This window comes from Tenrec ecaudatus, chromosome 12 (assembly GCF_050624435.1).
Source record: "Tenrec ecaudatus isolate mTenEca1 chromosome 12, mTenEca1.hap1, whole genome shotgun sequence".
In the NCBI taxonomy this organism is placed as follows: Eukaryota; Metazoa; Chordata; class Mammalia; order Afrosoricida; family Tenrecidae; genus Tenrec; species Tenrec ecaudatus.
The window spans coordinates 4,220,157-4,342,052 of NC_134541.1; the positions used below are offsets into that span (position 1 = coordinate 4,220,157).

Here is a 121,896-nt window from a genome sequence, read left to right on the forward strand (position 1 = left end):
TCTCTGCCTGGCCTAGCTGGAAGCGTTGTGACCAGGCGAATGCGGGTGCTGGCGAAGACTCTTGAAGGGCCATGGGCGGCCAACACAACAAGCCAATCTGTCCTGAAAGGAACTCAGTCGAATGCTCCTTAGTGGCAAACATGGTGAAATGGCCTCACCTACTCGGACGTGCTACCAGGAAACACCTGTCCCTGGACCAGGACATCGTGCTTGGGAAAGCAGAAGGTCCGTGCAAAGGAAGACGTCCCTAGGAGAGGGATGGACACAGTGGACGGCACTCTGTTGGGCGCAGGGTCACTGCGCTATGCATAGGGACTGACCTGCCGACGCCTAGCAACGACCTAGAGCGGCGGTTCTCGACCTTCCTCAAGCTGCGCCCCTTTCATACAGCGCCTCGTGTGGCAGTGGCCCCCCAACCATAACATTATTTTCGTTGCTACTTCATGACTGTCCTGTTGCTCCTGTGATGAATCATCATGTGACTATCTGGTAGGCAGGATGTATTTTCATTGTTATAAACTGAACATAATCAACATATAGTGATGAATCACAAAACAATATGTCATTATATATTGTGAAATGTTTATTTCTAATGACAAATCAATGAAATGTGATCTTGAAGGATGGTGTAGCATGGGTAACAGTCTTCACGGTGAGTACTCATAGGTGGGTGTATCTGCATGTGGGCAGACCTGCCTGGAGACAAAGGAGCAGTGTCTTGGTTCCTAAGATCACCGGAAAGATGTGTGTTCCGATGGTCTTAGGCGACCCCACTGAAAGGGTCATTCGGCCCCCAGCTTGAGAACCACTGATATGGAGAGCCCGCATCTGGTTGACCACCCATCTGTTGGTGGGCACTTAGGATGGCTTTGCCGTTCCACTTCTGTGAGCCACACCGCAGCCAACACCCCGCGCAAGTGCGTCTGTCTGGGTTCTGGCTCTCGATTCTGTGGGGTCAGCCCCAGGAGCAGAATGGTTAAGAGATACCTCTACAATCACAACAGAGCACCGTCCCCCCCACCCACCCCTGCAAGTACTGAAAGGTGCACCCCAAGGCAGGAAGGCTCTGAGAACACACAGTGGCTGCCCCATGGGCTGGAGAAGCGGGTTGAGGGCCAGGCAGGTGTGGTTTGGCCGTGCATGGGACTGCCAGAGTGGGGACAACAGACAACAGCAGGCCGTCTCCTGAGTTTGCTCAACGGGGGGACTCTGGAGGGCAGACTCACAGGCCTAGATCTGCCGGCTGGGTGGGGGGAGAGCTTGGGCCCTTCATTGGCTCTCCTCATATCTCCTCTCCTAAGCACCATCTCACCCCAGTCCCGGCCCTCGGCCAGCTGACAGTCCCCTTCCTGACCACCCTTCCACCTTCACCAGAGCCTCAGGGCGCTCTTCAGCCCCGACTCCGTCCCCCAGCACAGCATGCTGCCACTGGATGGTGCACTGGCTTCTCGATCTGGGGAGATCTTGGGCACCGCACCTCGTTGTGTGAGTGAGCACGGGGTTGATAAGTGGGGGTGGTCAGAGCACTTCCTGCATGGGGTGTGGGAGATGAGATGGGACTGTGGGGGTCCCAGTGGGTGGGCTGCTCCCTCTCCTCCCAGCAGACAGCGCGTGTCCAATGTGGTGGCGGCAACCACAGCGGGCGCCGTGGAGGGATTCTAGGATGGTGGCACAGGGCACTAAGCGGTGGGCTGCCACCCACAAGGGCAGGAGTTCAATCAGATGGGGAGAAAGATGGGCCTGTCCTGCAGGGACCAAGCCCACGGCCGTCGAGTCAACCCGACTCAGAGCGACCCCTTTGGGTTTCTGAGGCAGGAGCAGGCAGCCTCTTCTCTCTCCCTGGGGCCACTGGCGAGTTGCAACCACGGGCTTGTAGGTACCTATCCAACCCTCACCCCAAGGCGCCGCCACCCAAGCCCCTTTCCTATACAATTACTGCGAATGTGAACCGTCTGACAGCGGCCGTTTGCAGGTGTCATCTTTGGGCACGCAGATGGCTGGGTCTTTTCGCACACGGAGCTGCTGGAGGGGCAGGGGGGTTGAACCCCCAACCTCTCAGTGAGCAGGCAAGTGCTTAACGGCTTGGTCCCCAGAGCCATGCATATGTGCTGTGACCTCTTTTCTTGGCCGTGAAGATCCCCCGCATCCCCACGCAGGGGTCAGGAGCCCTTCCCGCCTTCTCTCCCTGGTGCTGCAGCCGCCGATGGGAGCTAGATCTTTTATCTCCTCATTGCCGTCTTCCAGGCTGGATATGGCATCAGGAGCATGAGAGGATGCTCAGTGTCATGTCACTAGTCGTCGTCGTCATGGTTGCTGTTGTCAGGTAGGACAGAAGGAAACCCTGCCCGCCCCTGCACCATCTTCGCGGTGGTTCTCATGGCTGGGTCCATCGTGGAAGCCACTGTGCCAGTCCATCTTGAGGAGGGCCTTCCGACTTTGCCGAGCATGATGTCTTTCTCCAGGGCCTGGTCTCCCCCAATGATAGCTAAGTCCAAAGTGCACGAGATGAAGTCCCGTCACCACTGCCTTGAAGGAGCGCTATGGTCGCACCTCTCCCAAGACAGATGTGTTTGCTCTTGGGCCCGTCGATGCACTTCCCCTGTCCTTCACCAGCGCCACAATCTGAACACATCGATTCTTCTTCGGTCGTCCTTAGTCGATGCCCAACCTTCACGTGCACGGGAGGCGATGGGAAAAAACATGGCTTGGGCCAGGCGCACCTTAGCCCTCAACGTAAAACCCTTGCTTTTCAGAACTTTGAAGAGGTCAGCGCAGCAGATTCCCCCAATGCAGCTCATGGTTTGATCTCGCCACTGCTACTTGCACGAGCACTGATTGGGAATCCAAGCCAGCCGAAATCCTTGACAACTTCCATCTTCTCTCTGCTGATCGCGCCGATGTCTCGCGGCCCCGGTGAGGATGTGTTGCTCTTTACGTCGAGGGGGAATCCATGCCGAAGGCTCAAGCCCTTGTACTTACTTCTTTGGCAGGGGCTCCAAGCCCTCCCTTTCAGCCAGCAAGGCCGTGCCATCGGTGTGCCTCGGGTTTTAATAAGCCTTCCTCCAATCCTGATGCCGCTTCTCCTCCTCCTCCTTCCAGCCATCAAATTGTGATACTTATTCCCTCGCGGCAGGTCTGGAACACGTAAGCATGCCTATCATGTTGGGGTGTGGATGTACCCCTGTGTCCATTCATAGCAGGGGGAGTGGTTGCTCTACTCAGAAGACACAGAGCGCACAGATTGGGGTACTGATGACCCCCAATCTATTTCCCACAGCATCACTTTTGCCTCTGGTCCTTGCACATTTTCATCTGCTGGGCAAGTGCTTGGCGGCGGGCAGGGCTTCTCGGGGCTTGTCCTGTTACATCACGATACCCCGCGGTTGGAGCCCTAGTGGGATGGAGATTAGCCCGGTCATGCCGTAGGGAAGACGCTGTGCCCGTAAGCACACTTACTCCTGCCCTGCAGAAGTACGAGACGCAAGGGTTTTCAGCCACGGGAACCACCTGCAGGCTTGGTTTGGCTCAGAACCCACTGGAGGACCATGGGTCGGGAGAAGTGGTGTCATGCATGGGTTTTGTGCTGGGCTCGGAATCGGAGGATCAGGGCTTGGAGACAAGCGTTGCTCCTTTTATCTGTGCTGGAGGCGCGTCTCAGGATGCAACTGTGTTCCTCTGGTTGCACTCCTCAGCAAGCTACGGAACTCTGGCGCGCGCACACACGCCTACCTCTGGGAGGCAGGGCGCATCCTGACGTGCGTTCAGTGTGGGTTTGGTGTGTTAAGGATAAGCGGGGTAGGCAGACCCGGGGTGCCGGGGAGCTCTCTGGAAGACCTTATCATCCTTGAGTCGTGTCTACTTGGAACGGCTCGTTGTTCGGCGGGTCTGTAACGACGTAAGTGTGGAGCCCCAGCTGCTGCAGTGCGCTGTGCGGCGGTCTCTTAGCTGCACGTTGGAGTCTTCAAAATCTCCAGCTTCACCAGCGGAGAAAGCGGAGGCAGTCAGCTCCCCTACAGACATGCCACTGCATGCCAGGGAGTCCAAGACCATCCACTGGGGCGTGGAGAGGATAGCGCGACTGGAATGAGCCGGAGAAGCCACATCCGCTGCTGCTGGCTCTTCCCATGATTCTTCACTGCAAGTTCTCACAAAGGCTGGGTCTTCCTGACTCCCCATCTGCGATAAGCCCCTGCACCCGCTCTTGTCTCTGTGCGCCCACTCCTTCTGCGCTTCATACACCGGGAAAGCTCCGGAGCTGCTGTTTGCAGGAGGATCCTGGATCCGTAGTTCTTGAGAAGCACAGTTCATCCTATGCATGAAGACAGACTGGCGACCCTGGGGTCTAGGAGCTGGGTACGAGTTGCAGGTCCACAGAAGCGCTTTCATCTCGGTGAACTCCTTGGTTGTCATCCTGTTCTTCTTCACATAAGCCAGATTCTCCGGTGATTTGCTCAGCATACAGGCCGGGCGACGGTGGGGAGAAGACACAGCCTGAAAACACGCTCCTGTCTCGACTGTAAACCATGCAGCGTTGTTCTGTTCACACGGCTGCCTCTTGATCCATGTACAAGTTCCACAGGAGCACCATGGAGTGTTCCCAACTGGAACAAACTCAATGGCATCTGACAACCAATGTCTTCCTGATGTTCTCTGCTTTGAGCCCAGCACCATCTGACATCGGCAAGGAGACCCGCTGGTGTCACGTTCTCCCCCTCTCCCTCCTGTTCCTAGTGGTGGACTGCGGCAGCCACGGCTGGATGAGCCTCGGCAGAATCGGACTTGCGTGTGATATTGATGAGATTGTTCTCTCACTTGGTCCTCCTGTTGGGCGCCCTGTCTTTGGGATGGGCACAGATATGGATCCCTTCCAGTCAGTGGGCCGAGTAGCTGTCTCCCAGATTTGCTGGCATAGACGAGTCGGTGCCTCTGGTGCTTCATCAGCTGGTCGCAGCATTTTGATCTGTGTCCCACCCATTCCTGGAGCCCTGTTTTTGACTAAGACCTTCCCTGTCACTTGGACTTCCACCTTCAGTACAATTGGTTCTTTTTTTCCCTTTTTTTGATGCTTGAAGGCAAATGTATTCCAGGTCCTTTCCATGCCGATGTAAGAATAAGATGTCTCCGTGCTATTTTTTTTCCAATCGACAATTTGGGGCAACATTTGAGGATCCACTCATCCTTCTGGTGGGCCAGCATGCAGCTTATGACGGGGAGACACATTCTTGCTGACCTACAGACAGCAATGTAGGGAGAGTGCTGGGAGGAGAAGCTAATGTCTTTTGTCTCCTCCATCATCATCGGCAAGTTCAAGTCAGGTCAGTACTAAGTTATCTTGTACCAACAGCGAGCTATTCTGATTGGCCAGTGTGGGAGGAAGGCACGGGAGGCGAGGAAGGTGAGGGGAGACTCCATGTCCTATGATGGAGTGTCGAGGCTTCTGGTTGGAGAAACACAACAGATATTTTCTGACGAATGATGCGGGGTGGGGGGGCAACACAGAAGTTGTCCATCTTAGGATGCCACACCCAGCAGAAAGCCTCCACCGCCACCCCACCCCCATCACATGGACATTCTTCTTCACAAACACACCACCTCCTCCGCTTTGCTCTTGACTTTGCTAGAAACTTGCTTGCTCTTACGCCTCGTCAGCTGTTCCTTGGCTCTCCATAGATCCTTCTCCACTCATTGCCAGTCGCCGGTTCTTAATCATATGCTGCCTCTTGAGACAGCTGGACGTCGAGGAAGCCTTTGGGTACAGCGACTCTGTGCACTCTGTCCATCTCCGTGGGCTGCTTCTCGTATAGGCTGCTGCTTTCCCGTAGACTCTGAGTGTTTCAACTCACGGCTTCAGCGTTTCCTTGAGTCCTTTCAGTTTAGGGTGTGCTGAGCACGCTCTTCCTTTTTGATTTTATAAGCCTGTCTTTACATGGCTTATTATGATATTCTACTTTGTCTCCTCATGCTGCCCTTGAAAACTTCCGTCCTGCTCTTTGACTTCGCCGGTTCTCCCGTTTGTCCCCGTGCTTATGATGGAGACAAATGCCGGCATCTCTTCGCATCCACTCTGGCCTTTTCGTTCTTGCCGGTCTTTACGATGACCCTTTGCTGTCTTCACATGTGATGTCCTCCCACAGCTCAGCACTCGTCGTGGGATAAATCACCCCACTTTCCACCCATTTGGGTGGAGGAGGAGGGCGAGAAGGAGAAGAAGAAAGAGCAGGTGTAGGTGAGGAGGTGAAGAAATTGGAACCTTCATCCATTGCTGATGGGACTTTAAATTGCTGCGACCTCAGCGGGGTAAACAGAGAGTTGTCACATGACTCAGCAGTTTGCCTTCTCGGTCTATACCGCGAAGGATGGAAAATAGGATCACCAACAGGTATCTGTGCATCGCTGTCCATTGCTGCCCCATTCACAACAATAACAACTTACATCTCCACCAAGACGTGAATGGCTAGACAAAGGAGGCGTCTATGCAACAGGAGACTGCTCAGTCTTGAAGACACTGCACTCAGTGAAATAAGTCGGTCACAAAAGGACAAATGTTGTAGGATCCCACTTCCATAAAGTGTCTGGGTAGGCAAGTGTACACAGACAGCAACAGGAGGGAAGGGGAAAGAGAAGTTTTGTAGGGAGCAGTGAGTTGCTGTCAAGGGTAATAGAAAATTCTGGCAAAAAAGAATGATAATGTTTGCATAATGTGATTAACACCACCAAATATTGCATGTAAAAATGTTGAAATGATAAATATTGCAACAAAATCACAGAAACAAGAATGTCCAAATGTGAAGGCATGAGGATAAGCAAGCGGCCATGGAGCTGAGAAGCAACAAAGCCCACATGGAAGAAGCACACCAGCCTGGGTGATCACGAGGTGTCCATGGGGTCAGGGATCAAGCATCTAAGACCCAAAACAAAAAATCCTATCAATGTGAATGAGGGGAGTGTGGAGTGGAGACCCAAAGCCCATCTGTAGACAATTGGACATTCTCTTACATAAGGGTCATGAGGAAGAGACGAGACAGTCAGGGTGCAGTGTAGCACTGATGAAACATACAACTTTTCTCTAGTTCTTTAATGCTTCCTTCCCCCGCCCACTATTATGACCCCAATTCTATCTTACAAATCCGACTAAACCAGAGCATGTACACAGGTACAGATAAGAGCTGGAAACACAAGGAATCCAGGACAGATAAACCCTCAGGTTCAATAATGAGAGTATCGGTACCAGAAGGGTAAGGTAAAGGTGGAGGGAGAAAGGGGGAACCGATCACAATGATCTACATATAACCCCCTCCAGGTGGATGGACAACAGAAAAGTGGATGGAGGGAGACATTGGTCAGTGTAAGACATGAAAAAAGTAGTAATAATTTATAAATTATCAAAGGTTCATGAGGGGGGGGGAATGAGGAGCTGATACCAAGGGCTCAAGTAGAAAGAAAATGGTTTGAAATTGATGGCAAGGTATGTATAAGTGTGCTTGACACAATGGATAGATGGATGGATGGTAATAAGAGTTGTATGAGCCCCCAATAAAGTGATTTTATTTTTTAAAGTGAAGCCATCTGTGGTAGTTACACAATTTCATGTCAACTTGATAAAACAATGAAGGGGGTGGAGCCTAGCCTGTCAATCAGGTCACAGCTTGATGATCCCTCTCCTTGTGGGAGTGGCCTTCTCATGAAGGATTCTGGGAGCTTCCTCCCTTGATTCTGCCATCAGAAGAAGTGGCGGGCCACACTCTCTCTCTGCTTCACCTCCCTGTGGACAAGCCACATGAAGCCATGCTGATGGCAGCTGGAGCCCTGGAGATGCTTCCACTGCCACTGGACCCACAAGACTTTGCACCCACTGGCCTGTGATCTCCCTGCACTCAACATCACTACAAGTGACGACGTGAGCCTGAAGAGGAATTCATGGACTAGTATTGGACTTCTGGGCTAATATATAACTTGTGGACTTGATCTGGACTAGGCTGGGCTGTTTTTCTTAATATACAATTACTCATTGATATAAAGCTCTCTTACATATGATTGTCTCTGGATTTGTTTCTCTAGTCCACCCGGACTTACACAACATTGTTTCTTGGCTTATCTTCCATCCTGGTCCTTCGGTAACTAATTCATTGACACAGTGATGGCGACGATGGCTCAAATATGAGATTGATTATGAGGATGGTGTGGGACGGGACAGTGTTTCCTCCTGGCGTACATCAGGTCCCTGTGACAAGGAACTGATTCAATCGGGGCTACCAACAACTCTTCCCCTAGAGAATTCTTTGTTCTTCCACGGCCGCTGCGGCCCCCTCTTGGGACTCACATCCTGGTTCTTTTCAATGTTCTTTGAGTTTGGGGTACAAGAGAAGTCTGAAGGGGTAAGATCGGAACCCAGGGAGACGCAGAACAAGACAGCCCTTGCTACCTTGGAAGACGGAGCAGACGTGCTCCTGTGATGAGATGCGTTCCTTAGGACAACCTCCCTGGCCTTTTTCCCACCAATGCAAGTTTACATTTTCTTAAATTTCTTTCAAATAAGCCCCCTTGTTTGTCCTGTGTCCTTGCTGGAAAGCTATCAAGACGGCTCCTTGGGGAAACCAAAACATTCACCTTCATCACAAGGTCACCTTCTGAGCTGAGTTTCTACCTCGCGTTTCACTAGCCCGGCAGATCCCCTCGGAAGCAACCGTTTGGATGAGACCCTGCTCTCCGGATTGTACTGGTAAACCAAGATTCGTCCCCCGTTATGAGTTCATCAGCTTCACTTCTGATTCAGGACTGGAGAGATCGGCTCTTTGAGCTGGTGAGCTTGGACGCAACGCCGTTGGCCCCCATGGATTTGAAAGCTCCCGAAGCCCAAGACGCTCCCTTAAAACTAAACCTGCTGAAGGACGTGAGGTTCCGAACGTTAGAGCCCGTCACATCGACGGTGCTGCTGTGGTCTTCCACCAGAGTCCTCATTCATTGAGGGCGACAATCTTCATTCTCTTTGTTCATCGTTAAGGTCTCCAGATGGGCCTTGAGTCACTCGGCCCATCTGAAAAAGTGTTTCTGTGGGACAGCCTCTCTCTGAGCTTGTTACAAAGCTTCACTGATTTGGGAAGCTGTTCAACCAAGTTTTGTTAAAAAATAGATATTAGCCCTTTACTCAAAATCATTTTTTCCATGGCACAAAATGTACCCTTTTTTAACATTTATTTTAATTTATTAATAATTGGGAGCTAATACATATATCATTCCATAGTTCAATCACGTCAGCAGTGATGTGCAATCGCTACCCCAGTTTCCAAATATCATTTTTCTTCCTGGACTCCTGGGCACCGTCTCCTTTTTACCCCCTACCACCTCCACTGTACCGCAGCACCCACCCCCACCCCGCCCAAACCCCTTATTCTACTTGCTGTCCCTCTAGGTTCACCAATCCTGGGTTTCATATACTGAAAACCAGAAAGATATACAACATACCTTCAAGAAGGTGACTGACCCCCAATGACATAACACCTCTGAGCCACACCCTAATGTGAACAAACAAAAACAACATGAAAATACAGAAAATGCTGGAAACCAGATCTGGTCCAGCGTGCCTCAGAGGGGGAATCCACCGACAAAGTTTTAACCGTTTGAGTCAGGTTTATGCCTTTGATCTTCTACACTCCTCTCTCCAATGCACTCTGCTTAGTGACCACTGTCCTCCCACCCCTCAATTGTGGGGTGAGGGCGTTCACTGGGGGCCTATTTCCCATGTAGATCCCACAAATAGCCTTCTGCAAACCGGGCTCTCCCCGTTTGGGCTCTGATACTAATCTCTCCTTTGACTATCAATGATATGATTTACAATCCTTTGGTGACTGATGATGGTGCGCTTCTTCCGTGGGCTTAGTTGACATCTCACTTAGTTGACAAGCCTTTAATGCTATTGTATCTGATAGCCGGGCACCATCTAATTTCTTCCCCACATTTTGCTGTAGGTCTGTGTCTTCTGTGTTCCCTTCCTGAGGACGAGGATGGAGCAGAGCCATGAGGTAAGGACTAATTGTTCTTAAATTGGCACTGGGGTTTAGTATGAGCCCAAAACTCATCCCTGGATCTACGCTTTTGTGTTTGTCTGCTTGTTTGTTTTTAACCTGCCTTTGGCTCCCTTGAAAAACTTTCCAGTTAATTTATGATAGAGAGTCTTTATTGATCATCCCCCTGGGGCATAACAATCTTCCATTAATAGTGTCTTTGATTAGGCCCTGGATCTAATTTTTAAAGCCCTGTTGAGAGAGAGATATTGGGCCAACCCCCTATCACAGTACCTGCATTATTCGCGTGTACAAAATTAATCCTTTCATGTGGACGCTATTTACAGAGACAATAGGGGTTAATTGTCAGGGAAATCTCTAATAATAACCACTGAGACGGTCTAACACAGGTTTTCCAGAACTCTCATGAAACTAAAAAGGAGCCCTGGTGGAATCGTGGGTTACTTGTGCTGCTAACTGGGAGGTTGGCAGTTCAAAACCACCAGCAGCTCCACAGGAGACAGATGAGGCTTTCTACTCTTGCCAAGAGTTACAGTCTGGAGACCCTCGGGTGCAGGTCTAGTCGGTCCTTCCAGGGTCATGGCGAATCAGAACCCATTGGATGGCAGTGGGTTGGTTTAGTTAATGAGGACGAAGACAAATGTATTCATAGCAAACTTCCCTGCAGCCATCTGTGACCACAGAGACATGCTCACCTTCACAGTTAATACACTGAAGTCCCTGACACATTCACTTCACCGAGTCAAATCCACTGCCGTCCGGTCCATTCTGACTCAGCGACCCCAAGGTGGGGTTTCTGATGGAACTAGCAACCCTGTCCTTGGCAGTCCAACAGCTGACCCACGGAGCCACCAGACCTCCTGGATACATTCACTTCACAAATAAATACATTCACAACATCTTCACGTTTTAAGGTCACATTCGCCTAAGCACGGGAATCAACTGGGCGGCAGTGGGTTTTGTTGGTTTGAGATCAGACTGTCAGTTAGCTGTTGCGGATAAGGGAAAACAGTGGTTTTATTTTGTTTTTCTGCCCCAAGTGAATGGTGACTTGGAGTCTGATGTGTGCCCCTCTGCTCTGGCTAAAATCCCCCAAACCTGCTCTGTTCCCTTTGCTCACGCTCTTTAAAGGGGGGGGGGGCAGGGGTTGTGGGCCTGGCTGTGAAACCTGCCTCCATCTGTCCTCTGTAAAATGGGATGCCCATCTAAAGAAGGAGGAATCATCACGGGAACAGACATGTTTACACACATGTCCAGTGACGTCCTTTGAGTTGGACAACCACGTCCACTCTCTCTGTCTGAGTTCTTCCTCTGCCATGAAAGTAAACCCACTGGCCCCCAAGGTTCCATCTGATCTTTCACATTGCTCCTGTCCATCTGCTTCCGTAGGCGAGGGCTTTCAGAGAGTTCATGAGACACCTCCCTGATCTTTTCGGTCCTATTTCCCCACAAACGTTCCAAAGCCCCTCGTACAGAGTTCTGAACGGAGCCCGATAATCAGGACAGAGAGCTTTACACTGGCCCACAGTTGTTTTAAGATCCCCAGAGGGGAGTCTTTTAGGTTTAAGGTTTAAAGATATCAGTAATAGTTCCAGAGTATGTTAGACAAAAGAAAAACAAAAAAAAACAACAACAAACATGCTGCCATCAAGTCAGTGTCGACTCACTGGGATCCTCTATAGAGTTTCGGGGCTCTAAACCTGTACGGGGGCAGACAGCCGCATCATTCTCCCCTTAGGGAGGCTGCTGGGTTTGAACCGCCAACCTTGAGCTTGGCAGTTCACAGTGCTTACCCCACAGGTGAGGCGTCTTTTTTTTATCACAATGAATGAGATCGCTAAGAAGTATCAGGCCCTGGCAGAGACTCATGGCACTTCTGAACTGTGGCATCCTTGTCTGCAAAGTGGGGTGGCAGAGGTCTCCCCCTCCATCTCGGGTGGTTGTGCAGACTCCACCTGTCAGTGGAGGAGATGGCCAGGTGCCATGGCTGGCAGTGGACGTCTGCTGATGCCTCTGGGGTTTCTAGGAGGACTGGCCTGCACAGTGCAACAGAGTCCTTAACATATTAGGACTGGAAACGGGCTGGCCACTGCTATCAACCTCCCCAGATGATGCTGGCCAAGAGCCCAGCACCTCATAGACGCTCAGCATGCGCTGGGCACCCATGAATTTCCCCAGCAGGCCCCACACGCTCTCTGGGCCCCCTGTCCTGGGCTCTGAGTCTCAGTCACACCTCAGGGTGAATCGGGTCCTATTTTAAGCCCCAGGGACACTGACTGAGAAATTGGGCGCTCTGGGTTTAATTCTGCAGGTGATTTGAACGACACGATGTAATTTCGAATGTCCCTCCTCGTATGAGTGCAAAAGCAGCAGCGTTTCTAATTAGCGGGTAAACAGTAAATAATGGATAGCAGCAAGTGGACACCAGTGTTAATTAAAAATCCTCAGGTGATAAAAATCAATTAGGCCCATACACTCAACTCCCTCTGCCAGGGCCCTGCAAAAAGCTGCTCAGCCCAGCCCATGGGGCACCCACTCTCCATCTGAGTTTGTCCCCAGAGAACTCCTCTGCAGGGGGCGGGGACATCGACGGAAGGGGAAAGGGGGCTCAGGAATCAAAGATGACCTCAAAAGCTCCAGCTGAGAAAATTCCATGGAATCATTGCTGCTTCGTTTCGTTTCTGTAACGTAGAGGGGGAGGCTGGGGGGTGACCCGGCACTGCGTGCACCTGTCTCTGTTTGGCCCTTTCCCGGGGTGCTGTGTCTGTGTACATGCGTTCAGCCTGTGGTTCAGGTTAGCCACCCCCAACCCAAACAAGACCAACTGAAGCACACTCAACAAATCACAATGCGGGGGGCGGGGGTGGTTCTTGACCCGGAGCGTGGCATGATGTGTCTTCTCTGGGCTGCAGGCGGCATATGAAGGCTTGTTCTCTCTAGAATGAAGACATTTCCTCCAGAAGCAGGCCTGTGTGATTTCCGGGGTCCCAGGGTGTGGAGGCTGGACACTCATACCAGGCAGATGATCCTCCTCTCCCGTGGCCTCCGTGCCAGCACTGGTGGGGCAGTGCAGCTCACTTGGGCAGCGTTCACAGCGGCCTGCAGAGCTGCCCCGGGGAGGGACCCAGGGTCTTGGACGAGGCCAACCGCAGGAGCACTGATGCGTGTGAAGGGTTGTTGCAAAGAGGCTGAAGGACGCTGTCCTGCTCAGGTCCCTATAAAATGAGGTGTGCCAAGTCGACGCAGGTTCACCCTTTCAAGCTTCTCCCTTCCAATGTCCTCCAGGCTTTCTCTTCACTCTGTTCGGGGCCCTGGGATCCCATGGAGAGGCTCAAGCATCCACATTACCAGCAAGAGGAAACCCTGCTCTGGTCCCAGTTTCGTGTTTGCCTTTCTCCTCCTTGGTGATTGAAGCCAATGAATCCGTTGTAGGTAAACTCAGTAGATAGCAGAGACCGGATGCTACCCCAGCCCTCATATCTGCTCATCTGCCACGCTGCTCACCCATCATCCACCTGTTCATTCTCCCACCCATCCATCTATCCTCTCACCCACCAACTCATCCATCCTCCCACCCACTCACCAGCCAGCCAGTCATCCACTTATCCATTCTCCCACCAGCCATTCATCTTCTCAACCATCCATCCACTCATCCATCCATCCACCCATCCTCCATCCATCCATCCACCCACTCATCCATCCATCCACCCATCCATCCATCCATCCACTCATCTATTCATCCTCCCATCCATCCATCCACCCATCCATCCATCCACTCATCCATCCATCCACTCATCCATCCATCCATCCATTCATCCATCCATCCATCCACTCATCCATCCATCCACTCATCCATCCATCCACTCATCCATCTACTCATCCATCCATCCACCCATCCATCCACTCATCCATCTACTCATCCATCCATCCATCTACTCATCCATTCATCCACCCATCCATCCATCCACTCATCCATCCATCCACTCATGTATCCATCCTCCCATCCATCCATGCACTCAGAGGATGCCTAGAGCGAGTACCTTGCTATCTACCACATCTCCCAGTCCACCCCTTTCCCCAACACGGGAAGGGCATGCCATCTGGCATAGGGTCAGCAATCAGGCTGCCCTGTTGATGGACAGCGTGTGCCCCTGAGTCATCTAAGCCAACCCCACCCCCCCATGCTTGCTTTGAGAAGACACACAAACACCTATTTCCTGGGGCGGGGGCAAAGGCCATGGGAGACAGGGTATTAAAAGGCACAGAGTTGACATTCTGCCTCTCCCTTTGTCAGCATCCCTTCTGCTTTCTCTGCTGGTTACGGGGAGCCCTAAGATTCTCCGAGGCAACCCCCAGTCACCAGGGAGGTTGGGACACCCGGACCTGCAGAGCCATGACTGGGAGCTATGTGTGTGCAGGAGCAGAACACTGTATGCTTTCCCTTCTGGGCTCAACCCAATGACACTTGGAGCACTCCAGGTGGAGGTAAGCAGTGTCCTGGTCCCCTGGCCTGTCTCAGAGGGGCTGCCCTCCTGACCCACTTCAGCACTGGCTCGGGGGAAGGCTCTACCAGAATGCCCTGGCCAGCTGGGCCTGGGTCCCACGAGCCAGCCGTAGTCGTAATGCTTGGACACTGAGGCTGCTTCCCCAGCATCTGCCGTCTGCACTGCCTCCGGGCCACACCTCAGTGGACAGGACCTTCCGGGGAGGGGGGACAGGAATTGCTGCTTCTCGGCAGCTGCAGGTCTTGGCACTTGGACCTGCGTGCACTCATGGGGGAGGCTCTGAGTGTCCCACGCCCCGAGTTGGCTGAGGCATCTGGGGTCACTCAGGAGGACCTGGAGCCTTGCCGCTCAGTCCACCCCACTCACCCCTCCCTTCCAGAGCCCGGGGCCATCCCTGGATCCTCACACATAGAGGCAAGCTCCCAGGGAGGGACATGGTCGCCCTCTTCCGGCCTCCCCCTTGCCCTGGGCACCCGCCAGCCATGCCCTGTCCACGTGCTGCCACTCCCTGAGTTCTTCTGAGTGCTGACGCCGGGTGGCCCTGACACAGGTGGGTTGCAGGGCCCTCCAGGGTGGACAGCAGGCCTGGTCTGCCTCAGCTGAGTGATTCAGACCAAAGTGGGGGCTCCCCTGGGCAGGAGGGGTCCTGCTCTAGGGAAGGGTCCATGTCCACATTCCTCTCCATGAGTCTGAGCTCAAGGGCACTTGCCCAGGGGTGTGGACCTCCCTCAGCCACCTCCCCTGCTGGGGTCTGTGAAAGGTCCAGGCATCAAGAAGTTTCACTCACAGGAGTCTGGTTCCCAGACTCTGAAATCTAATTCCCAGAGGTTTCCATCCTGGGAATCTAGGCCTGGAGTCTAAGAACTGGGTCAGGGATTGGATTCCAAGGAGCTTTACCGACCTGTGTTCTCAGCCCACCTGGAACAGGCAGAGCCCTGGGTCCTGGCAGCCCGAGATGTCCACTGGGCAGGCAGGTGTGTAACCAGGTCTGCCTGGCGTGCAGCTCACACGGTGGAGGCGGTAACAGGGAGCATCCACCTGCACAGGCAGCCCCGCTGTCAGCAGCCCCTGCTTGACGGAGCACACGTCGCCACCCTGCTGCCCCGCGCATCCACGGGCCCTGGATCTCCACTGGGTAAGACCCCAGGGTCACCTGAGCAGGCCCACTCATCCACTTGTTCAAGAGATCTTCCACATGACAGGCACACGGCTTTGCGTCCTGGGAGGCAGGGACAGGGCTAGGGGGATTATACCCATTCACCTCTAGACCACCTACTGTACAAACACTCTGGGAGCATCAAAAGTTAAAAAACAAACAGTAAGCCCCTACCGGACAAATAGTTATGGAGCACCGACGGTGGGAATGCTTCCTGAGCGCCTATTGCACACACTCCCTGAGCAGCTCCTGCAGACGCTTACCAAGCAGCAACTGTGCAGACATGCACTGAGCGCAAACCAAGGCCTCACTGTGCAACACGCACCAAGCACCTACACTTGCTGAGCACCTCCGACGCTCCCACGGATCAAGCCCCCAGCATGGAGTGCATAGAGGGACCCGCACGGAGACTCAGAGAGAAGCCACAGAAACTTGAGATGGAGCCAACCACGGCAGTGAGGCTGTGAGAGGAGGTGATCGGGGAAGTTCTTTAGAGAGAGGTCAGGGAAGGCTTCCTGGGGGCGGTGGCTTTGGGATGAGAGCTGAGCGAGAAGGAAGTGGCCAGGCAGAGGAGCAGCTGGAGCAAGGCCCTGAAGCAGGCAGCGGCAGACCAGGCGAGGGCTGGTGTCGCTTCATCTTGCTGTCCTCACAGGCCCTCGACGAGGCAGGCACCAGCCTCCGCCCTCATTTGGGGGGCACAAAGGCTACATCAGTGGGTAGAGCCTGCCTCCGGGGCCTGCTACGACAGCTCCCCCGACCCTCTGCGGGTTCTGCTCTTGCTCCAGGGCAGTGTCCTGCACACCCATGTCCTCCCCACACCTCTGAGCTCAGAGGGGATTCCTGCCAAACATCTGCTGTGCTTTGGGGAAGCGGGGACCTTGCAAAGCCACTTGGCTCGCCCCCAGGCCATCAGGGCTGCATGCAGCCCCACCCTGGGAAAGAGAACTGGGTGGTGGCACACTGCCCTGTCAGGCCACGCCTGCTCAGCACAGGAGTTGGAGGAAAGCCCTGGCTGGACTCCCAGCCGTTCCAAGAGTGCACCTGAGACAAGGAGCCTTCTCTGGTCACATCTAAGAGATGGGGCCAGGACAGGGCTCTGGCGTGGGGGCACCAGTGCTAGCTCTCCAGGGTGGGGCCGCCAGGGGCTACAGATGCTGAACATGCTCAGCTGCTAAGCCAACGGAGGTCAGAGTTCACCCGGAGGTCCCTCAGAAGAAAGCTGTGGCAGTCTCCCTCCGAGGCCAGCTCTGGTCTGACCCAGATGTGGGGCCGCTGGAGCCGCCTGGAGCCACGGCGGTCTAGGCAGCAGCTTGGGTGGGCTCCCAGGACTGGGTGAGTCCTTTCCTGGGAGCCAGCTTGCTTGTCTGGACGTGGGCAGATCTATTTACGCTTGTAGCTTTCTTGGGGTGCAATCGGCATCCAGGAAACGACTCGGACTTATGCTGTGATGGAATGATTTTTAAAGTGTTATGCCAGCCTGGAAGTGGATAGCAGGGTCACTAACCCTAAAGAGGAGGTGACTGTAGGGGGAGGGAACAACATAATTACATCCCCCACGCCCTCGGTTTCCCACTGAAGCCTCTGCGGGTGTTCGCTTAGGGAGAAGAGGGAGGTCCATTCGCTCCAAGCTGAGACCTCTCTACCAGAATCAGGACAATTGGAAGAGAAAGAGAAGGGGGTGGGAATGGTTTTCTTTCCGAGGTAACCAGGGTTTCGAGCCGCTTCATCCAAGTTCAACCCACCCCCCACCCTCACTGAGCGCTTCCATTGGCACTCTGGATATAAGGAAGGCGGATCCACTTTCTCATGTCCATATGTGATCCCCCGGGGACCTTGTTAAACTGTAGGTTCTGACGCAGACCATCTGGGTAGGAAAGGTAAATTCTCAGCCTCGACGAACCTGTTCGCAGTCGTGAGGGTCACATGTTCCCTCAGCCACAACAACCTGGTATGAAAAGTCCCAAGGCAACAAGAGTGGGGGGTCTGGTTACAATACCAGCACCGGCTCTGGTTCCCCACCCATCCACCTGAAGTCTGCACTGGGAAGCCCCAGAGGCTTGGGGAGCCCCTCCCCTCCACCTTGATGGGACTGTGGTTGCAGGAATCATTGAGGGGCTCACCCCCACTTCTCTCTCCCCCCTGTACTTGTCTGCAGGACCTGCCCAACAGTGTCTGTGGGTCAAGCCCAGCCCACTGCCTGTAAAGAGAGCTTTATTAGAAACACAGCGCACCCCCTCATTGACCTGCTGCCCACAACTCTGCTCGCACTCCACTGGCAGAGCCATTCTGCAGAGGACATTTGATCTGCAAAGCTGGACCTATCTATGACCTGATGTACATGAAAAACATTCAGAACAACCTGCTTAGGACAGCGAATCCTGTTAGACACCCATGAATGAACCTATCTCATAGAAGGTCCTACTACTTGCCAAAAGGGGAGAAAGAATATAAGCAGCTATCATCTACCACCATCCATTAATTGATCTGTCATCCATCAATTCATCCATTCACACCAATCATCCATCCACCATCATTCATTCATTCAGCCTCCAACATACACTTACCCACCATCATCTATCTATCCGTCCATCCATACCTTTCATCCATCATCACCCATCAATCCAACATCCATACTTCATCCATCCATCAAATGACATCCATCAATTCATCCATTCACCCACCATCCATTCATCTGAAAACATCTATCCATCCATCCATCCATCCATCCATCCATCCATCCATTCACCCACCATCCATCTATATCATTCATCTAACATCATCTATCGATCCATCATCCATAATTCATCCATCCATCTGTCATCCATCAACTCATCCATCCAATACTCATCATCCAGCCATCAATCATTCATTCTTCCATCCTCAAACATCCACCATCCACCCATATCCATCATCACCCATCGATCCATCCATGATTCATTCATCCATACAACATCCATTATCTATCCATCCATCCCCCCATATTCATCCATCCAACCATATCATCCACTCATCATCCATCAATCCTTTATCCACCCATCATTCATTTATCCATATGCTAGCATTTATCCATCATCCACTCAACCATCCTCAACCATCCAACATTCATCTATCCACCATCCATCCACCCAATATCCTTCTATCATCCACCATCCACCCGTCTATCACCCATTATCTGCCATCCATCCTTCACTCCCCGTCTGCCCACTTATCATCCATCCATCAGCATCTGTTCATCCACTGTCCCTCTGTCATCCCCATCCATCCTCCACCCTCATCTGCTCATTTTCACCCATCCATCTATTATCTGTCCACCCACCGTCCACTCACCCACTCACAAAGAGGTGCACCAGGCTGTGCCAGGCGATTGTAGTTTGTGGGAAAGAAGCAGAATGTCCCCCTGCCTCTTGGAGCACATAGAACAGCTGCTCCCCAAATGGTTCTAGCACCTCCCAGTAGCCTCCACTGTGCTCTGAACCTTCATGACATCATGGTGTGCACCGGTCACCTCCGTGTCACAGAGGAGGGAGCCAAGGGCTGGGGCTTACAATGTCCCCAGAAAGATACTGATGGGACTTGAACCCATGCCTCCAAGGGCAAAGCCCAGGAGGGATCTAGGAGGGCCCCAGGGGACCCACGCCACGTGGAGGGTGCTGGGTCTGCTGGAGAGGGGACATTGAGTCAGGTCCATCGAATTAAAGGAGGGTTACAAGCATTGAGTGGAAGGCCGGGGGTCCAAAGTTGCGGCAGCTGAGATGAGCCAGGAAAACTGAGGCTGGGCGCTGGCGCGCCACTGAGGAGCCCCAGGCACAGGGTCTCACTGTTCTGCCCACCACCCACCCCTCACAGCTGCGAGGTGCACCCTGGACCCGAGTTCCTCTCCCGCTATTACACCTTCTACCCTAACCGCTTCTTCTTGCGCATACCAGTTCTGCTACATGATGCGGCCTGCCGGCAGCCCGCACACTCACTGCTGATCAAGGGCAAGGTGCGGCTACGTCGGGCCTCCTGGGTCACACGGGGCGCCACAGAGGCCGACTACCAGCTGCACAGGTGGGCATCATCTTCCACAGCCACGGCGCGCTGCTTGCCATGGCGGGGCGCCTAGGCCAAAGCCCGACCCGGCGGCACTGCACCTGCAGGCTGCCCTGGCCGAGGCCTGGTGGCCAGGGCCGTGCACAAACTGCTGGGCGCCCAGGCAGGGCCGGAGTGCCGCCGCGCTGGGCTTCACCATGCACGAGCTCAGCGTGGTCCGCGCGCAGCGCCGCCTGCACCTGCACCGCGTGGACGAATTCTACCTCGGGACGCCCACACCGACCACGCAGAGCGGCCGCACCACCGGGCCACCGGCTTCCAGCGCCCGCTGCAGAGCGCCCTGGTGGATCCCCCCCAACCCAACAGGCCTCACCTGGGCACCCCTCTGCCCTTCGCCTGACTTGCGTCTCTTGCAGGCCACAGGCCCTGCGCGCATACTGGGTGGTCTGAAACAACATCTACAGGGGCTTCACAGGGCTGGCAGACCCCCCGCCAGGACCACCCCCCCGCCCCGGAGCAGACACTGCCAGCCTTTCCTAGCTCACATCCTTCGAATGGGACCCTGCAGGGCCCCTTCCCGCTGCTCTGGCCACGTGAGGCGGAGATGGCACCCTGCACACTGCCGGTCTGTGATCTCACTAGCGCCCACAGGCAGGGGTGACCAAAGCTCACTACCACTGGGTCCATTCTGGTTCATAGAGACCCTGCCAGACAGCGTGGGGCTGCCCCTGTGGATTCTGATACAGCTAGTCTTTTTAAAAAATCATTTTATTGGGGGCTCGTACAATTCTTATCACAACCCATACACCCATCCATTTTGTCAAGCACATTTGTACATTTGTTGCCCTCATCCTTCTCAAAACCTGTGCTCTCCACCTGAGCCCTTGGCATCAGCTCCTCATTTTTCCCCTCCCTCCCCGTCCCCATCCCCCACCCCAGATGAGTTCGAATTGCTGACCTTTGGAATAGCAACCTCATGTGTGACCCTCTACGTCACCAAAAACTCTCCAGAATCATTGGCATCGGTACCGACTCAGAGACTCTCCACAACAGGGAAGAACTGCCCCTGCGGGCTTTCCCAGACTGTCACTCTTCTCAGGAGTAGAAAGCCCTGTCTTTCTCCCACGGAGCAGCTGGCTGGTGCCTTTGAACTGCTGACCTTGAGGTTAGCAGCAAAATGCATAACCACTACGCCACCAGGGCTCCCTGCAATCCAGCTAGTTCCCCATGGTTCACGTTTTTTTATTGGCTGATTTCACGGCCCCCAGCAGAGTGTGGGAGGGCCGCCCATGGTCTCAGCACAGGGAGCGCAGCTCGTGCCTCAGACAGAAGATGCATGCTAGAGCAGGTTCTTGACATGAGAGATCGTGCTGTCAGCCACGCGGTCAGTGCCAGTGAATCAGCCCGCTGAAATCGAGTTTAAGACAGTATTAAATACCCACCCACTGCCCTCGAGTTTAATCTTCCTCTTGGAGACCCCGGAGGGCAGAATAGAACTGTCTTGGACGCTTCCGAGGCTGTAAATCTCTCCGGGAGCGCACAGCCTCATCTTTCTCCCTGGGAGCAGCTGGGGGATTCGGACCGCTGACCTTGCCGTTAGAAACTCAATGTGTGACCTGCTATGCCGCCAAGGCACCTTAAGATTAAATAAGGGTTCTTTAAACTGAAACACAGAAAACGAGGTTATGTATTGGTCAGTCAATGAAAATATTGTGTGCAGAGGCTCATAGTAACCGAGCCCTAGGTTTCTCATAAAACAGTGGTTCGAGCACACGGGAGCAGATGAAGGGGCAGGAGGAGAGAGTGGAGCACAGCCTGGCCCACCAGGCCGTGATGATGATGTTCCTGAGTAGAGCAGCCAGTCCACAGAGAGAACAACATGGCTGGCCCCACTATGAGACATGATGCCCCTCAGTGACTAAGGGCGATACAGGGGACAGCACCGGAGACACAGTGTGGGAATTGCACCTGACCTGATCCCACCACACCGAGGCAAATCACTGGGGGAGTGCAGCGGAACAGCAAGGGAATGGAGTGGCAAGGTCCCCAGGGAATGCTGAAAGTGGACTTTGGGGCCAGGGCGTGGTGCCCCAACAGACTGGACTGGAAAACGCTCCTAAGGGCCAGCAAACGATCCCTGAACTAACTACAAGCTTTTCTCTTGTGAACTGTTTTGTTCTGTTCTTTGTCAGTGGTTTGTTTTTGTTGTTTTGTTGTCTGGTTGTATACTGTTGCTTTGTTTTCCTCTGTCTAGTTTTCGTGCATGTTAGTGACTCCACAGGTCTGTCTGAATAGGACAGGCTGGATGAACTATCTGGAGGAAAAACAACAGGACCGACAGTTCCGGGGGGACTTGGGGTGGGGGTGTAGGGGGGGGTAAGGAAGTGGTGTTAACAAACCCAGGGACAAGGGAAAAACATGGGACCCCAAATGGTAGAGAAGGGGGAGTGGCAGGCCTGGTGGGAAATGATCAAGGGTAAGGTTGCTTAGAGAAGAGGTATACTCTAGCCCAGGTGGCGATGAAGCATGGTAGTAGGGCAGGAGGAAAGTCAAGGGAGATGGAGGAAAGAGCTAGGAGTCAAAGGGCATTCATGGAGGTCTAGACAAAGACATGTACATGCAAATATATATAGGAGGATGGGGAAATAGATCTATGTGTCTATATTTATAGGTCAAGTATTAAGGTGGCGGAAGGACCTTGGGCCTCTACTCAAACACTCCCTCAATGCATGAATACCTTCTTTTATTAAATTGGAACTCTATGATGCTCACTCTCCCGACACAACGGCTGGAGCCAAAGTGGGTGAACAAGTAAATGTGGTGAAGAAAGCTGATGGTGCCCGGCTATCAAAAGAGATAGTGACTGGGGTCTTAAAGGCTTGAAGATAAACAAGCGGCCAACTAGCTCAGAAGCAACAAAGTCCACATGGAAGAACACACCAGCCTGTGTGATCGAGTGGTCCCAAAGGGATCAGTTACCAGGCATCAAAGAACAAAAAATCATATCATTGACTGCACACCTCCATGATAGGATCGCTGAAGACAAATGGGTGCATAAGCAAATGTGGTGAAGAAAGCTGATGGTGCCCGGCTATCAAAAGAGATAGTGTCTGGGGTCTTAAAGGCTTGAAGGTGAACAAGCGGCCATCTAGCTCAGAAGCAAATAAGCCCACATGGAAGAAGCACACCGGCCAGTGCGATCACGAGGTGCCCAAGGGACCAGGTATAAGGCATCATGCAAAAAAAAGAGATATAAGTGTGTGTATGTATGTGTATATATGTGTATATATATATGTATATATATCATATTAAATGAAGGGGGAAGTGCAGAGTGGAGACCCAAGGCCCAAGTGTCGGCTAATGGAGATCCCCTCATAGAGGGGTTTAGGAGAGGAGATGGGTTAATTAGGGTGTGAGGTAGTATCGTTGAAGAACACAGCTTTCCCCCAGATCCTGGATGCTTCCTCCCCCCAACTACCATGATCCGAATTCTACCTTGCAGGGCTGGATAGGACAGAGGCTGTACACTGGTACATATGAGGGTTGGAGGTACAGGGAATCCAGGGTGGATGATACCTTCAGGACCAAGGGTGTGAGGGACGATGCTGGGAGAGTGGAGGGTGAGTGGGTTGGAAAGGGGGAACTGATTACAAGGATCCACATGTGACCTCTTCCCTGGGAGAGGGACAGCAGAGAAGGGGGGAAGGGAGACTCCGGATAGGGCAAGATATGACAAAATAACGAGGTATAAATTACCAAGGGCATATGAGGGAGGGGGGAATGGGGAGGGAGGGGGGAAAAAAAGAGGACCTGATGCAAGGGGCTTAAGTGGAGAGCAAATGCCTTGAGAATGATTGGGGCAGGGAATGTATGGATGTGCTTTATACAATTGATGTATGTATATGTATGGATTGTGGTAAGAGTTGTTTGAGTCCCTAATAAAATGTAAAAGAAGAAAAGAGAAAAAAATGATTAGGGCAAAGACTGTACAGATGTGCTTTATACAATTGATGTATGTATATGTATGAACTGTGAAAAGAATTGTATCAGCCCCAATAAATTGTTAAAATAAATTTAAAAAAAAACAAAAAACAGTGGTTCGGTGCTCACTCGTTCAGCATTTTGGGCAGCTCGATGATGTAGTTGTTGTCATTCGGTGCCATCGAGTCCGGAGCATACTGCCCCGGCCTGCACCATCTCCAAAGTTGTCCCACGGCCTGAGCCCATGGTGGCAGCCACTGTGTCACCCATGTCACGAGGTCCTCCCTCTCTTTCACTGCCCCTCCACTCCAGCAAGCATGCTGTCCTTCTCCAGGGACTGGTCTGTCCTGACAACATGGCCAAAGTCTGTAAGTCTTGCCATCCGTGCCTCTGAGGTGCATTCTGGCCCTCCTTCCAAAACAGATCCGTTTGTCCTTTTAGCAGTTTGTGGTACTTTCTATATTTCTTTACCAGCTCCACAGTTCAAAGGCATCGCAGCTTCACAGTCCAGAAATAGCCCCAACGAGAAGGGAGCCCATACTGAACTAGTTCCTCAAGTGGTGAAAGCTACACTTGAGATTTAGGAATAGACTCAGGTGTCCTTCCTCCTGCACTCTTATTTCTAGTGCTGATGAGTTCAGACGAGGCGTGGAGATGCTGTGACGGTGGCCTGAGGTGTCTGCTGCCATGTGGAGAGTCAGAGAGGCTGGGGTTGCCCCCATCCACACACAGAGACTGTTCATGTTTGCATTTAGAAGTCAACGATGAAACCCAGGGGACAAACCTTCTGCACTCTGCGTCCAATGAACATTTGTCAAAAAGAACATGGGGAAGGGTGATGGATAAGCGAAGAGATAAGAGATTAATGGTATGAGGAATGTATGGGTGAATGAATGGTTGGATGAGGGAGTGAGGGATGGATGGATAGATGAAATGGATGGATGGATAGGTGGATGAATGGATGGGTGGATGAGAAAGGGTGGAAGGAGGAGGGATAGATAGGTAGATGAATGGGTAGTTGGACGAATTGATGGATAACTGGATGATTTATGGATAGATGGATGGATGGATGAATAGATGGGTGAGGGGATGAGGGATGGGTGGGTGGATGAAAGGATGAGCTTGGGCCTTTCTGTCAAGTGTTTTTTGAGCCCGAAGTCAACCCTTGAGTCATTCAGCAATGTAATGAGTGCCTACTAGACATGAGCCCCACGGAACAACGCCTCCTGGATGGGGAGCAGCCACTTTCCAAAGCAACCCAAGGAGACCCCACTCCACTTAAACCCAGGACAATGGGAAGGGCCCCTCATCAGAAACTGCGCCCGAGAGTGCTCATGGCTTCGGGACGGCTCCCTGCAGCCATCTGCTAGGGTTCATCCCGGGCCTGCTTAACAAGAGGGGGTCCGGGTCTCCCCAGGCAGAACTCTCGGGTCATGGTGTCCCCGCTCTGCCTGCTAGGGCCAGCCCAAATGGCCATTCTGCCTGAACTGTGACGGAGAAGCAAAACCCAACAGTAAGGTGTGTAAACACAAACAGTACCCAGATGTGCAGCCAGCACATTAAGGACTCCCAACCCCAGAGAGCAAGGTGGGGGGGGATGAGCAGGGGAGGGGACAGTTCTAAAGGTGCCAAGGCTTAGGACAAATCCCAAGTAACGAAATAGTCGTTGGCTTCTGCTCTCGGGTGCCCACAGCCCAAACCAGATGGTAAAGAGGAGCATTTTTAGAAGTTAATTTAAAACCAATTTGCTCCCCGAATTCACTGGCTGGATAGAGAATTCTAATCAGTCAGTCGACACTTGACCAACATCATCTGTGCCTGGAGCCACCTCGGGGGTTAATTAGAGATGGTCATGTGTTGCTGGAAAAATGACTTTATGTAACAGGCTTAGCCCCCCAAGGCCACTCCGGCCCAAGTGTGAGTGCTGCCGGGGGCAGCTGTGGCCATTAGCACGGAGGCCCCCAGGCTCTGCAGAAGGACTTGGGGAAGCTTCGGATGAAGACAGCTGGCGACACACGTGCCCCCTTGGAAAGTGCCCGAGAGCAGGCAGTGTCTTATCTCCCTTCAGAAGCTCGTGGGTCTCGATTTGTTTCCGTTCTGCAGGAAAGGACTGGTGCTGGCACCTCGGAGCCACCCTGAGAAAGAGTCCAGCCGCCCCCCAGCCTTTGTGTCCTCTTCTTTTTGGGCTGGACCTCCTTGCAAAAGGGGCCCTGGTGGGCACGGGGGGTTAAGCGTTGGCCTGAACCCACCAGCTGCTCCCAGGGGAGCAGGAGGAGGCCATCTGCTTCCAGAAAGATCTACAGCCTGGGACACGCTATGGAGCCGTCCTGGCCCGCCCGGTGGGTCGGGGAGAGTGGGTTTCTCATCCTTCGAAGCCATTGGCTAGACCTTTCTGCGGTGGAGCTGGGAGCTGGTTTCAGACGCAGGCCTCCAGGCGAGGGGACGGGTGCTTCACTGTTGCACCACCCGGCCTCCCACTGGCCGCCTCGTCTCTCCAGTCGTGGCCCCATGCAGAGGCTGGCTCTAGTTTGCCACTCTGATTGGGTTTCAGGAGAGCCGGCCCGGGCGGTGATTTGCCTTGTCGCTACGCATCCAGGGGACAGCAGATAGAAGATGGCTTCAACGCCTTTGTTGAAGCAGACCCATTGCCCACTTTCCAATTAGCGGCCGTGTGAGGCCATAGGCTGCCCTGCCCTTCGGGCCCCAGTCCCCCAAGCCAGGCTCTCTCTGGTGGAAAATCAAGGAAAGGCTAGGTTCCCGCAGGAATCAATTATAAGGTCTTTATAAGGTAGCAATCCCTCCACCACCACCAATTCCTGTCCTCGAATGTCTTCTTTCTGAGCCAGAACTCCCAAACAACATGCGTTTGGCATGAAACTCACCCAGCAGTCATCTGGGGAAAGCTTGTGGAATTTTGTGGTGGTGGTTTGGTGGGGGAGGGGGGTGGGGGGGGGACGGGGGGAATGTGAAAGAAAAGCCTAGGGCTGATATCCCAGCTGGGTTCTCAATAGGGCCCCATCCCCTCTCCTGACTCCCTGGGGCTCCCACTGGCCAGTGCCAGAGATGGGTGCCAGGTCCCACGTCAGCCTGGCTCTGACAGGTGGCTGTCTCGGGGGACCTGGACCTTTCAGGATGAGGCTCTGGACTCGATCCTGGGCAGCCGTTCAGGAAAACAAACGAGAACATGTCTGTATCTGGTTCCTTTTTGGCCTCTATTGTGCTTTTTCTCTCCAAAATGCAACAACTACACCCCAGTGGGCTTGCATCTGTTTCCTGCTAACCGTCACGCTGTAAGCGCGGCTCGTGAGAATGTGGAAGGCAGGCGCGACTGTAAGCGAGCTCAGGGACAGGAAAGCCCGTCTGAAGCCCAGAAGACTGGAGGGTGGCCGGTTTCCCTATGGTGACTAACCCTACAGTAAACATCTGTGTGCTCTGGCTCTTTTGAATGTTTCGGCTGACCCTTTAACACAGGCTCTAAGCCGTGGGGTTTTCAGGGCACGGATATTTCAACGGCTTGGGGTTCGCGGTGCCGCATTCACTTCCCAAGCGTGTGGCGGGCATGACGCTCACCTTCCACTGGGAGATCGCTGGTGATCGGAAACCTCCATTCCCTCTCCTTTGCCAGGAGACCAGAAGGGCTGCCACAGTGCCCCGCGACCCTCACTGTTTTGATCAAAGTTTCTATAGATCAAAAGGGGGAAATGTAGAAATGACAACCAAATGCTCATGGAATCCGGACTTTCTAGTCACAGAGGCTAGATGGAACCCCCAAATCTAATGTTCTGAGATAGTTATTTACGTAACTATACAAGTAAACAGAAACTATCTCCTCAAAATCTTCTTAAAACCAAACCCCAGTTTAGCTTAAGTGGTGCCCACCATTGACCTAAAGCACCGCGTTCCTTTAAGAACCCTCTGAGGGATCAGCGGGCAGCAGCTGCCTGCAGGGCTGACCAGGAAACGCCACTCACTGGGGAGGGACCACTCAGACAGGGGAGTTGGGGACTGTAGCACAACCTGAAACATGTCATCGGTGTCCCTGGATGGTGGGAGGAGAAAGAGTTGAATTGGTGTCTGTTTTGCTTCTGGCTATATTCTTAACAACAGAGATGAAGACAAAACAATCAAATGTTTGTTTTTTGGGGGGTGGGGAGTGAGTATTTCTTCTTTTTCTTTTTTTAACAGTTTTATTAGGGGCTCATACAACTCTTATCACAATCCATACACACATCAATTGTGTAAAGCACATCTGTACAGTCACTGCCCTCATCATTCTCAAAACATTTGCTCTCCACCTAAGCCCCTGGCATCATCTCCTCATTTTTTCCTCTCCCTCCCAGCTCCCCAATCTCTCATGAACCCTTGATAATTTATAAATTATTATTTTGTCATTTCTTGCCCTGTCCGACGTCTCCCTTCACCCAGCCTTCTGTTGTCCGTCCCCCAGGGAGGAGGTCACATGTGGATCCCTGTAATTGGTTCCCCCTTTCCAACCCACTCTCCCTCTACCCTCACAGTATCGCCACTCCCACCACTTGTCCTGAAGGGATCATCTGTCCTGGATTCCCTGTGCTTCCAGTTCCTATCTGTACCAGTGTACATCCTCCCGCCTAGCCAGATTTGTAAGGTAGAAGTGGGATCATGACAGTGGGGGAGGAGGAAGCAAAGTTGTATGCACCATCAGCTTTCTTCACATTTGCTTATGCACCCAACATTTCTCATCCCAGGCAGACCATGGTCCAGTGCCGGCTAGGGAGCTCCATCATCCCTGCAGCCTCTCCCCACCCCCCCACCCCCCAGGATTCTCTACAATGGCGTAAGAGGATATCTGAAGACTGGACATATGCAGATGATGCCCTGCTGCGTCTGCGGGCTGCTTTGAGATTATTCATTGAATTCAGCAGTCCAGACACAAGCGAGGGCCATGAATTAAAGATGCTGCTTCCAGAGCTTCGTACTCCGAAGTGTTTTGACAGAAGGCTCCTCGGCTTTCTCCCTCTGCCCACTGGCCTGTGTGGGAGGGCTCCACGCCCCTGCAGCTGCAGGCCCTGGTGGTCACCACGGAGGCCTTTGGAGGCAGGGGCTCCCCAGGCACCAGGCCTCCCACCTGCGTGCCGGGGCTGGCTGCTGGGACGAGTCTGGAGGAAAGCTGAGCTGCCAGCCTTTGGAAAGTAATTAATACGAATGGCAGGGGCACTGTGAGCATGCTCTGCAATTAGCCTGCACAGACGGCCTCTGCTCGCCAGGCTCCCGTGCACAGCACTCAAGTGGGCACCTCCCAGTTGCTCACTTTGGGACCCATGCTGTGCTGGGGGTGAGGGTCCCCACTGTGAGGAGGGGAGGGAGCCCACAGGCCTTCACCATGGGGCTGATGAGGTGGGTCTCATGCTGCTGGAGGGGCTGTCAGAAGGGGTGGGCAGACCAGGCCACCTGGCTTCGGGGCCTGTGTCCTGAAGTCCCATTGGCATTCTGGTGGGCTTGAGGGCCCTTGGGACTGTGCCTGTCCCAGGAGCCCTGGTGGCACTGGGCTGACACGGTCAGCTCTTGGACCAAGGACTGGTGATGCAAGCCCACCAGCAGCTCCGTGGGAGACAGAAGAGGCCAACTACTCCCCTCAAGATGCGCAGCCTGGAACCCCTGTGGGGCTGTTCTCCCGGGCCCCTGCGGGCGCCGTGCATCAGCGGAACCCACTCAGTGCCACTGGGTTGGGGCTTTGGGGTTGGTAGCTCACCCCTCCCTTCTCCTCCCCTCCCCTCTTCTCTCCTCCCCTCTCTTCTCCCCTTCTTCCTTCTCCTCCCCTCCTCTCTCCTCTCCTCCCTTCTCCACTTGCCTCTCCTATCCTTTCCTCTTCTCCCCTCCCCTTTCCTCCCCTCTCCTCTCCTCTCCCCCCTCTTCCCCTCTCCTCCCCTCTCCTCTCTTCCCCTTTCCTCCCTTCTCTTTCTCTCTCCTTTTTTCCCCTTCCCTCCCTTCCCCTCTCCCCTCCCCTCTCCTCATCCACGTCCAGGGCTCTTGAAGACCAGCGGCGGCACTTCTGAGGGGTGTCTTTGTCCTTGGCTATCTTGTTGTGTGCGGGGTCAGTCTGTCCTCTGAAATAGATATCCTTCTACCTCATCTCCCTGCTCTTGTTAGGAAACAAACCAACAACCTTCTCTGTGGGGCTCGGGCTGCTACAGTGTGGCCGGTCCATCTGGCTCAGGACCTGAACCCACTGGGTGGGTTAGGCCATTCTGCTCCCGCCGAGGTCCAGCCTCGGCCTGCGGGGCCACTCTGGGTCAGCAGGGGGTGAGACCCTGGAGTGGGACTGGGAGCAGGGAGCAATCAAGAGCAAGGCCACCGCGGAGCAGGTCTTGTCTTGAGGCTGGAGGGGGACACACTGTGGTTTATCATCAAATTTGAATAGTTTAATAAAACTAAACAGCCTGCGAAATGTTCCTCCCAGAGCAGCAGAGGGGTGGAGCAAGACTGTAGAGATGAGGAGTGACCCAGCAGGTCAGCCCCCCCACACACACACACGCCTTCACACCACTGCAGGGGTGTCCACTCAGCCCACGAACATCTCCGACTCCTCGCCCACTGTGGGCAGCAGGACCCCTCAGCCAACTGCTGCCTGTTTCTCACCACCATCGTGTCCATGCTGACTCACAGCCACCCTCTAGGACAGGGCAGAACTGCCCTGTGGGCTTCCCAGGCTAGAAGTCTCCAAGTTCTCCCACAGAGCTGCCGGTGGGCTTGATCCGCCGGCCTTGCCCACTGTGCCGCCAGCATCCTTCCATGACAGAGCGCTCAGCAACACAAGTGCTTGGTTCCCGGTCGAGCCTGCTGGCCCACCTGCTCCCCACTGCAAGCCAACGCCCACAGCACCATCATGCACCGCGGATGTGGACCTGCCCTCAGCCACACAGCCTGGGGTGGGGAGCAGGCTGGCACAGAGCCGTACCCATGATGGCCTGCCTCATCACAGGTCAACAGGGTGCCTGGATCCCTTCATCATTCTGGGGGTGGTGGGGTGGTGAGCATTTCCTTGTGGCCATGAAATCGTCCCTCACTCAAAGGTGCCTGGGGGGAGAGGAGCCCTGCTCTGAGCTGCATGCTGAGCCAAGCCCCCACCCCACCCCTCCTCGACTGGACTGGGCAAATGAAAACAAAGGGGCTACGAGGGCAGGGTTCCCTGTACTTGGGGCTGGGATAAGGGGGGTAGCCCTAGGGTCAAGGGACAATGGCGCTCTCTCAGGGACAGGCCCCATATCGATTCCTCAGTCCCCCTTAGACCCTGGAATAGCCTTTAGTCAAAGGAGGGGAGAGTGAAGTCCCAGCACCCCAATGCAAATAAAATGAAGCAAAATGAATGCTCTCCATTGTGTGTCCGGTCTCATTTAGACACACAGACACACACACGCACACATGCACACATACGTGCAGCTGATACGTCTACAGCGCAATCTCCAGGGAGAGGAAATGAGCTGTTTTGGTGTGTGTGCGTGTTTTAATAAAAAGTTTAAATTATATATAGCTCTCAGGAGCCCTTTAACCAACAGATGCTGATTATCAAAAGAAGTTATTTCTTGGCTCTTTTTCCTCCCTTTTTCTGAGTGAATATACTTCAACTCCCCATGGTGCCGCTGAGCCGAGAGACTTGCGTCTCAGTCTGCTGGTGACATGAGCAGCAGACACTGGCCGGCCTGCAGTCCCCTCCCGGGAGCCGGTGACTCAGCCGAGGGCCTCAGCTCTCTGACGCACACTGTGGATCTCATTAGGGCTGAGGCCCGGCTGCCTTGTCCATGTGTGTGTCACAGGCTGGAGCCAGGGGGCCCGTACTCCCACTCAGAGGGAGCTGAGCTTCGGGCAATGCACGACTCCTATTCCTGTTCTGGCGGCGGGGTGGGGGGGCTTCAAGTGACAGAGTCTGTTCCTTCTCACACACGTCAGTCACCCCCTCAGGTGGAGGTGAGGACAGTGTAAATTGCCTGTCTGTTCCCAAGGAGGAAACTTGCAAGTGTCTGGTCAGACCCTCCAACTGCCCCTCTCCAGCTGTCTGCCCACCCAGCCCCAGCCCCAGCTGCCGCCTTATTTTTCTCAAACCCCAACCCACTGGGGTCTCTCTTGGCCCTTCTCTGTGCCTGGAATGTTCTTTGCCCCTGGCCATCCTTTCCCCGAGCCTCACCCTGGACACCACCCCACAGGAAGGCACCCTGGCACCACGCTGCCTCCCCCACCCCACTGCCCCTTTCTCTCTCTGCCGCAGAGGCTGCCAGTGTCTGGAAACACCAGGGGGTCGCTTCCTTACTTGCTGTCTAGCGCTGGCATCTAGAGGAGGCAGGGCCCCTCTGTCTGTCTTCTTCACCACTGTCCCACCCTCGGGGCAGTCAGAATAGCAGCACCAGGCATACAGCTGGCGCTCAATAAGTGCTGGTCCAGTGAATGAATTCTCTCTGTTCTGGGGAAAGGGTGCTGCACCCCAGCATGGAGAGGACACCCACAGCATGGAGACGGGGGCTTGGGAGTTGACTGCTGCTCCTTCTTTGTCAGTAAAATGGGCAGCCAGAACCCAGGTCTGGGAACTAGAGGACAGCAAGGGACAACTGGGGCTACTGCTGTTGTCTGAGAGCAAGGCCCGTGGGCTGCTGAGGGTGCCCCCTGAGCTCACCGGGTGTCAGCTCACATTCTTCCCAATGACTAGAGTTTCCCGCCCAGCACCAAGAAGGACCACAGCGACCACGAGCAGCTCCATAAGAATCCGTAACGGTTTGGCGCCATCAACACGTGGCGAGGACGGGTCTTCTCCCAAAGGGTGGTCAGTCACTTACTACTTTCCTTAATCTCTCTGCGGGAAAAGGCTTTGGCATTTTGAGGCTGGGGTGGCCTCTACTAGAATCACCGGTGTCATTCCATGAGCCTCCCCTCGCCCACCTCACCTTCTGAGCTCCTGCCACTGGGCGTCTCGGCAGGGAGTCCTCATGGACTCTGGCTGGAATGGGCAGGTGAGGCTCGGGCACATGGCTCCACCATCTCCTGATGCCTTAGTCACTTGTGGGAAAGAGCAGAGTGTCCCACCGTCACAAGGATCGGCCCAAAGGGAGAGGTGACCATGGCAGCAGACTAGGGACCACCGCAGACGACAAAGGTGCTGAAAATCGCTGATGAACACACCACACCTGCAGCAGACAGCAGGGAACTGAAGAAAGGCCGTCGGCTGAGGACAGGTCCAGTGGCGTGGAGGCCACATCTCACCCCTTCTGGAGAATCCATCTCCACACCAGCCTGAGGCCAATGGCCATGAGGCAGAGGTCGGACATGCCCCCAGCCTCTTCCTTTACCCTCTTCTGACACCAATTGTCCCTCCCACGGGACCACTCAACTTCTCTGTGGGGTCTGATCATCCATTGCAGTGGCCACGGAGAGCTCTCGGACGATACTCAGCGTAGCAGGGCTTATTAGGGAAGTGAACAGGTTACCACAAGTGAGGCTCAGAAAACATAAGGACACAATCCTTGATCCAGAGCAGCACCTCTCTGTGGCCAGTGGCCAAGTCTCCCTCTGATGCGCAGCCTCTCGGCCACATGGAACCTCAGCCTCTCCCTGCTGCCTTGTCTCAGTCTCATGACCTCTAGCCTCAGGGCTGCAGCTGCCCTACCCTGGTGGTGCTGGTCTTGGTGCGGTGTGGCCTCTGCTGCCTCCACCACTGCAGAAAGAGCTGGATCGGAATCTACTGGTAGCTCTTCTTCCTCGATGATCCCAAGAATTCCCTCTCTCTGCTTCCCTGATGGCTCTCTTACATGTAGAGGAACCAAAACTGACTGACCTCTTCCATTAGAGCTGCACACACCCTGTTTTCTTTGGCCATACCCCATCCTTTTGTGGGAGTTAGAGACACGGATAGAGGAACCATATTAAGTAACCTCACTTGACCACAAGAGCCAGGCTCAGTTGGAATCCAGTTGACTTGTTCAACAGGTCCTCTCCCACCAAAGCTTCAGGGACTGGTGTCCCCAGGCCCCCCAGAGGGTGGAGGAGCAGGGGGGGCTGAAAACAGGACCATTGAAAAGTCTGCGAGGGAACACGGACGTCCCAGACCCTGCCCTAACCTATACCAAAGAACAAGAGGTCAGCAAGAAAGAGTTTTAGACTTGGAGAAGCCCATGGAAAGGCATCATACAAAAAAAACATAGTTAATAAAGTCCACCACAGTGAGGGTGCCCAGTCTCTTCCCCACTTGACTCCTGGCAACATGGTGGTCAGGCTGCTAGTGCCAGGCAAGACACTGGAAGGTTCCTCTCTGGTGCTGGGAGCAGCCCAAGCTAAACCAGCTACAGATACTGACAGCTGGAAGTGCCCCAATGAGGTTCTACCCACTCAGCTTCCATAGAAACCCACTGTCCAACAATTCACACCTGTACACACTCCCACACTTTCCCATCAGCTTTTTAGTACTTCATGCACCAGTACACAGGGACGGTCAAGAATCGCCAAGCATTTGAGGGCCAACACTAGTCCAAAGGGACTAGTATGCAGCAGACGATATATAAAAAAAAGACCACAACCACCAAAATGTAGTTAGTATCCTCAGAGAAGAGAACATGTTACACAATTTAGAAGAGTAGGTTTCTATTTAAAAAATAATAATCTAAATGGAAAAGAAGGAGTTCATGGAACTTAAAAGTATGATAGTAGAAAAAAATCCAAAGAAGAAACTAAATTTGAAGAAATATACTAGAAATTAAAGGGGGGAAAAGAATAAAGAGATAAGTAATTATGACATCAGATATCTTAAGAACAACACTGGACCCTTGATAATTTCTAAATTAAAAGTTATTATTAGTTATAAATTATCACTGTTTTGTAATAATAATTTATAAATTATCAAGGATTTGTGAAGGGGAGCCAGGGAGGGAAGGGGAAAATGAGGAGCTGATACCAAGAGGGCTCAAGTAGAAAGCAAATGTCTCAAGAATGATGATGGCAACAAATGTACAAAGGTGGTTGACACAATGGATGGATAGATGGATTGTGATTAGAGTTGTACGAGCCCCCAAAAAATTATTAACAAAAAAAGAGACAGAATTAGAGAAGCACAATTTTTCAAACCCTAATAAAAAATCTTGATCCAGGCAAGGATAAAACAGAAGAAGAAGAACAACAACAACACTGGAAACTAGAAGATGGTGAAATACTACTTTCCAAATCTTCAGTGATTTTCAACCTTGGCTTTTATACCCAGAGCAACTATCAGTCGAGTGAATGGGATACTTAAAGTTCCCAGAAAACCTAACTCTCACATTCTCCTTCCTCAGAAGCCTACTAAAAGATATGAGCCCCCAAATGAAGAAGTAAAACAAGAAATATGAAGGTGGAAAATCCAGAGAGCCGGGGATCCACCCAAGAAGAGAACAGGGGAATGGCCCAGGTAAGAATGAATAAAGGGCCTTTCTGGGGTGTGACCAGTGCAGGAGGTCCAGAGAGCCATCAGCCCAGTGAAAAGCAAGAGAATGGAAGGCCCCAGGCGTGATTTCCCTAAGAAAAATACAAGGCATGGATGATCTGACCTGTGACAAGGTAGAAGAGATTTGCAAGGTCAGAGCTGGAGGCTGGACTGATGGCAGCCACCTAGGTCTGACAGCAGGACACCAAATGATCACGATGCTGAGCCTTACTGAGCAGGCTTTATGACGTGTATCCACAGAGCATACTACATTACAGCAGCCCTCGCCGCGTAAGAGGATACAGTGCTGATGTAGCCAAGAATTACCCATCTTGTACAGGGAAGGGGGTCTGGTGGTACCGTGGGTTTAAGCATTGGGCTGCTAATCACAAGGTCAGTGGTTTGGACCCACCAGCGTTTCATAGGGGAGAGATGTAGCTGTCCACTTCTGGGCAGACTTGTGGTCTTAGAACCCCTCCAGGGAAGTCCTACTCCGCCCTGCGGGATCGCTGTAAGTTGGGAGAGACGCGATGGCAGTGGATTGGGTTGGGTTTCCTGGGAGAGGAAGGGTAACGAAAAGATATGCATCTGGGATACGGGGTGAGAAGAAAGGCCCCACATCCACCAAGGAGTTGATTCCAACTGACAGGGGCTCTGTGCGGCGGAGTAGGACTGGAGATCTTTACAGGAGCAGAAAGCCTCGTCTTTCTTCCTGTGAGTGGCTGGTGGGTTTGAACCACCAACTCTGTGGTCATCAGACCCCTCCCCCAGTGCTTGATCAAGTGTGCCACCAGGGCTCCTAAGGAGAAAAGGCCGAGGAAGCTCCACCCTCTCCTTCCTCAGGCGGAAACCAATGCAACTGTGAGTATCACCATGCGAGCAACCAGGGAAGTGGGACACAACCAGTTAAGGGTCCACTTGGTCAAAAGGTCTCAAGGCCTCTGTGGGAGGGCAGGGATAGAGTGTTCAGAAAGGCAGGCAGTCGCCCATGATGGGAAGCTGGACACATTGAAATTCCCTGCAATGTCTAGGCTTACGGGACACGCCGGGGGAAATGCCCAGTCGGCCAAAGCCTGGGCGACAGACCATAGGGTGCCCAGCCTTCTGCTTCACCTGGGTGAACGTTCCCCAACGGTGTTATCCAACCAGTGGAAAACCGTTGCCCTACTGTGGCACGCTTTCCGGACCAGCGGTGTGCAGCATGGACGGCCTGGAAACCGAACTGCAGGTCTCGGCTCGACTTTAGAAGGCTGGCTTCTCCTCAAAGCCGAACCAAACCACCCTCCTCCAGTGGGCGTGTCCGGGTTGTGTAAGTGCCACAAAGGCCCGTGCGCACATTTTTCAGGAAATGTTGAACACTCGTTTTGTTTCTTCTGATTTCTAGTGCTCGGTCTGCTTTGAAGGGATTTGAGCCATCCAACATGGCGGAGGAAACGAGAAACGCAAGTTCCGCTTTGAGAGTGAGCAAGCGAGCGAGCGAAAGTGTGAGGAGTCTGTTTTGGAAGCAGCATCGCATTGGGGGTGGGGGGGTTCCCACACAGATCACCACGGCCCAGGTCTCGGGCACATTCTCTGCTCGTGAGTAGTCTTCTGATGCACTAACGAGACAGCGCGACTCAGGGCCGTGGCTTCTTTGCAAACTCCTTTTGTCTTGAGAAAGCACCTCTTCCTTGGCTTGGTTTGTGACCTTCAAGACCGCCCGGCCCCCCAGTTCCCCTCTGCGAGGTCTGCGATGCCGAGGCGCAGGGTTTGAATTTTGATGGTTCCCACAACCCCACACATTCGTGCCTAGGTGCCTCCAGAAGCCCTGCTTGGTCAAATATCTCCCCTGAGGGGCCCTGGCTCACCTGGGCAGCCAGGATCGGAGACAGTTTCTGCCTCCTCTCCACCGCACTCCTTCACACGGGCATCTCTCTCCCTCTGTGGGCACCTGGAGGCCTGACTGTAGGGATGCTGGGCCTGGGTGTGTCCTGTGTTGACATGTGGTCAGGAGGGTCACCACTCACTTAGACATTGTCAGGAGAGAACAGTCCTTGGACAAGGACATCATGCTTGGTCAGTGGGGCAGCAACAAAGAGGAAGGCTCTTGACAAAATGGTGGACACAGTGGCCACCCCACTGGGCTCAAGCACAGGAGCCGCGGTGAGGGGGACGCAGGACCGGGCCACGTTCCGATCCATTGTACGTGGGGTCCCTGCGGGTCGGAACTGCCTCAGTGGCATGGAACAAGCAGACGGACAGTTGAGAGGTGGCTGAGCAGATAGAGATCAGCTTCGTGTTTGGTGCCGTGGTGCCGGAGGCCACACGCTGGGCAGCCACCACAAGGCCAGCAGCTAGGCTCCAGTAAACAAAGGATTCCCACCTCAGAAATCCACGACGGGCCGAGGAGGTGGGGTGGTGTTCTGTTCTGTCCTAAAGGGTAGCAGTGCGTCAGGGCTGACTCGCGGGCAGTGGGTTGGGTTTCTTTGTCCAGAAGGAGTTCGTTATGTCCTCCCACCTGGCCTGATCACACACTCTTTATCCCAAGTCACGCCAGTCCTATTCCCACCCCCTCACGCCGTGTGCTTTCCAGAACACACCTTCTGAATTCTGGCCGTTCTGCCCTCAGTTGTTGGTGTGTGTGTTGGGGGTGGGGGAGTTTTATTTCCAGGTCATCCCCAGGTCTCTGCGGGGGCTTCCAGAGGGTCTTCACAGGCAGGAAGGGCAGCTCGGCCTCCCGCAAAGAGAGGCACATCAGGTTCAGACACGTGACGATGGAGGCGTTCGGCAGCAGGGAGGCGGGTCCCTGTGGGGGCAAGTGTGCTCTCTCTTGGGAAGGCACCGTGGAACACAGTCTCCGGTGCAGGCACCGCTGCACAGGGAGAGGGCACATCCCACGGAGAGGGGAACGCAGTGGCTTGTCTGTGGTCAAGAACCCTGGTGGTAACAGTGGGCTAAACCTCAGCTGCTAGTGTCATGGGAACGTGGCAGCTGGAAGCCACTGTGAGAAAGAGGCGGTGCTGGTGTTGGAGAGCCCACGGACAGCGCTGGGAGACACGACTAGCTTGGGGGCCGCTGGTTTGGATGCCATAGCAAGCCTGGGCCCTGAGCAGCTCTGAACACGGGGCGATTGCAGGTGACACACCACGGAAGCACCCACAGCCTCTCAGAGTCCTGGCAGCACTGCATGAGCTGAGGGACAGGGTGCCCGAGAGCCTGTCCCCAGTGGGAAGAGGAACTCGGGCTCCCACTTCCATCCAATGAGACCCAGGGCTGTGCGCCCCCTTCTCCCCGACCTGTGTGCCTGGAAGACCTGGGCCTCCAGTAAGACGTGGACAAGACGCGGGGCTGGGGAGGGCGGGGGGAGGATGGTGAGACTTCGCCTCGCCTTCCTTGGGACATCTGTGGAGAAGGGCATTGTGCTTGGTGCAGCGAAGGGAGGCCCTACAAGAGATGGATGGACAGACACCATGGCTGCAACACGGAGCTCAAGCACCACAGCTGGTGCAAGACCCGGCGCCCTTCATTCCCAATGTTTGCGCATTGGAGCCGACCGGGCAGCCCCTCACAAAACCAGTAACTGGAGAAGGGGGATGGCTTGGGGGTGGGGGGCTCAGGCCATTCTGGGCAGGGGGCTTCCCACGGGCTCTTTGAAACCCACCTCAGTGTTTTTGTTTCCTGAGATGGAAGCACCTTCATCTCCCAGAGGCAGAGGGCAAGAGCTGGCAGCCCTGGCTCAGAGGCAAGTCCCCATCTTTCCCCTCGGCACCTCCTTGGGCTGAATAGCACAAGGTCGGCAGTTCAAAGCCACCAGCCCCTCTGAGGGAGTCTGTCAAGGATGACATCTCAGAAATCCACAGGGGCAGGTCTATCCTGTCCTGTGGGATCACTGTGACTGGGCTCGGAGTTGGACAGTGTCACTTGGAGCTCGGGGACGCCTGGGTCCCCAGTGGGAGGCAAGACACAATCTTCATGGCCACAAAGCCAAAGTTCTCTGGACAAAACTGGACACCCCAGGCCCCCACCCCGAATGTGGACCAGAGTCAGCACTCAAGTGTGTGTGTCTGCTCCGCGCCCCCCACTCCCCCCACTGGTTTGAATTTTGACTTCAGTGAATTCTGTGCTCTCGGGAGCGGTGTAAGGGGTAGAGGAATGGGGTCCTGTATGCTCTGGAAAGCACACCCAAACGCTCTTCAGCCACTTGTGCAAAGTGGCGTCCCACCCGCAGCCCCTTGAAGCAGATTCCCAGCACGGCACTCATAGCACCGCCGGCAGGTCTCAGGGAGCTGACACCGACCGTGCCATGGATGGCGCCTTCCTCTGGAGTCTAGCCCTTTCCCCGGGGAGCGCAAAAGTCGAGCCATAAAACCTGGGATTTATGGCTGGTCAGAGAAGCAGAATGTACACCGTGAGGGGGCCCTGTCCTGCACGGACTTCATGGATGGATTCCATGTCCAAGCAGGAAAGACCGCTTCAGAGAGCTGGAGGGTGAAGACGAAGGGTCCCAATGCATCTCCGAAAATGCGCTCCAAACACGGCCAGGCGTTGGGATCAGGAAAAGGCACCCGCATCACCAATCCAGACGCCTTTGTGGCCCCCCACCCCGCCCGCCCCAAACCGGCAGGGAGAAAGATGTAGGGCGGGCTGAGGGACAGCCCTACATGCGTGTGCATGCTGGGGCAGCCCCTGGACTCGGGCAAAAGGGGCATCTCAGTAGGCCTTGGCGACTGAGTGTCTTAGAGGCTTCCGAGGGGGGGGGCAGCGTCTACGTTGCTTTTGCGGCCCTTGGTGTCCTGGAAAGGACACCCTAGTGACAGCGTGAGAGGGTCAACACATCACTCATCACTGCCTTTTCCTCTCCAGGGAGGAACTCCAAGTTGAGAACCACCAAGCCCAGGTCCCTGCCTCTGACGGATGGAGTGTCCAAGAGCCTTATACAGCCTGGAGCCTGCCTGGGAGACACCAGAGACGGTGGTCGAGGGCGCGGGTGAGGCAAAGCCGAAACACAGATGCCTCCGCTGGCATGGCTGACCATTGTTTGCTTGTGTGGTTGATATGGTTGTGGGGGGTGGGGACACAGGGTAGCGGCAGACTGTCGCTGACCTGTCCGAAGAGAGATCGAGAATGATGAAGGCGGGGGCACCAGTGGGTGAAAAGGGCCAGACCTTTCCTGGCAACACGGAAAGACGTGCCAGGCCGGCGGAGCCATTTATCACCTTCGGAAATCACAGAGAGCAATGCCTCCTTATTAGCACTGAGCTCTAATGAGATGCCGTGGAGAGGATCTGATTTGTCTCTTCTGGCGGACGCGTCCCCAAGGGAGCCCACAGCAAAGGGCAGCCCGCTCCACTTCAACCAGGCCCGGCGGCAGGGACTGGGCCCCCAGCTCTCAGCTCTCGGACGGGCTGGCCACCCACCCGCCCAGCAGGAGGGGGCTAGCTAGCTCATCAGGATGCAGGCTTCTGAGCGGGACCGAGTGCCAGCATCGTCCCTGCACCCACATCCATTAGCCAAATGATTAAGTGTACCTCAGCCCGTGGTGTAATAAAGAAAGTGCAGTATGGCGTTGTCACGGGGTCAATGCTTCCTGGTTTAAAAATAAACACTAGCATTTATCTAGCGGCAGAAAACTATCATCCCACAGCACTGTTTCATTCAACCGACATCTTCTCATCAAAGCAATCTATACCGTGGCAACATTCCAAGGTATCATAATTACAAACATTTATGGTGAGCGAGATAATAGCTACATTTTTGTCACTGGTTCTTCTTCCTTTTTTTACAATCTGATGCAGACATTTTCTAATGAAGCAAGCCCATTAAGGAGGGGGTGGGGGGCTTCTGGTGTAATTATATTAATTGAGACACTCCCTCATACTCCTCCCCACCCAGTTCCCCTCTTAATGATGACGCATGACCGTCAGCGCGGGGTTCGGTGTCTTTTAAATTTCGTAGTACACCTCTGTGGCGAAAAGAAATTAAGACGGCACCTGTGTCGCTTGTTTCCATTTTATCGTTGTTGAGCAAGCATGCACAGACGTGCGCGGACCAGACTGATTCCACAGTCTCGGCACATGCCCTGCGGTGAAGCTGCTGCTGCTGCCTCCACCCACCGAGCCTCCGTTCTCACGCTCCGTCCTTCCCCGCCCCCAATGCAAACTCCCTGCCTCCTAAGGTTCTTATCTCACCTTTCACGTTGTCGTCGGTAACGGGATCCCATAAAGATGGTTCTTCAGAGAGCACATCACCCAGATGTTCTGTAGAAGAAATACAAGCCAACCAACCAGCCAACCTCCCTGGCATGGCGTAGATTCTGACCCACAGAGACCGTACAGGGCACCAAAGAACTGCCTCTGTGGGTTTCCCAGACTAACTCTTCAGAAGGAGTGCGAGAACACTGTCTCCTGCAGAGACCTGGCGGTTTTGAAGGGCTGACCTTGAGGTTAGTTAGCAGCCCAGCAAGGCACATAATTCGCCACGCTGCACCATGGCTTCTGTTTTGAGATTGTATTCTTCACTAAGTTAAACTGTTATGGCTCCCAGAAGCCTTCAGGGCATGTTTTGGGCCAAGGTTTAAAGATGGCCTCCACAGGCTCACAGCTGCCCAGGGTTCGTCCAGGACTCAGGCTGTTTTTCAGTGTCATGGCTATCACTGAGAGCACCCACACCCACCGAGGGTGGGCTGGTGCCTCCTGCTCGGTGCGGAGGAGTTGTGCTTTAAGCACAGTGGGCTGGGCTGTGGACACAGGAGGGAAAGGGCTTGTGAACTTCGCTGCAGGACCGCTATGGGGTCTCCCCTCAGCTGCTGCTTCCCACCCCGACAGCCAACTTCTAGAAGAAAGACCTGCTTTAATGAACTGCTCTGGCCTCCCTTCTAATGTCCCGGTTATAGGAAGCCTCCACTCGAAGTCACATGGTCACCCCTGGCCACAGCTGCCTGTCAGTATCCCTCTGAAGTCCCCAACTCATTCCTGGGGAGCAGTGGGTACGTGACCCCACAGCCTGCACCCTGTCTTCCAGAATAAGATGCCTCTGAGCAGGCACCTGGCACCTATGGACCACCTCGTCAGTCACTGAGTGACGGCGGCCAGCACGAACAAGAATGGCCGCCGTCACCAACCAAGCCTCGTCCCCAAGGCCCTCTGGGGGCTTCTGAGCTCCAGTGGCACAGTGGTTGGTGACCTAGTCCTCTTCAGATGGCAGTGGGTGACAATCCCAGGTCTCAAAACAACCTTGGCTCTCTGGGCAGCCTGTAAAAGCTCTGGGACGCCGTCTCCCCTTGTGGAGCCCCCGTTTCCCGCATGCCAAGCAGCTCCCTCAGCCCGCCGTGTTGTGAGAGAGTAGGTGTGTGCGCGGGTGCGCGGGCGTGCAGGGAGGCCATCCTAGCAAGAAGATTCTCTGAAAGGGTCCCACATAAGCACTCTGAGGACTGTTATTAAAAGAAGAGCCTTTCCCAAACCCAGCCAGGGTCTGGAATTCCACTGTGAGGGCCCCACGGGGAGTGGAGGGCAGCGCTCCTCTGTCCACCTTGGCATCGCCGAGCAGCGGGGGCCTTATCAGATCGTGAGGCAGGCCCGGGGTCTTTCCCAGGCCCTTTCCAAGCAGCCACCATTCTGCTGGTCTCTGAAAGCCCTCGCCTGCAGCTGTCCGGCCCCGGCCTTAATGGAGCTGGGTGTCCGCAGAGGGGCAACGGGGACTCATTCGAGCTTTCAATGCTCTCCTTCCGCAACCCCTCACCCCACCACACACACGCATGCACGCATGCCACGTAGTCAGGGGCAGGAGGCGGCCCTGCCCTCCACCAGAGGCCTCAGGGATGGAAAAGGGTCGAGTGTTCAAGGTGACTTTGAAGCCCGAGTCCCCATCTCCTTTTTTGAACCAAGAACCTGAGATTTGCCAACGGGCCAGTCTGCTACAGAAGGAAGGAAACAGGACAAACGGGGTGGTGCCTGGTCACTGGGTGGGAGTCTGTGAGCGTGAGCATTAGCATGAGGAAAACAGGCAGCCCTCGCCAACGCAGCGGCTTACGCGGGCCGTGTGCTGGACACACAGACGCGCACAGACGGCGAGCTTGCGGGCACCTGAGGGGCCGTTTAGCACAGAGCTATGGCTGTGCCCCTCATGGCTGGCTCTCGGCAGCAACAGCGAGCCTGGGACTTGTTTGAAAGCGTTTAGGTTCCCATGGATCACTGGAGCCTGCGTCCCCCTCTCTGTTAGGGAGGCATAAGCTGCCTCTCTAGGTATAAACTGTCCACTGGTAAAAATCAATTTTGATTTTATCAGTATTTATTACTGTTGGTGCCAGCAGTTTAGAAGACCGGAGAGGAAAAACATGCAAACTAGTGGGGGGGGGGGGTGGTGTTAAAATAATAAAGCTGGATCCTCAGACCCGAAAATAATGGAGCCTGCTGTCTTTAAGAGGCATTTTGCATTGTGCCAAGGGAGCTTAAATTATCCATTTAAAAATGCAATCAATACAAGTGTACCGAACTCTGTTCTTGCTTACTCTTGTATGCATGTTAGCTCCGGGGTTGTTTCTGAGTGAGAACACCTCGCTCAGAAGGGCCTGGAAACGGAGCCTGCTGGCAGTCCTTGCCTGTGCGCACACATGTGCAAGCACACGCACACACGAGCCGGGAGGGCACAAGGGACAAACTCTCACACACATGCACTCAGACACGGAAGCACATACACAGGAACCAAGAGAGCCCAATGGCACCACACACACACAGCCAACTGCACTGCTCCCCCCTTCATGAAACGCACCCACACATCAAGTACCCTCAGTCACGTGTTCACAGACTCCCATTCAGATGCACTCGCTCTGACAGCCTCACCTCCCAATCATTACACACACACACACACACACACACACACACACACACACACACACACACACACACACAGTATCTCTCTCCTTCCAACTTTCTTGCCTAACTGGGGCGGGGAAACCAAGGCCCCATGGGGTGAAGCAGCTTTCCAGTCTTCAAGCCAACTCACCCCTCTGCATTCACACACACCCGCACACGCTCACTCACACCCTCACCTCCTCCCTAGGCCAGACCAGCTCGTCCCCAATTATTGGTGCAGACCACACGCCCACCTCTCCACCTGCCATGCAGCTGTCTGCCTTGCCATGCCAAAGATACCCCACATGGGTGGGGCTCTCGGACCAGTCCTGCATGTCAGTGCTGCCAGCTGAGTGTTCTCTTCGCCCCCTGGGCTCCCCACAAACAAGCTCATGCTCCCCATGTCCCAACCTGGAAATGGAGAGCTTTGAGAGGCTGGCTAATGGAGGCACGATTGGGTTTTCAGACCTGAGCCTGTCTGTCACTCAGTGCCACCGAGAGTCCCCTTGCATGGCGACCCCACAGCACAGGGTGAAGGGAGCAAGTCCTAGGGCCTCAGTGGCAGCCTCATCTTTCTGAACCAGCGACCCAGTGCCTAACCCACTGTGCCACCAGGCTCTGAGATTAGTGGCAGCCCACTGCTCTTATCTCCCAAGACACTGGATGTGTCCTCATGTGCACCAAGACCTCAACCAGAGGGGTCCCCGGGCCATCTCGAGATCACGATCGCTCTGGGCCAGGCTCTGGGGTCCTCAGACCACAGCCTCAGAGGCTGGCTGGTCTGTGGGCCTCGACTTCTACTGGATTCCCTCCGCCCCCCTTCCGCCCTGGGCTGTGTGTGTGCAGGCCCTTGTTTTGGTCGACGTGGCTGAGACGGCCCTTACAGCGAGCGAGTGAGCAAGCGCACTGGCCTCTGTCTCTCTGCCCTGGAGTCCGGGTGAAGGCCCTTATAGCTACACCCTTCCTGGGCTGCAGGGCCTAGAAGCTGTAGGGGGGGGGGGGGGGCTCCTGCCCCTGGGTCAGGGCCACTCCCCTCTCCCGAGCCTGACTCCTCCTGAAGACCTGGCCTACCCAGCGCAGGTGTTACCTGGGAAACAAAGTCTGTTGGGCCTGCGCTGCAAGGGCTGCTAGTTCCTGGGCCTGGCAAAGGGCCTTCCAGGCAGCCGAGTCCCCCAGGCCAGTGCCAGCACCCCGTCTCCCACCTCACATGCCCCTGGAGCGCTCCTAAACCACCGCCTGGTGACAACTTTGAAACCTGTCCCTTATGCAGGGTAAGGGGCAGGTGGGGCGAGGCCCAGGGCGAGGGCGAGCACACCGTTTGCAGCCCGACTGTCAGGCTCGGTTGAAGCCACCCACAATTGGAGCACGTGCTGGAGTGCACATGTGTGGGTGTCTAGAAGAATCCGTCACAGATGCTCTTGCTTCATAGGACCCACTCTAAACCAACGTCCCAATGACGCACCAGCAAGGAGAGCATCGCAGCCACCCTCCCGTCCACCCAACATGTGACAAAATGACAAAGGAATTTATATTTCAGGGGCTTTATTTTAATATTATTTTTCTTTTTAAGATGCTACAGAGTCAAACAGGATTGGATTGGTCTTTTACGGCGTAAAATTAACTCACACACACTCCACTGCGCCCTGGGGATCATCTGAGGGGCCTTCCCCTCCAACCCCGCGCCCTGCCTGTCCCTGTGAACCAGGACCCCCAGGCAGCTGGGTCAGATGGCGTGTGCTGGGGGGGCGGGGTCACAGAGTCGTCTCTTTAGCACTCATCTCTCTCTACCACCCACTGCTGGGGCTGGAGAGTTGACCGTTGCTACCAGACTGCCCCTGTTCACATGCCCACAACAGCGGCTACCAACTGACAATGGGAAACTGCCGCCAGCCTCCCCAGCGCGCACGCGCCCGCTGCCACCTGGAGTGGAGGCGCCTCCGCCCTGACAGCACATGCCGGCTGCTTCCACCGGCGCTGGAGGCCCAGGTAATACACGGGCCAGCATTCATTGTGATCTCATGACCATAGGGTGGCGTGAGATGACATACATGACCTAAGTTAAATATGCACCGAACACCTCTGGATAACAGTGGAGTTCTCGACGTGACCACAGTCATTTCGCTTGGGCCCTTGAAGGGAGCACAAAGTGCTGGGTCAGTCGTCAGTCCATGCCCCCACTGGAGACCAGCAAGCTTTTCGGCTCCCACTGCTCAGCGAGCCCGGGGCCCTGGGGGCAGGGCTGAACTGTTGCGGGGAGTGGGGGCGCTCAGGAGTGATCATGAGCCCAGTGGGCTACTCAATGGGGTGGCCACACTTCCCGCTGTGTGCCCCCATGCCCTAGACCTGGAGGAAGTGTCACATACCAGGGCTACAAAGCAAGGCTTAAAACGACAGTGACAAGATGCCACCTTGGTGGGAATGATGGTTTCGTTCCCTTGCCAGTTCCTGAAGCTCCTGATCTCCCCCATCCTGTACTATACATCGTAACTCTCTACAAGCTCGTTATATTACGTGATATCTGTGTGTGTGTGTGTGTGCGCGCGCGCGCACGGGGAGGGGAATTAAAGGCAAGACCTGTGAGATGTCATCATACATGAATTTCGTTTTACACATGGTTATGATAATACAGATCCCACGATAGGCAGATGCGTGCATCCGCTCGACCATCCTTCAGCATGCAGCCTCTACACGGCGATCTTCCCGACGATGACGCCCACGATGAAGAACAGAACCACCAGGGCCAGCAGCCGGGGGCTGACGCCCTCCTCCCTCCCAGCCGGGGCCAGCGCCGACGCGGGGCTGCTGCTCGGTGTGCTCTTCCTCCTCCGCAGCCCGTCTTCCTCCTGCGGGATCAAGCTCAGTCAAGCAGGGGCACAGTCACTCTGGCCCCCGAGTGGCTCCAGCCAAGCTCCCCACACTCTAGAGACCCTCAAACCAGCAGGGCGGGCCAGAGAGCACTGCTGTCTGGCTCGCCCTGCCCAGGAATCTAATTCTGGCAGCACCACCCGTCCTTCCTGCTTCTGCTCAACCTACCCACCAAAAGCCCATAGCCCTGCCATCAGGTAGACTCCGGCTCACAGTGGCCCTGCAGGACAGAGGAGCCTGTCCTGGGAGCTTCTAAGACAGTCCATCTTCACGGGAACGGCCAGCCTCACCTTGCTCTCTCAGAGCATCTAGTGTGTTTGAACTCTCAACCAGATGGTTAGCAGCCCAACACAGAGCCTGCGTGCCAGCAGGCTCCTGGCCCTAGCATGACAGGCAGCCCCCAAGGCACAAGGCTCAAAAGGCATAAAACATAAGGCTCAAAAGGAACAGTGTCTTGGGAGTGCCTGCCCCCAGGGGTTGGTGTGGGCTCTCAAAATGAGCATCTGCAGCAGGTGTTCACAGGGGCTGGCTTTGACCCACTGTCTCAGACACCTTTCTAGCTGTGTACATTTTCCTCTGAAGCAGCAACATCCCCACATTTACGAGAGTCCTCAGGTGTATGAGGAAGAGGACGTTTCTCTCCTTCCACCTCTACTCTGGGGCCACAGTTACTGCAAGGGCCTCTGCAGATGGGACCAGGCCACTCAGGGAGTCCAGCCGTGTGTGGATCTTAGGCTGCCCACGAGGACAGGCCCCAGACCACTCCTCCCAACCTGCCTCTCCCTCTCTGTCCCCAGCCCACTCCTGACCCAGAGCGCCTCCCTGGGCCCGAGCCCAAGGAGTTGCCTCTCCAGAGCTCCTGGCTGAGGCCACTACCACTCTGCTCTGGGAGGGTCACTCTGCAGGGCCAGTAGCTCAAGCCATCTCCCTGGGGGCCAGCGCACAATAGGGGCCCCTGTCCAGACTCTACTTGTTTGTGAGGCAAAGGCAGTAGAGACCAGAGGGCCCCCGTCCAGATTCTTGGGGTCCTATTTTCAGACAGTCTGCTCATGGAGCACAAGCTGGGGTAGACTTTAGAGGCATGAGGCATAGCGAGGTCTAGCCCTGCGCCGGGAGAACACGCGCTGGCAGAGCCATCGTCGGCATCACTCCCACCCTTGGCCCAAGTGAAGCGCCGACTTCCGACTTGCAAGCTTTGCTCAGGAGGAAGTCAGTGGAGGCTCCCACGAGCCACCAGCGTCCTCCATGTCCTACACTGCCGGATGGAAGAGAGGCCCAGAGGGATTTGTTACATGCACCTGGCCTCTGTGAGGGAGAGTGAAACCTCTTACATGCTTGGGCGGCATGATCAAGTTTTAAGAGAACAGATCCACCTAAAAACTGAAGCTGCGACAGAAGTTCCTGTGATCATCTGCTCCGAAATGTTTCCCTCAGCGCCCAGCCTGCAACAGACAGCCTCCAACTTGTGAAGCGTGTCAGCCGACGGGGCACGGAGACTCACACACATCAGAGCCAGGGCAGGTCTCACCAGTCTCTCCTGACAACGCCCTCCTCGCATCCCTACCCCAAGGAACCCTGGCAGGAGGGTGGTGGGGTACACAGTGAGCTGCGAACCACAAGGACAGCACTTCAAATCCACCAGCCACACCGTGGGACCAAGATGAGTCTTTCTGCTCCCTCAGAAACACAAAGGGGCAGCTCTACCCTGTTCTATGGAGCCATGACGAGTCGGAATTGACCTGATGGCAGTGAAGGTGGCTCTCCTCCTCCAGAACCCCAACCACTTGTGACACTGACCATGCCCTGTTCCCTCCCTTCTCACCGCTCCACAGTCTCGGAGACACCACTGCCACAGTCCTTCTGTCCTGCTATCCTCTGGGACACTCAGAGTCACCATGGGCTGCAACAGACTCTTGTCCAAGTGACAGGGGCAAGAGGACACATGCACAAGACCCACCTGCAGCTGTTTTCAACCTTAAGATTTATATTCAGTGCACGCTAGTGGAGGTGGGCTTTGTGCCTTTGAAGGGACAAGAGTCTAAATTCCAGGGAGGTGGGGGAAAAGGACAAGGAAACAACAAGTGATCCAAATGAGTGGTGAGGAGGGTGTAGGAAGCCTGGTAGGGTGTGACCTACGGTAATGTAACCAAGAGGAATTACTGAAACCCAAATGAAGCCTGAGCATGATAGTGGGGCAAGAGGAAAGTAAAAGGAAATAGAGGAAAGAGCTAGGAGGCAAAGGACATTTATAGAGGTCTAAATAAAGGTATATACATATGTAAATATATTTATATGTGAGGATGGGGAAATGACTTATGTGCATATATTTATAGGTCTAGTATTAAGGTAGCAGATGGACATTGGGTCTCCACTCAAGTATTCCCTCAATGCAAGAATACTTTCTTCTATATAAGTCATTCCGTGATGCTCACCTTCCTGACACGATCGCTGAAGACAAAGGAGGTGCATAAGCCAATGTGGTGAAGAAAGTTGATGGTGCACAGCTATCAAAAGATATAGCATCTAGCGTCTTAAAGACTTGAAGGTAAATAAGTGGCCATTTAGCTCAGAAGCAACAAAGCCCACATGGAAGAAGCACACCAGCCTGTGTGATCACGAGGTGTCCAAGGGATCAGGTATCAGGCATCATCAGAACAAAAAATCATATCATTGTGTGCTCACCTCCATGATACGATCACTGAAGATAAATGTGTGCATAAGCAAATGTGGTGAAGAAAGCTGATAGTGCCTGGCTATCAAAAGATATAGTGTCTGGGGTTTTAAAGGCTTGAAGGGGATCAAGTGGCCATCTAGCTCAGAAGCAACAAAGCCCACATGGAAAAAGCACACCAGCCTGAGTGATCACGAGGTGTCAAAGGGATCAGGTATCAGGCATCAAAGAACAAAAAATCATGACGGCAATGAACGTACAAATGTGCTTTACACAATTGATGTATATGTGGATTGTGATAAGAGTTGTATGAGCCCCTAATAAAATTATTTTTAAAAGTCTTATCATTGTGAATGAGGGGGAGTGCGGAATGGGGACCCAAAGCCCATCTGTAGGCAACTGGACATCCCCTTACAGAAGGGTAGTGGGGAGGAGATGAGCCAGTCAGGGTGTAATGTAGCAACAAGGAAACATACAACTTTCCTCTAGTTCCTAAATGCTTCCCCTCCCAGCCCCCATCATGATCCCAATTCTACCTTACAAATCTGGCTAGATCAGAAGATGTACACTAGTACAGACAGGAACTGGAAACATAGGGAATCCAGGACGGATGATCCCTTCAGGACCAGTGGTGAGAGTGGTGATACCAGGAAGGCAGAGGGTGGGTGGGTTGGAAATGGGGAACTGGTTACAAGGATCTACATATAACCTCCTCCCTGGGGGATGGACAACAGAAAAGTGGGTGAATGGAGATGTCGGACAATGTAAGATATGACAAAATAAAAATTTATAAATTATCATGGGTTCATGAGGGAGAGGGGAATGGGGAGGGAGAGGGAAAAAATGAAGAGCTGATGCCAGGGGCTTATGTGGAGAGCAAATGTTTTGAGAATGGTGAGGGCAATGAATGTACAAATGTGCTTTACACAATTGATGTATGGATTGTGATAAGAGTTGTAAAAAGAGTCTAAGTTCCTTGAGCGACGGCCCAAAGGTTCATGGCTATGGATTCTAGTGACTGGGTACTCAAGACCCTCTGAAAGCCTGATATAAACTTAAGGGGTGGGGTGGGGATGGACTCTCCCCCTCCAATGGGGTGCTGGCTGGTGCCCACCTCAGAGGAGACCGTTACCTTGAAGTGTCTGTTCTCCTCCTGCAGCCTCTGGACTTGCCCCTGCAGCCGCTTACACTCCTCCATCACCTTCTTCACTTCCGGGTCATCCAGGGACCAACCCAACGCTTTACACACTGTCGGTGTCTCTGTCTTTGGAGCAGTTGTGGATATAATTTTATTTATTTCTACATCATGCTGTTCAGAAATAAATGAAAGCCCAAGCGTCACCAACTCTGTAATAAAGGACTTTTTTATGCAAAGTAAAGTAGGTCTCAGCAAACAGCACGCGTGGCAGCATTTCACCCTCACTGTAAACTGCCACACTTGGTTAAAAATGGATCACTTTATCCAGTATCTTAATAATCTAAAGCGACTGGGCCCCAGAAATAATGGATGAGGGCAGATAACGAGGCTGGGCTGAGATGAACACCCCAGAGCAGCAAGGAGGGCCCTGCACATCACACACGCGGAGCCAGCTCGGGAGCCTGGGCAGTGGCGGCTGGGTTGGGGGGTGGGGGGAAGGGGGGCACGGGGACTGTGTATGCCCGGCCATGACTTGACTCTGTCGCCTCCCAGTTCCTGACTGAGGTGAGAGGCAGGCAGTAGGGGAGGGCATGTGCCTCGGGGCAGGGGGAACACTATGATGGGGCTACACTCCAGAGAAGCAGATTCGGGAGAGGCCACTATATGAGACTACCCTGAGGTTGGCCAAAAATACAGGTCTCTCTACCTCCCAGACTGCCTACTTGGGGCACGGGGTGCAGTGCTGGGTCAGTTAACAAGCAGAAAGGGACAACTAGGGGTCTGGCCATAGTCCGCAGCTTCCTGAGACCCTGTCAGTAGGAGTACCCCGATGCCCAGCTGTGCCGACCAGGTAGCCAGCACTTCCTCATGCTTGACTGTAAGTGGCTGCACTGACCAGGGTGAAGCAGGGCAGGGTCCACAGTCGTGTCCCAGACACAGTCTTCTCTTGTCAGCTGGCCACAAACCAGGCCCCGCGAGCCAACCCACACAGCAACAGAAGGCCTGGAGAGAGATGCTCCCACATTGGTCACTATTGGAGGGGTGGAGAGTTGAATATGACCCCCAGCAATGAGCCCTGGAAGTGTCTGGAGACCCTTTTGGTTGTGACAACTTGGAGGCAAGGTGACACCCTGACAATGGGGGGTAAGAGGCCAGGAGTGCTATTAACACACTGTGATGCACCCCCCGCAAGGCAGTGGCTGAAGAGTCCACCCTACCCTACTGCAGCACTGTCTGGTTAAGGAGATGCTGGGGGCCGGAGGGCTGCTTGGGCAGCCCTGGAGTGGCCCACTGAGCTCCAGTAGGCCCTGGCTTCAATCTCCTCCACTGTAGGCCAGCAACAAGGGCCCCTCTGCCACCACAGCCGCCCCCAGGATGTAAGGAGGATTTCAATCAGCTGTCTCCCTGCAGCCTTTCAGAGCCGATTTCATAAAGGCCCCCAGTCTGTTGACTTCAGCTGATTTTTTTCTTCATACATCAGAGGAAGGAAAATAATTTGTCAACTTAAATCTGGGTTTTGTAGGAGATGGTATGCAAATAGGCATCAGTTTGCAACATTCAATTATTGTTAACTATAAACATACTTACTGGTTTATCATTTTCTGCTGGCAATTCAAACACACATCTAAGTTTTGAATCCATAAGGTCTTCCGGTTTTGCCTCCTTCCACTAAAACAATTTAAATTTAATAATCAGGACATTATAAAGCTGCTGGAAGAATAATTTTCTCCCTATAACTGACAATTTCAGAAAAATACTCTTAATGAGAAAGCCCTGATGTATATCAAATAAAGAACCTACGTCTTCTGAGATTTTGGCATTTCTAATATGACAAGACTGTCTGAATATTTATCCCACTCCACAGACCCCAAAGTCTCGCTGACACCTCAAAGTCAATGCCTGTTCTGAGCCACCCGTTTGTGGGGGCACGGGAGGGGGGGCGCGGGGGCAGAGTGGAACTTTCTAGAATATCTGCACGACCACACACTCTCCTTCCCAGCATACCCTGCTAGAGGGCTGCTGGAAGGGGTGCTGGGTTGGCCCCGTCCCCCCGCGGGTAGTCTGGGGGAACTGGCTCCTGAGCAGCAGTGGGAGCCCCAGGACCTGGAAACCAGCACCACAGCCAGGCTGTGCTGCAGGAAGAGGATGAGCCCAGCCCTGGGAACCAAGAAGGGGCAGCCAGAGCCCGGCAGCCAGGGGTCCGGAGCCTGGAGGGGCTGAGGGCCCATCAGACTGGCGTGTGCGTCACGTGGACAAGCAGCACGGCAAGTATGCATCAGGACACATGCGCTCACGACTGTCCACTCGGAGAGGACAGCAAGGCCACATGGCCCTGACCCCGTGATCAGACTGTCAGCAGCAGCAAAGTGGACAATGGCCCTAGGTGCCTTCTGCTGAGAGGGACACATGCCACCATCACCTGGGCCTGTCAGCCTGCCTGAGCGCAGAGGGGGGCCGGGGCACGTCCAGAGCCCACGCAGGGCAACTCAGGACGAGGGCAGGCACCTCTCGAACAGGCAGCACTCTCCACCATGGCGGACAGATGCCTGGGCGGGTTTGGATGCATTGGGGTGGAGTGCCAGGAAGCCCAGCACTCATGTGCCAGTGGACCAACAAAAAGAACCCTGAAGACAAGCATCGAGCAGACGCGGCCCAGTGGAAACCTCTGGGTCACGGTCCTCCTAGTGGCTGGCCAGCCCTCTGGGGCTCCACAGCTAGCTGCAACGCAGCTGCTGCCCTGAGGGAGGGAGGGAGGGACAGAGATGGGCATGCGGGTGGCAGGCTCTCCCTCCTGGGAGGCAGCACTGGCAGGCAGGGCAGCAGCATTGTGCTTTCTCGCTGTGTCTCAGGGAAGGCTGGCATGTTATTTGTCCTTCAGAGCTTTCTACCAGGGGTAGCTGCAGCCGAAACACAAGCATGCTAAGGGCTTCACTAAGGACAGTGGCTCAGGAAAGAGGCCTGAACCTTTCCCACGTACCACACCCCCTCCCCCTGCTCAGCACAGGCAGGAACTTTACACCTGGCCATGTGGGGACTGGTTTCTCACCCCGCTGTACAGGTGATGAGACACCTGGAGAGATTTCGTGAGGCTGCGAGCCAAGACCCGTTTTCACAGCCCGAAAAGCAAAAGCCACCCAGGCGCACTCCCAGAGAGGCCATATTTTGTGTTTCCTCAATGACACAAAATAACAGGAAGTGACGCAGCATCATCTTCCAGGAAATCAAGAGAAAGCCAAGGATGCCCCCGTGGGTCTTCTTACGAGAAGGAAGCAGGCCTACCACCAAGGCACGGTCTCCGACCCGAAATGCCCCAAAGCTACAGACAGCTCAGTGGCCATGGCCAGCTGTTCCCTTCCCAGGGCAAAAGGAAGGGGTGGTGTAGCAGCCATGGGACATTGGAAAGAGTGAATGGACACTCCCCCAGGGGCTTGGGCTCATGGTTCGAAACCTTCTGAGGAGACTGCCCTTCCTCCCAGCGAGGAGGACTGGAGGGTCGGGGCCCAGGTCATCTGCCAACTGACATTCACTCACGCCTGCCAAGGCATAAAAGCTTTCTTCGGGGTGAATTTCTAGTATAATCCTTCTTACCCCCACCCCATCCCAGAAACCCAGAAACACTGCTTATTTATTTTATGCAATCAAGAGGTCTTATTTATACCAAGAGCAAAGACAGAGTCATCCATGCATTTTCAGGCAGGCGGGATGTAAAGGAAGAGGAGACAGAGGGCATTCAGGACTGTGCTCTGGGATATCCCTCTGACGGGGGAGGGGGAGACAGGGCAGCAGCAGGCCCTGTGGTGAGAAGCACCTTGCTCTGTGGGGTGGCAGGAGGGTAGGCCGGGAAGAACCTTATGCCGCTCAAGAGCAACGGGGTCTTAGAAAACCCAGGAGAGAACAGTGTTCTAGAAAACGCTGTGCGAGGTCAGGATGATTCGCCGGCTGGGAGTGACGCCCAAACCTCCGGGCACCCCTTCAAGAGCCATGGCACACCCCCATGCATGCATCCACAATGCCGGGCCTGCGGCTTTCCTTTGGAGTTACTGAAAAAGTAAGAAGCATTCAGTACTTACGACTGCTTCCATATCAGAAGTGTCAGTCGGTGCAAACATAGACTGAACCATAAACTTGTGTTTACTTTTCTCATTGGGGTCATAATCGAAAGGCTGCAACATCACTGAGGAAGAAAATAGTTCATTAGGAGGGTCAGAGCTCGCACTGGCAGCCGCCTGTCACGCAGCGAGGGCTCAGGGAGGCCATGAGCTGCACCTCTCCAGAGCCCTCGGCGCGCCGGCCCCGTGCTGGCAGGGTGGGCCTGTGGGGGCACACCAGAACCACGTCTGTGGGCACTACATGAGGACAGTTGAGGTCATGCTGGGATGCAGCTCCGCCACAGAACCGCAGCTGTCTGGACCAGGACACCCACCAGTGACACAGCCTCTTCTCCCACGAGCCTGGAGGTGCTCCCTCACCAGGAGTGGCACCTAAGGGAGGTGTCTTCTCACCCACTGGCTGACCCCTGGAAAGCCCAGGACCAATCCTGTTCAGTGACCACGGCCCTGTACCAGGTACTGGCTGCCCTGGTGGAGCACGGCGGCACTCATATGCTGACGATCACCAGCCATAGTAGGCCTCCTGGTCCAGGCTCCCTTGCCAAATCCCAAACCACAAGCACCGCTGGGGTGGGGGAGTGGGGGTGTGTATGCTACTGTGACATCAATCTCACATGAACCTCAAGCCCAGAGAGGTGAACCAGATGCCTAAGACCAGGCGTGTGCCTGCCACCCCAGAGCCCTGAGCCCTGCCCTGTGCTCCCATCAGCAGCACAGCCTCCTCTCAGCCCCTCGTCCTGGCTGAAAGCAGCTGCTCCATGCCCAGAGCCTGCAGGCCACTGGACCGACACCGGAGGTCTCCCAGGCTCAGCAGAGCAGGCAGCTTTCCCCTGCCCTCTGGCCACCCCCGCCCCTGCAGGGCGGAGACCTCCCATTCATCCCAGAGGCAGAGCAAGTGGGTGGAATGTCTCTGGGACCTTGTCACCCCACAGCAGCCCAGGAGCCGGGCTGGGAGGCTGGCAGAGAGCAAGCCTTCCATGCCCTGGGGTTTGGGGACACACAAGTGTAGCTGCCTGTGAGCAGCCTGTGAGCAGCACAGGGACGCTGAGTGGGCACTCAGACACGAAGGAAAAAGACATTCTTCAGTCTTCCCACGTCCCCTGCCGCCAGCAGACCACCATTCCTCGGGCCTACTGTGAAGGTGCCTGGTGGCACAGTGGCCAAGCACTTGTGGCTAACTGAAAGGTGGGCAGTGTAAACCCAGTAGCTACTCTGTGTGAGAGAGATGTGACAGGTGGTCCTGTAACCGGCATGGTCACGGGAACTCCACCCTGTCAGCCCATTGGGAGTCATGTCCAGGGCTTCTTGGTCAGCACCATCCTGCCTGGAGGCATCCTGGTGGTGCAGTGCCTAAGGGTTGTCCCGCTATAGCCTGAAGGTGGGCAGTTTGAACCCATCAAGCCTCCCATGGGAGAAAGAATTACTGTCTGCTTCCCTGAGGGACTGCTGTGAATCTGGGTGGGTACCAGCAGTGGACTGGCTGGTTTACTGGGTACACGAGATACTACAGGAGGCGCATGCTCACTGGCTCTCGCCTCGAGCCCACTACCCACCCCCCAGGAGGTACGCATCACCATGCCCTTGGGGAGGCAGTGCACAGCTAGACCTCTAAGCCCACCAAGGCTAAGAGCCAGCAGTTTGGAGATGGGGTCAGGGCTCCAGCCGGCTCTGGTAACAGGTACCTTAGTGCCAAACACAGCTACGTTAGCAGTGAGCCCCGCAGTGGTGTGTGCTTCTCACTGGGCTGACACCTGCACTGAGTGGGAAGGAGACGTGGCGGCTTGCTGGGCCCTCGCCGACCAAGGCAGTGACCACACAGAGCGCCGTTCAACACGCAATCTCCACCCTCACACCCTCAGCTAAAACAAGCCAACTTCACTGAGAACATCCTTGACGACGCAATAAAACAGCTAGTTTGAATAAATCTCCACTTTCAAAATAGATTTCAGCACTTTGGTGAAACGGGCGCACCCATGAGGCGTTTGGTCTTGCTTTTGAGTCAGTGCATGTAAGGCTCTCTGGGCTGAGTCAAGCCAGCTCTTTTGTGGGACATCGCGCTCGCGTGGAAGAGTACCATGCCAGCCGCTCAGCTCTGGACACATGGCAAACGTTTCCTTGAAAAGGAGCAGTGAGCCTGCCACCTCAGGGAAACCACTGACAAGCGGCTGTCGGTGATGGCACTCAGGCAGACTTGGGGGGTGCGTCTGTCACTGAGAGAGCCCAGCACCCGCGAGGGGGAGTGGGCAGGGCTCTCCAGCACTGTGCAGTGATATGGGCCACAGTCAGGAGAGATCAGAGTGCCCGAGCTTCCCAGGGACCCAGCTTGGTGTTATAGAAGCAGCTACCATGCAGCGCAAACCGTTCAAAGAGCTCAAATTCCACATCATTTTAACCCAGGGGTCCTCAAACTTTAAAAACAGGGGGCCAGTTCAGTGTAACCTCAGACCCATTGGAGGGCCGGACTATAGTTTAAAAAAAACTATGAACAAATTCCTATGCACATTACACATATCTTATTTTGAAGTAAAAAAACAAATGGGGCAAAAGCACCCGGCGGGCCGCATGTGGCCCTCAAGTCGTAGTTTGAGGACTCCTGTTTTAAACTTTTAAGAAACCATTTCTTGATGAGTTTTAGTGTAGTGCCAAAGAATGACATCTATCATTATAGGAAAAGGCTGTTGATCAATCTCCCTCCCTTTCCTGGCCATCGTATCTGTGTGAAAACAGCTTTTCACCCTATGCTTTCAGCACAATGCACCGCACCGCACCGCACCACACCAGAGCAGATGCAGAAGCACCAACAAGACTGCTTTCTATGACGCCGGCACCAGAAATCTGCAACAAGTGTCCAATGCTGGCACTCCCCATCACGTTTTCTTTTTCAAAGCATGTTTCATCTAAAATGTTATTTATGCTAATGTGTGATTGACTACATGAACATTCAGAAAGTGCTCACATGACGTCCACTACGATGAAGACTGACGTTAGGTGTGTTCCAGAGTGGGAAACACGCGCTGCCACCCCAGCTGACTCTAGGGCCCTCAGCAGGCGGCAAAGCTTTGGCGGCTCATGGAGTGGCCTCATCAGGAAACTGCATTTGGAGGGAAGGCCTGGGTGGAGACAGACAGACAGACAGACCCAGACAGGTGCATACACACATGCACACGCACAGGGGCTGTGGACCCAGTGGGCCTCATCTCAAGCAATTTTGGAGATTTCTTGTCAAGCCTCCGCGGAAGGGACCTCACAGATGTCACCAGGGGACTCTAGCCTAGACCACCACCACCCTCCCCAAAGCTGTGGGCAAACCCTACGATGGTGTCTTTCGCCTTGAGCATGGGAAGGCCAGGGAGGGGAGCAGGTTAAGAAGGGGGAGGGGCTGGTTAAGCAGGCATGCGTGCATACGGGAGGGGCCAGAGTGGCCAACCACATCATGGAGAAACAGGGTAGCTGGGCCTACAGAGCCTTCTGCCACAAGAAACAAGTACACAGGGCCACGTGCCATGTACAAACTGTCAACTCCGATGAAAGGGCACCTGCCACCCAGCAGTCCCCTTCTGCTCCAGGCACAGAAAGCAGCAGGCAACGAGTCAAGGTCTGGTCACCCCAGCCCAACCCAGTAAGCTGTTGTGAGACCGGCCAACCTTCAGCGCCCGCCCCATGCCAACATCTTCCTAACCAGCACCCAGCCCCAGGGTGCACTTCTCAGCTACTATCTGTAGGCCCAGAATTGGGCTGCTCATCACAAAGTCGCGGTTCAAACCCACCAGCTGCTCCTTGGAAGAAAGATGAGGTCATCTGCTCCCAAACCGATTTAGAGTCTCGGAAGCCCCACAGGGGGTCATGTGAATCAAAACCGACGCGGTGGCAGAGGGGTCGTCTTCTCATGTTAAATTCACTTTGCTATATACACCCTATTAGCTGAGACCATATGAGAACCCGACAGCGTCAACGCTGCTCATCGTTTCTTCTTTCGGCTCTATACATGCAAATTGTGACAGAAATTATGTACTTCTTCCCATGACAAGCTATAAAAGAGCTTCCCATTAACTTAATCTATTTCCCTTGAATACCAGAGGCACCGATGATAAAGCCCTCCTAAAGGAACCATCTATCCCACTCCTAACATGGATCTGCCGGGACCCCACGGAGACAGCCTGGAGCCAGGGCCACCGCCCATGGCGTGGTCACGCTGTGATGCAATGTCTGCTGGAAGGGGAAGCAGCCCTGCTCCAGAGACAGGGTCTTGAGGCTGGAACTCTGGATCAATGTGATCAGATGACCTGCAGACTGTATGCTCCTCCACCCCTAGTGCCCCCCGCCACACACACACACACACACACACACACTCATTCCCTCTCCCCCAGAGGACGATTTGATTACATACAGCACAAAACCTTTCTCCAAGCACCCCGGCCAGTAGTAAGTCATTTCCATGTGTGTCATCAAGCTGACCCATCAAACGAAGGACGACGGGCTGACCCGCACCAGAACCCGCCCTTCGCTTTGCATTGTCTGAGTCTCCTCGTTTGAGCCCTGCCATCTCAGCTGCCGCCCCTCTGGATTGATCCTCACCCACACAAAGCCCATAGAACCCCACACATCTCGTCTCCTCAACACCCCTCAGATCAAGGACCACCACCACCCCTTCCCTATGTGGGTCTCTGCTCGAGTCCTGGGCAAGGTCTGGGTTCCCAAGGGCAGGTGCTAATGTGCATTTTTTTCACAGGCTGGCAGATTTGTGCATAGCCTTCCTGTCATTGAAACCCGAAAACCAAACCAACTGCCCGGTCCACTCTGCCCACAGTGACCTCACGGGACAGAGAACTGCCCCTAGAGTTTCCAAGGCTGCCTGGCTGCCTTGTAGTCTCGTTAACGACCACAACACAAGTGGCTCCAAACCAATGATCTTTCTTTTGGTTAGCAGCCTGGCACCGACCCTCTAGGACTCCCTGTGGCCCAGAGCAAGGGCAGAGTGTCCTACTTCCACCTTCTGGGCACTGGGTCCTCTTGGGTCCCGATCCCCTCCCCACTCGCTGCCCAGCACCAGGGGCCCCCCATTCACTAGCTCACTTTCCTTTCAGAGCGCAGGGTTTCAACTGAATTGCATTTACAGGGGAAGGGCTCATCTCCCACTTTTAGAAACTAGGAGAAAACTTAACACGAGAGTCAGAAAGCACCGATACTTGGGTCCCAGTTCATACATGGGCAGTCCTAGCCCACCCAGAGCATGGCAAAGCCTGTCTCCGCCCTTAGTGCATCGCTGCTGCCGAGCTCTCCCACTCGAACACTGGTTCCTGGGCACCTTAGGGGTTAAAAAAAACCAGATGCAATCAAAACAGGGTTCTGCTGGGCTAGGCTAGCGCAAAAGGGATGGTATGTGGGATTCCAAATGGGCTGTCTGCACAGATTCGTTCTTGAAGGAGCTACGGCAATTGGGGGGGCTGACTGGAAGAAGCCCTAAGAAAACTGGAGACCATGTTGGGGGGGAGGGGGAGCCAGGGAAGTTGTGCTGAGGATCTTCCCCATCACCACAGCACACTTACTCATTCTCCAAGGGGGGCATGCGCTGCCAGGCTCATGGGAACTCATGGGGATACTTCATCCCCATCCACCCGACAGCCTTCCTTCTGTTCCCCAAACCCAGAAAACGGTTACCAAGAACACCGTGTGAGCCCACTTGACCTGGTGTGGCCCGAGAGTGCGGAACTCTCAGGGGAAGGGAGCCCGGCTTCCCAGAGGGCGCAGGCCTGGTGGGGTTTAGGTTGATAATCAAGGACGTCACATTTTGATTTAGGGTTCTGATGGCGTTGCAATGATATATTTAAGTTATCTGTGCATAGCTGTCCACTTGCGCCCCGGCTGAAGACAGCCAGGAGCACCATGATGAACGGAGAAGCCTGGCTTTGGGCCCAAGGTGCTGCGCCACGCTGCTCTAGAGAGGTGGTCTTCTCCAAATGCGGGCACGCTACTGCTTCCCTGGCCCTCTGGGGCCACGGCCACGGGCCTGGAGGTAAGCAAATGAGCACGGACTGACCGGGGTTCCCCTCGGGCTTCTCTGGTTTGTCTGGAAGTGACATCACTCGGTCTGCCTGGCTGTGGGCAGAGATGAAGGCACAGTGGGCCCTGTGGGAGGGCTCCTCTCTGTCCTGCCAAAGCCTGGGGCTCGCATGTGCATTTATAAATCACATGTTTTCAGACCCCAGCACACCGTGCTGTCTTGTCTTGGCAAACACTTGATAACGACACAGCACCATTTGTCCTGAGGACTCCCTCCCAAGATGTGATCAGGAGCGCCCGTCATGTAGAGGCACATAAGTCATGTCTCTCGATACGGATCGGCTCAGATACAAGGGCCCCCGGCCCGACGCTGCAGCGACTTGACAGCCTGCTGCCAGTTCCCGGCACTCTCAGTCACTCTGTGGTGCCACTGCGGTGCTGAGTGCAAGACAGCCACCTCCCAGCCCCGCCCCTGCGCCAGGAAAACCAGCCGGAGAGCGTCGGACAGGAAGGAGGTGAGCGAATCAACACCCAGGTAGGGTATAGAAGGGCACCTATACCCTGGTGTCTGCTCCAAGAACCTCACTCACCTTGGCCTACTCAGTGGCGTTGCAAAGAGCGGCGGCGTCTCCTTCCACTATGTGTCATGGTCCCAGCTCAGAGAGCCCGTGTACAACAGAGGACACCCGCCCTTGCTGTGCCAGCCTGTTCTGTCTGAGCCTGCTGCTGCAGCCACCGCGTCAATCCACCTCCCTGGGGGGGGGGGGTCTTCCTCGCCTCTGCTCCATTTGCTTCTCCGGGGACGTCCTGCTACATGAGGGGTCCGACACAGACTTGAAAAGTCCTCTTGATCATGAGATTCAAAAATGAGGGATGTGTTATGCCGCTGCTTATAAAGCAAAAACAGGGTCTGTCTTAAGACACCTACAGGGGCTGCTTGTGTTGATTTGTGTTCTTGAAAAGACAATTAAGCTGCACTTTGGTTGGCAATAGCCTTTTTTCTTTCTGTTTGTCAACCAGAATCTTATCTGGTGAACAAGATGAACGACATCTTTTAAGCATGCTCTTATCTGAGAGTAATAAACCTGGTGTGTGAAAACCATTTATAAGGCGTATCGCTTATCAGAGGCTTCCAAAGCGAGAAGCCCAACCAGGGGAGGGGGGTGCAATGTGGGGGCAAGCGCTCAGAGTCAACTCCCACTCAACAGACCCGACACAACCTGCCCAAACTTTGGGCCTGACCCACTGGCCTGAGCAGGCAATGTTGCCCAGGATTAGTTATCCATTGCAATTCTCCCTAATTAGTTTAATTAGCCAGTGTTCCCAGCAAGAAGAGCTGCTGTTATGTGCCCTTGAGTCCATGAGGTTTCACTGGGAGAGACAGAGTGCTGAAAAACGGTGCCCAGCAGCTCCTTTCACTGACTCTCTCCATACCCGGGTGAAAGACAGACTCGGCCCAGGAGACAGTGGCCTCAGTTTAACCCACTCCCAACTCCAGGGCTGCTGCCTCACACACAGCATGCACCCAAATACTGGGATTGGGTATTTAATGACTCTTGCTGGTGTACACGCAAGCACGCACACACACACACACACAACATACAGGCACAACGCTCAAGTACACAAACACAGTTTGCATTCCTAATTTACTTGGTACACAGGCAACCAATGTGCATAATTAAACTGCAAATAGTAACGTACTTGCTCCTTTAGTAAAATTAGAAATAAGAGGTTATAAAAATATTAAACTTAATATCATATTACAGGAAGCTAAAGTATTTTTGATGGGCACATAATTTTACCACTTCACCTGCTATATCCGCTGGCAAACATGGTTTAGAATATTAATGGGAAATTCCCTCATTATAAAACTGTGGTATTAAAAAAAATACAAACCCATGCAACACATCAAATAAAGGCATTTAAAGAAAGCATCTACCACAAAGGTACGTCCCCAACATTCAGGGGAGAAAGTAAGTTTTCCATTGTGGAGTAAGAACCCACAGAGAATGAAGCATCCCTACACGCAAAAACTGTTACAAACAGTGCTGTACATCACATCGCCACCCCCCCTCACTGCTACAAAAATGACTGTAGGGCACATAGCCCCCTCTCTGCTACAAACAATGCTGTGGATCACGTCGCCCCTCCAATGCTAAAAAAGGTGCTGTACATCACATAGTCCCCTCACTGCTACAAACAATGCTGTAGATTACATAGCCCCTCACTGCTACAAACAGGGCTGTAGATTACATAGCCCCCCTCACTGCTAAAAACAGGGCTTTAGATCACATGGCCCACATCACTGCTACCAACAGTCCTGTAGATCACATAGCCCCCTCCCTGCTACCAACAGTGCTGTAGATCACATAGCCCCCTCACTGCTACAAATAATGCTGTGGATCACTTCGCCACTCCAATGCTACAAACAGAGCTGTAGATCACATAGTCCCTTCACTGCTACAAACAGTGCTGTAGATGACATTGCCCCCTCGCTGCTACAAAAAGTGCTGTAGATCACATAGCCCCCTCACTGTTAAAAACAGGGCTGTAGTGCACATAGCCCCCCTCACTGCTACAAACAGTGCTGTAGATCACATAGCCCCCTCCCTGACAGTTACACGCAGTGCTGCAGATCACATAGACCCCTCAGTGCTACAAACAGTGCTGTAGATCACTCAGCCACATCACTGCTACAAACAGTGCTGTAGATCACACAGCCCCCTCATTGCTACAAACAGGGCTGTGGATCAAATGGCACCCTCAATGCTACCAACAGTGCTGTAGATTACATAGCCCCCTCACTGCTACAAACAATGCTGTGGATCACGTCGCCCCTAAAATGCTAAAAAAGGTGCTGTAGATCACATAGTCCCCTCACTGCTACAAACAATGCTGTAGATTACATAGCCCCTCACTGCTACAAACAGGGCTGTAGATCACATGGCCCACATCACTGCTACCAACAGTCCTGTAGATCACATAGCCCCCTAACTGCTACAAACAGTGCTGTGGATCACATAAAGTCCTCCCTGCTACAAACAGGGCTGTAGATCACATAGAAACTCACTGCTAAAAACAGGGCTGGAGATCACATACCCCGTCACTGCTACAAAAAGTGCTGTAGAACACGTAGCCCACATCACTGCTACAGACAGTCCTGTAGATCACATAGCTCCCTCATTGCTACAAACAGTGTTGTAGAGCACATAGCCCCCTCAATGCTACAAACAGTCCTGTAGATCACATAGCCCCCTCACTGCTACAAACAGTGCTGTAGATCATATAGCGCCCTCACTGCTACAAACAGGGCTGTAGATTACATAGCCCCTCCACTGCTACAAACAGTGCTGTAGATCACATAGCCCACTCACGGTTACAAAAAGGGCTGTAGATCACATAGCCCCCTCACTGCTACAAACAGTGCTGTAGATCACATAGCGCCCTCACTGCTACAAACAAGGCTGTAGATTACATAGCCCCTCCACTGCTACAAACAGTGCTGTAGATCACATAGCCCACTCACGGTTACAAAAAGGGCTGTAGATCACATAGCTCCCCTCACTGCTACAGACAGTCCTGTAGATCACATAGCCCGCTCACTGCTACAAACAGTGAGATAAGATCACATAGTCCCCTGATTGCTACAAACAGTGCTGTGGATCACATAAAACCCTCACTGCTACAAACAGTGCTGTGGTTCACATAGCCCCCTCACGGTTACAAACAGGACTGTAGATCAAATAGCCCACGCACTGCTACAAACAGTGCTGTAGATCACATAGCCCCCTCACTGATACAAACAATGCTGTGGATCACTTCGCTCCTCCAATGCTAAAAACAGTGCTGTAGATCAAATAGCCCCATCACTGCTACAAACAGTCCTCTAGATCACATAGCCCCCTCACTGCTACAAACAGGGCTATAGATCACTTAACCCCTCACTGCTACAAACAGTGCAGTACAGTACATAGCCCACATCACTGCTACAAACAGTCCTGTAGATCACATAGCACCCTCACTGCTACAAACAGTGCTGTAGATCACATAGCCCCTTCAGGGTTAAAAACAGGGCTATAGATTACATAGCCCCTCCACTGCTACAAACAGTGCTGTAGATCACATAGCCCCCTCACGGTTACAAACAAGGCTGTGGATCACATAGCCCCCCTGACTGTTACAAAAAGTGCTGTAGATCACATAGCGCCCTCCCTCACTGCTGTAAACAGTGATGTGGATCACATAGACCCCTCACTGCTACAAACAGTGCTGTGGAGCACATAGCCCCCTCCCTCTTTGCTACAAACAGTGCTGTGGGTCACATAGCCCCTACACTGCTACAAACAGTACTGTAGATGACATAGCCCCCTCATTGCTACAAAAAGTCCAGTAGTTCACATATCCCCCTCACTGCTACAAACAGTGCTGTGGATCACTTCGCCCCTCCAATGCTAAAAACAGTGCTGTAGATCACATAGTCCGCCCACTGCTACAAACAATGTTGCAAATCGCATAGCCCCTCACTGATACAAACAGTGTTGTGGATCACATAGCCCCCACATGCTACAAACAGGGCTGTAGATCACATAGCACCCTCACTGCTACAAACAGGGCAGTAGATTACATAGCCCCCTCACTGCTACAAACAGTGCTGTAGGGCACATAGCCCACATCACTGCTACTACCAATCCTGTAGATCACATAGCCCCCTCACTGCTACAAACAGGGATGTAGATCACATAGCCCCTCACTGCTACAAACAGGGCTGTAGATCACATAGCCGCCTCACTGCTACAAACAGTCCTGTAGATCACATAGCTCCCTCACTGATACAAACAGTGCTGTGGATCACATAGCGCCCTCACTGCTACAAACAGGGCTGTAGATAACATAGCCCCCCTCACTGCTACAGACAGTGCTGTGGATCACATAGCGCCCTCACTGCTACAAACAGGACTGTAGATTACATAGCCCCTCCACTGCTACAAACAGTGCTGTAGATCACATAGCCTCCCTCACTGCTACAGACAGTGCTGTAGATCACATAGCCCCTTCCCTCACTGCTACAAACAGTCCTGTAGATCACATAGCCCCTCACTGCTACAAACAGGGCTGTAGATCACATAGCCCCCTCCCTAACTGTTACAAACAGTGCTGTAGATCACATAGACCCCTCCCTCTAAGTAACACACAGTGCTGTAGAGCACACAGCCCACATCACTGCTACAAACAGTGCTGTAGATCACATAGCCTCCCTCACTGCTACAGACAGTGCGGTAGATCACATAGCCCCTTCCCTCACTGCTACAAACAGTCCTGTAGATCACATAGCCCCTCACTGCTACAAACAGGGCTGTAGATCACATAGCCCCCTCCCTAACTGTTACAAACAGTGCTGTAGATCACATAGACCCCTCCCTCTAAGTAACACACAGTGCTGTAGAGCACACAGCCCACATCACTGCTACAAACAGTGCTGTAGATCACATAGCCTCCCTCACTGCTACAGACAGTGCTGTAGATCACATAGCCCCTTCCCTCACTGCTACAAACAGTCCTGTAGATCACATAGCCCCTCACTGCTACAAACAGGGCTGTAGATCACATAGCCCCCTCCCTAACTGTTACAAACAGTGCTGTAGATCACATAGACCCCTCCCTCTAAGTAACACACAGTGCTGTAGAGCACACAGCCCACATCACTGCTACAAACAGTGCTGTAGATCACATAGCCTCCCTCACTGCTACAGACAGTGCTGTAGATCACATAGCCCCTTCCCTCACTGCTACAAACAGTCCTGTAGATCACATAGCCCCTCACTGCTACAAACAGGGCTGTAGATCTCATAGCCCCCTCCCTAACTGTTACAAAGAGTGCTTTAGATCACATAGACCCCTCGCTCTATAACACACAGTGCTGTAGAGCACATAGCCCACATCACTGCTACAAACACAGTTGTGGATCACATAGCCCCTCTCTGTTACAAACAGGGCTGTAGATCACATACCCCCTCACTGCTACAAACAGTGCTGTAGAGCACCTAGCCAACATAACTGCTACAAACAGTCCTGTAGATAACATAGCTCCCTCACTGATACAAACAGTGCTGTGGATCACATAGCGCCCTCACTGCTACAAACAGTACTGTAGATAACATAGCCCCTCACTGCCACAAACAGTGCTCTAGATCACATAGCCCCGTCCCTGCTACAAACAGTACTGTAGATCACATAGCACCCTCCCTCACTGCTACAAAAAGTGCTGTGGATCCCATAGCGCCCTCCCTCACTGCTATAAACAGTGCTGTGGATCACATAGCCCCTTCACTGCTACAAACAGTGCTGTACAGCACATAGCCCCCTCCCTCTTTGCTACAAACAGTGCTGTGGATCACATAGCCCACATCACTGCTACAAACAGTACTGTAGATGACATAGCCCCCTCATTGCTACAAACAGTCCAGTAGATCACATAGCCCCCTCACTGCTACAAACAGTGCTGTAGATCACATAGCAACCCGCACTACTACTAACAGTCCTGTAGATCACATAGCCCCCTCACTGCTACAAACAGTGCTGTGGATCACATAACCCCTCACTGCTACAAACAGGGTTGTAGATCACATAGCCCCTCACTGCTACAAACAGGGCTGTAGTGCACATAGCCCACATCACTGCTACAAACAGTGCTGTAGATCACATAGCTCCCTCACTGATACAAACAGTGCTGTGGATCACATAGCGCCCTCACTGCTACAAACAGGGCTGTAGATTACATAGCCCCTCCACTGCTACAAACAGTGCTGTAGATAACATAGCCCCTCTCACTGCTACAGAGAGTGCTGTGGATCACATAGCGCCCCCACAGCTACAAACAGGGCTGTAGATTACATAGCCCCTCCACTGCTACCAACAGTGCTGTAGATCACATTGCCCCCTCACTGCTACAAACAGCGCTGTAGATCACATAGCCCCCCCTCACTGCTACAAACAGTGCTGTAGAGCACATAGCCCACATCACTGCTACTACCAATCCTGTAGATCACTTAGCCCCCTGACTTCTACAAACAGGGATGTAGATCACATAGCCCTTCACTGCTACAAACAGGGCTGTAGATCACATACCCCCTCACTGCTACAAACAGTGCTGTAGAGCACATAGTCCACATCACTGCTACAAACAGTCCTGTAGATCACATTGCCCCCTCACTGCTACAAACAGCGCTGTAGATCACATAGCCCCCCCACAGTGCTATAAACAGGGCTGTAGATCACATAGCGCCCTCACTGCTACAAACAGGGCTGTAGATTACATAGCCCCTCCATTGCTACAAACAGTGCTGTAGATCACATAGCCCCCTCACGGTTACAAACAGGGCTGTAGATCACATAGCCCCCCTCACTGCTACAGACATTGCTGTAGATCACATAGCCTCCTCCCTCACTGTTACAAACAGTGCTGTAGATCACATACCCCCTCACTACTACAGACAGTGCTATAGATCACATAGCCCCTCAGTGCTACAAACAGTGCTGTAGAGCACAAAGCCCACATCACTGCTACAGACAGTCCTGTAAATCACATAGCCCCCTCACTGCTACAAACAGTGCTGTAGCCACATAGCCCCCTGATTGCTACAAACAGTGCTGTGGATCACAGAAAGCCCACACTGCTACAAACAGTGCTGTGGTTCACATAGCCCCCTCAGGGTTACAAACAGGGCTGTAGATCACATAGCCGCCTCACTGCTAAAAACAGTGTTGTGGATCACATAGCGCCTTCACTGCTACAAACAGGGATGTAGATTACATAGCCCCTCCACTGTGACAAACAGTGCTGTAGATCACATAGCCCCCTCACTGCTACAAACAGTACTCTAGATCACATAGCCCACATCACTGCTACAAACAGTACTGTAGATCACATAGCCCCCTCACTGCTACAAACAGTGCTGTAGATAACATAGCCCCCTCTCTGCTACAAACAGTGCTCTAGATCACATAGCCCCCTCATTGTTACAAACAGTGCTGTAGATCACATAGCCCCCTCACGGTTACAAAGAGGGCTCTAGATCACATAGCCCCCTAATGCTACAAACACTGCTGTAGATCACATAGCCCCCTCACTGCTACAAACAGTGCTGTGGATGACATAGCCCCCTCACTGCTAAACAGTGCTGTAGAGCACATAGCCCCCTCACTGCTACAAACAGTGCTGTAGATCACACAGCCCCCTCACTGCTACAAACAGTGCTGTAGATCACATAGCCCCCTCATTGATACAAACAGGGCTGTGGATCACATAGCCCCCTCACTGCTATCAACAGTGCTGTAGATCACATTGCCCCCTCACTGCTACAAACAGTGCTGTAGATCACATAGCCCCCCCTCATTGCTATAAACAGGGCTGTAGATCACATAGCGCCCTCACTGCTAAAACAGGGCTGTAGATTACATAGCCCCTCCATTGCTACAAACAGTGCTGTAGATCACATAGCCCCCTCACGGTTACAAAGAGGGCTGTAGATAACATAGCTCCCCTCACTGCTACAAACTTTGCTGTAGCCACATAGCCCCCTGATTGCTACAAACAGTGCTGTGGTTCACATAGCCCCCTTAGGGTTACAAACAGGGCTGTAGAACACATAGCCCCCTTCACTGCTACAGACAGTGCTGTAGATCACATAGCCCCCTCCCTCACTGTTACAAACAGTGCTGTAGATCACATAGCCCCCTCATGCTACAAACAGGGCTGTAGATCACATAGCCCCCTCCCTCACTCTTACAGACAGTGCTGTAGATCACATAACCAACCCCCTCACAGCTACAAACAGTGCTGTAGAGCACATAGCGCCCCCCCTCACTGCTACAAACAGGGCTGTAGATTACATAGCCCCCTCACTGCTACAAACAGTGCTGTAGATTACATAGCCCCCTCACTGCTACAAACAGTGCTGTAGATTACATAGCCCCCTCACTGCTACAAACAGGGCTGTAGATCACATAGCCCCCTCACTGCTACAAACACTGCTATAGAGCACATAGCCCACATCACTGCTACAAACAATGCTGTAGATCACATAGCCCCCTCACGGTTACAAACAGGGCTATAGATCACATAGACCCCCTCACTGCTCCAGACAGTGCTGTAGATCACATAGCCCCCTCCCTCACTGTTACAAACAGTGCTGTAGATCACATAGCCCCCTCATGCTACAAACAGGGCTGTAGATCACATAGCCCCCTCCCTCACTCTTACAGACAGTGCTGTAGATCACATAACCAACCCCCTCACAGCTACAAACAGTGCTGTAGAGCACATAGCGCCCTCCCTCACTGCTACAAACAGGGCTGTAGATTACATAGCCCCTCCACTGCTACAAACAGTGCTGTAGATCAAATAGCCCCATCACTGCTACAAACAGTCCTCTAGATCACATAGCCCCCTCACTGCTACAAACAGTGCTTTAGATCACATAGCCCCCTCACTGCTAAAAACAGTGCTCTAGATCACATAGCCCCCTCACTGCTACAAACAGTGCTGTAGATTACATAGCCCCCTCACTGCTACAAACAGTGCTGTAGATTACATAGCCCCCTCACTGCTACAAACAGGGCTGTAGATCACATAGCCCCCTCACTGCTACAAACACTGCTATAGAGCACATAGCCCACATCACTGCTACAAACAATGCTGTAGATCACATAGCCCCCTCACGGTTACAAACAGGGCTGTAGATCACATAGACCCCCTCACTGTTACAGACAGTGCTCTAGATCACATAGCCTACATCACTGCTACAAACAGTGCTGTAGATCACATAGCCCCCTCACTGCTACAAACAGGGCTGTATATCACATAGCCCCTCGCTAACTGTTACAAACAGTGCTGTAGATCACATAGCCCCGTCCCTCTGAGTTACACACAGTGCTGTAGAGCACATAGCCCACATCACTGGTACAAACAGTCCTGTAGATCGCATAGCCCCTCCACTGCTACAAACAGTGCTGTAAATCACATAGCCCCCTCACGGTTACAAAAGGGCTGTAGAACACATGGCCCAATCATTGCTACAAACGGTACTGTAGATCACATAGCCCCCTCATGCTACAAACAGGGCTGTAGATCACATAGCCCCATCACTGCTACAAAGAGGGCTATAGATCACATAGCCCCCTCCCTAACTGTTACAAACAGTGCTGTAGATCACATAGCCCCCTCCCTCTTAGTTACACACAGTGCTGTAGAGCACATAGCCCACATCACTGGTACAAACAGTCCTGTAGATCGCATAGCCCCCTCACTGCTATAGACAGTGCTGTGGATCAAATAGCGCCCTCACGGCTACAAACAGGGCTGTAGATTACATAGCCCCTCCACTGCTACAAACAGTGCTGTAGATCACATAGCCCCCTCACGGTTACAAACAGGGCTGTAGGACACATAGCCCACCTCACTGCTACAGACAGTGCTGTAGATCACATAGCTCCCTCCCTCACTGTTACTAACAGTGCTGTAGATCACATAGCCCCCTCACTGCTACAAAGAGTGCTGTGGATCACATAGCGCCCTCACTGATACAAACAGGGATGTAGATTACATAACCCCTCCACTGCGACAAACAGTGCTGTAGATCATATAGCCCCCGCACTGCTACAAACTGATCTAGACCACATAGCCCCCTCACTGCTACAAACAGGGCTGTAGATCACTTAACCCCTCACTGCTACAAACAGTGCTGTAGAGTACATAGCCCACATCACTGCTACAAACAGTCCAGTAGATCACATAGCCCCCTCACTGCTACAAACAGTGCTGTGGATCACATAGCGCCCTCACTGATACAAACAGGAATGTAGATTACATAACCCCTCCACTGAGACAAACAGTGCTGTAGAACACATAGCCCCCGCACTGCTACAAACAGTGCTCTAGATCACATAGCCCCCTCACTGCTACAAACAGGGCTGTAGATAACATAGCCCCCTCATGGTTACAAAGAGGGCTCTAGATCACATAGCCCCCAAATGCTACAAACACGGCTGTAGATCACATAGCCCCCTCACTGCTACAAACAGTGCTGTGGATGACATAGCCCCCTCACTGCTAAACAGTGCTGTAGAGCACATAGCCCCCTCACTGCTACAAACAGTGCTGTAGATCACACAGCCCCCTCACTGCTACACACAGTGCTGTAGATCACATAGCCCCCTCATTGCTACAAACAGGGCTGTGGATCACATAGCCCCCTCACTGCTATCAACAGTGCTGTAGATCACATTGCCCCCTCACTGCTACAAACAGTGCTGTAGATCACATAGCCCCCCCTCATTGCTATAAACAGGGCTGTAGATCACATAGCGCCCTCACTGCTACAAACAGGGCTGTAGATTACATAGCCCCTCCATTGCTACAAACAGTGCTGTAGATCACATAGCCCCCTCACGGTTACAAAGAGGGCTGTAGATAACATAGCTCCCCTCACTGCTACAAACTTTGCTGTAGCCACATAGCCCCCTGATTGCTACAAACAGTGCTGTGGTTCACATAGCCCCCTTAGGGTTACAAACAGGGCTGTAGAACACATAGCCCCCCTCACTGCTACAGACTGTGCTGTAGATCACATAGCCCCCTCCCTCACTGTTACAAACAGTGCTGTAGATCACATAGCCCCCTCATGCTACAAACAGGGCTGTAGATCACATAGCCCCCTCCCTCACTCTTACATACAGTGCTGTAGATCACATAACCCCCTCACAGCAACAAACAGTGCTGTAGAGCACATAGCGCCCTCCCTCACTGCTACAAACAGGGCTGTAGATTACATAGCCCCTCCACTGCTACAAACAGTGCTGTAGATCAAATAGCCCCATCACTGCTACAAACAGTCCTCTAGATCACATAGCCCCCTCACTGCTACAAACAGTGCTGTAGATCACATAGCCCCCTCACTGCTAAAAACAGTGCTCTAGATCGCATAGCCCCCTCACTGCTACAAACAGTGCAGTAGATTACATAGCCCCCTCACTGCTACAAACAGTGCTGTAGATTACATAGCCCCCTCACTGCTACAAACAGGGCTGTAGATCACATAGCCCCCTCACTGCTACAAACACTGCTATAGAGCACATAGCCCACATCACTGCTACAAACAATGCTGTAGATCACATAGCCCCCTCACGGTTACAAACAGGGCTGTAGATCACATAGACCCCCTCACTGCTACAGACAGTGCTCTAGATCACATAGCCTACATCACTGCTACAAACAGTGCTGTAGATCACATAGGCCCCTCACTGCTACAAACAAGGCTGTATATCACATAGCCCCTCGCTAACTGTTACAAACAGTGCTGTAGATCACATAGCCCCGTCCCTCTGAGTTACACACAGTGCTGTAGAGCACATAGCCCACATCACTGGTACAAACAGTCCTGTAGATCGCATAGCCCCTCCACTGCTACAAACAGTGCTGTAAATCACATAGCCCCCTCACGGTTACAAAAAGGGCTGTAGAACACATAGCCCAATTACTGCTACAAACAGTACTGTAGATCACATAGCCCCCTCATGCTACAAACAGGGCTGTAGATCACATAGCCCCATCACTGCTACAAAGAGGGCTGTAGATCACATAGCCCCCTCCCTAACTGTTACAAACAGTGCTGTAGATCACATAGCCCCCTCCCTCTTAGTTACACACAGTGCTGTAGAGCACATAGCCCACATCTCTGGTACAAACAGTCCTGTAGATCGCATAGCCCCCTCACTGCTATAGACAGTGCTGTGGATCAAATAGCACCCTCACTGCTACAAACAGGGCTGTAGATTACATAGCCCCTCCACTGCAAGAAACAGTGCTGTAGATCACATAGCCCCTCACGGTTACAAACAGGGCTGTAGGACACATAGCCCACCTCACTGCTACAGACAGTGCTGTAGATCACATAGCTCCCTCCCTCACTGTTACTAACAGTGCTGTAGATCACATAGCCCCCTCACTGCTACAAACAGTGCTGTGGATCACATAGCCCACATCACTGCTACAAACTGTCCGTAGATCACATAGCCCCCTCACTGCTACAAAGAGTGCTGTGGATCACATAGCGCCCTCACTGATACAAACAGGGATGTAGATTACATAACCCCTCCACTGCGACAAACAGTGCTGTAGATCATATAGCCCCCGCACTGCTACAAACAGTGATCTAGATCACATAGCCCCCTCACTGCTACAAACAGGGCTGTAGATCACTTAACCCCTCACTGCTACAAACAGTGCTGTAGAGTACATGGCCCACATCACTGCTACAAACAGTCCTGTAGATCACATAGCCCCCTCACTGCTACAAACAGTGCTGTAGAGCACATAGCCCACATCACTGCTACAAACAGTCCAGTAGATCACATAGCCCCCTCACTGCTACAAACAGTGCTGTGGATCACTCACTGCTACAAACAGTCCTGTAGATCACATAACCCCCTCACTGCTACAAACAGTGCTGTAGAGCACATAGCTCACATCACTGCTACAAACAGTCCAGTAGATCACATAGCCCCCTCACTGCTACAAACAGTGCTGTGGATCACATAGCGCCCTCACTGATACAAACAGGAATGTAGATTACATAACCCCTCCACTGAGACAAACAGTGCTGTAGAACACATAGCCCCCGCACTGCTACAAACAGTGCTCTAGATCACATAGCCCCCTCACTGCTACAAACAGGGCTGTAGATAACATAGCCCCCTCACTGCTACAAACAGGGCTGTAGATCACTTAACCCCTCACTGCTACAAACAGTGCTGTAGAGTACATAGCCCACATCACTGCTACAAACAGTCCTGTAGATCACATAGCACCCACACTGCTACACACAGTGCTGTAGATCACATAGCCCCTTCACGGTTAAAAACAGGGCTGTAAATCACATAGCCACCCTCACTGCTACAGACAGTACTATAGATCACATAGCCCCCTCACTGCTACAAACAGTGCTGTAGAGCACATAGCCCACATCACTGCTACAAACAGTCCAATAGATCACATAGCCCCCTCACTGCTACAAACAGTGCTGTGGATCACATAACCCCTCACTGCTACAAACAGGGCTGTAGATCACATAGCCCCTCACTGCTACAAACAGGCCTGCAGAGCACATAGCCCACATCACTGCTACAGTGCTGTAGATCACATAGCTCCCTCACTGATACAAACAGTGCTGTGGATCACATAGCGCCCTCACTGCTACAAACAGGGCTGTAGATTACATAGCCCCTCCATTGCTACAAACAGTGCTGTAGATCACATAGCTCCCTCACTGATACAAACAGTGCTGTGGATCACATAGCACCCTCACTGCTACAAACAGGGCTGTAGATTACATAGCCCCTCCATTGCTACAAACAGTGCTGTAGATAACATAGCCGCCCTCACTGCTACAGAGAGTGCTGTGGATCACAGAGCGCCCCCACAGCTACAAACAGGGCTGTAGATTACATAGCCCCTCCATTGCTACAAACAGTGCTGTAGATAACATAGCCCCCCTCACTGCTACAGAGAGTGCTGTGGATCACATAGCGCCCCCACAGCTACAAACAGGGCTGTAGATTACATAGCCCCTCGACTGCTACCAACTGTGCTGTACATCACATTGCCCCCTCACTGCTACAAACAGCGCTGTAGATCACATAGCCCCCCCACAGTGCTATAAACAGGGCTGTAGATCACATAGCGCCCTCACTGCTACAAACAGGGCTGTAGATTACATAGCCCCTCCATTGCTACAAACAGTGCTGTAGATCACATAGCCCCCTCACGGTTACAAAGAGGGCTGTAGATCACATAGCCCCCCTCACTGCTACAGACATTGCTGTAGATCACATAGCCTCCTCCCTCACTGTTACAAACAGTGCTGTAGATCACATACCCCCTCACTACTACAGACAGTGCTATAGATCACATAGCCCCTCAGTACTACAAAGAGTGCTGTAGAGCACAAAGCCCACATCACTGCTACAGACAGTCCTGTAGATCACATAGCCCCCTCACTGCTACAAACAGTGCTGTAGCCACATAGCCCCCTGATTGCTACAAACAGTGCTGTGGATCACAGAAAGCCCACACTGCTACAAACAGTGCTGTGGTTCACATAGCCCCCACAGGGTTACAAACAGGGCTGTAGATCACATAGCCGCCTCACTGCTACAAACAGTGCTGTGGATCACATAGCGCCCTCACTGCTACAAACAGGGATGTAGATTACATAGCCCCTCCACTGTGACAAACAGTGCTGTAGATCACATAGCCCCCTCACTGCTACAAACAGTACTCTAGATCACATAGCCCACATCACTGCTACAAACAGTGCTGTAGATCACATAGCCCCCTCTCTGCTACAAACAGTGCTCTAGATCACATAGCCCCCTCATTGTTACAAACAGTGCTATAGATCACATAGCCCCCTCACGGTTACAGACAGGGCTCTAGATCACATAGCCCCCTAATGCTACAAACACTGCTGTAGATCACATAGCCCCCTCACTGCTACAAACAGTGCTGTGGATGACATAGCCCCCTCACTGCTAAACAGTGCTGTAGAGCACATAGCCCCCTCACTGCTACAAACAGTGCTGTAGATCACACAGCCAACTCACTGCTACAAACAGTCCTGTAGATCACATAGCCCCTTCACTGCTACAAACAGTGCTGTAGATCACATAGCCCCCTCACTGCTACAAACAGGGCTGTAGATTACATAGCCCCCTCACTGCTACAAACAGTGCTGTAGATCACATAGCCCCCCCCTCATTGCTACAAACAGTGCTGTGGATCACATAGCGCCCTCACTGCTACAAACAGGGCTGTAGATTACATAGCCCCTCCATTGCTACAAACAGTGCTGTAGATCACATAGCCCCCTCACGGTTACAAAGAGGGCTGTAGATCACATAGCTCCCCTCACTGCTACAAACATTGCTGTAGCCACATAGCCCCCTGATTGCTACAAACAGTGCTGTGGTTCACATAGCCCCCTTAGGGTTACAAACAGGGCTGTAGAACACATAGCCCCCCTCAGTGCTACAGACAGTGCTGTAGATCACATAGCCCCCTCCCTCACTCTTACAAACAGTGCTGTAGATCACATAGCCCTCTCATGCTACAAACAGGGCTGTAGATCATATAGCCCCCTCCCTCACTGTTACATACAGTGCTGTAGATCACATAACCCCCTCACAGCTACAAACAGTGCTGTAGAGCACATAGCGCCCTCCCTCACTGCTACAAACAGTGCTATAGATTACATAGCCCCCTCACTGCTACAAACAGGGCTGTAGATCACATAGCCCCCTCACTGCTACAAACACTGCTATAGAGCACATAGCCCACATCACTGCTACAGACAATGCTGTAGATCACATAGCCCCCTCACGGTTACAAACAGGGCTGTAGATCACATAAACCCCCTCACTGCTACAGACAGTGCTCTAGATCACATAGCCTTCATCACTGCTACAAACAGTGCTGTAGATCACATAGCCCCCTCAATGCTACAAACAGGGCTGTATATCACATAGCCCCTCGCTAACTGTTACAAACAGTGCTGTAGATCACATAGCCCCGTCCCTCTAAGTTACACACAGTGCTGTAGAGCACATAGCCCACATCACTGGTACAAACAGTCCTGTAGATCGCATAGCCTCTCCACTGCTACAAACAGTGCTGTAAATCACATAGCCCCCTCACGGTTACAAAAAGGGCTGTAGAACACATAGCCCAATTACTGCTACAAACAGTACTGTAGATCACATAGCCCCCTCATGCTACAAACAGGGCTGTAGATCACATAGCCCCATCACTGCTACAAAGAGGGCTGTAGCTCACATAGCCCCCTCCCTAACTGTCACAAACAGTGCTGTAGATCACATAGCCCCCTCCCTCTTAGTTACACACAGTGCTGTAGAGCACATAGCCCACATCTCTGGTACAAACAGTCCTGTAGATCGCATAGCCCCCTCACTGCTATAGACAGTGCTGTGGATCATATAGCGCCCTCACTGCTACAAACAGGGCTGTAGATTACATAGCCCCTCCACTGCTACAAACAGTGCTGTAGATCACATAACCCCCTCACGGTTACAAACAGGGCTGTAGGACACATAGCCCACCTCACTGCTACAGACAGTGCTGTATCACATAGCTCCCTCCCTCACTGTTACTAACAGTGCTGTAGATCACATAGCCCCCTCACTGCTACAAACAGTGCTGTGGATCACATAGCCCACATCACTGCTACAAACTGTCCGTAGATCACATAGCCCCCTCACTGCTACAAAGAGTGCTGTGGATCACATAGCCCACATCACTGCTACAAACAGTCCTGTAGATCACATAGCCCCCTCACTGCTACAAACAGTGCTGTAGAGCACATAGCCCACATCACGGCTACAAACAGTCCAGTAGATCACATAGCCCCCTCACTGCTACAAACAGTGCTGTGGATCACATAGCGCCCTCACTGAGACAAACAGGGATGTAGATTACATAACCCCTCCACTGCGACAAACAGTGCTGTAGAACACATAGCCCCCGCACTGCTACAAAGAGTGCTCTAGATCACATAGCCCCCTCACTGCTACAAACAGGGCTGTAGATAACATAGCCCCCTCACTGCTACAAACAGGGCTGTAGATCACTGAACCCCTCACTGCTACAAACAGTGCTGTAGAGTACATAGCCCACATCACTGCTACAAACAGTCCTGTAGATCACATAGCACCCTCACTGCTACAAACAGTGCTGTAGATCACATAGCCCCTTCACGGTTAAAAACAGGGCTGTAAATCACATAGCCCCCCTCACTGCTACAGACAGTGCTGTAGATCACATAGCCCCCTCAGTGCTACAAACACTGCTGTAGAGCACATAGCCCCCTCCCTCTTTGCTACAAACAGCGCTGTGGATCACATAGCCCCCTCACTGCTAAAAACAGTACTGTAGATGACATAGCCCCCTGATTGCTACAAACAGTCCAGTAGATCACATAGCCCCCTCACTGCTACTGTCAGTGCTGTAGATCACAGAGCCTCATCACTGCTAAAAACAGGGCTGTAGATTACATAGCCCCTCCACTACTACAAACAGTGCTGTAGATCACATAGTCCCCCTCACTGCTACAAACAGTGCTGTAGATCACAGAGCCCCCTCCCTCACTGTTACAAACAGTGCTGTAGATCACATAGACCCCTCCCTCTAATTTACACACAGTGCTGTAGAGCACATAGCCCACATCACTGGTACAAACAGTCCTGTAGATCACATAGCCCACTCACTGCTACTAACAGTGCTGTGGATCACTTCGCCCCTCCAAGGCTAAAAACAGTGCTGTAGATCACATAGTCTTCCCACTGCTACAAACAATGTTGCAAATCGCATAGCCCCCTCACTGACACAAACAGTGTTGTGGATCACATAGCCCCCTCATGCTACAGACAGGGCTGTAGATCACATAGCACCCTCACTGCTACAAACAGTGCTGTAGAGCACATAGCCCACATCACTGCTACTACCAATCCTGTAGATCACATAGCCCCCTCACTGCTACAAGCAGGGCTTTAGATAACATAGCCCTCCTCACTGCTTCAGACAGTGCTGTGGATCACATAGCGCCCTCGCTGCTACAAACAGGGCTGTAGATTACATAGCCCCTCCACAGCTACAAACAGTGCTGTAGATCACATAGCCTCCCTCACTGCTACAGACAGTGCTGTAGATCACATAGCCCCTTCCCTCACTGCTACACACAGTCCTGTAGATCACATAGCCCCTCACTGCTACAAACAGGGCTGTAGATCACATAGCCCCCTCCCTAACTGTTACAAACAGTGCTGTAGATCACATAGGCCCCTCCCTCTAAGTAACACACAGTGCTGTAGAGCACATAGCCCACATCACTGCTACAAACAGTCTTGTAGATCACATAGCCGCTCTCTGTTACAAACAGGGCTGTAGATCACATACCCCCTCACTGCTACAAACAGTGCTGTAGAGCACATAGCCCATATAACTGCTACAAACAGTCCTGCAGATCACATAGCTCCCTCACTGATACAAACAGTGCTGTGGATCACATAGCGCCCTCACTGCTACAAACAGTACTGTAGATAACATAGCCCCCTCACTGCCACAAACAGTGCTCTAGATCACATAGCCCCGTCCCTGCTACAAACAGTACTGTAGATCACATAGCGCCCTCCCTCACTGCTACAAACAATGCTGTGGATCACATAGCACCTTCACTGCTACACACAGTGCTGTACAGCACATAGCCCCCTCCCTCACTGCTACAAACAATCCTGTAGATCACATAGCGCACATCACTGCTACAAACAGGGCTGTAGATCCCATACCCCCTCCCTAACTGTTACAAACAGTGCTGTAGATCACATAGGCCCCTCCCTCTAAGTAACACACAGTGCTGTAGAGCACATAGCCCACATCACTGCTACAAAGTCTTGTAGATCACATAGCCCCTCACTGCTACAGACAGTGCTGTGGATCACATACTCCTCACTGCTACAAACAGTGCTGTAGAGCACATAGCCCACATCACTGCTACAAACAGTCCTGTAGATCACATAGCTCCCTCACTGATACAAACAGTACTGTGGATCACATAGCGCCCTCACTGCTACAAACAGGGCTGTAGATCCCATAGCCCCCTCCCTAACTGTTACAAACAGTGCTGTAGATCACATAGGCCCCTCCCTCTAAGTAACACACAGTGCTGTAGAGCACATAGCCCACAACACTGCTACAAACAGTCCTGTAGATCACATAGCCCCTTCACTGCTACAAACAGTGCTGTAGATCACATAGCCCCCTCACTGCTACAAACAGGGCTGTAGATTACATAGCCCCCTCACTGCTACAAACAGTGCTGTAGATCACATAGCCCCCCCCTCATTGCTACAAACAGTGCTGTGGATCACATAGCGCCCTCACTGCTACAAACAGGGCTGTAGATTACATAGCCCCTCCATTGCTACAAACAGTGCTGTAGATCACATAGCCCCCTCACGGTTACAAAGAGGGCTGTAGATCACATAGCTCCCCTCACTGCTACAAACATTGCTGTAGCCACATAGCCCCCTGATTGCTACAAACAGTGCTGTGGTTCACATAGCCCCCTTAGGGTTACAAACAGGGCTGTAGAACACATAGCCCCCCTCAGTGCTACAGACAGTGCTGTAGATCACATAGCCCCCTCCCTCACTCTTACAAACAGTGCTGTAGATCACATAGCCCTCTCATGCTACAAACAGGGCTGTAGATCATATAGCCCCCTCCCTCACTGTTACATACAGTGCTGTAGATCACATAACCCCCTCACAGCTACAAACAGTGCTGTAGAGCACATAGCGCCCTCCCTCACTGCTACAAACAGTGCTATAGATTACATAGCCCCCTCACTGCTACAAACAGGGCTGTAGATCACATAGCCCCCTCACTGCTACAAACACTGCTATAGAGCACATAGCCCACATCACTGCTACAGACAATGCTGTAGATCACATAGCCCCCTCACGGTTACAAACAGGGCTGTAGATCACATAAACCCCCTCACTGCTACAGACAGTGCTCTAGATCACATAGCCTTCATCACTGCTACAAACAGTGCTGTAGATCACATAGCCCCCTCAATGCTACAAACAGGGCTGTATATCACATAGCCCCTCGCTAACTGTTACAAACAGTGCTGTAGATCACATAGCCCCGTCCCTCTAAGTTACACACAGTGCTGTAGAGCACATAGCCCACATCACTGGTACAAACAGTCCTGTAGATCGCATAGCCTCTCCACTGCTACAAACAGTGCTGTAAATCACATAGCCCCCTCACGGTTACAAAAAGGGCTGTAGAACACATAGCCCAATTACTGCTACAAACAGTACTGTAGATCACATAGCCCCCTCATGCTACAAACAGGGCTGTAGATCACATAGCCCCATCACTGCTACAAAGAGGGCTGTAGCTCACATAGCCCCCTCCCTAACTGTCACAAACAGTGCTGTAGATCACATAGCCCCCTCCCTCTTAGTTACACACAGTGCTGTAGAGCACATAGCCCACATCTCTGGTACAAACAGTCCTGTAGATCGCATAGCCCCCTCACTGCTATAGACAGTGCTGTGGATCATATAGCGCCCTCACTGCTACAAACAGGGCTGTAGATTACATAGCCCCTCCACTGCTACAAACAGTGCTGTAGATCACATAACCCCCTCACGGTTACAAACAGGGCTGTAGGACACATAGCCCACCTCACTGCTACAGACAGTGCTGTATCACATAGCTCCCTCCCTCACTGTTACTAACAGTGCTGTAGATCACATAGCCCCCTCACTGCTACAAACAGTGCTGTGGATCACATAGCCCACATCACTGCTACAAACTGTCCGTAGATCACATAGCCCCCTCACTGCTACAAAGAGTGCTGTGGATCACATAGCCCACATCACTGCTACAAACAGTCCTGTAGATCACATAGCCCCCTCACTGCTACAAACAGTGCTGTAGAGCACATAGCCCACATCACGGCTACAAACAGTCCAGTAGATCACATAGCCCCCTCACTGCTACAAACAGTGCTGTGGATCACATAGCGCCCTCACTGAGACAAACAGGGATGTAGATTACATAACCCCTCCACTGCGACAAACAGTGCTGTAGAACACATAGCCCCCGCACTGCTACAAAGAGTGCTCTAGATCACATAGCCCCCTCACTGCTACAAACAGGGCTGTAGATAACATAGCCCCCTCACTGCTACAAACAGGGCTGTAGATCACTGAACCCCTCACTGCTACAAACAGTGCTGTAGAGTACATAGCCCACATCACTGCTACAAACAGTCCTGTAGATCACATAGCACCCTCACTGCTACAAACAGTGCTGTAGATCACATAGCCCCTTCACGGTTAAAAACAGGGCTGTAAATCACATAGCCCCCCTCACTGCTACAGACAGTGCTGTAGATCACATAGCCCCCTCAGTGCTACAAACACTGCTGTAGAGCACATAGCCCCCTCCCTCTTTGCTACAAACAGCGCTGTGGATCACATAGCCCCCTCACTGCTAAAAACAGTACTGTAGATGACATAGCCCCCTGATTGCTACAAACAGTCCAGTAGATCACATAGCCCCCTCACTGCTACAGTCAGTGCTGTAGATCACAGAGCCTCATCACTGCTAAAAACAGGGCTGTAGATTACATAGCCCCTCCACTACTACAAACAGTGCTGTAGATCACATAGTCCCCCTCACTGCTACAAACAGTGCTGTAGATCACAGAGCCCCCTCCCTCACTGTTACAAACAGTGCTGTAGATCACATAGACCCCTCCCTCTAATTTACACACAGTGCTGTAGAGCACATAGCCCACATCACTGGTACAAACAGTCCTGTAGATCACATAGCCCACTCACTGCTACTAACAGTGCTGTGGATCACTTCGCCCCTCCAAGGCTAAAAACAGTGCTGTAGATCACATAGTCTTCCCACTGCTACAAACAATGTTGCAAATCGCATAGCCCCCTCACTGACACAAACAGTGTTGTGGATCACATAGCCCCCTCATGCTACAGACAGGGCTGTAGATCACATAGCACCCTCACTGCTACAAACAGTGCTGTAGAGCACATAGCCCACATCACTGCTACTACCAATCCTGTAGATCACATAGCCCCCTCACTGCTACAAGCAGGGCTTTAGATAACATAGCCCTCCTCACTGCTTCAGACAGTGCTGTGGATCACATAGCGCCCTCGCTGCTACAAACAGGGCTGTAGATTACATAGCCCCTCCACAGCTACAAACAGTGCTGTAGATCACATAGCCTCCCTCACTGCTACAGACAGTGCTGTAGATCACATAGCCCCTTCCCTCACTGCTACACACAGTCCTGTAGATCACATAGCCCCTCACTGCTACAAACAGGGCTGTAGATCACATAGCCCCCTCCCTAACTGTTACAAACAGTGCTGTAGATCACATAGGCCCCTCCCTCTAAGTAACACACAGTGCTGTAGAGCACATAGCCCACATCACTGCTACAAACAGTCTTGTAGATCACATAGCCGCTCTCTGTTACAAACAGGGCTGTAGATCACATACCCCCTCACTGCTACAAACAGTGCTGTAGAGCACATAGCCCATATAACTGCTACAAACAGTCCTGCAGATCACATAGCTCCCTCACTGATACAAACAGTGCTGTGGATCACATAGCGCCCTCACTGCTACAAACAGTACTGTAGATAACATAGCCCCCTCACTGCCACAAACAGTGCTCTAGATCACATAGCCCCGTCCCTGCTACAAACAGTACTGTAGATCACATAGCGCCCTCCCTCACTGCTACAAACAATGCTGTGGATCACATAGCCCCTTCACTGCTACACACAGTGCTGTACAGCACATAGCCCCCTCCCTCACTGCTACAAACAATCCTGTAGATCACATAGCGCACATCACTGCTACAAACAGGGCTGTAGATCCCATACCCCCTCCCTAACTGTTACAAACAGTGCTGTAGATCACATAGGCCCCTCCCTCTAAGTAACACACAGTGCTGTAGAGCACATAGCCCACATCACTGCTACAAAGTCTTGTAGATCACATAGCCCCTCACTGCTACAGACAGTGCTGTGGATCACATACTCCTCACTGCTACAAACAGTGCTGTAGAGCACATAGCCCACATCACTGCTACAAACAGTCCTGTAGATCACATAGCTCCCTCACTGATACAAACAGTACTGTGGATCACATAGCGCCCTCACTGCTACAAACAGGGCTGTAGATCCCATAGCCCCCTCCCTAACTGTTACAAACAGTGCTGTAGATCACATAGGCCCCTCCCTCTAAGTAACACACAGTGCTGTAGAGCACATAGCCCACAACACTGCTACAAACAGTCCTGTAGATCACATAGCCCCTTCACTGCTACAAACAGTGCTGTAGATCACATAGCCCCCTCACTGCTACAAACAGGGCTGTAGATTACATAGCCCCCTCACTGCTACAAACAGTCCTGTAGATCACATAGCCCCCTCACTGCTACAAACAGTGCTGTGGATCACATAGCGCCCTCACTGCTAAAAACAGGGCTGTAGATTACATAGCCCCTCCACCGCTACAAACAGTGCTGTAGATCACATAGCCTCCCTCAATGCTACAGACAGTGCTGTAGATTACATAGCCCTCTCACTGCTACAAACAGTGCTGTAGAGCACATAGCGCCCTCCCTACCTATTACAAACAGTGCTGTAGATCACATAGCCCCCTCCCTCTAAGTTACACACAGTGCTGTAGAGCACATAGCCCACATCACTGCTACAAACAGTCTTGTAGATCACATAGCCCCCTCCCTGCTACAAACAGTGTTGTGGATCACATAGCGCCCTCACTGCTACAAACAGGGCTGTAGATTACATAGCCCCTCCACTGCTACAAAAATTTCTGTAGATCACATAGCCCCCTCACGGTTACAAACAGGGCTGTAGATCACATAACCCACTCACTGCTACAAACAGTGCTGTAGATCACATAGCCCCCTCCCTCACTGTTACAAACAGTGCTGTAGATCACATAGCCCCCTCACTGCTACAAACAGTGCTGTAGAGCACATAGTGCCTTCCCTCTTTGCTACAAACAGTGCTTTGGATCACATAGCCCCCTCACTGCTACAAACAGTACTGTAGATGACATAGCCCACTCACTGCTAAAAACAGTGCTGTAGATCACATAGCCCCCTCACTGCTACAAACAGTGCTGTAGAGCACTAAGCCCACATCACCGCTACAAACAGTCCTGTAGATCACATAGCCCCTTACTGCTACAAACTCTGCTGTAGAGCACATAGCCCACATCACTGCTACAAACAGTCCTGTAGATCACATATTCCCTTCACTGCTACAAACAGTGCTGTAGATCACATAGCCCCCTAACTGCTACAAACAGTGCTCTAGATCACATAGCCCCCTCACTGCTACAAACAGGGCTGTAGATTACATAGCCCCCTCACTGCTATAAACAGTCCTGTAGATCACATAGCCCCCTCACTGCTACAAACAGTGCTGTGGATCACATAGCGCCCTCACTGCTAAAAACAGGGCTGTAGATTACATAGCCCCCTCACTGTTATAAACAGTCCTGTAGATCACATAGCCCCCTCACTGCTACAAACAGTGCTGTGGATCACATAGCGCCCTCACTGCTAAAAACAGGGCTGTAGATCACATAGCCCCCTCACTGCTACAGAGTGCTGTAGATCACATAGCTCCCTCCCTCACTATTACAAACAGTGCTGTAGATCACATTGCCCCCCTCATTGCTACAAACGGGTCTGTGGATCACATAGCCCCCTTACTGCTACCAACAGTGCTGTAGAACACATTGCCCCCCTCATTGCTACAAACAGGGCTGTGGATCACATAGCCCCCTCAGTGTTACAAACAGTGCTGTGGATCACATAGCCCCCTTACTGCTACCAACAGTGCTGTAGAACACATAGCCCCCTCACTGCTACAAACAGTGCAGTAGATCACATAGCGCACATCACTGCTACAAACAGTCCTGTATCACATAGCCCCCTCACTGCTACAAACAATGCTGTGGATCACTTTGCCCCTCCAATGCTAAAAACAGCGCTGTAGATCACATACTCCCCTCACTGCTACAAAGAGTGCTGTAGATCGCATAGACCCCTCACTGCAACAAACAGTGCTGTAGATCACATAGCCCCTCAGTGCTACAAACAGGGATGTAGATCACATAGCCCCCTCAGCGCTACAAACAGGGATGTAGATCACATACCCCCCCTCACTGCAACAAACAGTGCTGTAGATCACATAGACCCCTCATTGCTACAAACAGTGCTGTAGATCACATAGCCCCCCCTCACTGCTACAAACGGTGCTGTAGATCACATAGCCCCCCCCTCACTGCTACAATCGGTGCTGTAGTGTACTTAGCTCTTTGCCCTCACATTTACTTTCTTCGGGGACAAAGTGCAACCCTGTGTCCTCCAACATCCACGTACGTCATTCACAGGTTTCTCAGTTAAACATGTGTATCAAACGCCAGGAGGCCCAAACCCCATCACATTCCGGGCCAATGAACATAAACGCCGAGTTCTTGCATCCACCCCACTCCCCATCGCATCACCTCGCCTATTGTCACTCAGGAAGGGCTACTGGTGGAGTGAGATCTTTTAAAGCGTAGAGTCAGGATTCCAGACCCCAGCCCCAGTGACAGACCAAAGCAGCCCTTTGGGAATGACCAGGCATTCTCATCTTTGGGTATAAAATGGCAATGACGCTCAAGTCCAGCCATAACTTCACCACCTCGATGAGAATAATTTTTTTTAAGAATAAGGACCTGGACTTCATATCGTCCCTGATAAGAGGCTGACGTGCGAGGGGAGTGCGCCCCGTGCTGGCATGGAAGGAAGGTGCTTGGGCATGCCCACAGTGACGCAAAGCCAGCAGGCTCCAACAGGCCAGTCCCCGGGCAGGCAGCCCCACCGTCACCTAGCACGCCAACTCATTTTTCAAGAGTAGGATGTGCTGAGGCCTGCAGGTTTCTTAACGGCGGGCATCAGCAGGCTAGCGAGCCCTGTCGGTGGGCTGTCACATCGCTGAGTGTGGCAGGCAGGATTAGTCCAGCAGTACTGTGGGCCTATTCAGCGGTCATCTTTTTACATAGTTGAAAGTTTACTAAAGGCCTTTCGATAACATAAACACATTTTGTAAAAAATGGAAAGACACAGAGACATGGGAAGAAGAAAAAACCTAGTTCTTCTTAGGAATCCTGGTGGCGCAGTGGGTTAGACACCAGGCCAGCGGTTCAACCACCAGCTGCTCTTGGGATAAAAACGAGGCTGTCTGTTCCCATCGAGTTAGTTACAACCTCAGAAGCCCACAAGGGGAGTTCGACTCTGTCCTAACGCCTCAATGTCAATTAGTTTGTTTTGATTTACTTAAAATTACAAAATTTTATAAAGTCACAGAAAGTAAGGAGGGATTTTATTTCTATCAAGGTATCTGATCGCCACCTTCACTAGCTGGTTTCTGGGGCAGCCATGAAACAAGCCAGGCCCCAGGGCCCTGCAGCGTGGCATTCTCCTGTCCACTTCAGCAAGGGGACACATGATGCCAGGAAGGAGGGACCTGCACAAAGCGACAGACACACAGACACATGGCATTTTCTGAGAGATGAACTCTATTTCACCCTCTCCTATAACTGAGACCGTCTCCTAAGAGTGTCCATGCAGTTTGGTGGCACTGGATCAGGAGTCAAGTGCACTGATTTCTAAGCCCACCATTCGGGTGCTTCCCATCCATCTACAGAAGGCAAGCCACAACCATAAAGCCTTGGGTTCCTCCATGTAGTCACCCCATGCCACACCCCCAGTCTGGCTACTTCTTTCTGGAGGGGGCATGTCCACGCCCAAGAGCCTGAGGCCCGCTCCCTCGCCCTCTGTAACTGTGCGCTGTTTGGGAAGCGCATGGGAATGCTCGGGTGTACACAGCCTTGCTCAAACCTGATAAAGGGAGGAAGACCTCACATGTGTGCATGTGTGCATGTGGGTCACACGGAAGGCCCCATCTTTGTGGCCTTTCTGGCTCCAGAGCACCATGTCCTGTGGCTCAAGGGGCTTTGGGCCCAAGTGGGCAAGCCTCAGCTTGCTGACCCCACCCCAGCCACCAGCTGCCTTCCTGAAAGGGGGAGCCATGCCGGACTCCCGGAGAGCGAGAGCTGGTGTGAGCACCATCCACAATGAGAGCGGGCAGAAGGGACCAGATAATGAAACACCTTCTATCTCTCCAAAGAGGTGAATCATTTTCTTTTCAGGTGTCAAATGAATAGCCAAATGTATCACAATAAAAATCTATCATGGAAAAAAAAAAAACAGAAAGGCACTTGATCCCGATCAAAGGCCGCTTCTAATGACGCACAGTATCTCATGGCCCTGAATGACCTGGCCAAGGCAGATAAAGACCACCAGTACCCCGAGCGCTGTCCGACACGCAGAAACCCCCCTTGCTTCCAGAAGTCCTAATGAGCTCCCAGTTCAGGATGTTTCTATAGCACATTTGCACCCCAGCCCAGCACTTCCAGCCCCTAAATTCTGAGATCCAATTCTCAATCTGGCCCTCAACCAGCATCTTTCCAAAAGTTGAACTTTGGAAAACATATGCACTCTCAAACAAGGGAGAGAAAAAAAAAAAAAACCACCCATCAGACACTCACAAAACTTTAAACCCTGGAATCGAGCCCAATTTCCCCAGCCCAAGGTTCCCCCAGTGTCTCCCAATCAGCACAGGGAGTCACCAGGCATTGGAAGTGACAGGAGCTTAATGTCAGAAATCATTTGGCTGAGATAAGAAAATAACTCCATTTAGCTTTCTCCCACAAAGTAAAATTAAGTTTGTTTAGCCCTTTTTTATGTATTGCCAAAGGGCAGATTTGATTTCAAGGGAGTGAAAACCCAACTCTTTCTGCAGCCAAGCTTTCCTTGCGCTCGAGTTGTGGAGGCCCAGGAGCGGTTGCATACAGCCGCGGCCTCACAGCAGGGTGGGGGCCACAAGCGTCCACGTGGGTGGAGAACTGGGGCCGGCCCATGCCTAGCTTCTGACGTGGCTGCCTTGCAAATGCAAGCTATAGGAACCCCTTCCAAGCCCGCCCCTCGGCCTCTGGTTCAGGACTCACCGGACACGTTAATGGACGCCCCCGCATCAATGACCCCGCTGTTGGGCCTCACGCAATACCTGCGCGGTGCCGTGGTCTTCACCTTGAAGCACACGTTCCGTTCTGTCGGGTTGCCCAGCTTAAGGTTGGTGGTGACGACATCAGTGAAGGGACCTGCGGGATGAGACAGAAATGAGTGGGAACCTCAGGGAGCCATGGAGGGTCTGGTCTGGGCAGGGGCACCAGGAGAGAGCAGTCCCCTTGCCCTTGCCTCACCATCAGGCAGCCGGCGAGCCTTCCGATACCTAGGGTCCTTCTGCAGCCACCACAGCCAGGCTGAGGAGAAAATGGAGGCTCCGAGAAGAGCAGTTACTTGCCCCTACCATCACTGCTAGTAGTGGTAGGTAGGATCTGAACCCACAGAGCCAAAGCCAGCATTTAATTTTGCTAAACACTGACTTCTATGATCACAAAATGAAATCTCAAAGGGTGAAAAGGTTTCAACTTGGGGGCCAGGAGTATCACCTATGAAAAACAATGTTGGGTGGTGAAGTCTCTAATCCCACACAACCCCCTTGCCCCCCAAAGTCAAGACAATGCTCACGGGGCAGCCCCCACACACCTCTTCCGGCCTTGCTCCCAAGCCCCATGGAGACAGAGGAAGGCTCGGGACCCTTCAAGTAATAAAATCTTATTATTTACTTCACTTTGTCCTTGATTAGATTTTCATTAGTAAGAATCACAAAGGCTTCTTAATACAAATTAAACAGTAAGAGTAATATAAAGGTCGGTAGTCTTGCCCTGGTTCTCTGAGGTCACTATGACAACCCCAGCAGGGCTGAGGTTTCCGGGTCGAGTGTCACCCTGACGGGCCAGAATTAGCAGTGGTTTGGCCAGTAGGTGAATGATGCAAGCACACACGTGATCCAGTGGGATCAGCCAATCATCTGTAATGAGCGTTTCCTCAGAGGCATAGCCTGCATCCAAAATACAAGGGTCTTTCTAAAAGTGTGAGGGAAAATACCATTGTCTTCTGATTCCATTTTTCCACAAACTTTTTGAAGCCCCCTCTATATATGTACTTTGTTGATTTTGCTTCTCTGGTGAACCCAGACCAAGACCAGGAACGCTGGAACGCTGTCGTGGCCACCATTCAGCGGTGCAGCCGCAGAAGCGGTACGGCAAGCACACTTACAAGGACATGGGAGTGGTACAGCCAAAACTCTCCTGGGATTTGGCTTCCTGGTTTAGAATTTCAGTTATGGCTCTGTGGGACATCCCAATGGCCTGTCCTATTAACATACGCAGTGCTTCTGTTCTGTCTCCTAGTGCACTGTGCAGTACCTGGAAGCGTAAAAGCAACTGTCCAAACAAAACACAGCAACTGGACCTTTAGCCTCAAGAGCCAAGCCAGAAAGGGTCATGAACAGAAGAGTCAGACATGGATTGGGTGGCTGAGTGCTTCCATGAGACCAGAAGAACGGGGTGGTACCCAGCTACCATTACTGCACATTTCGATCAAAGATTCCATAGACAAATCCTGATGGAAAGGGGGAAAACACAACCTAGAATTTCAACCTCTCATGGCTTCCAGACTGTTGGATAAAAAAGCCCCTGAAACCATTGCCTTCAGATAATCTTTAAACCTTAAACCAAATACATCTCCTGAAGTCTTCTTAAAACCAAATAACATCGTGATCGGTTCCCCCCCTCTCCCCACACCTTCCCCTGCCCCTCCTGGTATCGCTACTCTAATGATTGGTCCTGAGGGGTTGGCTTTATCGGTCCTGGATTCCCTGTGTTTCCAGCTCTTATCTGTACCCCTGTACATGCTCTGGTCTAGTCAGATTTCAAAGGTAGAATTAGGATCATGATAGTACGGGAGAGGAAGCATTGAAGAACTAGGGGAAAGTTGTATGTTTCATTATTGCTACACTGTACCCTGACTGTCTCGTCTCTTCTTTGTGACCCTTCTGTAAGGGGATGTCCAGTCGTCTACAGATGGGCTTCGGGTCTCCACTCCCCCTTATTCACACTATGATATTTCTGTTCTGGGTCTTTGATGACTGATACCTGATCCCTTCGACACCTCATGATCACACAGGCTGGTGTGCTTCTCCCATGTGGGCCTTGTTGCTTCTGAGCTAGGTGGCCACTTGTTTACCTTCAAGTCTTTAAGACTCCAGACTCTATCTCTTTTGATAGCTGGGCACCATCAGCTTTCTTCAGCACATTTACTATGCACCCGCTTTGTCTTCAGCGATCGTGTTGGGAAGGTGAGCGTCATGGAATGCCAGGTCAGTAGAAGAAAGTGCTTGAGCTGTGGCCCAATGTCCGTCTTACTACCTTAATACTGAACATCTAAATATATGTCCATCCCTGGGGGACGGACAACAGAAAAGTGGGTGAAGGGAGACATCAGTCAGTTTAAGACATGACAAAATAGTAATAATTTATAAATTACCAAGGGTTTGTGAGGAAGGGGCGTAGGGGAGGGAGGGAAAAAAATGAGAAACTGATGCCAAGGGTTCAAGTAAAAAGAAAATGTTTTGAAAATGAGGATGGCAACAAATGTGCTTGACACAATGGATGATGTATGCATGAATTGTGCTAAGAGTTGTAGGAGCCCCCAGTAAAATGATTTTTTTAAAGACAAAAGTTTAGCTAAATTAGCATAAAATGTCTGCCTTGAGCATTGTGCTCTTTCAAAGGACCATGGACATGGGATCAGAGTGAGTGCAGATTAGAGAGGAGCCTTGGAGGGCTATGCTCACAAGGGGGTGAGAATGGGTGCATCTCCTGAGGTCATTCATGTCACTGTACTGTACACGTGGGAGCTGCTAAATCAGTCTGTGCTTTACCATGTAGATGCTCAGCAACAGCAAAAGACATCTCTACAAAATGGGAGAGAATGCCCTACACACACACACACACACACACACATATGGTGGAGGGGCAGTGGGGTCATCGTATTCCAGGCTCAGAAACTGAGTCTACTTCAGCTGCCCACCTCGGACCCTAATCACTGGTTTAGTGAAGAGCCCAGAGGAAGGTTGGTGAGAAGGTGGATTAGAAACTCACCACGTCCTTTGGGAGCCCTTCCCCAGCACCCACAGATGCATCAGTGCTGGGCAAGTCCCAGCCTTCTGCCTCCTTGTGTGCGAGGAAGAACACACGAGAGCAAGAGGTGTGTGCTTACAAAGGGGCGCTGAGCCTCCAGCCCCCAGTCTGTGCTCTGGGACCCACTGTACCTGTCTCCCCTGCATCCCATTACCGCAGTAAGTGATCCCCAGCACTGTCTCTGGGCAAATTAAAACCTCAGGCCGCTTCTCTCCTCTGGAAGTGCTCAGGGCATGAAAAATCAATGGGATACGGGCTTAACTTAAAAATAAATTAAAAATCAATAATAATGGAAAGGAAGAAGGAAAATAAAATGCGCCGCAGCCTGTTCTGTGACAAGGCTTGTTGCAAAGCCCCAAGTGTGTCCCGGCGTGACTGACATCACTTCAGAGGGGCAGCCTGAGAACCGCACACACATCCCACCTGCCTATGCTGGATTTAGCAGCTGGCTACGGGCTACACCTTTCTGTCAGACCCCAGGTGTCCAGCATCCTTTCACCACCTGAAAAGCTCATATAGGCAACTGTCAGGTCTTCTCAAGGTCCAATGCTGTATTTACCCGTGTTTTGGTGGGTTTTAGTGGTATAATGGGTAAGTGCTGGGCTGCTAACTGCAGTTCAAAATCACCAGCCGGGGGAAGGGAGAGGGGGAGAGGGGGAGAGGGGGAGAGGGGGAGAGGGGGAGAGGGGGAGAGGGGGAGGGGGAGGGGGAGGGGGAGGGAGAGGGAGAGGGAGAGGGAGAGGGAGAGGGAGAGGGAGAGGGAGAGGGAGAGGGAGAGGGAGAGGGAGAGGGAGAGGGAGAGGGAGAGGGAGAGGGAGAGGGAGAGGGAGAGGGAGAGGGAGAGGGAGAGGGAGAGGGAGAGGGAGAGGGAGAGGGAGAGAGAGAGAGAGAGAGAGAGAGAGAGAGGAGGCTTCTACTCCGGTAAAGAACTACAGTCTCAGAAACCCGCAGGCGCAGTTCGACCCTGTCCGGTGGGGTCTGCATTGAGTGAGAATCGAGTCAATGGCAGTATCTTTTTGAGAGGAAGTGAACCGGTACTGTTTTTGTTAGAGTCCTGCTTTAGAGCCCCTGGTGGTACAAAGGGTTAGTGTGCTTGGCTGCTGAAAGACAGTTAAGTTCAGGTGCACTTACAGGTGACTCAGGAGAAAGGCCTGGCAGCTGGTTTCTGAAAAATCAGCCACAGAGCACACCAGGGTCTTCTAGGGGGGAAGCTGCTTCCCCAGCAGAGAGAGAGTAAACCACTTCCCATCCCCGAAAAAAACCAATGTGCACTTGTTATTTTGATGTAAGGGAATGGTACATTTGGGTTCATTCCACCAGGTCAGACTGTTAATCAAGCTTTCTATTTAGAGGCTCTGAAAAGATTGCCTAGCAGTGCGAGACAAGAAAGGCCTGATCGGTGGCAGACAGGAGACTGGTTTTGCCACCACGACAATGCACCTGCTCACACAGCCATCTCTGCACCAGTTTTTGGCAAAAACAGCATGTTTCTCTTGCCCCATGCACCTTACTCACCTGACTTCACTCCACGCGACTCCTTTTTGTTTCACAAATGAAGAGGGACATGAAAGGACAGTGATTTGACAACGTAGAAGAGGTGAAGAGAAAATTGAGGGAGGTGCTGTATGCTGTAAGTCATCCAAACAGATGACTCTGAAAAATGTTTCCAAGAATGGAATCACAGATTTGACAAATGTGTTAAGTGTAATGGAGAGTACTTTGAAGATGATAGTGTTTTGTAAAAAAATCTGTGTTTTTAGATACCTTCGTGTATGTATGTGACAAATGTGGACTTAAGTCCATCCCCCCTCATCCCCCACGCCCATGGTCGCGGTATGGTGGTCACATTTTAGCAGACCTGACTGCACCTATGAGTTACAGGCTCTTATTCCATGGCAGTAATATCTTCAAGAGCCAAGTAACTGAAGAGAAGTCCCCACCTCTTCGCCTGCCCGTGGTCCCTGTGAAAGAGGCCTGCTCTAGGGGCTGCAGTAGCAGCCGGAGGCAGGGAAAGGTGGGGTCCTTGGTGTGCATCCCACTTACATGCCACTGAGGCACTGCAGCCTGCAAGTTCCAGCGTCTCCTGATTGAAAACCAAAGGCTTAGCCAGGGGCGGGGACCCTGTGGGCTCAGAGGAGTTCCAGAGTAAGGAGGGGAGCCAGAGAGTCCTGAGGATTGGGCGGCAGTGGGGACATAACCCTGCTCCGCTGGCTTAGGGCGGGCTCATGTCAGCAGAGGAAGTGACCAAGGAAAACAATAGCTCAAGACAGCTCGAATGTCCCGGGGTCAGAGAGGTCAACAGCACACACACCTCGGAGGGCCTGATGTCCCGACCCAAGAACTCCATGTCAACACAATTCCACCTCAAGTAGCCCACCATTCAGGAGGAGAAAAGGAGAGGGGACCCCGGGAACGAAAGGAGTTTCAAGGTTACTCAATGGCAGGCTGAATGCCTGTCAGACACGCTCAGCCCTCAGCACTTTCCAGCATCAGTATCGGAGGATCATGATCGTTGTCCGCGTAACTCGGCCTCGTGCGCACGGAGGACGCCCCCTTCAGATCAGAATACCCCTCACCCAACCCAGACCACATGAGTTTCTGGGTGGTCAGAAAGGAGAAGAGCTGGCCAGATGCCATCCTGATGATCCTGAAAACACTTCCTCATCGCCTCCTCACAGCGTCTCCGAGCCTTCCTGCCCGCTCCCCGACAAGGCAGAGAGGAAAGGGAGCGCCCAGGCCGAAGGACCTGTCAGTTTGCACACTGAGCTGTTTCTGGGCACACCACAAGAACAAATCCAGCTCAAGTGTAAACACAAAGATGTTCCTGGAAATTCCTCCCAGGGCAAGCTATTACTTAGCAATGTGAATGATTATTTCAACCTCCGATGTGGGTCACCAAAAATGAACACTTCAGTGAAGAAAAGACAAATACTATTTATAATAATGTTGTTAGTAGAGTTGAGGCCATAGGTTCCAACTGGTAGCGGGCTGTGTACAACAGAAGGGTGTGCTACTGACCCGTGCCACCCACCCGCAGTCGCCACGGGCGGGCTCACTGTGGCAACACGGGGCTGACCCACCTCATGGAGGGCCTCTCTCTTCTGCCACTTCAGCAAGCATGATGTCCTTCTCCATGGACTGGTCTCTCCTTGTAGCAGGTCCGAAATACTCGAGACAAAGTCTCACCATCCCACTTCTGACTGTACGTTTTCCAAGACGCACTTGTTCTTCTGAATTCCATGGACTTTCAACATTCTTCACCAGCTCCGTAACAGGAAGGCATCAGCTCTTCCTGTCTCCTTATGCCTTTCCAGCTGTCACACGCCTATGAGGTGACTGAAAACGCCAGGGCTTGGGGAGATGCACCCTAGTCTTCAAAGTGACGGCTTTGCTTCGACGCACTTCAAAGAGGTCTTCCTACAACGGGTTGCCCGATGCAACACATCGCTGGGTTTCGTGACTGCTGCTTCCACGGGCGTTCACTGTGGATCCGAGGGAAACGAAATTCCCAGTACCTTCAAGGCCGACTCCACTCTTCTGACGCTGCTCGCTGGGCTTGTTGTGAGGATTTTTGTTTTTTTATGCTGAGGGCTCATCCATACTGAAGACTGTAGTCTTTGTAACAAAATAAGCAGGCTACAGTAAAGATGCCCGATCCCTGACTCCCAGCACTGCCCTGGGTTTCCTAGAAGGGCTTACACAGGTTTAAATTGTTTAAAAACAAAACACACACATGCCTGCTAAGAGGTACTGGCAATCTATACAAATGAACAACCCAACCAAACTCAGCGCCATCAAGTCAATGCTGACTCACAGCAGCCTTACAGGACAGGGTAGAATTGCCCCTGTGTGTTCCTAAGACTACCACTCTTTATGAGAGTAGTAATTATTGCCTCCTCTGTCTCCCGAAGAGCTGGCTGGTGGTTTCCAACCACTGACCTTGCAGCTAGCAGCAAAGGCATACCCAGTACACCAGTAGGCCTCCAAAATGAACAACAGGGCTGGGGAAATAGCAAAAACCAAGACATTTTCAAAAGCAGGCCAACTTTCCTCTTCCCACCTTAGGCAATTAACATTAAGAATTTTATTGAAAATAAATTCTATTCAATTTGAGTAATTATAGGAGATAAACCATATTAGTGCTCCCTTCTCCCTGCGTAAATGAATTAGAATACACAAAAACCTCAATAAAAATGAGGGAGAGGCTTACGAACATCATGCAGATTTTTACTATTCACTTTCATTTCATAAAACTGCCATTTCCATTAAAACCCCATGTAAAAAATGGGATTTTCCTAAGCCAACATGCATATTTATCACTAATGAATTTAAGCATTGCTTACAAAGTACCAAGTCAATTTTGTAAATGAAATCTCTTTAGAAAGTTAGATTTTTTTTTTTTAAGAGCTTAAGCAAATGGCTGGATTCTGTAGGACCACAGCCACACAAGTCTCGTCATTTCTTTCTCATCTTTGTTCCCTTGGTCCGGAGGCCTGTGGAAAACTAGAAATGTGCGGCAGAAGGTCAAACAAGAAACCCGAGCCACACGAACCTGGGGAGAGGACGGGCCTCTTTTGACAGCTGTCTTGCTTTGCCCTGTATCAGGTACAAAGAGCCTGGGGGCATAGTGGGTTCCACAGCGGGCTGCTGACCACACGAGCAAAACAAACCCAAGGGGAGAGAAATGAGGCGGCTGCTTGCACCTGTCGAGGTTGACAGCCTTAGAGACCCCCAAGGGCAGCTCTACTCTGTCCTGTAGGCTCACTCTGAGTCAGAACCAATTCGGTGGCAGCGAGCATGGTATGGGGTTTTTTATCATGTAGAACGCCTTCGGTAGACCCTACCCACCCGCGATGCAAATTCCCACTTTCCTTATGTCCTTCTAGAATGAACACAAATGACAATAGATAACATCAGGATAAATGGAGAAAAGATTGAAGTTGTCAAGGATTTCACCTTACTTGGATCCACAACCAACGCTCAGGGTCGCAGCAGCCAGATGAAACAACATGCTGCATTGGACAAATCTGCTGCACAAGGCCTCTTTAAAGTGTTGAAAAGCACAGGGGCTGTTTTGAAGACAGTGTACCGTCAACATCCACCTGTGCATGAGAAAGCTGGACACTGACTAGGGACCACTGAAGAAGAATCGATGGTGCTGATGAAGACCACCGAAAGCACCGTGGCCTGCCAGAACAAACGAACCTGTGTTGGAAGACGTAGAGCCAGATGCTCCTTAGAGGTAAGGATGGCAAGACTCTGCCTCAGGGACTTTGAACCTGTCCAGGTACATGGGCGATCAGCCCGTGGAGCCAGACATCATTTAGTGGGAAAGAGGAAGGCCTCTGACAAGCCGGAGAGGAGCGGTACTGTCGCACTGGGCTCTGAGACAATGGCGAGGGTGTCAGTCGGAGCAGTGTCTCATTCTGTTGTACGTGGGTCGCTGGGAGTCGGCGTCTACTCGACGGCACCGAATAGCAGCAACGGGAGAAATGAGGGCCCTCTTCTCACAGGACAACTACCAACAGAGGTTTTGCTGATGCCTTTCCCACTTCCCCGGCTAGAGCCAACCTCCCCTTGAGGGGCTGGCCGGTCCCATTCCCCAGAACACACGCCTTGGGAACCCACACGCAAGGAGCAGCTCCCAAGACCGCTGTGTGCGTGCTGTCCACACACGGTGAAGACACTGATGTTTGTCGATGTTGCGTCCCTCATCATTCCTCTGGGGCAATTTTTATGCAGTGCCGTGCCCACTCTCCGCCCTCCAAAAAAGGAATGAAATGCAAGGACAGCGCAGTTAGATTCTGAAGAGATTGAGCTTTCAAATCAGCATGAATCCAAGTATAAGGGCCTCTGAGAAGTGGTTTTTTAAAAAAAATCTATTTTCCTGATTGAATTGTTAGCTTACACATTAAATCAATGCTTTCGAAACAAAAATAAAACTCGGCAACCAATGTGTTTTTAATGGCAGACATGGTATTCCAATATTTCAGCGGAAAGCTTAATTGAATAGCTCTTATTTTGAAATAACCTTACACACAGACGTCTAACTTTTCTGAAGAAGTCTTAGAATGCAAAGTGAGCTAAATGAGTAAAGGAGCCGGCCACCGCTGACAACAATCACAACTGCGCTGACGGCAGAGCCCCGCCATCCACAGCATGGGGGCCACCTGCCAGGAGGCCCACTGGCTCCTGCCCCAATGCCCACCAGTGGTGGGACAGCCAGGCTCGGCGCAACCAGAAGGCCCTGGGGGCCTGAGGGAACTTGGAAGGCTGGGCAGGCACCTGCAGTTCACATCGTGGGGTCCAGCTAACATCTACAACACATGCAGAACCCTACTCAGAGTGCCCACCATGGCCATCAAGTTGAGTTTCAGCTCAGGGTGACCTTACAAAAAAATGGCCCTGTGCTCCCTGACAAATATACACCTTTGTAGAGAGTCCCAAATCCAGGATCGAGTGCAGGAATCTAGTGTGGCAGCTCTCGAGCAAACACACACACACTATTCCAGTGCCCCCCCCCCAGGGGCACTAACTCTTCACAGAGACAGATAGCCACATCTTGCCCCCACCAACCTTTCCGTTACAGCCAAGAGCTAAAGCGCAGCCCCACCCGGGTTCTGCTCTACTTGGAACCTGTGCTAGTTCTTAGAACTGAGTGCTACACGGCGGGTGGTTCAGAAGAAGGAGCCGAGTCTGCACGGCAACAATCTGTGAGGCTACCCACGACCTGATGCTGGGTTGGTACAACAACAAAAGTCTTGGAAATGGTTCGGACTCAGTACTCTGGGAGCAAGGAAAAGAGGACCAGGGATGGGGAAAGGCCTTCAGATCTGCCTGAGCGTCCATTTGCTTGATTACAGAGAGTGTGACAAGTTATTCCTACTCAGCTATTCTGTCCTTCAGGAAGGAATCTGTTGGTGCTGTGGGTCAGGCGCTAGGCGGCTAACCACAAGATCGGTGGTTCAAACTCAACAGCTGCTCCTTGGGGTTTGGTCTTTAGGCAGGAATTATACTACCAGTGGTTTTTTAGTGTTTCAGTTATGTTCCACAGAGAGAAGTCTACCAATAGTCTATGTATGATTCAAACAATGATCTTTTGAGATACTTTTCTTCTTGCCCAGAATGCCTTGCATCTACAAAAATACTGGAATCCTAAATTCTGGAGTGTTTGAAACCACTATTGTTATCAATCACAGCTATTCTTACGTAGTCTATAGAACTCCAGGTGACCACCGCTCTCACAGGCCTAGAAGAGCAGGATCTCCTTAATGCAAGACCTGTCATTCTGACCCAAGCCCCTAGGAGAACCACCCCCCAGAAGCCTCGCACCATGTGAGGTAAACGGAGCTGTGGCTGCTGCTGCTCTTGAAAGCACTGGATCTCTTCTCCACCTAGAAAACTGGCCAGAAGCTTGACATAGGAGCTAGAGCTTCATCCGCCCACCTAAACCCAGGACTTAGACACAGTTTAGTACACGGCTGAAGACAGTATCGGAAGACAACAGCGTTTCTTGATTGGGAAGAATCCTATGCACCAGTTCTAGAAGGATCTGAACTGCTCTTAACCAAGAACTGGCCGATGTATGGTCATCAACCCATTGACTGCAGCCTCCAAGTCCAAGTGTCCCTGCAGCTGGGCAGCACGCAGGCCTGGGCTCTCACACCACTCAGGGGTGGCCTTCAGAGGTGCTTGCAAACCAAGGGAAGGCAGCTCAAGAGGATGGCACTGGCCCACGCAGGGCACGTACCAGGGGTTTTAAGGGTGGGCTGCATTTTCCATTTGAGGAAGGGGGCAGGAAAATGGTCAGTTAGTGTGTGATGGGAGCCTAAGTGGCCAGGCAGGTAGAGAGAGATTATTAGCTCAGGTCAGCAGCTTTGTAAACAGAACCAACAAGAGGCCATGGGAAAAGGCTGGAAACCTGTGGTGAAAACTGCCTCCTATTTCCCCTTTCTCTGCCTCTGGACATCCTACTCATTTCTCACATCTCACTCAAAGATTTTCTCTTTTGGAAAGGCTTATGTTTAAACTCTACTGAGGCAGGCGCTCGGTCAGGATCTGGCCAACCTGCTTCCATACCACCATCTCAGGTGCACTCGGCACACAGGGAGCCCCACACATCCCCACAACCAGCGCACTGCTCTGGGACGCTCAGCTCAGTAACAGAGCCCTCAAGTCACACCACTGCTTGGGCCAAACCAACAGCCCCTCAGAGGTCCTCCCTCCCCCATCCTTCTGAGCCCACCAGCCATCTGACAGCTCAGCCTTAAGAGGCTTGGGATCTGAGCAACGCTTGCCAATGTCACCGCCCTGGGCCACCACCTCCCTAGCTCTCTTAACACAGCTCACTTTTCCCATGCCAGCCAGGGTGGGCTTCCTGGCCCAAGCACGGCCTCAAGGGGAGTCCTTAGCACCAGGACTCCCAGCACCTATCATTACCGGACACTCAGGCATACATTTTGTTTGCTCAGCATCCAGCTTTCTCCTGAAAGGAAACACTTTTGTCAACTTGTTTGCAAGCAGTCCAGGTGTCCCTGCCCAGGACACTGGGAAGCCAGTGTAGATGCGCCCAGAGAACCATCCCTGGGCTCCCACCCCGACCACGACACACAGCAGGACACCCTTGGTCAGAACCAGGTCTAGTCTGAGCAGTTGGCGTACGCTGAGGCATCCCAGAGTGGAGATGGAGGCAGAGAGCTTCAGTCAGATATGCAGGGCCACATGGCTCTCAGGACATGCCTCCCCTGGCTCACACAAGCCTGGGCTGCTAGATTGCGTCCCCGCCCTCCTGGTACTGAACCCGGCATTAAGGATAATTTGTAAAGTGCGAGTAAACACAGAGGGAGCCACAGGCAGGCAGAATGCTGAGGAACGCTGGGAGCCCCAAGGACATGCTGGGCTGTGAGCACAGCCGGGTGCAGGTGCAGGTGCAGGTGTGCTTGGAAGGCAGAGGCTCCTTGTGGAATGGGGGGGGGGCTGAGGGGGCGGCTCGGGAGGGATTTGAGGAGGAGCTAAGTCTCTGGGATGTGAAGCTGCCTGATTCGGGGAACGGAAATGTTTGAGAGTTGGAAGGTAAAATCAGAGCGAGGGGACAGGGGCTATTATGACTGGAGCAAACCACAGGGCAGGCGACGGGCATGGGAGAAACAAGAGAGGTTTGGACTACGAGGGGCTCAGTGCATGGCTATGTGAAATGTGGAGACAGGAGCGGTGAAAGGGGAGTGAAGAGCATGGGGCCTGTCCTCAGATGTGGGAGGCACAGTCCATGGCACACGGGAACGGCCAGGCAGCGGATGCACCCAGACCAGGGAAAGGGATGCCCTTGGTGATGCCCACTCAGCTGGTGGGAGGGGCTGCCTGGAGAAGACTAATGAGGGCACTCTGCTCAGCATCAGTCAAAGATGATGAGCAGGTGGGTAAAGCCCCACTTCCACAGGGAAACCTAGTGACCTGAGAGGCTGCGTGAAGGCCCAGGTTTGAAAACCGGCAGGAAAGAACAAATCAGCAATTGAGATTCCCTGCTTCCAAAAATGTAGTTGTGACGGAAGACAAGTGCAGCAGGATAAATCCAACTGATACAGTCTTTTGCAACATGGTCTGATGACTCCTACAAAATGACTGTGAGGGGCTATGCAAATAAGGTGCTTATAGCCCACCAAGGGGATTAGACAGCTGCTAAGAATACAAACAGGGTGGGTAGATGGACCCTATGGAGCCAGAGCCATGTAAATAAGGTGTCTGGAAATCTATCGAGTGGACTGGTCAGTTTTGCCATTCTGCTAGGCTTAAAATGACCATCCCAGGGTCCCCAGGTTGAGAATCTCCTAGACTCAGGAGACAGGGAGCTTTACGATTAGCAACAGTTTGTGAGAGAGACGTAAAAGTGGAAACAGAACCCCTGCTAGAGGGTGCTTGTGGTAGGTTTCCTTGCCCTCCGACCAAGGGGCTAACGTGGGTGTGCTAGCCCACAGAGCAAAGAGCTGAGCACCTTTGGGCAGAGGCTTCCTGGAGGAGAGTGGCATCTCCAGGCAGAGCTACTAACAGGAAAGCTAAGGCGCTTCAGAACCCTGACCCAAGCAGAGTGAGAGCAAGGTTGATGGCCGTCTTCCGGAGACAACGGGGGCCCTGCGTGGACTAGGGAGGCTGAGAGGGCTGTCCTTTACAGAAGAAGGGAAAGTTTGTCTGTGTTTCCTGATACCTACTGTGTTTCCTGATAGCCTGTAATCATGATCCCAGGTTGTAACCTGTTGCTTCCCTACTAATTTGTGAGGATGGCCTGTGTGTTCCATGTAGCCGTGCCATCGAGCTACCCAAGTCTAGCAGAGAAGCAGAGCAATATGGGAGTTGGGGAGAAGGTTGGAGAGAGGAGGCATAAGTGAGCTTTGCCTCAGAGGAACTGGCTGGAGCGGGGCTGGGGCACCCTTTTCCCTGAAGGTGGACCAGGAGGACCCAAAGCCAGACAGCCAGGGAGAACCTCCAGAGCATGTCTGTCAGCTGGGGAAAGAATCAGAGGGGTGAAACGTGAGACAGGGACTCACAGCCAGCTGCCAGGAGGGGTGGGCAAGGAGCAGGGCAGAACAGAGGTAGCCTTGACCTTCAGCAGGATGGGGAGAGGGGAGGCGAGAACATACGTTTATAGAGGAAGGAAAGTTAACCGCTAATTGGGAGAAAACGTTAAATGTCTTCTGCACAAAGTGCATGAAGTGATGTGTCCCCACCAGTAGCTTACTGTCACTTCCACCACAGCAGACACCCCTCTCTGCTCTCTCAACGCTCTTCTGGACCACCAGGACCAGCTTCCAGGTGGTCTCAAACCTAAAACCTACAAACCAGGAACTGCTTCTCCCTGGCCTTCAGCCTCTTGGCCTCCGTTGGAAGGTGATGTCAGGCCTTATCCTGCTTAGGCAAGTGTTGCAAAGCTCGTTAGGCCCACCAGTGAGTGTCCAGAGGAGCCCACCCTGCCCATAAGCCTCCTGCCCAAATGTGGTGTTCAGACGTCTCACTCTGCGGGGCTGGCTGTGCTGTATTTCTCTGCTGCTGCTTCTCCCTTGCGCTGCTGTTCAGCTCTCTCAGGCTCCGGGGTCTAGGACAGCAGTTCTCAACCTTCCTCTCACTGAGACCCTTTAATACAGTTCCTCATGTTGCGTTGACCCTCCAACCACATTATTTTCATTGCTACTTCATCACTAATGTTGCTACTGTTGTAAATCGGGCGACCCCTGGGAAAGGGTCACTCGACCCCCAAAGGGGTTGTGAACCACAGGTTGAGAACCGCTGGTCTAGGAGGTTCTCAGCTCAGGGACACTGGGCCCCACTTTCATCTCTTCTTGTGGGATTGAGGTTATGATGACTCATCAAAACCCAAGTGGGATAGCAGAACTCAGCGACCCCCGCTGCATTCTCTTCTTGGCACAGTCCAAGGCCCACAGGTCCCATACACCTTCACTTGAACTCCAGCCCCCGGGGTGCGTCTGTCACAAACGCCTCACCTGCACTGTCCTCATCCAGGCATGTGGTGGAGTTACAAAGACAGCCAGCCACTCCTGTCAGCGTCAGCATGTTGTACAGAGATGGCTACGTGTGGCTGGGATGCTGAAAGGTCACAAGTACCTCAAATACTCTCAGGGTCACCCTGGTGAGCATGTTTCAGCTGAACGTCCAGGCTAAGAAGAAACTAAGAAAAAGTAATAGGCTATTCACTTTTGAGGAATTAGCCACTGAAACCCTTAGGAAAGGCAGCAGCGCAACACTGTCAGACACAGTGCAGCAAGATGAGTCCTCAGGTGGGCAGGTGCTCAAAACCTGACTGGAGAAAGCCGCCTTCTCAAAGCAGTGTCCGCCTTAATGTTGTAGACAGAGTAAAGCTTTGGGACCAGACTCCACATGAGAAGTACATAAAATGTACCACGTATGAATTTAGGAAAATTAGAAACAGTGAAAAAATAAATGGAACATGTAAAGATCAATATCCTAGGCAGTCAGTAGTGCACAGAAATGGTCTGGTATTGGCCATTCTGAATCAGACCATCACACAGCTTACTCTCTGAGGATGCGAAATTCAAGAGGAACAGTGTCCCGTTCATTGTCAAAAGAACATTTCAAGTCTACTTTGAAGTATAACACTGTGATAGAATAATACCTACATACTTAAAAGAAAGGCCAGTAAATAGTCCCCGGCTATCAAAAGATAGAGCACCTGGGGTCTTAAAGGCTTAAAGGTAAACAAGTGGCAATCTAGCTGAGAAGCAACAAAGTCCACATGGAAGAAGCACACCAGCCTGTGTGATCACAAGGTGTCGAAGGGATCGGGTATCAGGCATCAAAAAACAAAAAATCCTATCATTGTGAATGAGGAGGACTGCAGAGTGGGGACCCAAAGCCCATCTGTAGGCAACTGGACATCCCCTTACAGAAGGGTTGCAGGGAGTAGAAGAATCAGTCAGGGTGCAGTTTAGCAACGATGAAACATACAACTTTCCTCTAGTTCCTAAATGTTTCCTCCCCGCCATGATCCCAATTCTACCTTACAAATCTGGCTAGACCAGAGGATGTACACTGGTACAGATAGCAACTGGAAACACAGGGAATCCAGGACAGATGATCCCTTCAGGACCAGTGGTGAGAGTGGCGATACCGGGAGGGTGGGGGGAAGGTGGGGTAGAAAGGGGGAACCAATTACAAGGATCTACATATAACCCCCTCCCTGGGGGATGAACAACAGAAAAGTGGGTGAAGGGAGACATCCGACAGAGTAAGACATGACGAAATAATAATAATTTATAAATATCAAGGGATCATAGGGGGGGCAATGAGGAGCAAATGTTTTGAGGATGAGGTCAAATGTACAAAGGTGCTTGAGATAGTGGACGTATGTATGGATTGTGATAAGAGTTGTGAGCCCCCAAGAAGATGATTTTAAAAAAGAAAGGCCAGTGAATATAACTATTATTCAAACTAATGCACCCACCAACACTTCTACAAATTTCTTCAGCCTGAATTTTTTCAAATATGCAATCAAGGTGCATTGATGACTACTGGCGACTGGAATGTAAGGTTGGAAACACAGAGGAAAGAACACAGTTGGAAACTGTGACCTTTGTGACAAAGAAAGCTGGAGATCACATGACAAAATGTTGCTGACACCGATGACTTCCCCCTTATTCAAATCCCCCTTTTCACATTAATGGTGGCTATGCCCATAAATTTCTCCAGATGGAATACACAGGAATCAAACTGATTGTGTCTGTGGAAAGAGGCAATGGAGAATCCCGCCATCAGCAGATCACCACTTGCTCATACCTAAGCTCAGGCTGAAATTACATCGGAGTCCACAAGAGCCAAAAGACCCCCTTGTGCATACCCCACCTGAATTTCCAGAACAGACTGGACTCCCTGCACAGTAATGACAGCTGTGGGAGGGCAAATACCTGAAGAAAGCCACAGGTCACTGACAAGGCAGGAAAGAGCAAAGATCAAAGTGGATGTCACAAGAGACTCGAACTTGCTCCTTAATGTAGCACACCTAAAGCCAATGGAAGAGGCGATGAAGTAAAACGAACTGAACAGAAAACTTCAAAGGGCAGTCCAAGAAGCAAATTAAAGTATTATAATGAAATGTGCAAAGATTTAGAGTTACAAACTCAAAAAGGTACAACACGTCAGCATGTCTCAAGCTGAAAGAACTGAAGAAAAACACTCGAGCCTCGAGTTTCAAATATTAACAGGCAAATACTTAGAACGCATCAAAAGAAGATGGGGGAATTCAAAGAGTCCTCTACCCAAAAGCAGCGGTCAGTGTTCAACCATTTCCAGAGGTAGCAGCGATCAAGAGCCAACAGTCTTGAAGGGAGAAGTCCAAGCTGTAGGGAAGACATTATCAAGCAAGCCCGGCAATGAACGGGATACCGAATGAAATGCTTCCGCACGCGACAAAGCACTAGAAACACTCGTCTATGTCCAGAAGTGTGGACGAGAGCTACCCGGTCAACCTACGAAGAGATGCATCTGTGTTCATTCCAAAGAAAGGTGACCCAATAGAATGTGGAAATTGCTGAACAAAATAATCACTGCTATCACATACAAATAAAATTTTGCTGAAGATAATTCAGTAATAGTTGCAACAGTACATTGACAGGGGGCTGCCAGAAATCCAGGCCGGATTCAGAAGAGGAGGCAGCACATGGGATCTCACTCCTAATGTCAGATGGATCTTGGCTGAAGGCAGAGAATCCCTGAAAAGTGTTTATTTGTGTTTTATTGACTATACAAAGGCATCTGAATGTGTGGGTCATAACAAATTATGGGTAGCCTTCAGAAGAATGAGAATTCCAGACGACTACATGGTACTCATGTAAAATCTGTACGTGAATCAAGAGGCAATTGTTCAAACAGAACAAGGAATGATTCTCACATGTTTAAAACCAAGAAAGGGTGTGTCGCCACCCCTTTGTATCCTCTCACCACACTTCTTCCAGCTGTGGGCACGCTGACTCTGTGAAGAACATGGCATCAGCATGGGAGGGAGGCTCATCGACAACCTGCGATGTGCAGAGGACACCACCTTATTGCTGACTTAAAGTACTTGCTGAGGAAGATCAAAGACGGCAGCACTCATAGTGGACTGCAATTCAATGTAAAACAAAAACCCCAAATCCTCACAATTGGACCAGCAAACAGCATCATGATAAATGGAGAAAGACCGGCGTTGTAAGGGATTGCATTTTGCTTAGAACCACAATCAATGCTCATGGAAGCAGCAGTCAAGTAATCAAACATACTGCAAATCTGTCGCACAGACTACTTTGAAGTGTTGAAGAACAAGGATGTCACTTTGAAGGTTTAGGTGCACTTGACGCAAGCCATTGGATCTTCTATCACCTGATGAGTCTGTGAAAACCGGACCATGAATAAGACTGGAGAAGAACAGATGGATTTGATTCACGGTGTTGACGTGGACTATTGGACGTACCATGGAAGGCCAGAACGAACAAATCTGTCTTGAACAGCCAGGATTGCTCCTTGGAAGCAAGGATGATGGGACTCCGTCTCCAGTACTTGGGACACGTGATCCCAAGGGGTCAGTGCCTGGAAAAAGGCATCGTGCTTGTTTGGGGAGATGGTCAGCCATGAAGAGGAAGACCTTCAGAAGACGGATCAACATGGTGACTACAGCAATGGGCTCAAACATAACAATTGTGAGGATGGAGCAAGACAGGACAGGCTTTCACTCTGTTGTACAGTCACTGTGAGTTGGCAGTGACTCAATGGTCCCTAACAATGGTAGCTACAGAGAGTAAAGGCTCACTCACGAAGGGGTCCTTCGGAGCACAGGTAGCGGGGACTTCTGTCAACAGGCACTGCAGTGCCCAGGGCCACTGGGTACTGTCCGTAGGTGCCCCGAAACGATTACAATGACAATTGAGGGCACCTACCCTCATTTTAACTCCTCCTTTTCTGTTCAATCATCTTTTATTCTCCTTGTCTTATATCCCATAGCCCCCACTCCCACCTTCCCAACCACACAGAGCATATGAAAGAGACATGCCTTCACAGTCAGCCAAGCCCCCATCCCCTTTCAAAAGGGAGGAAATGGCTCAAGTAAGGGCGGAGACTTGGGATTCCAATCAAATGGCTCATGATGGAAGCCCAGCTCTCCTAACTGGAGGCCTGACCAGTGAGCAGCTCCTATGCATGCTGGGAGAGCTAAATAGATGAGCACTTCGAAAAATGCAGAGCGCGCAGGGCGCGCACCGAGTCACCATCTCAAACGCTACCTTCCCTGGGAACTCCAAACCCCGCAGCAGAATTAACAGCTTCTTCGGACAGCCTCGAAGTGCCCTGTCCCTACAGTCACACTGTACCTCCTACCACCGAGGGTCTAGAAACTAGCTCCTTGGTCCCCATGGAAACTTGCAGTGCGTGAATGACCCAGCCTAGAAGCAGAGGTGGGCTGCTCCTGGCAGCCAGGTGTGGGGAAACACAAACCAGGGTCTCAAGTTTGGATGATGACCTGTCCTGCCCATGCAACTGCCCACGCAGGCTCAGGATGTCACCTTCGGGGACAATGAGGTCCCAAAGCACTCCCGCCACAGAACAAACGGCCTTTCTGTTCTTCACCTATCCCGCTGCTGGAGTGTCACAAGTTCTATGAGCTGATGATGTGAGCTACCAGCTGTTCACCTACACCTGGCCACTGCCGAAACCTGCTGGGCATGAGCCGAGTGGCCAAACTAGGGTGGGCCAAGGGACAGAAGCAGGGTCCCTGCACAGAAGACCACGACTCTACCACGGAACCCTCGCTGCCCTGATATGCTTTCCGGGAGGCCAGCAAGGGAGGCTCTGGAGCCCCACTTGCCACAAAGCTGAAAGTCGCATGGAAAGTAGTCATTTACCTTCGGTCACATCTCAGTAAGCACCCTCGGGCCACCGCACAAATATGCACACTCATGACTCGGTCACCTACACCTCAGCAGAGAAAAGGAGTAAATTACTCAAAAGCCCATTAATGCTTTCGAAATATAGGGAATCAAGAAATAACTGTCGCCTTTCTACGAAGGAGGCGCTGAAGCAAAGGCGTTAAAGGCCAAGAAGACTGTGGTGAAAGGTGTCCACAGCCACACACAAAAAGCAGATCCATGTGTCGTCCGCTTCCAGCAGCCAGGAGCCTGAGGCTAAGAAGGCAGTGAAAATGTGCCCGAGAGCACCCCCAGGAGAAACACACCTGACCACTGGGCCACCATCAGTCCCCCCCAACAAGTGCATCAGCCAGCCAGGAACATGATGGATGGACCACGGCACACTCTTACCACTGAGGGCGTCAAGGTCACAGCACCGGACCCAGCGGGCTGAGCAGCCACGGTCAACACCTGCATGAGGCCTGACGGACAGAAGGCAGATGTTTGACTGGCTCCCAACTATGAGTCTTTAAATGTTGTCAACAAAATCTGAACCATTTCAGCGGAATCCAGTGGCTAATTCTAAATATAAATAAAGCTTTCTCGCTTAATGAGACTGAACTATGGAACTATACAAATATTACTATATATACTCGAGTATAAGCTGACCAGAATATCAGCCAAGGCACCTAATTTTACCACAAAAACTGCATTAAAAATGAGCTGAAAAACTCGGTATACACATGAGTCTATATGGTAGCTCCAAATAAAATGGTTTTGGAAAAAAATTATAAACCTTTCTCAATTAAAAAAAGGATATAAAAAGCAGAACATACACAAGATAAACAAAAACACACTTGAGAGTTATCAATCTGAACTTTCTTAAAAGTATGGTAAAAAAGAAAGGTAAAAAAATAAAATAAAAAAACAAAAAAGTATGGTGAAAAGTCCCTCCTGTAGGCTCCTATTTTCCGATGACCCTCAGCTTTACCACGCACGATGCCCCTCCTATCATGCAGCTCTTATCACAATCCATCCATCCATCCATCCATTGTGTCAGGCACATTTGTACACAAGTCGCCATCGTCATTTTCAAAACATTTTCTTTCTACTTGAGCCCTTGGTATCAGTTCATTATTCCCCCGCCCCTCCCTCCCTCCCTCATGAACCCTTGATAAATAAATGTTTTCCCATGTCTTACACTGACCGATGTCTCCCTTCACCCACTTTTCTGTTGTCTGTCCCCCAGGGAAGGGGTTATATGTATATCACTGTAATCGGTTCCCCCTTTCTCCCTCGACCTTTCCCTTACCTTCCTGGTATGGCTACTCTCATTATTGGCCCTGAGGGATTTATCTGTCCTGGATTCCCTGTGTTTCGAGCTTTATCGGTACCTGTGTACATGGTCTGGTCTAGCTGGATTTGTAAGGTAGAATTGGGGTCGTGATAGTGGGGGGAGGAGGCATTTTGTAAAGTTGTATGTTTCCTCGGTGCTATACTGCACCCTGACTGGCCCGTCTCTTCCTTGTGACCCTTCTCCAAGGGGATGTTCAGTTGTCTACAGATGGGTTTTGGGTCTCCACTCCACACTCCACCTCATTCACATTAATATGATTTTTTTTGTTCTGAATCTTTGACGCCTGATACCTGATCCCATTGGCAATTCATGATCACACAGGCTGGTGTACTTCTTCCATGTGGGCTTTGTTGTTTCTGAACTAGATGGCCACTTGTTTATCTTCAAGCCTTTAAGACCCCAGAGGCTATATCTTTTAATAGCCGGGCACCATCAGCTTTCCTCACCACATTTACTTATGCACCCGTTTTGTCTTCAGCAATTGTGTAGGGATGGTAAGCATCACGGAATGCCAGGTTATTAGAACAAAGTGTTCTTGCATTGAGGAACTCCTTGATTAGTGGCCCAATACCTGTCTGCTACCTTACTACTTAGCATACAAATACATGTACATAGATCTATTTCCCTATCATTATATATAAATATATTTACATAGTACATGCCTGTATTTAGAACTCCATAAATGCCCTTTGCCTCCTAGCTCTGTCCTCTATTTCCTTTAACTTTCCTCTTGCCCCACTAGCCCGTTTCCAGACACTGGTCCCTCCTGATCACATGTCCAGAGTACATGAGGCAAAGTCCCACCATCCTCTCTTCTAAAAGGTTGTACTTCTTCCAAGACAGCTTTGTTCATTCTGGCAGTCAACAGCACTTCCAAGATTCTTCACCAGCACCACGATTCGATGCACCGTTCTTCTCTGGACTTCCTGACTCACTGCCCAGCTTTCACAGACATAGGAGAAAACTGAAAATACCATGATGTAGGTCAGGTGCACCTAGTCCTCAAAATGACATCTTTGCTGTTCAACACTTAACATTTAGTCTTGTTGCTGCAGATTTGCCCAGTGGAATGGGTTGCGTGATCTCTCAACTGCTATTTACATGAGCACTGATTATGGATCCAAGCAAAATGAAATCTTTGGTAACTTTAATCTTTTTTCCCATTTTGGATGATGATGTTTACTGGTCCAGTTGTGAGGATTTTTGTTTTACGTTGAGGTGCATTCCATACTGAAGTCGGCAGACCTGATCTTCATCAGTAAGTACTTCAGGTCCTCTTCATTACGCTTAACAAGTAAAATTACACTATCTCACAGGCTGTTAATGGGTCTTCTTCCAATCCCAACGGCCCATTCTCCTGTATGTAGTCCAGCTTCTCAAGTTATTTGCTCAGCATACAGTTTGAAGTTTGAATAAGTATGGTGACAGGATACAGTGCTAACACACACCTTTCTTGATTTTCAGCCATGCAGGATGCCCTGCTCTGTGCAAACAACTACCTCTTGGTCCATGTACAGGGTCCACATGTAGTGTTCTGGAATGTTTGTTCTTTATAGTGTGATCCATCAGTCTGTGATGATCCACACAGGTAAATGCCTTTTATAGTCAGTAAAACACTCCTTTAATGGCTATAAACTCCTGACCTCCTTCCCCCAAGAATGAATTCTTTCACATACCATCCCTAAGGATCAGGGATCCAACAGTGAGAGCCTGGAAATTACATGGGCTTTAGTGCAGGACAAGCCTGGTTTCAAATACCTATACCACTGTTTACTACTGTGGCCTCATGGGGTATAAGTGACCTAACCATGGAGTAAGCCACCTCCTAGAACTGTCAAAGGGATTAAACAGTAAAATAATCTACATCAAACACCACCACCATCTAACATAGCGCGTGTGTGCTCTCCGTCCCATTTTGCAGTCTGGGGGAAGGTCGCCTCTGCCCTGCATTGGCCCTCAACCTTGCCCACAGTGCTGGTGGCAGTTGGAAACCCATGTGGTCCCCCTGGTTGCTAACAGGCTTCCTGGGGTCCATTTTCCTGTCCTCTTCACCCTCTCGTCTTTAAAGGCAGTGAGAAATTCAGTGTCCTAAACGTCCCAGGCCCATATCACAAGGCATGCAGAGCTGAGCAAGCAGTCAGGGTGCAGCTCAGTGTCCTGAAGGCCAATCTAACAGACTCAGCAGCAGACGCGGGCACTGAATCTTTCTGAGCTGCCCCTCTGCCAAGTCCTGATGAATCCAGCCCAGCCCCTCTTCCCAGGCTAGCTAAGATGGAGGTGACAGCTGAAATGCCCACTGTACGGGGCACATCCGAGACAGTAATCAGGAAGCACTGATTGTACATCTACTGTCCCTAAGGGTGGGGACGCACACACATGTTCCCTGTGCACACGCACACACCCCAAACCAAGGCTTCCTACCACTGTGATGATCCTGACACTACTGACCCTGTGGGTTTCTAAAGACTGTCAGTCCTTATGGGAGTAGAAAGCCTTGCCTTTCTCCTGTGGAGTGACTGGTAGAGTGAGTGGTGACCAAGGTGGCTTACTCCATGGTTAGGTCACTTGAATTGCTGGCCTTGTGGTTAGAAGCCCAGCACACAACGCACTATGACACCAGCGCGCACACCTACTCCCCAGTGTGATGAAGACCCTCTCAACTCACTGCCATTGAGTCAATTCCAACTCATAACAACCCTATAAAACAGGGGAGAGCTGCCCCTGTGGGATTCCAAGGTTGTAAGTTTTACAGGAGTAGAAAGCCTCATCTTTCTCCCATCGAATGGCTGGTTGCTTCAACTGCTGACCTTGCCATTAGCAACCCAGAGGGTAACCACTATACCAGTAGGGTGGAAAAGCCTGTGGGTAAAGAGCCTCTCTTCACATACTGCCCAGCTTGACAACTTTGTGTCTCTACCACAGCTCTCTGAACAGCTCCGGTTGTTGTGAAGTGGGCACCTGGGGCTGGTGAGTGCATACTTCACAGTGGTCCTGCCGCACCCTCCCCCCCCACCACCTGTCCTCACTGAGCTCAGGCCACGGTCACCCAGAAAATGAGGATGCCAGCTTGGAAGCCAAAAGGCAACATTGTAACACATTCCCCAGGCAGAAGGCTTTTATTGTACTATAGACACTCAGTGGCAACCTCATCTGGACTAATGGAACTCAGCGCCTTCTGTTCATCTTCCTTGTCATCTTGCTGAAAGCCAGGCTCATCTGTCCCCAATCACGGCCACCCTTTAGACTGCACGTTTGCTTCTCCAGGACAGTGAAGATGTATGAGGCAAGGCGGGTCATCACTCCTTTATGCAAAACTTCAAATTCCAGGCTCTAAAACTTGAGCCTGGGGCAGTCTGTGAGTGATAGCCACCATAATTCACTCCCTTGACCCCTCAACTACTGGGGTGATAGCACTGGAGGGCCCAAGTTCCCAGGATTCTGCTGTCAGTGTTTAAAAAGAAGATGCTCTATAGATCTAATAAATAAAAGATAGTGTTAATAATGTTAAAGAGTTCATCTCCTTAATAAGCAACAATTCAGCCTAATTATTTTAATAAATCCACGCTATGATGAAACACTCCCAGGTAATTAAGATAACTGTGATGCATGATACAGCCGTGCGTTGAGGAAATGCCGCCACCACCAGCAGCACTTTCCTAACCAGAACTCACAGCCAGGAAGTGCCACTGCTTCTCCCCAAGGACCTAACGGGGAAGGGGTGTGAGGCTCTCCCAGGAACTGGGAGCTCAGGAGGGACTCCTGCTGCTTCTGAAGGTGCTGTGGTCTGATGGGGAGGCGGCACGCCCCTTGCTTTGAAGAGCAATCTGGTTAGGAAGTAGAGGGAAGAAAGCAACCCACAGGCGCGTGCGCAGGCTGCTCACACTGGCTGAGCTGTGAGGCCCAGCAGGCTTGCTGTGGCCGTGAGCTGGTACAGACCCCAGGGCCGCGCTGGAGCGCAAGCATTCACGCAACACTGACATCTGAGAGAGAATCACGCATGGCACTGATGGTACCCACAGGCTTGTATATTTCTGAACTAAAAAAAAAAACCCTCAAATTACACACCAACTGGAGGACAAAGCAGTGACTCTTGAGTGCACCTTCCTTCTACCATCTACAGAGCCCAAGTTCCTGTCTTTGCTCAAAAGTGGTGACCAACGCCCCCCCCCCACCAGTGCCCTCCCACTGATGTCCCTGCTGAGCCGTGAGGCCGCAGAGACTTCATGAAGACCACAGGGAACTCTGGTGGCCTGTGTAGTGGGTGATGTGTTGGGCTCCAGCCGCAAGGTCAGCAGTTCAAGTCGCTAGCTGCTCTGCAGAAAGAGATGAGGCTGCCTATCCCACAAAGATTCCCAATGGAAGGAGCCCAAGGCTAAGAAGTTCTACCCAGTCCCATAGGGTGGCTTTGAGATGGAATTGACAGGGAGGCAGTGAGTTTGGTTTGTTAGGAAAGGGGTCCCCAATGGGCATCCACCTAATAAACCAGCTGGTAGAGATGGTCAACAGACCACCCTCAGGCGGCAGTGGCATGGGGGGACGTGAAGACGGACTGTCTTGGAGCTAACCAACAAAACTACAAGACATGCCATTTGCCCATTTATTGCAGATGGAGTCGGAGGTGGGGGGGCACGCAAATGGCTCATTCAGAAAGCTGGGCTCCCAGGGGCTCCAGAGGGAGGAGCCCGAAAGTACAGGGGTGACTAAGGCCAAGAGAAAGAGGGGCAGGGTGCAACCCGCACATCACCTGACTTCCCGAAGCCCTGCACCCTCAGTCAGTGTCCCCGGGAGAGCCTCGAAGGCAGGCGACTTCTGAAAACTCTCGTGAAAATCACCCCAAGTCTGGGCAGAACTCACGGTGCCACACTCCCTCCGCTCCTTCGGACAGCAAGCCCTGTGGCCCGGCGTTCTCTGAGCCTTGGCTATCCCCCCCATCTGCCTGCGCATTTCTTCTATAGGCCTCTTCACTTCAGCATGCCCCCACACAACTCCCTAGAGCACAGACTGGTGACAGCCACCCCACGACGTGGTTTTAGGCAATGCCTAGAACACAGGCAGCCAGTGGAGTTTTCTCTCCTTTAAAGAGCATAGGCGCTGTGATGGGAATGCCCTAAAGTTAACCGAGAAGTCTGATCCCTCTTTTCAGTGAACAAGTCAGAGTCGTCACCCTGAGTCACTTGGACCAGCGAGGCCAGCTCCAGGGGCCAGCTTTCAGCCTTTTCTAAGCTGGCCGGGGCATCGAACCTGCATTTTAATGCCCTTGGGTTCACCTTTAGAAGACACACACACATACACAAACACACACACACAAATCCACTTCAAAATGTGGTCTCATAGGCAGACACCTGCAGATAGCTCTTTTGAAGCTGTGAGCCAACGAGCTCCAAAATGCGACCCCAGGCCTTCTCTTGGGCCACTTGCCCCACAAAGATGACCAATGACTTTGGTCATCGCTGCTCTGGCCAATCAGAGCCACCCACATCACTCCTCGCAGCCATACCTTTCCCGTCACACTCGCTGCCATTTGATGCATAGCAACCCTGTAGGGCAGAGCAGAACTGCCCCTGTGGGTTTCCAAGGAGTAGAAAACACATCTTCTCTCCCATCTTCCAGGTAAAGCATCGGTGAAATGATGAAACTGGTTGTCTAGATTTGTACCAACAAAACACCTGAACAGCTATAGTTTCACTGTTTTTAAACCACAAAGTTTCTACAGGAAGCAAGTAGGACATGAGCATCCTCCCTATGGACTGAAGGAGTCTGAGGCTTTGGGGAGTGAAATGACCTGCCCAAGGTCACCTGTATCGCACTGAAAGTACCAGATCACAAACACGCATTTTCTCAAATCTGTGCCTCTTTACATAAGATTGAAGCAACGCAGCATATGTGCTGGAGGCTAGGGGGTCTGGGAATCACTAGAGTATTGTGGGGGAGGGGGAAAGGGGGTTGGAATGGTAGCCCGGGCAGGACTGTCTAAAGAACAAAATCAAGTGGTTAACTTGGATACCAACTATTCACGCACAAAAGCTCAGATCTGACTGCTGTCTCCCCACTAGCCACAGCTCTACTTGGCCCTAGACCCCCTTACGTGCTCTGTGACTATCATCCAGAACTGCTAGCAGTCCCTCAAAGCATCACCCCAGCCTTTGCGCCTTACACATGCAATTCCCAACTGATAAGCTCCTACCCATTCTTTCCTCCAGCCTACTTCCAACAGACCTTTCTGACCAAGCTCCACCCACCTTCACTGGAAAAAGCACTCCCAGATAACCTGACAAACCACTCAGCTGAGCCTTTCCCTACACTTAAGTACTGGGTGGGGCATTCAGCCAACTTCTGGGTAGCCTTCCTGACTCAAGAGCCAACAACCTTTGCTGGAAAGTGAGCCCCGGACAACCTGACAAACCGCTCAGCTGAGCCTTTCCCTAAACGTAAGTGCTTGGGTTGGGGGCGAGGAGCCAACAGAAGTGCAGCTCCTGAGACAGAGCTGCACCCGGCACCTTTCACACAGCTGGTACTATGTAAAGGTGGGTGGGCTCCAGGAATGGAGGCTTCACGGGCCAGATTTCCTGGGCAAAGGGCTTCATTGCATGCCCTTGGCTGGACTCCCTCTCCGGTCTGGCTCCTCCAGAAGGCACAGAAGCATCAGGCTAACAAGAGCACTAGCAAGAACAGGATACGCAGGCAAGCTAGGCTGGGGCTGTTTGATTGGTTGGTTTTTCCACCCTAACGAAGCCACAGCTCCACATGAGTCATTTCAGATTGTGTTCCCAGGAGTCAAAGTGACAATCGCAGTCCTACACTGTCTCCCAGGGCGCCCACAGCGCAACGGCTCTGAAGTCTGGGGTCTAACATACCACGAGTTTCACTGCTCCTCCACAGTGCACAGACACTGGCAGGAGAATACTGGCACAAACCTCTGGCCAGCACTCCTGCCACAAATGCCCCTGAGCACCTCCTGGGGCCAGGTGCTGGGGACATCATGATGACCTGTCTGTCCCACATCAAGTGCTACTCCACCATGTCAGCCTGTTTTATCTCCTTCACAGGATCGTGTGTGTGTATGTGTGCGCGCATACACACACAGGCATGGCTACCTATCACCCTGGTTAGACTGGAAGTTCTTTGAGAGCGGGGACCCTGGCTGCCTTATTTGCAATTGTCTCTGATACCAACTACATACCCTTCACACAGTGACACCATTAACACAAATGGAAAAGAATGAATGAGCAAGTGGCCCAGGTGAGAGAGCAGTAACCTTCAAAGCCATGCTCTGGCTACCTCTGGGGAAAAGTACAAGTGACCCAGGTTAGGAGGTGACCGAGCTCAGGCCTTGGCTAGGAAACTGGGAGTTCGAGAGACCCAGGTGGGGGAATGACCTGGGAGCCCAGGCCCCAGGCTAGCTCTGGGGAAAGGTACAAGTGGCCCAGGTGAGAGAGCAGTAACCTTAAAAGCCAGGCTCTGGCTACCTCTGGGGAAAAGTACAAGTGACCCAGGTTAGGAGGTGACCGAGCTCAGGCCTTGGCTAGGAAACTGGGAGTTCGAGAGACCCAGGTGGGGGAGTGACCTGGGAGCCCAGGCCCCAGGCTAGCTCTGGGGAAAGGTACAAGTGGCCCAGGTGAGAGAGCAGTAACCTTAAAAGCCAGGCTCTGGCTACCTCTGGGGAAAAGTACAAGTGACCCAGGTTAGGAGGTGACCGAGCTCAGGCCTTGGCTAGGAAACTGGGAGTTCGAGAGACCCAGGTGGGGGAGTGACCTGGGAGCCCAGGCCCCAGGCTAGCTCTGGGGAAAGGTACAAGTGGCCCAGGTGAGAGAGCAGTAACCTTAAAAGCCAGGCTCTGGCTACCTCTGGGGAAAAGTACAAGTGACCCAGGTTAGGAGGTGACCGAGCTCAGGCCTTGGCTAGGAACCTGGGAGTTTGAGAGACCTAGGCGAGGGAGTGACCTGGGAGCCCAGGCCCCAGGCTAGCTCTGGGGAAAGGTACAAGTGGCCCAGGTGAGAGAGCAGTAACCTTAAAAGCCAGGCTCTGGCTACCTCTGGGGAAAAGTACAAGTGACCCAGGTTAGGAGGTGACCGAGCTCAGGTCTTGGCTAGGAACCTGGGAGTTCGAGAGACCCAGGTGGGGGAGTGACCTGGGATCACCGGCTCTGGCCAGTCTGTCAGCCACCCTCAGTGGCAGCCAGGGGGGTGAAGAAAGACACTAGAAGTTGGGCCTGTCCCATCGCTACTCCTGTGGCGGTCCCTTCCATTCATTGGTCTGTGTGCTTGGGAGGGCCGTGCCCTGCCCACAAGGAGCTTCCCCTCGGACGCAGCCAGCTCAGCAAGAGGGAACTGTGGGTGCAGGCGGGGGTCAGAGGGCAGTGGCGGCCATGCCTGGTGTCCAGCGGGTCACTGGGTGCTGACATCTGACACCTGGGAGGTCAAGCTCGTGAGGTGCTCGGGCGGAAATTTGGGGCGCGCGACAGTGACAGCCACAGCTGTGACAAGTGCCCCCGAGGCCCGGGCGGCCGCAGCAGGGCCTGGCCGACGTCAGCGGGCCCGGCCTGGCCCCGGGACTCGGACGGGACGCCGGCCGGACCTGGCCCGCGGGCCCGAAGATGGCGGCCCGGGCCCGGGCAGCTGCAGCTTACCTCGGAATTTGAGCTCATGCTGCGGCTCGAGACTCAGGACCTGCTCCACCTTCGCCATGTTCCTCGGCGGCGGGGCAGCTGTGGCCGGAGACCCCTGAGGCGTCACCTGGGGCGGGAAGCGTTACTGCTGCGCCCCCTTTAAATTAAAAAAAAAAAAAAAAGGGCGGCCGGCAGGGTGCGGGCGGGCGGGCGGGGGTCGCGGCGGGGGTCGCGAGGGCGGGGGTGGCCTAAGCGGTGCAGGCGCAGGGGCGGAGGGCGAGGGCGAGGCCGCGGTGCCCGGCGAGTTCGCGGCACGCACGCACGCACGCACGCACACGCACGCAGCGACGCACGCACGCGGCGGGAAGCGGCAGCTCCCGGGCTTGCGAGCGCGGAACCCTTTCTGGGGTTCAGTGCGCATGCGCAGAGAGGGCGGGGCCGCCGGAGGCGGGGCTTCGGGCTCGGGGGCGGGGCTCCTTCGGGCTGCCTAGGCATGCTGACAGCCTCAGTGGAGACTTATTCATTTATTAAGGGCCTTTTGGGGGCCAGCTGTGGTGTTAACTGCTCTATTCCATAATAATAATTAATAAAAATAAACTCCACTTTTCCCTTGACTATTTAGTGCCAGGCAGTGCTGAAGGCTCGGAGCAATAATGAAAGTACTATTTATCCATCTCCTTATTACAAACTTGATGTTTATAATACGAGTGAATGATATGTGCTAGACACCGTAACGTATCGTGACTAATAATTATAAATATAATAAACTGCCAATTATCGCTTGCTTATTTTGTGCCACTCAGCTGAATGCCTTCAATAATAACAAGCGCCACTCTAATAAATAACAGTTATATACATTGAATGTTTACGACGCAGCGAGCATTGTACTAAATTGTTACTAATGAGGCCATTTGTTTATACAACAAATATCTAGCGATACAAAGTTGGGGAAAGCCGACCTAGCTCCCACTCCCTTGCAACTTACTACAGCCTCTCAGAGACAGCCTTCCATTCAACAGGCGCCCCTGTAAACACCCGGTTTAAAACAGCTGGGATCTGCTTGCCCTCAAAGGGCGCATTCTACACCATTGTTACCATCTAGATTTGATTTCATTATGTCGTGTTTGCTACATTTTTTAAAAGGTGTTCTTAATACACTCCTATACCTATGTATTCAGGGAAAATGCCTGGCCGTCTAGTTCTGAAAAATCAGCCCTTCAAAGCTTCTGGAGCACAGTTGTATTTTAAGGCACGTGACTACGAGGTCTCAACAGGAGATCCCAGTGGACTCCATGATAAGCGGTACCTGCTGTGCATACATTTAGATGCGACGACCGCAGCAGATTGCTGAGTGTCTTAGGCTCTGATTTCCCCGCTTTCCTGTATGGCTGAAGTTTTCCAAAGAACAAAGTTGCTTGTTTTGTGACAAAGATAATCTTTATCTTTTAACTGTAGTACATAGCTCATTTATACTTGTAGTTACTGATGTACCTGCATTTATTTTTATTATCTTCTGTGATAATTTTCTATTTGCCCTGCTTGATTTCCACCTCAACCCCCTCCACTTTTCCCTCTCCTTTCTTTTTTTAAAAAATCATTTTACTGGGGGCTCTTACAACTCTTATCACAATACATACATACATACATACATACATACATACATACATACATTGTGTCAAGCACATTTATACATTTGTTGCCATCATCATTCTCAAAGCGTTTGCTTTCTACTTGAGCCCTTGGTATCAACTCAATTTTCCCCTCCTTCCCCCCTTCCCCCTTCCTCATGAATCCTTGATAATTTATAAATTATTATTATTTTGTCATATCTTACACTGTCTGACATCTCCCTCACCCACGTTTCTGCTGTCCATCCCCCAGGGAGGAAGTTATATGTAGATCACTGTGATTGGTTCCCCCTTTCTACCCCACCGGCCCTCCACCCTTCTGGTATCACCACTCTCATCACTGGTCCTGAAGGGTTCATCTGTCCTGGATTACCTGTGTTTCCAGTTTTATCTGTACCAGTGTACATTCTCTGGTCTAGCTGGATTTGTATAGTAAAATTGGGATCATGATCATGGGGGGTGGGAGTGGGGAAGCGTTAAAGAACTAGAGGAAGGTTGTATGTTTCATCATTGCTACACTGCACCCTGACTGGCTCATCTCCTCCCTGGCACCCTTCTCTAAGGGGATGTTCAGTGGCCTACAGATGGGCTTTGGGTCACCACTCGGCACTCCCCCTCATTCACAATGATAGAATTTTTTTGTTCTTTGATACCTGATACTTGCCCCTGCGACAACTCATGATCACACAGGCTGGTGTGCTTCTGCCATATGGGCTTTGTTGCTTCTCAGCTAGATGGCCACTTCTTTACTTTCAAGTCTTTAAAACCCCAGATGCTATAGCTTTTGATAGCCGAGAACCATCAGCTTTCTTCACTACATTTGTTTATGTACCCGCTTTGTCTTCAGAATTCGTGTTGGGAAGGTGAGCATCATGGAATGCCAGTTTAATAGAACAAAATGTTCTTGCATTGAAGGAGTACTTGAGTGGAGGCCCAATGTCCCTCTTAGACCTTAATAATAAACCTATAAATATATGCACATACATTTATTTCCTCATCATCATTTATAAATATATTTATATCTGTACATGCCTTTATTTAGACCTCTATAAATGTCCTTTGCCTTCTAGCTCTTTCCTCTATTTCCTTTGACTTTCCTCTTGTCCCACTATCATGCTCAGCCTTCATTTGGGTTTCAGTAATTCCTCTCGGTTACATTGCCCTTGATCACACCCTACCAGGCCTCTTACACCCCCCTTGCCACTGAATTTGGATCACTTGTTTTTCCCTTGTTCCTGGGTTGGTTAACACCTCTTCCTTTCCCCCACCTCCCCCTCTTCCATGTCTCCCCAGAACCATCGGTCCTGTTGTTT

The 121,896-nt window shown here is 52.0% G+C and overlaps 2 protein-coding genes across 2 annotated transcripts; one reads left to right on the forward strand and one right to left on the reverse strand.

Moving 5' to 3' along the window:
* Window positions 1-2,306: 2,306 nt before the first annotated feature.
* APCDD1L (APC down-regulated 1 like) lies at window positions 2,307-20,115 on the forward strand. Its single transcript, XM_075527688.1, is given in 6 exon segments — window positions 2,307-2,323; window positions 15,609-15,662; window positions 19,530-19,729; window positions 19,732-19,827; window positions 19,830-19,979; window positions 19,982-20,115. Coding segments are annotated over 6 exon segments (651 nt in total).
* A 25,350-nt stretch (window positions 20,116-45,465) lies between these two features.
* On the reverse strand, window positions 45,466-119,204 carry VAPB (VAMP associated protein B and C). Its single transcript, XM_075528380.1, has 6 exons — window positions 118,977-119,204; window positions 89,501-89,653; window positions 54,685-54,788; window positions 52,202-52,282; window positions 50,609-50,785; window positions 45,466-46,783 (listed from the first exon to the last, which is right to left on the reverse strand). Exons 1-6 carry the CDS (start codon window positions 119,032-119,034, stop codon window positions 46,625-46,627), a joined length of 732 nt encoding a protein of 243 aa, XP_075384495.1. The 5' UTR covers window positions 119,035-119,204; the 3' UTR covers window positions 45,466-46,624.
* Window positions 119,205-121,896: the final 2,692 nt, after the last annotated feature.

Coding starts and splice junctions, on each gene's coding strand:
- VAPB (XM_075528380.1), bottom strand. CDS start 119,034: ATGGCGAAGGTGGAGCAGGTCCTGAGTCTCGAGCCGCAGCATGAGCTC. Junction 89,654..118,976: donor GCATGAGCTCAAATTCCGAG/GTAAGCTGCAGC, acceptor CTCATCCCGCAG/GTCCCTTCACTGATGTCGTC. Junction 46,784..50,608: donor AGGAGAACAGACACTTCAAG/GTAACGGTCTCC, acceptor TTGATCCCGCAG/GAGGAAGACGGGCTGCGGAG.